Source organism: Lontra canadensis, unplaced genomic scaffold (genome assembly GCF_010015895.1).
Source record: "Lontra canadensis isolate GAN:19392208 unplaced genomic scaffold, GSC_riverotter_1.0 scaffold25, whole genome shotgun sequence".
In the NCBI taxonomy this organism is placed as follows: domain Eukaryota; kingdom Metazoa; phylum Chordata; class Mammalia; order Carnivora; family Mustelidae; genus Lontra; species Lontra canadensis.
The window spans coordinates 9293659-9437837 of record NW_022631019.1 but is presented as its reverse complement, the minus strand read 5'-3'; the positions used below and the strand labels follow the sequence as shown (position 1 = coordinate 9437837).

The following is a 144179-nucleotide window of genomic DNA, read 5'->3' as shown; positions in this document are numbered from 1 at the left end:
TTAAACAATAAGATTTATCATCACATAACTAGTCCCAGGGTAGATTTTTTATTTTTTTTAAGATTTTATTTATTTATTTGACAGACAGAGATCACAAGTAGGCAGAGAAGCAGGCAGAGACAGAGGAGGAAACAGACTCTGCTGAGCAGAGAGCCTGATGCGGGGCTCGATCCCAGGAGCTGGGATCATGACCTGAGCTGAAGGCAGAGGCCCTAACCCACTGAGCCACCCAGGCGCCCCCCAGGGTAGATTTTATAGGTTAAATCACTCTCCCCCCATCACCAAAAAGTGCATACATGTTAAAGTCCAAGCCCCCGGTATCTCAGAATGTGACCTGATACGGAGACAGGTTCCTCACCGACGTAGTCAAGTTTAAGACGAGGTCCTTAGGGTGGGCCCTTGTCCAACAGGACCGACATCCTTCTACGAAAGGGAAGTTCGGACACAGACATGCATGCGCACAGGGATGACGCCATGCGAAGATGAGGGCAGAGACCGGGAAGAGGCTTCTACAGGGAGGCCAGAGACGGCCAGCAAACCCCCAGGAGCTAGGAGAGGCCTGGGACAGATTCGCCCTCACAGCCCTTAGAAAGAACCAACCCAGGGCGCCTGGGTGGCTCAGTCAGTTGAGCGTCTGCCTTCGGCTCAGGTCACGATCCCGGGGTCCTGGGATGGAGCCCCGCATCGGGCTCTGCCCGGCCAGAAGCCTGCTTCTGCCTGCCATTCTGCCTGTTCATGCTCACTTGCTCTAACAAATAAATAAAATCTTAAAAAAAGAAAGAAAGAAAGAACCCTGCAGTCACCTTGATCTTGGATTTCCACCCTCTAGAGAGGTGAGAAAATAATTTTCTGTTGCTTTAGCCACTCAGCCTGCGATACTCTGCCGCGGCAGCCCAAGCAGACGAACAGACTCAGCGAGCCCAGTCCTCTCCTCGTAGAGGGCACACTCTGTCCGAGAGCCCGCAGCTCGTCGAGGTTCCAGCAGGCCTCCGCCTACACTCCTGCCCGCTGGGGTCTGTCTGCCTCCCACGCACAGCGGAAGGACAGTCCCTGCACGTCCCGATGCCACTGAGCCCCTCAGCCGCAGGCAGGAGCTGGGCGTCTGGCCACACTGGAGCTGGCACCAGGGCAGCTCCTGTCCTCCTCTTTGGGCTTGTCCCTTCCGAATCTGGACTGTAATGGAGAGGCCAAGGGATCCCTGAACGGAGGGGCCCAAACTCCTCCTGTGGCTCCCACAGTCATTAGCACGGAAGAAACAACCTCATAATGGCTGTGCTGGGGGGAGGGGGAGGAAACAAATTCAGCTTAATCGGAGAAATACAGTTTGCAGGCGAAGTGCTAATTCATCAAAGCACAGCCGGTAGAGACATCGCCAGCTTTCATTTGCCCAACGGACACGATACGGAAGCAAGTGCGCCTGAGAGGAGAAGAACAATAATTCCTTCCAAGGAGCTCCTGGGTGTCTGGCGTTTTCACACACGTAAAAGAGCTGATTAATCAAAGGTGGTGAGCAAAAGCCGCTTGCTATCCACGGAGACATGGACAAGATCTAAGCTAGATCGCGCCCCCTCCCCCATCAGGATGAAATGCGACTAGAGCAGGTTTTCAACAAGGCAGCTGCCCGGCCATCTCAGCTCCATTCCGTTTCCTAAATAATCGATAGGTGCGGATCACAGCTGCGGTCAACTGTCAAGTCACAATCTGTGACTAACGCCGGAGCAGACCCGCTCAGGCAGCTCGTGACCAGCAGCCTCCGCCTCTGTAGCCAAGGTGGGATCATCGAAGCGCTCAGGGCTGCGGTGGCATTTTTCTTTCTATCAGCTCTCAGCGGAGGAGGGCCCAAGATTTTATTTAATCCTGCAGACTCCCTGGGAAGCAGGAAATCATGACCTGAGGTTTTCCATGATGCTCAGCTGATCTTGGGGAGCTCAAGGACGGATGGACACGGATCCTTAAAAACACAAGTCCTTGGGCAAAATGACCTGTCATTCCTAGAGACCAACAGGGAAGAACATGCCTCTGGGCCTTTGCACCTGCAGTGCCCTTAGCTTGTGACCTTTTGCTTCCTTCTTGCTCTATGGCTAACTTCAGTTGTCATTCTGGTTTCAGCTTAGTGGTTTCTTCCTCCAGAAACTGTTCCTTGACCTCTGGGGCTGGGTTGGGCATTTTCCTCTATACTCCTACGGTTCAAGACACACAGACCCTGGTTTTCACTTGCCTCACAGCACCTACCCCTTCCTCCAGTAACAGAAACTCAGTGTCCTATGGGAGGCCCCCTCCATCACTGCACACAGCTTCGGTGGGCTACCAATCCATGATCCTGTCCACTCTGAGCCAAAGAAGTAGACAGAGAGCCAAAGTCAAGTGAAATTCTCAGGCTGAGGGAAACTGATACTGAGATAAGGAAAATGGTGAGAACCAATCTGTCCCAAAGGTAGCCGCTGCCTATGTTTCCTGCTTCTTAGATCCCTGAGGCTGGTGCCCACTCCTGTCCTTGCGGAGCCCAGCTGTTCAGCTTCTCCTCCTATCCTGTGAACCATCCCCATGGCCTCCCAGTGCACTGTCTTGGGATGAACTCACCAGAGTCTGCCTCTGCTGCTGACAACCCAAAGCCCTGAGGTCCTGTATCACCGGCCCACTCTACAGAGACGGCCTAAGACAGAGGGCTGTCCCTCACACTCACACCCTCAGCACCTAACCCTGGGTCTGGCACATGGCACCTGCTTGCCAGTTCCCCGAGTGGAAAGTCCCTGTGCCAATCACAGAACGATGCCGCCTGGACCGGCCGTGTCGAGATCGGTCAGTCTGACAGGAAACACATCTGCACAGCTGCTCAAGATGCGACCGCTGAGAGACCAACATGATGGAAGAGAAACACGTCAGGCTCCCAGGCACACACGTCTAGACCCAGATGCCAACCTCAGGACTTGTTAGAGGCCAAGGGCGTGAAGTTGGCCCGTTAGGCCTCAAACCCACAACATGGCCCCTGAACCTGGGCAGGTCCTCAAGAACTGGGCCTGACTGTGTATCACCCAACATCAGTCTTGCCTGCAGCACTGTTACAGGGAGAGGATGTCATTCTCTCTCCATATCATGAGGTTTCTATTAAACACCAGGCAAAACATGCAACACAGTCCACGTCCTGTGTGTATCCATTCCCCACCAATCAGAGAGCGGGTCCAACCTTCAACCCATTCCCTAAGGCATAGAGGGTGGTGTGCAGGGACAACCTTGACCTAAGTCTGCTGCCCCCAGCCCTCTGTCTAAGTTACCTGGTCTCATGTCTGCAACAGAGGAGAAAATTTCTTCCTCTACCCTCCAGGGCTCTCCAGCTGGGGTCAGGCAAATTAGACAGGCGAAAGGCAGAGCAACAAGGGACACGCAAACAGAAGTTTATTAACCACACAGTGCACATGTGCAGGGGAGAAAGTTGGAGGAGGAATTCAAAGGGGTGTTTGGAACCTCCCCTTACACAACACCTGAACAAAGGACAACACATTTGTAGAGAAGCAAAAAGAAATGAGAGAACAGGTTTAGGCATTTAGGGATAGTTTGTTGTACAGATTCTCCAGGTGCTATCTCCGCACCCAAGAAGAATCAAGAATTGTCACCCGTGATTAAGAATTATTGTGAGAAGAGGGCAGAGTATTTTTCTTGGGTCTACTTTCTCTCAGTTGCCTTTAGCTCAAAATAATCCTTATGTCAAAAGGGCATATTTTGGAATTGTATACTCTGAACCCCTCCATGTCATACATAGAAAGTTATGACCTGGGCTTCCAGACATGCAGTTACAGCTGTCCAGGACAGGCATGTTACCCAGGTCACCAGGACCCCCTGGAGAGCAAGCGCACTGTGACTGCAAAGGACACGGCAGAACAGTGCTGGTAAGCACAGATCTCATTGATCTACTTTGTACTCCCACCTCCCAAAAGAGCTCAGGAAGTCATTCTTATCTGGGAGAGCAAACACTATCACCTAGATTAAGGGTGGGCAAAGGCCTTCTACAAGGAGCTAGATAATCAGTATTTTAGGCTCTGCAAGCCACCCAGTCTCAGTCACGGCTACTCGTCTCTGCCGTCGCAGCATGAAGCAGCCATAAATACAGAACCGAAATGGACGTGGTTGTGTTCTAATAAAACTTTATTTATAGGCACTGGAATTTGAATGCCATATAATTTTCAGGTATCACAAAGTATCATTCTTTTGATTTACCCCCCAGCGATTTAAAAATGGAAAAAATCATTCTTCACTGTAGGCTATAGGCTGTATTTGACCCACAGCCCAATGTTTGCCCCGTCTAGATGCTGGTTGATTTGCTAACCCATGGCACAGGAGGACAGCCATCAGCTGCTCAGGCCCCTTCCCAGGTAAAACACCTCCAAACAAGCACAAAAAGAAAAAGCCAGGCAAGAAAGCATAGAGAGAAATACAGTCTAGAATGGGGGGAGCCGTAACAGTGATTAAAAGCTATGAATTTGACCCAGGACAGAGTTCTCTTACCCTGCTTGCTATGTGTCTAGCCCTGGGCAGTTCAGTTAACTTCTCTAAGCCTTGGCTTTCTCTTCCACAAAAATGGGTATATCCAACCTCATGGGATTAAGAGAGTTAAGTGAAAAATGACCTATTCAAAGCAGTTAGCACATAGCTTGGCACCTAGCAAGAGCTTAGGGACGGTTGGTCTCAACAGGGCAGCAACAGAACATTACAACTGTTTCAACACCAGGTAGCCTGGAGAGCATCCACACGTTTACGGAATGGAGATACAGAATGACGGACATACCAGACAGGTTTGCTGAAGCCTGATGAAGATGAATTGTTTGATCTCCTGGATATGAATGACTTCCTCAGCTCTCCTAGGAGATGGGAGGAGACAGGACAGTTCTCAGGGGGCAGATCAACAGGGCAGCTAGAAGGCACCATGGAAGAGTCCTGTTGACTTTCTACCTCAGCAGCAGACATTCAGCCACCTGTGGCCCTCACGTCCCTTTTCCATTCATTCTGCTAACTAGCGAGTCTTAGCTCTGCACTGGAACCAAAGGCCCCACAATCCCCTTTAACCTGCCTTTATCAATAGCCCTGCCAGCAACCTGCAACACAGCCATTTAAGCCCCACAGGGCAGGTGGCCTCTGGGCTTTAAGAGTCAGGGCCCCCCACACTGCGGAAATGGGCCCAGACTAGCGATGTTGCAGTGACGGGAAGCCATCCAAGACTCAACCAGGAACAGAACGCAGTCAGACTTGCCTTTGAAGGGCTACATGCAAGGTACAAATGAATCCTTTTTACCTGACGCTTTCCGAGTCGGCCTTATTTTCTGATGCAGTCGGTGGGGCCTCAGGTGGGAATGCCGTCAGTCTGTCTTCTGCTGTGGCTTCCATTACAGCCCTGCAGGCCCGACACTGCTATCACATAGCTCTTCCCCTAAACGTCCTAAGCATTTTGTCACTTACCACGTAATCCCGTAACACGGCGCAAAATACCAATGGGGGTCATGAAAGCAAGGGAACTTCGCTAAACTTGCACAGTGCTCATGTCTTCTCCCATTACTATAACTACCACAATTTATGGGGCAATAAGTGAAATTAGCTCCGGCTTTCAACCCACCATAGAATTAGACACGGTTTTCAGTGCAGTATTAGAGGCCAAATAATGCACTTAGAAGCACCACAAAATTATCAGAGTTGGGTGCATCTAGAGCCAAAGTAATACATAAAAATGGGCAATTATGCACAAATAAGCTCAATAACTTCCAGATTCACTGAGGACCCAAGACGTGTCCCTTGTTCAGGCAGTCCCCTACTTACAAATAGGTTAACGAAAGGTCCATTTTTAACAGTTTTGAAATTCAATTCAACTGCCATGCAACTCACCCATTCAAAGTACACAATGCAGTGGTTTTTAGTAAATTTACGGGGTTACACACAACCCACCCCTATGTAAAAGGTCATTTTTAAGCAGTTCAGCATTCAAGAAACAAGTCAATGACTCAACCTTTCTGAGTACTGTGAACTCCTCTGAGGCCCCGAAAACCATGGACTCTCTATTTTAAATACCACTTCAGGGAGCTCTGGATGCCCCCAAGCTGGCCAAGTCTCCCTAACCAAATCACAGCAGTGGGCAAAGGAGTTTCATATCCATTTTCACGTGAAAATTGCCTTCCAGCCCCAAATAAAGAACTCCTTGATGAAATGAAGTCAAGCCTGAATGCGCCAAATTGGAATGGACTGGCCACACGGACTCATTCCACAGCCCCATCTCCAAGTGCAGGCACTTTGGCTCAATATTGACACGTCAGTGAGAACAGCGAGCTCTTGAGCCAAGAATATGGAAAATGTTCTTCATGGCCAGTCCTCACTAAGCTCCTATCAGCAAAAGACTTGCAGGGTATTTATTCCCCTAAACGTTTTAATCGAACTAATGAGACGAGAACAAATTGCGTGTCTAGACCTCAAGGGCCCCAAACTTCTGGGATGTACCAAACAAACAAAATTCCTAGGGGACCCACGGACATACTTCACTTAGGGATCTCCGAGGACACAGGATTCTGGTGAGTCACCAAAGACTGCTTATTGGAAAGAAATGGGAAATTTGAAAAACCCAAGGATAGGGAAACTTGTAATGGAAATGAGCAATATGGTGGGCTTGTCTAGAATCTGACTTCTTATTCTGGGGCAATACCCAACAGGCGTGGTATTTGTTGCCTTGACCTTTAGCTAGAGAAGCCGAGTGGGGAGGGGAATCTTCCTTCCTTCTTCCAGCTCCTGGCAATCAGTGGGCAGGTATGTGATGTGGGCTTGGCTCCCCACCCACCCAGTGGAGATGTTGAATCTGGAGGGAGTAGAAACAAAGGGACAATTACGAATCATTCCAGGGCAGCAATGAGGGATGTGAGCTTGGCGGATGTGTATCTGTTCCGGTGGTCAGTACCCAGGTTTCAAATCTGGCCCTCCACATCCTTCCAATAGATTCCAATAGATTCCTTATAAGGAAATCCAATAGACTTCCTTACTGAAAAAAGAGACAGTGAGTACTGTTAACTTACTATCAAAACTCTAAGAGGTACAAGAACATGTAAGACACCTTCAGGGACTTGGGAGAAAAAAATCACCAAAGCCTTATCAAGGCACAACTATCTGGTCAGGGAGCAACAGCTGAGATGCACGACTGCTAACTTTTTTTTTTCTTTTCCTGATGTTTTCTCACTCTCTCAGGAGTCAAAGTCTCAGACATGGGCATCTGCTGGGAAGAGCTTGGGTCCCCGGCTCACACGCAGGTTAGGGTGGTGAGAGGGGGACATGCCCCATTGGTAAAGAAACAGAAGGCAAGCAATGGACTTGACCTCTCCTACCTAAAACGCCCACACTAGGGAGAAGTCATCCCCTCAGCACACCCAGACATTGTCACCCAAGTGTGATGAGACAGCTCGAACCAGCTGACCCCAGAGGGGCCACCTAGTACTTATGCACAGTGGGCTCTGAGCCAGAGGCCCCTGGTTCAAACCCCAGCTCTGCCCCTGGCCAGCTGTGGGCTGGGGACAAAGGATGGAGACAAAGGACTATCCCATGGGGGGAGGATTAAGTAAGCACTCGTAGAACTATGTAGAACAGTGCCTAGAATATAAAAGAACTATATAATGTCTAAATAAATGCTTCAGAAAGCAGCTCTGTAGAAACAGTCAGGCAATGCATTATGTAGAAGATGACTGAAAAAAAGTGAAGATAATTTTGTACACATAAAATCATGGGATATTAATACAAAAGTACAGAAAAATGTATAGCTCTTAAGATTTGAAAGTGACTGAAGTTAAAAACAGAAGAGTGATAGTACTAAGACACTCTCACAAATATATAGAAGAATCAAGATCAAGATTAAAAAAAAAAGAAAATTAAAAAAAAAATCAGTCCAGGAGCTAAACATAAAAACAACAGAAGTTCTGGGGGACAAATGGGTTTTGGTTTTTTTTTTTTGGCACATACATGTTTTACATTTTATTGGAGTAGAGAGCACAGAGTTTATAGATAGTAATAAAATATGCAATACTCATGGGGCACCTGGGTGGCTCAGTGGCTTAAGGCCTCTGCTTTCAGCTCAGGTCATGATCTCGGGGTCCTGGGATCGAGCCCCGCATCGGCCTCTCTGCTCAATGGGGAGCCTGCTTCCTCCTCTCTCTCTGCCTGCCTCTCTGCCTACTTGTGATCTCTCTCTGTCAAATAAATAAATAAAATCTTTAAAAATATATATATATACAATACTCTTTAATGAGAGCCCTATGTAGTCAACTGATTCTCACAGAATGTTTCATCGGGTTTTGCCAAACTTTCTTATCTGTAGGCAGCTATTAACATAATTAATGCAAATAACAAGTATAATTAATGCAAATAACAAGTATAATTTTGACAAGAATCTTAGCTAATATTTCCTTTTATTTTTAAGATTTTATTTATTTATTTATTTGACAGAGAGAGGGATCACAAGTAGGCAGAGAGACAGGCAGAGAGAGAGGAGGGAAACAGGCTCCCCATTGAGCAGAGAGGCCGATGCGGGGCTCGATCCCAGGACCCCGAGCCCATGACCTGAGCTGAAGGCAGAGGCTTAAACCACTGAGCCACTGAGCACCCACCAGGCGCCCCTTAGCTAATCCTTCTATCAGTGTTAATGATTAATAGGAAAGTGAACAATAAAGATGGGTGTTGAAACACCACTCATTGATCAATGACATGAGTGACTTGGATACATTTGACAAGAATTTAATTTTGTTATTTTGGTGGCGTTAACGCACAATGTTACATTAGATTCAGATGTACAACATAGGGACTGGATAAGTAATCACAAGCGTAGCCCCTCTCTGTCACCACACAACACTACTGCAACACCACTATATTCTTCAAGCCGCGCCTTTTACTCCGGTGACTCCCTCATTCCGTCGCTGAACGCCTATGATTCACAGCCCTTCATCCATTCTGACCACTCCCCACCGGCCACCCCTCTGGCAAACATCAGTCAGTTTATTCTCTGTGCTTACAGGTCTGATGCTGCTTTTTCTGTGCTTGTTTATTCATTTGGGTTGTTTTTGTTTGTTTGCTTATATTTTATATTTTATATAAATTTTTTTATTTTATAATATATTTTATTTTATATATTTTATATTTTATTTTATATATTTTATATTTTATAATATATATTTTTTAAAGTTTTAAACTCCCAGGGCCCCTGGGTGGCTCAGTCGGTTAAGCGTCTGCCTTCAGCTCAGGTCATGACCCCAGAGTCCTGGGATCCAGTCCCATATTGCTCAGCGGGGAGCCTGCTTCCCCCTCTCCCTCTGCCCCTTCCCCCTGCACTCTTGCTCTCTCTCTCTAATAAATAAAATCTTTTTTAAAAAAAGTGTTAAACTCCCCAAAGAGTACCCACCAGGTGTAACAAATGAAAAACGCTTAGTCACACTGTGAAGTTTCTGAACATCAAGGATAAAAAGAGCCTAAAAACTTCTGAAAAAACAAAACAGGTATAAAACCAAGAATACCATCAAGTAGCATGATATGTGATCAAGCAACAGGTGCACAGAAGGTTCGCAACGTCATTAATGATCAGGGAAACGCAAATCAAAACCATCCTGAGATGACCCTCATGCCTGTTAGAAGGGCTGTTACCAAAACGACAAGAGAGAGCAAATGCTGGACAAGGCGCTCTCATGCACGGCTGGTGGGACTATAAATTGGTCTGCACTAATGGGAAACAGTGTGCGGGTTCCTCAAAAAATTAAAAATAGAACTATCCTATGATCCAGCCATTCCACTTCTCAGTATGTATCCAATGAAAATGAAAACGGGATCTCAAAGAGCAATCTGCACTCCCATGTTCACTGCAGCATCATTCCCAAGAGCCAAGAGATGGAAACAACGTAAATGTCCAGTGACAGACAAATGGATAAAGAAAATATGGTGTGTGTATACTGGAATAGATTACATATACAGTGCAATGTATAATAATACAATGCAATATGTTATATATTATATATTATATAATGTATAATATATTTTATTATATATAATATTAATACAATAATATAATATATAATAATGTAATGCAATAAAAAGAAGGAAAATCTGCCACTTACAACAATATGGATGGCCCTGGAGGGGATTATGTTAAGTCAAACAAGTCAGAGAAAGACAAATACTGTACGATCTCTCTTCTGTGTGGAATCTAAAAATTCTCTACTCCTAGATACAGAGAATGGACTCGTGATCGCCAGAGGCTGGGGGAAGGTGGTGGATAAAATGGCAAAAGGCGGTCAGAGATACAGATTTTCAGGTACAAAATAAAAGACCTGCGGACATAATGTAGGATACAGGGATGACAGTTTACAACACTGTACTGCATATTTGAAAGTCACTGAGAGAGTAAATCTAAATAAAAAGTTTTTTATCAGAAGAAAAAAATGTATAACTATGTGAAGGGATGAATGTTAACTAAACTGTTGTGATAAGCATTTGCTGCATATAAATAAGCCATCATGTTGTCTGTCTGAAATGAAGACAATGCTATACGTCAATTACAGTTTCATAAAAGTGGAAAAAAATAAACCTCAGCAAATGTAAAAGAACTGAAATCCCAAAGAGTCAATTCTCTGACCAAATGGACTCAAACTAGAAATTAAAAGAGAACATATCAGAAGAATCTCATAGGATTTGGAAACTAAGCCACACATTTCTAAATGACTCATAGGTCAAGGAGGAAGGCTCAAGAGAAATCAAAAATACACGGAATGAAAATAAAAATACCACATATCAAAATTTCTGGCACAAGGCAAACACTGAGAGGGAAATTTAGAGGATGAAATGCATAATTAGAAAAGAAGAAAAGTCTTAAATCAATAATCTAAGTTCCCACCTCAAGAACCTACAAAAATAAAAGCAAATTACATCCCAAGCAAGCAGAAGGAAGAAAACACTATACAGATCAGAAATCAATGCAATTGGAAAGAGGAAAACAATGGGGGGAGGCGGGGATCAATGAAACAAAGAACTAGTTCTTTGAACAGACAAGACTGACAAAGAAAAACCAGAATCCTCAGGAATGAAACAAGAAGACTGGAGGGGTAAGAAAGGACTATTGACCACAACTCATCCAATAGGAAACAAATCACTCAAATAGCTCTGTAGCTCTTAAGGAAACCGAATTCATAATACAAAACTCCCAAAAAAGAAATCTTCAGGCCCAACTGGTTTCACTTGAGAATTCTACCAAATATTTAAAGAAGAATGAATACCAATTCTACACAAAAGGAAATAAAAGGCATACAGATCAGAAAAGAATAAAACTGTCCTTATTTGCAGATAACGTGACTGTTTATACAGAAAATCCCTTTGGCAAGCCATCTGCCAAAAACTCTTAGAACTAGCAGATGAGTTCATCAAAGTCACAAGATAGAAGATCTACACACAAAATCAATGGTATTTTCTTGCACCTGAAAGGAACACATGAACATCAAATTTAAAAATCCAATACCACTTATAATCACTCAAAACATAAAGGATTTAGATAAAGTCTAAAAAAGCATGTTCAGGGTGCCTGGGTGGCTCAGTTGGTTAAATGTCTGCCTTCGGCTCAGGTCATGATCCCAGAGTCCTGGGATCAAGCCCCACATCAGGGAGCCTGCTTCTCCCTCTCCCTCTGCCACTACCCCCTGCTTGTGTGCTCCTGCCCGCTCTCTGTCAAGTAAATAAATAAAATCCTAAAAAAAATAAATAAATAAAGCACGTTCAGGGCTTTTAAAGCTGAAAACTACACAACACAGATAAGTCAAATAATGTCTACATAAATCTTGTTCATGCTTGAAAGAGTCAACATAGTGAAATGCCGATTCTCTCCAAATTGACGTGTAGGTTTGACACAATTCCTGTCAAAGTCTTAGTGAGTTTTTTTTCTTTTGCACATACAGACAAGATTATCCCAAATTTCTACAATTATTCTCAAATTATATGGAAAGGCAAAGGAGCTGTAACAGTGAAACAATTTGGGATTTAAAAAAAGAGAAAATAAAAATAAAAAAGAATAAAGCTGGAAGAATTAATCTATCTAATTTCAAGAATTTACGTACAGTCATAATAATCAAGACTATGTTGCCCTAGGAAGACAGGAGAAAGCAAACAGATCATGGAAACAGAACAGGGAATCCAGGAGTATCCACAAATATGCCCATGCGACTTCTGATAAGGTACAAAAGCAATTCAATGAAGGAAACGAACTTCGAACAAATGACACTGAAACGCATAAAGAAGACCCCTGACCGAAGTCTCACACGTTATTTTATTGAATATATTTTTTATATTTTATATTTTTAATATATATATTTTATATATAAATATAAGTATATTTATATATATAATATATATATTTATATTTATATTTATATTTTTATATTTATTATTTATACATTATTTTAATAATTAACTAAAAAATGGATCACCAGGGGCTCCTGGGTGGCTCAGTTGTTAAGCTTCTACCTTCAGCTCAGGTCATGATCTCAGGGTCCCGGGTTTGAGCCCCACATCGGGCTCCCTGCTTGGTGGGGAGGCTGCTTCTCCCTCTCCCTCTGCCCTTGCTTGTGCTCCCTCTCTCGCTGTGTCTCTCTCTGTCAAAAAAATAAATAAAATCTTTAAAAAAAAAATGGATCACCAGCTTAAATGTAAGACAGAAAACTTCTAGAAAAGAAAACACAGGAGAAACTTCTGGGGACCTAGGGACATGAAAAGAGTTGTTAGACTTGACCCCAAAAGCATGATCCATAAAAGAATAAACAGGACTTCATAAAAAAATGTTTTGTTCTTTCTGTTGTTGTTTTATAAAAATCCCTGTTAAAAGGACAAAAAGACAAGCCACAGACTGGGAGTAAGTATTTGCAAACCATGTATCTAGGGAAGAACTACTGTCTAGAATATATAAAGAACCCTCAAATGCAACAGTAAAAATCTAACAATGCCACTAGAATATGAACAAAAGACAGCAGACATTACATGGAAGAGGATACCCAGATGGCAAATAAGCACATGAAAAGATCTGCACCATTAGCCATTAGAGAAATGCAAATTAAAACCAAAAGGGCTAAAATAAAAAATAATGACAACACTAAATGCTGTCAAGGATGCAGAGAAATCACTCTCTGAATGACTAATACTCTGGAGAAGGTAAAACAGTAGAGCCACTCTGGAAAACAGACAGTTTCTTAAAAATAAAACCAAACTAGGTATACATCTCAAAGACTACACTCCCAAGAACTTATCCCAGAGAAATGAGAACTGTGTAAACAGGGAAGAAAAAAAAATGTGTGCAAGAGTGTATCTACAGCAGCTTTACTCACTGGAGCCCCAAACTGGAAACAACCTAGATGCCTTCCCACTGGGAAAGTGTTCACTGGGGAGCATCCACGGAACAGCAAGTAGCAAGAACAAAGTGGCAAGACCCCCAGTAGCCTGGAGGAAACTGGAGAGAACTATGCCACGTGAAAGAAGCCAGTCCCACAAGGTTATACATAGTGTGATCCCACGTGTAACATTCTCCAAATGACAAAATTACAGAGATGGAGAACAGATGATTAAGGGTTAAAGAGAAGGGAGGAAAGTTGATATGGCTACACAAGGTCCAGATGAGGGGTCTCCACGGTGATGAGATGTCCTGTATCTTGACCAAATCCAAGTCAATATCCCATTGTGCAGACTTCTCCAGGTACCACTAGGGGAAACCAGGCAAAGGGTAACCAGGATCTCTATAGTATTTTCTTACAACTACACATGAATCTACAATTAATCTCAAAATATAAAGTTTCATTAAAAACAAACAAAATACAAAGACGTGATCACTACGCAAGTCAGGACAGTAGTTACTTTGGGAGGCAAAGAGGGCAGCTGTAATTGGTCCTAGGGGACCGGTGATGTTCCATTCCCGTCCTGGGTGGTAGCAAGGAGCTTACTTCATATAATTCACCTATATGTGTATATGGCAGCCGTTCTTTCCAAGCCGTCCAGCCAGGAGTTTGCAAACGTGGGGAAAGTGTTCCTAACCAATCCACAATCCACATGTGGCATAAGCAAGAAGGAAGCATTTGTTTTGGCAACGAAGACTCTGTTGGTCACCGCAGCATAAAGAGCCCAGCCTGACGGATACAGGCACGGTGGGAGAGTGAGTGCAAAGGTAAAGGTGTCTGGACCCAAGACCCAGAGATGAATTACCAACACTGAACCAGCAACAGATGCTCGTGCACCTTTGGGGAGGGGGAACGGGCTGCGGGATGAGGTTAAAAGACAAAGACTCAGGGACGCCGGGCTGGCTCAGTCTGTCAAGCATCGACTCTTGATCTCAGATCGGGTCTTGATCTCGGGGTCGGGAGTTCAAGCCCCAAACTGGGCTCCACACTGGGTGAGGAGCCTACTTTAAAAAAAAAAGAAAAGAAAAGAAAGGCAAAGACTCAGACCGATTTCCTGCATTATACCCCAAGACCCACCCCTACTACAGACTCAAGGTCTCTTCCGTGGACCTCCCTTGCAGTTTCAACAAGACAGAAAAATATCTGAATATTTATATCATGGACTGAATTGTACCCCCAAAATCACATGGAGTCCTCACTGCCGGTGTACTTGAGACTGTGACTGTGTGTGGACCTGGGGCCTTGAAAGCAGTGGTTACGGCTATGTGTCATAGGGGAAGCCCTCGTCCTATAGGACAGGCATGCTCACAAGGAGCAAGACAGACCACAGGGACGCGAGCGTGCGCAGAGGGGAGGCCACCCGCCGACAGGGGGAGAAGCCTCGGGACAAACCAACCCTGCCCACCTCTTCCCCTTGGACTCCCAGCCTCCAGAACTGTGAGAAAACAAAAGAGTTAAGCCCCCCAGTATGTGGTCCTTTACTGCAGCCACAGAGACAACGACAATCCAGAAGAGAAGTCGCCCCTAAAACGTCAGACGATGGCACACCGCCAACAACAGACCAGTGACTTCACAGTGCCTCCCCGGCCCTGAGGGCTCACTAAGGGATAGACGCCAGCCGGCACCTTCCACGTCCTTCTCTCGCTCCTCAGGAGCCCCCCACACTGGCTGGGTGGGGGGGGCTGTCATACACAGGGGCAGAGCCAGGATCAGACCCGGGGCCAACCAGAGTCCAGCCCCTCACCATTCTGCGGCCTACCCTTGCAGGGTAGGGGGTACAGGGGCAGGCTGAGGTAAGTCGAGGTCAGCACGTGACCGAACAGGTGTAAAGACAAACCGGAATGCTGGAGGGAGCACGGAGCACTTCTGAAAAACCTGTCTGAGTGAGAACGTGACTGGGGATCCCTGTGGCAGTGGTTCAGCTGGCAGGGAGTCCCCTCTAGTGGCTCTGTGTGGTCCCCCACCATGAGGAGTGAGGGACGGGCAGCCACAGGGCAGCCCCCTGCCTCCTGGAGTCCAGAGTCAGAGTGGCCCAGCGTGGCCCCTGCCCAGCAGCCAGACATCACACAGAGCCATCCAAGCAGATGGGTTCCAGGAGAGCCCCTCGCGCAGCTTGCTCTGACAAGCTTCGGGGGCCCCTATGTCCATCAAGGTCTCAGGAGGTTAGCCAGACCTTGGTGGGGGGCAGGGGGCGTGGGGAGGTCTCCCCTGTGTGATCACAGGAAGAACACTCACCCTCAGCCCCCTTTTCTTCTTTGACCCGGAAGGGAAGTCGCCCAGTCCCATGTCATACCCCAAGTGGTCATCATCTGACTCTCCTCACCTGTCCAGCCATTGGGGAATGCACACCTTCGCAAAGGGGTTCTTCTGCTTTTCAGAGGGTTGAAAGCATCCCAGATACAAGGAACGTCTGTTAACAAGCCTGCATGCCTACCGAACCAGATTTAAAACAAAAATGAAAACAAAACATGAAAGGCTGAAAAGAAATGCAAGTGGCTGCTCCCAGGGGAGCCCAAGCAAAACCTTCCCCAGCCCCAGGTTCCAACCCCAGCTCCACCCAACATCCTACAGCCAGGCAGGGACTGGTCCCAGTCACCAGGGGCGATGTGACAGCGCCGGCCTGGGAGAGGTGTTGGGATGGTGGGAAAGCTCAGTGTCGGTACTGGCCCATCATAGACTTGATCGGTGGCGTATTTTTAGGAGAAAAGGCAATCCAGCCTTTACAGGAGGCATTTTCTATGCCACTGGTCCCAGTCCTGCCCTGAGGCCACTCCTGGAGTTCTGTTATGGAAGAAACAGCTTTAGCATTGGGGGACAAGTATACCCTTCTATAACCCTAAGCGCCCCCTTCCTTCTGGCCACACAATCACAATCATTCTCCGTGTTACCAAGTTTCACTTCCCCCTGTAAGGTCCAGGGCTCCCCTCACAGTGGCTCTCCTACACGGACTGTGGATTGACGCCATCGCTAGGGACCGACAGAGGGACAAGGTTCAGAAGACATGGCACAGAGCAGGCCTGGTGTCAGGAGGAGAGGACGGAGCCTTGGAACTGTAGCCAGCCCCTCAGCAGGAAGGCTGAAACCAGGGTCCTCTCCCGGCCACCAGCCCAGCACAGTGAAGCAAGGGACACTGTGTCTCAGCTGGCACGTGGCTGGAAATTGTTTCCCCCAGAGCAGTGGGTATATGCAGGTGTTGGCAAGACAGAGGGAGCTGGGACACATTAAAGCAAGTAAATCCAGCCTCAACCATCCAAGGGTAAGGCTCTTGGGTCACATCGACGGCACCTTCTGCAGTCTCCCTTCCCTTTTTCACATCCAGCCGAACCGGGGACTCGGGTCCCCAGCTGGCACCGACAAGGGGATGCCAAGCCAGAGGATTTTTTATTAGAGCTTTGGAAGCATCAGAGGGTCTGCAGTGTGCAGAGCTGGAACCAGAGAAGCCCACGTGGGACATCTGGTTTGGGAGGTTGTCACTGGACGGGAGAAGAGCACACAGGCACTGGCGCTCTCCCCACCCTTCATCACTCTGCCCCTCCGACCCCCCATACCCCCGCCACGTAGCTGTTTGTCAGAGACTGATGGCACTCTGGCAAAAATGTAATTTCTTCAAGACTGCAGAACCGAGTTGGAAACAGATCCCCAGGCAGCTGGCGCTCACCAACCCCTGCCCTGTGCCAGAAGGGCCCTGCTCCCAGACTCTCCCAAAGTCCCTCCCACCCTCTCCCAGGAGGAGTCTGCGGCATTCCCTGATTTAGAGAAGCTGGATGTGGGAGGTCTTGGGTGGCATCAGGCAAACCAGGGAGCCTTAGGAAGCCAAGGAGGAGCCCTGGACCGCTCACATTTGCAGCAACTAGAAGATGTTCCACGGAGATGGGGGCACAGGGTGTCTCCCACTTCAACCTTTAAAACAGACCAGTGGTCACATCTGATCAACAAATTCAGTAAAGCTACAGGATACCAAATCGGGATCCAAAAAACGGTTATGTTCCTATACACTAATAACAAACTATTAGAAACAGAAATTAAGAAAACAATCCTGGGGTGCCTGGGTGGCACAGTTGGGTGAGTGTCTAACTCTTGGTTTCAACTCAGGTCCTGATCTTGGGGTCATGAGATTGAGCTCCAAGTTGGGCTCCACGCTCAGTGCAGACTCTGCTTGTCCCTCTCTCTCTGCCCCTGTCCCCCACGCTCACACATGCTTCCTCTCCTCTCTAAAATAAAACAAAGCCTTAAAAAAAAGGAGAAGAAAACAATTCCATTTACAATTGTATCAAAAAGAACAAAATACCTAGAAATAAACTTAACCAAGGAGGTGAGAGACCTGTACACTAAAAACTCTAAGACCCTGATGAGAAAACTGAAGACACAAATAAATGGAAAGATACACTGTGTTCATGGATTGGAAGAACTGATACTATTAAATTCCCAGGGGAAGCCACCCACAGATACAATGCAGTCCCTATCAACATTCCAATGGCATTTTTTTGCATTAATAGAACACTCCTAAAATTCGCAGAGAAACACAGAAGACCCCATACTGGCACAGCAGTCTTGAGAGAGAGAACAGAGCTGGAGGTATCACGCTTCCTGATTTCAAACTGTATTACAAAGCTCAAGTAATCAAAACAGTATGGTAGTGGCATAAAAACAGATACATAGATCAATGGCACAGAATACAGTGCCCAGAAATAAACCCACACATCTAAGGTCAATTCAGTGACAATGAAGAAGCCAAGAAGAGACAACAGAGAAAGGATGGTTTCTTCAATAAATGGTTTTGGGAAAACCAGACAGCCATGTATGCAGAAGTATGAAACTGGTCACTAGCTTATGCCACACAAAAATGAAAAAATAAACCATTTGTGACTTTAGAGGCGTTCAGCCTCTTGAAGATGGTTTCTTCATAAATATTGGAACAAATGAAAAAGCCTGCCTCCATGGGATTTCCATAAGGCAAACATGTACCCAGGGCTTGGTACACAGCGTGTATTTAATAAGGATTATTAATTATTGCCTTTTAACATGGCCATTCCACTTCCATTCCAATAAAAAAAAATCATACTGTGGGCAAATAAGGACAAGGATGCCCACGTAAAAAGGCAATCCAAGGTAATCCAAATGCTACCTACAACCTGTGCTCTCCGCCACCTCTCCCACCATTAAGAGAAATGCAGTCGTAAAAATCTTCAAGTGTAAAAGCCCAGTATGAATGACATCATAATGAACCCTTCGAGTATACTCAAAGCCAGGCACTCTCCTAAGTGCCTTTGACACAGCGATCAATTTAACTTTCCCCAAACACCTGCAGGAAAGGTCGGTGATAATCTCCCCTGTTAAAGATGAGGATATTGAGGCATGGCGAGGGTCAAGAGCATCTCAAGGTCACACTGGTGGGCTGGTGGCACAGCCAGTTAGCTAATCTTTGTTTACATAAAAATCCGATGGATTATGCACAGAAGGGTCAGTCGATATCTGGGAAGTTCGTTGGATTCTATTTTTCTCAGGCTACTTCAATGTACGTTTTCCAATGAGAAAACTACATATTTTGGTGTTTAAGGAATCACACGAGAACTGGCCCCATGCCCAGGGCGCTGAGGCAGCACACACAGGTGAGACTCTCACTGGGAGCTGGGCACACCCCCTAGGACTACAAAGTCACAGAAGAGATGGATGGCCCAGAGGGCAGGCCACACTTCTCTGGGCTCCGAGGTGAGCACCTGAGCGCTCCACGTCCCTGCTCTCCCTGTTTGTGCCTTAGTCCGGCCAGCGACACCTGAAGGCACTTGGGTAAAGTGAAGCAGGTCTGAACCATGTGTCAGCTGGTGTGGAAGGGCTCACCCAGCATGGCTCTGGGAAGGCACAGAGGTGGGGGGCACAGCCGTAGAAACCGTACCTTGACCAAGGATGATAGCATCTGGCAACATCCTCCCAGCCAACGACAAAACTGGCCCACTTGTTTGCACCACTGTCAAAGAATCTTTCACGTCAGAAGATAAGAAAGACAAGATGGCTTAAAAAACAAAAATCCACACTGAAAAAATAAAATTAAATTAAAAAAAAAAATCCTAGGCATCAAGCAAAAGTCAGAGCCACAACCCCCAGATGTAGGCAGGCGTCAAAAGCCACTTGAACACTCTTTAGAGCCCTCAGGGCCCCACTTGACATTGGTCGCCTTCACATCCAAAGCCGTGAGCTATATTTAAAAGCAGGGGGAGCTGCCGCCCCAGCCGCCGGGCTGAGGGCCAGGGCTGGCTGACAAGCTTGGAGAGAAGAGCTGGAACTGGGCAGGACGTCCCAGAAGGGCACAGCTCAGGGGCTTAGCCCTCTGAATAGGGTCTCCAGCTTTGGCAAATAAAAACACAGTATGCTTAGTTACATGTTCATTTCAGACCCACAACAAACCATTTTTTAGTGGACGTATGTCCCATGCAATACTTGGTACATATTTATACTTTAAAAAAAGAAAAAGAAATCACTTCTTGTTTATCTAAAATTCAAATGTGCCGGGTCTTACCTGGCAACCCTATGTCTACAGTAGAGACATTTAAAATAAAAGCCACCTGGGGCGCCTGGGTGGCTCAGTCAGTTAGGTGTCCGCTCTTGATTTCAGCTCAGGTCATGATTTCGGGGTCCTGGGATCAAGCCCCGCATCAGGGTCCATGCTCATGGGGAGTCTGCTGGACAGTCTCTCTCTCCTCCCCTCCCAACTCTTTCTCTCTAAATCTCTCCTCCCCTCCCCCTCTTTCTAAATCTCTCCTTCCCTCCACCCAACACTCTCTTTCTCTCTAAAATAAATAAGTACATTTTTTAAAAGTATAAAAGAAAAGCCACCTTATTTCCCTCTCTGGCCATGAAAACAGTCTGCACAGAAAGACTCCTACACAGAAGCAGGCCATGGCTGAAAATGCCACCCAAGTCGGAGGCTGCTGAGAACCAGCCAATCTCACACAGCTGCATTCAATCCCCAACTCATCAAGACCTTCTCTGAGGTCATATTCCCCCTGGGATGACTTATGGTGCATCCCACAGTAAACCCTGAAGGCCTACTAGGCGCTGGATGTAGTAGCCAACAAAGCAATAGATAGATAAGGTCCGTCTACTCTTACGGGGCTGACATTCTACAGAAGCTGAGAAGCTAGAAAATGTCAGGTGGTGAATCAAATCAACAAGGCCAAATGACAGGTGACAGGGAGGCCACCTTAGACTGAATGGTCAGGGAAGGATGCCTTCTGGTGGAAACTCAGTGCAGGCAGGAGGATTAGTTTGTGCAAAGGCCCTGTGACAGAAGACAGAGCAAAAACACAATTGGTACGGCTGGATCAGAGAGAGCAAGGAGGAAGATGGTGGTGTGTAAGGTGACGGACGCTGGGGCCAGTAGGACTTCTAAACCAGACAAGGGAGTTGGGTTTTATCCTAAGTGCACAGGAAATCCTCAGAGGATTTTTATAGTGACATCAATTCAGAGATGGGCACACAGTCCAGAGAAACACACAGTATCTCAAGATGCCAAGACCAGGGCTCGGAAGACACAAATGGGACAACTTCAAGGTGCAAAATCCAAAAACACCCACACTCTTAGCTGCCTCCAAGTGCTGACTCTCAATGGCCCCCTTCCCCGGGGCCAGCATGGAAGTCCGCTGACTGGAAGTCACATGACCGTGACCTACCTCCCCCCACCAGCAAACCTGCTCCTCATTTGAGCCTGCTGCGGGAGTGGGAGGGCAGATCAGAAGAGAGAAACGTACTTTGTGCTCCATCCCTGGGGCCCAGGCCACCTTCCACTAGACGCTTCATGCCCCACCGGCCAGCTTCTTGTACAGAAGGGGCAGACCCTGGGCCAGGAGGCCCTCTTGGAGCCGCGGTCTCCTCCCGCTGAGCCATGGCAAGGCTGGTGGGGCAGTCTGAGGCTTCCAGTCTCCCACCCTGGAGAACTTGCGCCCTCAGAGCCCGGCGAGTCAGGAGCTGGCCTGCCACCGCGGGGGCTGCCTTCAGCTCACCCCTCAGCGGGGGGGCGGACACCAAGCCACCCCCATCAGAGCAGGGAGCAAAGGGACCCGCTGCACCCACCCGCTCTGCCAACTGGCTCAGAAGCCTCCAGGCTCCTTTCGACCTCCATCAGCATTAACGAGGGGCACCCTCGAGGGGGCCAAGGGAGGACGCCCACCTGCTCCCGCCAAGGTGCCTAGGACGGTGGCCCAGCTTCCTCGGCGCCAGCCTTGGGTCTGGCCAGCGGTGCGCACCGCCGTCCCCTGATGTTCCGGGGAGAACGCGGAGCCGACCCTAGAGCGACTGCGCGCTTCCCCACAGGTAGAGACCAGGGCGAAAGCTCGGGTTATTACGACAGAAAGCTTCGGTTAGAAAGCACGCACGATGCGGGGTTACTGACAAGTCACAACACCGTGAGACAATCAGAGCCACGTACTGTAGGAAACGTGGTGCGCGCTCCGGCTCTCTCCCAAGCCACCTGCCGGCCCGGCGCTCCCCCTGCCGGCCCAGCGCTCCCCCTGCCCTGATGACGTGAACCAGGAGATGGCCACGTGACCCGGAGGCGTGAGGCGCATGACGTAGCGTGACGTAGCGTGACGCAGCGTCAGGCTGCTCGTGGCCTGGCACTCGACGTCAGAAGGAGGAGCACCAGGGCGAGGGCGGGGGTACGGTTGCCCGGGCAACCGGAACGCGGCCAGCCCTGGAGTCTGCGCCGTGGCGCCCTAACCTGACCCGGCGCCACGTCCTAACCTTCCCCCGGCAGCGGCGCAGGGCGTGCGGGGGCTCCCTATGGCCCGCTCCCGTCCCCAGCGCCGCGCTTCCGCGGTCTCCGCGGGACACCCCGGCAGGCTTAAGGACCTGCCCAGCACCTGGCGGGGTTGAGCCTTTGGAGCCCGTCCCCCAGTCCTGGCGGTGCCCTGGCGCCGCCCTGGCGCCAGGCACAGCTTGACGCTCAGAACAAGCACCGGAGACCCTGCTTGATGCAAATCCCTGGGGCACCCTTGATTCAGTGGTCTGCCTGAGGCCCCGATGCTTGTTTCCAGACGTGCTTCGGGCGTTAAAGTTAGTGGGCCCTGCAGAGCTGGTCGGCCCGTTGGCACACACCCCGCCCCCAGGGCTTCTGATGCAACAGATGGGGGGTGGTTAGGGGGGTGTAGAGACCAGGGATTTCTCCTTTAATAATCAGCCAGGTGATCCCAGAGGGGGATAAGTTAACTTTAACCAAATGCAGTGGTGGCTAGAATCCAGGAAGCTGGGTGATCGTCCCCTTGTACAAAAAAGGAACCAAGCTGAGGCCAGTGGGAGCCCAAGCAAGGTCACGTGGCCAATAGGGAGCGCACCTGGGACAGAATCCATAGTTTTAAACATATGCTTCTCATCCGGCCAGGCATCTGGGGTGGAGCCGAAGTCCAGCAGCAGACTGCTATGCTCTGGGTAGCTGGAGACTGACCTCTGTTGTCATGTTTCCACCTGCCAGGTGGCTGGAGAGCTGGAGGAACCAGCAGCAGAGGCAGCAAGAGGCAAGTAGGAACCACAGAACTTTGGGCCCTAAAGGGCTGAATGCAGTTCCAGCCTACATCTGCCGGCTGTGTGACCCCGGGACAAATTGCTTAAGGTGTCTAGCCTGTTCCTTCATCTGTGAAATGGCTGTCGAGGTACCCTTCCTGCTGGGTTGCCCTGATAGGAAAAAATGAATGTGCGGGGACTATTTGGCCCATGGCAGTTCACAGTAAATGGTCCCTAGAAGGTCAGCCGTGGGCTTGGAGTCACTGCTGCACAGGCAGACTTACCGGGTAGGATCCAACACACCTGTCACAGTTGAGTTCCAGATCAACAATGAGTGATGCCTTGTTTTAAGTGTAACTATGTCCCAAATATTGCACAAATAAAAGCATACAATGGGATTATTATGCCATAAAAAGGAATGAAGTGCTGATATGTACTACAGCCTGGGTACTCCTCGAAAACACGTGAAAGCAGCTGATCGTAAAAGATCACACACCGTGTGATTCTATTTACATGAAATGTCTAGGAAGGGCGAACCTAAGGACAGAGGGTAGACCTGTGGCTGCCTAGGGCAAACGAGGGGAGAAATCGGGAGCAACTGCTAATGGGTATGGGATTTCTTTTGGGGGTGATAGAAGATGTTCTAAAATTGAATGCAGTGACAGTTGCACAACTCCGAATATACAAAAAAAAAAAACAAAAAAAACAAAACCAACAAACCTGATTTGTACACTGACTTATGTGGGTTCACTGTACGGTATGTGAAAGCAATCACAATAAAACTAAAGAGGAGAATGTATTTACAGTCACAGAGGCCTGTCTAGCTTCAATGAAATGGCTTAGCTTCCTGGCTGGCAGGTGGGAGAGTGACCAGAGGACAGAGTAACCTTGCTCACCCGGCAGGATATTTCCACAGTGAGCTTCCTTGAAACCTCGCGTTGCTCTCATTGTCGGAATGGGGCCTCCGGGGCCCGCTTCAACCCACCCACCCCCACCCCACAGAAATTGCCAAAATGGACCCAAAACACAGAAACCAAAATGATCACTCCCAGGCTTGTTCCTTACAATCGCGCTTCACACTTTTATTAATTTTCTTCACATGGCAGATACAGAACCGTTCTCTTCCGTGATCCACACCCATGCCCAAAAACCACCACTGACCAGGAAACACCACTCTTTAGAAGACCACCCCCCGCCTCCGTCTTTGTGATGGGACACTCGTAGCCTTTTCTGCTGGTCTGACAGGGTCGAAGGCTGACCCACACATTTGCACGTGCAAAAAATGAGTGTCCCCCAGGCCCCCACAACATTTTCTGGAATTCACCATCGGTTGAAGGTGACTTTCGAAGCTTTGGATTCGTGAGCCTTCCTTGCTGCTGCAAAGGGGAACCCTCAGTACTGAGAGGCTGGGGTACAGTTCGTGAGTGTCGACATTTATGGGACAAAACCGTATCGTTAGGATAAGGAACAGCCACAGCTTTTCATGCTTGTGAGGGTTAATTTTCGGAGTGGGCAAAAGGATGCCAGCTTATGGAAGTTGAAAACAAATGATGGTTTGGAGCTGGGTGGCAAGTTGGAAAACTGTGAATGGAGGCCAGCGATCGGCACTTTTCTGCCCATGTGAGGGTCTCGTGAGACCTTCCTCCCAGACCATCGTCAGACCCTACACTGCAGCCAGTCGACTGATTAATTAAATAACACAAGTTATAAAACTTTAAAAAGGGGGCATTTACAGTCAGGGACATAAATACGTGCTTTTAAAAGTGTCTACGTACATATTTACAGAGTTGCAAGATCAACCATAGTAGCCCTGAAAAAAAAAGTCCCTTTTTGTGTGTGACCACTCACGTCCTTCCAAGTGCTGACCTTCCACTGTGGTTCAGTACATCACGACTGAAGTAACTGAGAAAACAGCGCTAAAGTGGTCTCAGACATCCGTGTCTAGGGCCTGCCCCAAAGGCACAAAACCCAAGACCCTCACTGAACTGGGTCCAAACTCCTAGCTCAGCTCACCCGTTTCTCCGAGACATGGAGTGGTCCCGTGCAAAGCGGAAGCCAGCTCCATCATTCCCTGGCAGGCGACTGGCCTCTGGAAATCTCTTCTCTCCCCTGTGCTTCTTAATCCTCCAATTTATTTTTCATTTCCCAATTTTTGTTTCCCTTTTCAGCTAATCTGAGGAGGTCAGCGGCTAAAGGTGTTGATGGTCCCACCAAGGGAGGCAAAAGAAGCACGGCAGGGAGGGGTGCGGGGGGGGGGGGGGGGGAGCCCTTCCCCTCCCCCCACATGCTGTCCCATCCCCCGCCTCTCTCAAGGGAGGAACCAGATCTGCAAATGGGGACAGGGACTTTCTCCCGAAATGGACTGAGTAGAATTTTAAATCTGGAAAACGACTCAAGCCAGCAGCTCAGGCAAAGAAGGGGTTTTCAAAGTGCGCAGGCCAACGGGGTCGATCAGCAAGGGTCCGACACGTCCACACGCCGCTGATTCCCAGAGATGGTGGAAGGCTGGGGAAGGTGGGGTGGTTAAAAGGGAAACTCGGCCTCCTCTGGAAGGCCTTCCTCAGACAGGACTGGAGCCGACCCCTGAGCCAGCCCATAGTCCCCGCCACGGCAAAAGACAATTCGAGAAGCAAAAAGCAGGATCAAGGAGCTCTTGAAAAATTGCATAGTAGGAGAGGCCCCCCGCCCCCAGCAGGAAGGCTGAGCTGCAGAACACGGTCCCAGCGGCTGCACCCAAGTGTCATCCATTGTGTGGAATCAGCTGCCTTCCTGCCTCCCTGGGGTTTGGGACCCCCGTCTGAAGACCACACACACGCACACGCACACGCACACGCACACGCACTCTTCCTCTCTCTCGCAGGCTCATGAAAGTGGAATAGGTCGGTACTCCCTGCAGGGCAGAAGGCCGGTCCCTTTGGCTTCACTGATTCCAGGTCACTTCAGGTGCTGAGGAGAAAAAGAAAAGAAAAACGGTAACAGTGGCCGCATCCTCAGTGCCTACCCTGGGCTGCTGAAGCCTCACCTCACTTCATTTTTACAAGTAAAGGACTAACCGTGGAACACCTGGGTGGCTCAGTGGGTTAAGTGTCTGCCTTTGGCTCAGGTCATGATCCCGGGGTCCTGGGATCGAGCCCCGCTTCGGGCTCCCTGCTCAGTGGAGAGCCTGCTTCTGCCTCTGCCTGCTCTGGCTGCTGTCTCCCCTGCTTGTGCTCATGTGCCTGCTCTCGTTCTCTCTCTCTCTCTGACAAATTAATACAATCTTTTAAAAAAATGAAAAATAAAAGGATCGACTGCGGTACACCACTGACACACAGAAAAGCACAGTCTGATGCATGTTCACAGTGAACACACCTGCATGAGCAGCTCCCACTAGGAAACAGAACATGACCCACCTCCCCTTCTCCCCCATCCCAGGCTCTCTTCTAGGACCACTGCTAACCCTCACCCCCAGAATAAACACTCTGACCTCTATCACCATAGACTGATTTTGTCCATTTTTAACTAAAATAAATGGAATCAATCCGTCCGTATACTTCACACCTGGCTCCTTCTGCACATGTCTGTGATCCAACCCTCCCGGGCCCGTGCGTGCAGTTCCATCCACCTCCTTGCTACAGGAGTCTGCTGGAGGATCGTGCCTCCTTCATCTAGCTGGTCCACTGCCAAGGACAAGTGGGCAGTTTCCAATCTGGGGCCACCCTGAGTCACACTTATCTATGTCTGGAGGACACGTGTGGGGCACATGCGTGCACACTTCATCCAAGCAGAAGTACTGGGCGGTAGGGTGTGCACACATAATGTATGACCTCTCCCGTGCGTGGGTTCTGGCGTGCATGCACACGCATTCCTGCCGCGTGTCTCCCTGGTGGTGTAACTACTGGATCCGGGGACACAGATGTTCACTTCAATCAATCCTGCCAAAGACTCTGCCACAGTCAACTACATCACCACCTGATTTCATTCTAATGCTTCCAACGACCCTCACGGCAGGTGACACAGATCCCCAGATCCCCATTTGGCACGGAAAAAATAGAGGCTCAGAGAGGACAAGTGATTTTTACAAGGTCAGGCTGATGACAAGTGGCAGCCATGGGACCTGAACCGGGTCAAGCCCACTTCAGAGCCTGTGAGTGCTTTTGGTTCGGGGGGAACTTCTCCTGCGTGCCTCGGCCACAGAAACCCCGCCCACAGTCCCTGACACTGAGCCAGGAACGGGGGCGGTTGGGGGGCGGTCAGGACTTAGTAACATTTGCTGCCCAAGCCTGAAGATGAGCCTGGCGTCGTGCTGGGCCAAATTCAGGCGCTCCATTCTCTCACCCCGTGGACCTGGTCATCATTGCTAGAACTGCCACTCCAACCACTAACTAGTATTATTATTACTCTATTATTACTTCTATCGCTGAGAACAACGATAATAGCAATGCCAACTGATTGCAGGTTTATGACATACCAGGCAGGCGCTTTCCTAAGGGCTTTTCATATACTAACCTGCACCACCCTTATGGTACACCCATGAGACAAATATCACTAGTAACCCATTTTGCGGATGGGCAAACTGAAACACAGAGAAGTGAAATACCTACCAAGATTGCTGGATTCACCTCCAGAAAATGCACACTTAAACCACTACACTAGGTCCATTCAAACCCCCCCCCAAAATCTCTTGATGGGGCACTATATGAGGGTACCTTAAAGAAACAGGGGCCTCCCTTCCTAGTGGAGGCCTGTATGTGCCCCAAATGAGCTGGGGGAGAAAAAGAACACAGAGACAGGGGCCAGCCGTAGGAGTGGCCTGCATTTCCTCCATCTGGTGTGGCTGGTGTGTGTCACCTGCAGGTCATCGAGTGGGATCCACAAAAGAAGCCAGTCTGCCTATCCCCAGCCCAAGGAGCAGCAGGGGCTGTGGGTTGGACCACTGGGGCTGGAGGGAAGCAGAGGCTGTCGGGTAGGGGGAGGGTTCTTATCACCCCACCCAGCCCCTAGAACCTCAGGAGACAACCATAGTTGGGAAGCCTGCCCCAAAGCCAGCGGCAGCCGAGGGGAAAATCATGGAAGTAGCCAGGTGAGTGAGAGACACCAGGCTCGTCCCTGGACAGCCCCCTCAAAAGACCCCAGGGCCCAAGTGTGCTGGCCTCTGGCAATGGAGAGAGACAGAGAGCACGTGCTGGGGCACTTTGTCACAGGACTAGACAGGGTGGTGTGTTTTATGCCAAAAAGTGAACAGAAAGCCCCGGGCTTTGCCCACGACATTGATAAAGGCCAGAGCAGGGAGGCACACGAGAAGTCAGCAGTGGAGAAAAGGCGAGCTCCTCACTGGGTTCAGAGTGTTGAGTTAACCAGCCAGAGCCTCTAAGCGAGCAAGGGCGGCAGGGAAGGCACAGTCCCAGGGCCTGGGCGCTCCAAGGACATCACTCTTTCCCCAAAACAGACCCCATAAGCACAACAGTTCGGCATACGACTTTGAGGGGAGCAGCACAGAGCCCCTGGAGTCCTCTCTCCATTCGGGGAGTCAGATGCCTCCAGTTCTGCCTCCAGTTCTTCCACTTGCCCCTGTGTCTGTCTCCCTCCCTGTGAAATGGGGATTTTGACGCACACATCTTTCCCATGCTAAAGTCCTCTGTCACAGCACTTAAAAAATCATTCTGGAAACACGTGGAACTGCCCCTCTTCCCGGCCATATTCATATATGGAAGCCCTTACCCACAGCGTGACGGGATTTGGAGGTGGGGCCTCTGGAAGGTGTTAGGTTTAGATGAGGTCAGGAGGGTAGGGGCCCCCATGACCAGTTTGGTGACCTCACAAGAGACACCAGAGCCTCCTCTCTCCACTACTGAGGACACAGCAAGACAAGGGCCCCTGTAAGCCAGGAAGAAGGTCCTCACCAGAACCCAGCCATGCTGGCGCCCGGACCTCAGATGCTCAGAGGCCCAGCCTCCAGCACCGTGAGAAGTAAATGTCTTGTCTAAGCCCCAGAGTCCATAGCACTCTGTTAGGCAGCCTGAGCTATGACAAACAGTGTAAGTACGGTGTTTTTTTAAATCATATTATATATATATAAATCATATATCACAAATTACATCACATATAATTTTAAATTATATATATATATATATAAATATAAATAAATCAGTCACAGACACAAATTACTTTGGGCCTCTACTCATCTGAGCACCTTGCTGGAGAAGCCGCACATGTCTGCTAGTATGGGAAGAGAAGGCATCCTTCCAGGGTCATGCCCCAGCCCCGGGGGCAGAGCCTGAATTAGCAGTGCTCGGCAAACCCCGCATCGCAAACCCCGCATCGCCACCAGAGACTGCAGTGGCCGACGGTCACGGCCCAGTCCATGGCGCAATCAATCCAGCTATGCCCGGCTCGGCCTTGGGCCACAAAGAACACCTGCTCTGGGCTGTAGGCCACACCCTGGCGCCCATCAACACAGACGTCCACGCGGCAGCAGCCACCACAGGGAGGGGCCCGGGGCCGTGCCGGGATCCAGAACTATCCTGGGGCCTCTCCTCTCGGGGCCTTCCAGTTCTGCATCTTGCGCACATTTCAACTCTGCTCCCCAGCATTCTGGCTCAGGGGCACGTGCCTTCTCTGGACCTTATTCTGGAGACACAGGCTGAGTTCTGGCTCAAGACAACAGAGTCCCTGGAGAAAGCGGATTTTGTTTCCATGCCGCTCCCTGATCCCCAGAGAAATAAAGCCCAGAGCCTCCAGCAGCTTCAGGAAGGGAGGAGTGAGTGAGCCCTCCATGTAGCAGGACAGGCAAAGGGAGGAACGTACAGGACAGAAGACCCCAAAGTTTCAGAGTTCAGCCCATTCTTGCCCGAAACAACTGTGTTCTCATCCTCAACAGCCTTGGCTGCATTAAGCAGGGATCCCCATACCTGGATGTGTCCCAGAATCATGGGGCCACCTGCTAATACAGATTCCCAGGCCCTGCACACCAGGATGCTTGTTTAGTAAGCTTGGAGTTGCACCTTGGGGTCTGTATTTTTAACTGGTGCCCCCGTGTCCTGGCACGTGGGGTCCTCCCATCACCGTCTCAGGGACACAGTGACAGAAGACACGCCACGTCACCAACAAAGAAGTCCAGGCCTGGTAGAGCTCACTGGCCAAGCCCAGCCCCCCCCGAAGAGGGAAAGTCCAGCTTCTATGATGGAATTCAGGTTTTACCATCAGAAAATCTAGAGAGAGACTTCTGGTTCAACATAAGTTTACATTTTATATTTGCAGAATACTGTTACTTTCACTTTCAAACACATTGTGGGAGTAAAGACCACACAATCTTCTGTGGGCTTAAAGCCTCTAGAAGTCTCGAGTAAGTGCTGGCTATTGTGGTTGTCCCTGCCATTCTTATTCAACAGTCACGGCTAACTGCTAGTCCTAAAACAGCTAGTGACTGCTAGTGCTTTCTGTGCACCAGGCACTTTCTACCTGTTTTGCATACACGTGACACTTGTAATTCTGTCATCCCCATTTTACTGATGTGGAAATCGAGGCTCAGAGAGACTGAGTACCTTGTGGCAGTCCCATAGCCAGGGAGTGACAGGGCTGGGATCCACACCTGCTTGCATTAAGGCCCGGTGACCGCCCCCCCAGCACCCAGGCGATCATGTTCCCCCTCTTCCCTGCCTCCCAGCCCACCCCAAGACCCAAGCCTGGTGCCCCTCGACCCCACCCTCCTCGTACCTGTCAGGGAGCAGGCGAAGTGTCTACTCTTTGAAGAGGGTTCCCTGGAACTGGGCTGCCGCTGTGGCCTTGACATTCCTACACTGCCTGGTGATGTACGGGGCAGCTGGCGGAGGGCACCGGGATGCCAGGCGGAGACTGTAGCTGTTGGGGAGAGGAACGATATACACCATCAGCAGGGCCCCCCACCAGCCCCGGATGGCACCTCGAGGCCCACGGGATGTGGGCTTTAATGACCCACATGAGTTCCACTGAGCTCTGCCCACCACCTTCCCTCCCCTTGCAAGGTACAGGGTGAGCAGAAGCAACCCCCGCCGGGTTCTGCGACACTGCACTGCATAGCGCTGTCCAGACGAGCCCCAGAGAGGGACAGGCGAGCTGGAAATGGAGCCCAGCTGTGCAGACACAGCAGCTGTGTTGTGCCCCAGCTGCCTCCCAGGCACTGGCCCTTCCTTGGAAGCATCTGGGGAGGTTTCCGGTACCATGTTACATCCATCCCCTGCAGTGATCTCCTCCAGGCCAGGAGCTCTGCACTTGGCCCCCTATCCCAGCCTCACTGCACCAAGCACTTTCATTTTGGGCATCCCTGAGGGGGTGTGAGCCTGGATCCCATGACACAGTCTGGCCCTTTCTGCTACCAGAGCCCATTCAATAAGATTTTTTTTTTTTTTTTTTTTTCAGGAAAGCATTTAAGGATTTTTTAAAAGAGAGATAACCTAGACCCCATTCTTTTACCTCGCTAACCCAGACTCATCTTTCAGGTCCTGGCTGGGATACCACCTCCTCCAGGAAGCCTTCCTTCTTTAACTCCCACATGGGGCAGCCCTCCTGCAGGCTCCCACTGCCCCCTCGCACTTTCTCACCACAGCACTCATTACACTGAATCACAATGGCGGGATAATGTACCTGCCTCCCTCATGGGCTATGAAATCCCAAGGTCAGGGCTTTTGTCCTATTCACTGACGCACCCCCACCTTAGCACAGCAAAAATAAACAGCTGTTTGATAAGAACAACATGCACGCTGACAACGTGCTAAATACTTACACATACAACTCTCCTACACTACGTACCCCTAGCAAGGCGCCTACTGTACCCGCCCAGACTGCACATGAGGAAACAGGTCACAGGAGGCTAAGGAACTTGTCCCAGGTCCCAAATCTGTTCCCCAGACAGAAGTGAGCAGGCCCTCCGGTCAGGAGAGGAGGAAGGTGAGGTGGGCGGGAAAGTGGGAAAGGTGAGCCTCACCCCTGTCAGATGTTGGCTCAGAGTCAGCTGTGCCTGAGGGAGCAAGAGATGGGAATGGGGCCAGTCTCGAAGCTGACACATCAGGGTTTAGATCAGTGGTTATGTTTATTTTATTTTATTTACTTATTTGACAGAGAGAGAGAAACACAGTGAGAAAAGGAACACAAGCAGGGAGAGAGGGAGAGGGAGAAGAAGCAGGCTTCCCACTGAGCAGCGAGCTCAATGCAGGGCTTGATCCCAGAACCCCGGGATCATGACCTGAGCAGAAGGCAGACACTTAACGACTGAGCCACCCGGGCGCCCCTAGATCAGTGGTTCTTCACAAGCACAAGCACAAGCACTTGGCAGTGTCTGGAGACATTTTTGGTGGTCACCTCCGAGGGGAGGGACGATGCTACAGCACCTAGTGGATGGGGTCAGGGAATGCTGTCAAACACTCCACAGTGCTAGGGATAGCCCCCGGGGCAGAGAATGATCCGAAAAGTGAATCTCATCAAAGTTGGCAGAAGCAGCTATCAGAAAATACCTATTACAATAAACGAAGTAAGTGAACGTATAAACAAACATGTAAACAGACAAGCGAGGGCCTAACTCTCGGTCAAGGTGCGGGGCTGCCCCGTGTGGATTCCTCCTACCGCTGTGTGATCGAGGTCTGCGGTCAGCTGCTTCTACTAGCCAAGCAAGACTCAAGGCAGAAAACTAAAGGACACCCCATGCTCAGCGGCAAGCCTGTGCCCAGTGTGAACTCAGCCCCTCAGCCGGCCGACCTGCCTGTGGGAGGGACAGTCTATTGTGAGGCTGCCTGGAAATCTGGGATGCCCTGGGCCTGTTGGGGAAGAAAGAACAGTCCCAGCCAGCTGCCCGGGGCCCCTACACTGCCCCCTATCTGCAGAAACGTCGCTAATGCACAGGAACAGAATGAGCAGCAGCTCTGAAGAGAGGCAGGGTCTGCATCATCAATTTCCACGTCTCCCTCTCTGTTACCAGCATTTCACAACTTTTAAATGCTCAAAAATCTGATCAGTCCAACAAACTTATGTCCCCTGGTCTCTAGCCACCTGCCGTCTGACATTTCTCTGCTCCCTCGCCCACAGGCTCCTGCAGCCGAGGCAACCACAGCCACTTCCACTAGGGGGCAGGCTTTCTCCCCAGCCCTGGGCATCCTGTGGTTGGTAGAGTTTATGGTCAGGGGTAAAGGCCCCCTAGGCAGACTCCTCTCACCACCTCTCAGCACACGGCCTGGCCCAGTGAGGGCAACCCCAGTTGGCATGCACATGGCCCTTGTAATTCCCAAGTACTTTCTGGGCTGTTATCGCCATACCCTCCCAGCAGCTCAAGAGATGAGGAGAAAATGCACTTTTTATACCCATTTCACAGATGAGGACACTGAGGCTCACAGAGATTCGGAGACTTTCCTGGGGGAGCAGAGCCCAGGGCTTTCAGCTCCACGGACCACAATCTCTGGGGAGACACCAGGTCACAACTTAAGTGTCTAGGGCAGTGATGTCCAGCGGGACAGTCTCCTTCCTTGACCATGAAATGCTTCCTGTGGTCAGAGAACTCTAGAGAGACCAGGGGCGGCCTTAAGCGGAGGTGTCAGGTGCTGAGGAACAGTGTCTGCGGACCCAGACAATTCTCCTGTTCTCAGACAGCCGTGGCTACCACACGAAGACCTGATTCTAGGTTCCTGGCTGTGTGAGCTGGGCAAGTCAGGGGCCTCTCTGGGCTCCGGTTTCACCATCTGCAAAACGGGAGCAAGAGTAATGCCACTGGGTGGTTGTGCTGATTACACTTAGAGGACGCTCTCAGCACCGGACATGCCGGCCGGCGAGTATATCCATGTGAGCGGTGTCTACACAGGGGCAGTCGGTGCGGACGCAAGGGGCCAGCCAAGTGAAGGGATGCCAGAAGCTGTGACACATCCCGAGCCAGCGGCAGCATGGCTGTCAGTCCCGGTCCTCGTCCTCGCTGGCTGGGTGGCCCAGGGGGAAGCCCCTCCCTGCCCCCTAGGCTCCGAACCTCGGCCTCCCCATCTGTAAAGAGAGGCCATCCCTGCGGGCCCGCCGAGCCCGGGGACCAGGATGTGAGGCGCTTCGCCTTCCGAGACACATGTGGGATGCTCCTGGGGCGATGACACACGCGTCCATGCACGGCCCTCCCCCCGCGGCCCTCAGCCCCGGCCACTGTCTGCATTCACCAGGAGGCCCGGTCTGCACACCACACCCATGACACGAGCATCTCTGGGGGCGGCAGCGGGCACTGGCCTCTGCCGGCACTCCAGGGAGTCTACGCGGGGCGGCCCTGCCCCTCCTTCCTTCAAGTTCTTGCTCCAGGGCATCCCCCTCCGTGAGCGTGCCCTCAGCACTCCACTGGGAACCGCAAACACCCTCCCCACCTGCCTCCGGTCCCTTCACTTCTCCGTATTTGCCCCCATCAGCGCCCTCCACGTCCCCCCAACTGCCCCCTGGCTGCACGGAGGCTTCTCGAGCGACCCCGGACACCGGACCTTCTGCCTAACGGAGCAGGGAGCCGCCACCTGCTGGGTGCTGGGCCCAGGGAGCTGAGGGCGTACGACGGACATTTCTCCCCTCACCCAGTGGGCACGGGACTGGGCGTAGCCCTGAGAGGAAAAGCGCTTGGGTGCAGAAGTCTGCCGCAAGTGCAAGGCCAACACTCGGGCCTCCTGGTGACCACCTTCTTGCTCAGCCCCACGGGTCCCCGGTAAGCGACACCAGCACACGGAACCACACACAAGAAAGAGCGGCGGCGGTCACACCTGAGCCTCTCCAGGGCCTTCCGAGAACAGGGGATGCGGGAGTCACAGAGGCGGAGCGATGTAACAGCGAAACTAGTAAGAAGACGGGCCAAGGCCATCCCACCGTTGAACACATAATTTAGAGACACTACAGAAAACACACAGCTGATGGATATGGCACGATCCTGGTGTCCAACAAGAGCCTATTAACACAGCAGACCACAGTCACTGGGCAGACTGGGGACAGGCCCCGTAAACATGGTACCTGCAGATGAGGGGATGTGACCGGGTCAAGGTCAGCTCCCCCACTGCCTGACCCTCTGAGGGCCAAGCACCCCACCCCTGCTCCCGAGAACCTATTCAACTCGCCCCTCTCAGAGCTGCTTACCTCAGCCCCGGGGAGGAGTATTTACTGCCGCTCAGCACGGTGTGAGCGTTTACAGACACAGCGAGAGCAAGGGGGTCGAAACCCCACCCTCCCAGACCGCAGTGATCCCCACAGAGAGAAATGAAGCAGAGGAGAGAGAGCTCGGGAAAGCATGGGGAGGGGGAGAGATGAACCATGTGAGCCAAACCTGCAGGCAGGGGGTGGTGGATATGCTTGAACACCTAGGCATGGCACATTGCACGTGCTGCAAATGGTATGTGCAAAGGGCCTGAGGTGGAATTTCCCTGGAGTGCCAGAGAAAAGGGGGCAGAAGAGAGCATCTTGTGAGCCCCGAGTGAGGCGGAAGCCAGGGTGTCCTTCTGGGCAGCAGACTGACATGACCTGGCCACCGTGTTAGGCACAGATGATAAGATGACAAGAATGGAATGGGGGGAGGGGTGGATGAACTGGATGTCAGGGCTGGGGCTAGGGCCAGGAAGACACCAGAGTCTCGACTACCTCCAAAGCAGGAGGGTTTGCCATTAGCCAAGATGACAAGAGAGCAGGAGAGGATTCAGGGAAAGATCAGTTTGAAAAAGATTCAATGTGAAGTGTTTACTTGACCCAAGAGAGAGGTCAAGTGGGTTGCTGAAATGAACTCATGAGTCTGGGGTGGCCTGGGTGGCCTGGGTGGCTCAGAGGGGCAGGTGGTGATGTCGGGGAGCTGGGAGGAAGCGGTGGCAAGCCTGTCCAGGGTGACTGCCGAAGATCATTGAGGCCAGGAAGGAGAACCACAGCGGCCGTCAGCAGGGGCCCAGAGCTGCTGGTAACCATGGGAACAGCAGCCTTCAGGGCATGGCGGAGACAAACCCCAAGTGAGTCCAAGACAGGAGGGTCCAGAGACCTCCCTCGAGGAGAGTTGGGTCAAGGGAGGCTGAGAGGGGAATGGGCTTGGGAGAGGAGGCGGCCAGGGCTCTCTGGTCCCCGCAGGAGTCTCCATGCCACCTGCCAGGATGCCACAACCTACTGAATAGCGTCCCCTGGCCTGCCTTGTCACTCCTTCCCCAAGAGTCAAGGGCGATGTCCTGGAACGTCGTCCCCGGAGCTGGTTTGGCCACACAGGGGTCTTACACAACTCTCTATAAATTCTCGGAGTGCAATCCATTTGAAGTCAGTGTCTGATGCTCTGCAGTCTTGCCAGAGGTGAAGGGAGAGGCCAAGTGTGTGGGAGCCGGAGCCAAGGTGGGACAATTGGAGACGCTGCTGGAATTCCCTGGAGGCTGAGTGAAGCCCCACACATCGGGGCGGTGGGAGTCACCGCCCGCGTCCTGGCGCCAGCCGCCAGCCACCTCGGGCAGGGTGGCATCTTCATCCCCCAAGCAGACAGCCCCTTCCATTCCAGGGAGGCCCTGCCCCTCAGATGAGGTCCCCAGGCTGGGCGTCAGAGGCAGGAAAAGTGGCCCAACACTGAGATGCAGGAGCCCAAGGCTCAGCCCTGAATCTGCTGCTGACTTGCTGTACGGCCTCGAGAGAGCGCCTCCACCTCGCTGGACCACAGCCATCCCACCCGTGAGATGAGATGTCAAGCAAGGAAAACTACGCAACAGTATCACTTCGAGAACCAACTATGCGCCCAGAGCTACTCTGGCTGCTGTCCAGGAGCTCCCCAAATACTCCCAGCAGCCCTTAAGGCAGAAACTAGGATGATCTGTGTCTTACAAAGGAAGAAACAGAGATTCAGAGAGGTGAGGAAGCCCAGTGTCCCATCCAAGTTCTCCTGGCCAACAGGGGTGCAGCCAAACTGAATCCAGGCCCATCGGAGCCCAGTGCCTGGGTGCCCCTCCCTGAGGCAGTTCTTGTAGTGATGGGGACCAAAGAGTGCTTCTCAATATCCCAAGAAGCCAGATGGGGTTAACCGTTTGCCCAAAGGACAGCCACCCGCGCGGCCAGGAGCAGGCTTGGAGTCGGAACCATGTCCGCGCAGAGGAACCCTGGCTTGAGAGCAGGGCGGGGTGGGGGGGTGGGAGGCAGGGGTCTCAAACTCCAATGCTCACTGGAGTCACCTGGCGAAATTAAAACAACCCTGTAGCCCACGCCTCAGCCCTACAGATTTTAACCGAGCTGATTTGCATGCCAGGCATTGAAAACTATTAAAAGCCAACTCTGAGAGCCACTGGTCTAGGTCTGTATCCTCAGAGTGTGGTCCGCAGTCCCCCAGGGCTTGTTAGAAATGCCGCTGCTTGGTGCCCCCAGGACCTCCTGAGTCAGGAACCTGCATTTTAACAAGCTCCCTGGAGCATATAGGGGATCTGTACACCGAAGTCAGGGGATCAAGGGGCTGGGCACACCTTCAGCAGGGAGTCAATGCAGGCCACGTGCTAGGTGGCCGTGCCTAAGAGGGGCCTGGCTCTGAAGCCTAGACGAGGACAATGCAAGTGGCCTCTGGGGGACAGGAGCAAAGGTCTGAAACCACTGGCCTGCACAGTCACTGAGCTTCAAGTGGAGACGCTGGGGGCCAGGGATGGGGCGGGGGGACGTGCAGCCCATGCGGGCCGCTGGGCATCGCCGGCCCTGGAAGCCCTGTGCTCAGATAGTATTTTCATTCACTCTTCCCTCTAACCACGTGAGAAGGGTTATTGTGCCCTTCCTCTGGCCGAGGGGACAGTAACACAGACGTGTTAAGTAACTGCAGTCACACAGAGATGCGGGGAGATGGGGAAAGGGCAGTGAGGGAGGGAGCCGGGATTCACACAGATCTGATCCAGACCTGACGTCTGCGGCTCGGCACACGGATTCTCCTTCCCTCTCTCCAGCTCTGAAGGCGGCCACGTGCCCGTGCTGGCTCTGGATTTGGCCGCCACGCATCCACAAGACCCATTGTGTCCCTGCCTCATGTGGCTTTCACGCCAGGATCTGAGGTCTTCAGAGGCCATTAATCCCCAAACCTGTTTGGCTTGAACTCCAAATACCCAGCATGTGACAGCTCATAACACAGCCCAGGCAACAGGAAGGCTGGGCTGGCCTGTGGTGACCTCAGCCAAAGGGAGCTGCCAGCAGGGAGATCCCTGCCGGCGTGGCACCTCCTGCCCTGCCAGGCCAGGAGAGGAGCAGGGGACCCCCGCACTCATGCCAAGCAGCCCCTATTCTCAGAGAGGAAACTGAGCCAAGCGGGAAGGTCACTCACTCAAGATCACATGGCAAGATGTTCTGGGGAAGCAGCAAGGGGACACAAGTGGCCTCACTGCCTATTTGGGGACACGAAAATAAGGAGGAAGGGCACAGTGAAGCCTCAACAGACTTGGGACAAAGAGCCATAAGAGGCAGGTGGCCCATAGGTGAGACCAAACTCAAGCCCCAAGGGGCATGATCTGTGTCCATTTCTCACCCACCTGCCTCGCATAAGCGGTGCTTGGAGAATGTTCCCTGGACAGGTAAATGGCAAACCCAGAGCCCAGAACCCCAAACAAGCCTTTCTTCCCTGCTCAAAAACCAAATCATGCCAGGAAGGAACTTCCTCTCACTGCCAAGGCCCCTGCCAAACCACGGGACCAGGTCCCCACTTACAATTCTTTGAACGCGACTCCACAGGCCTCAGGGGTCCCAGACAGACCCTCCCCGCTCCCCTCGGGGCAGAGGCTCAGGTCTGGCTGCACCCCACGGGCAAAGGACAGCCAGTGCCCCAGACGAGCCCAGCTCAGGCCCAAGCAGCCCCAGCAGGACCCAGGACAAGACGAGCAGATCCTTGGGCATGGACGGACAGACGAGCGGATCCTTGGGCATGGACACGTGGCACCGCACTTTGCTCTGGCCCCCCTGATTAAGCCCCAGTGCGCCCCCAACACCGTCCCCTCTCCCCTGTCACTGAGCAGAACAGGCTGCTTTCTAACACCCGAGGAAACATCTACAACCAAGAGGGAGGCCAAAAGGAAACCCAAGCAAATACATGCATTGTCAGTAAGATGAACACACACGAAGCAGGTTCTCCTTTGGGACAGAAAGGGACGGCTGGGCCTCCCTTGAGGTTCTCATGGAAAAGCTCTTTTAAACGGCACAATTCCATAAAGACGCTAAGTCCTCGTTATTACGAGCATTCCCGTCTTTTAAAGTTGACACGAGCCAAAAGTGAAAGAGATGACGTCAACCCCAGGGACAAAGGCCCACATGGTCTGTAGCCGCTGGGACTGAGGGTCTCGTGAGCCCTGTGTGGGTCCGTCCTCCAAAGGGGGTCTCTACCTCTTGATGCTGGTGCCCGGCCCAGGACACTAACGAGAAGAGGTGGCTGCCTTAGGGGAGAGGTCTTGTGGGAGCTCAGGGGGCTCCTTTGCTACTGAAGCGTCTCAACCAGCTCATCTCAGGAGGCCTGGCTGTGCCACGAGAAAGGCACGCTTGCTCTGGGCCTGAACAGGGACATTGGTCAGCAACAGTGATGCAGCCCAAAAGGCAAGGGTCCTCGGTGATTTGGACCCAGGCCAATGGGGAGGCCATTCAAACAGGCTACCTTCCTGCGAGGGACAGACCCCTGGGCCCAGGGACCCACAGCCAGGTAATGATAGGCGTGGAATGAAGACCTTCCTAATGCGTCTCCCATGCACCTGGCATTCCCCAAACCGAGGTTCGGTAGAACCGGTCCTACCGGATGCCATGTGTGTCTGTGTTCTCATCTGCACCCTGGCCGCCAACCGTTCCATGCTTACTAGGTGCCAAGAGCCATGCCCAGTGTTTGACTTGGAATCACAAATTTAATCCTCGCAAGACCTTCGTGAGATGGGAACTGCTAGATCTTCTGCACGAGGAACTAAAGGCACAGAGAGGTTCAGCAGCTTGCCCAAGAACACAGTGCTGGCAAGAGGCAAAGCTGGGATCAGAGCCCGAGCCGTTCCCCTCCCGAGCACAAGCTCTCAAAGCCAAACAGGCGTGTCTCTGCAGGACTCCTGAGCCTTTAATGTGCTGACGGAGGTATAAATTCCCAAGAGGAGGACGCAGGCTGTCACTTACCCAAACTTATGTCTCCCCACTGATGTGGTAACAGTGATGCGATGGAAGCCTGCTCTGTGCTAGGTACACAGGACATGGTGGGGAGCCGAGCTGATGTGTCCTCTGAAGGCACAAGACTCAGCCAGGAGATGGCTCTGATCTATGCTAAGCCTCTGGGGGGGAGGGGAGGGGAGGGCCCTGCAGAGCATCGCAAATAAAGAAAAATTAATTTAGCCTTTCTGAACAGAAATTTTCTAAAATCAGCCACTTAGAGGACGCCTGGGTGCCTCCGTCGGTTAAGCCTTTGGCTCAGGTCATGATCTCGGGGTCCTGGGACTGATCCCTTGTCGTGCTCCCTGCTAGGCGGGGAGTCTGCTTCTCCCTCTCTCTCTCCCTCTGCCTCTGCCCCTGACTCGTGCTTGCTCTCTCGCTCTGTCAAATAAAGATATAAAACTTCACAAAGTAAAAAATAAAGTAAAATCAAATCAGCCGTATGAAGCAATGTGTCCTGAATTTGATTTGGTACAATCTCTGGGACTCGGGTTCCCCGCTCTGCACATATGTGCTGTCATGGGACTTTGAGGGGACACGTCCTTGAGACTTACTATGGGGTGCCAGCCTTCTTGTCTCCACACTAAACAAAGCCAGGCACCCCAGTGATTAGAAGTATGCATCAGTCAGACACTTACTGTATACCCGGCTCTGGGGACACAGCCATAAACCAAACATACCTGGTCTCTGCCCCACTGCGGCACGTGTCCTAGAAGGGGAAGGTCATCATTTATATAATATAGATATAAATACATGATCACAAAGTGTGGAAAACAGACACTACCAGAGCTCAGAACAAGGGAACGAACCACAGAAATACTGTGTGTGTGTGTGTGTGTGTGTGTGTGTGTGTGTATGCACAGTTTCTGTTTACGCCCTGACACTTGGGCTCTGGGACATCTGAAATACATTTCAAGATTTGTTTCTCTTTACCTTGTTGCCTTCTGCTTTATTTTATGGCCAAGGGGAGGGAGGGAAGGCAAAGAAAGCACAGAATGCATAACTTACTTTACCCCCAGGAAGCACTTCCCAAAGAGGTCCTGCTTGTCCCTGAAGGCCACTCCCCCAGGACAGGGGCTAGGGGCGAGAACTGTTACTACCATTTCACACCCCCCAATCCTTCCTGTCCTCCTGAGTCTCAGAGCAAGTTGATTTGGGGACTTGGCAAATAGGAACAAGACCAGGGTAGGAACCGACCCAGTCTCTACCCTGGGCCTTTTCTGAACTGTGACTAGCAGATCTGGTTACACGGAGATCTTGCTTTTTACAATCAGCGGCTCTGACACTCTGTGAGCAGCCGAGGACAGTCCCTGCATTTTCAACAGGGTCACTCTCGGCTTGCTGCAGTTGGGAATCAGATAGGAAACAGCCCTGGAGAAACGGGACAGCTCGGTGGGGATGGCTGGGGTGGAGACGCCTCCCTGGGGATGTCAGGAGGCATCTCCACCCACTGAGCAGGCCCAGAGGAGAGCTGTAGGGGTCCCGAGAAAAGCCTCTGAGAGCTGCACAGCAGGGCCTGCCTCCCCAAGTCCAGGAGAGGTGCCCCCAGCACACAGAGCCCAGTCTGAACACCCCCACCGCCATCACATGCTACATTGGTCCCCTGCATACCCTCGGCCCAAAACACCTCCAGGCTCTTCCCAAATTTCCCCAACGCTGGAGCGCCCCCAGACTCAATTCCTGGGCATCTCCTCTTTATCTACACTGGCTCTTAGGGGGCCCCAATCTCGTTTTCAACACTGTGTGTCCTGTGAGACACCCACACTTACACTTCTGGCTGCGTCCTTCCCTCTGAACTCCAAACTGTTCAATCATCTACCCCATCCACATGTCTCCGTGAGGGCCTCACGGCATCGCAGACCGCATCATTGAACCCGCATCCCCAGCACACACGCACCCCACAAACTGGATCCAGAATCTTCACCTCATCACCTACTAGGGGGAAAAAGAGGCACTTGGATGCTGAAAACATAGGCAAAAACCGAAAGGACAAAACCCTGTGGTCATCCCTAATTCTTCCATCCAATCCCCAGCCAATCCCCAGCCAATCTTGTGGCTCCACCTTCAAAACACACCCAGAACTCCGCTGCTGTTCAGACCTCCACTGCCACAGACCCATCCAACTACCATCATTCCTCACCTGCGTTACCGCATTCCCTTCCTAGTCTGTATTTCTACTCTTGGCTCCTTTTAGTCGATCCTTAACAGATCAGCAAGAGAGATCCTTCCAGAAGGCCAGTCATCCCATATTACTCCCCTCAGAGCCCTCCAACGCCTTCCACTCACTCAGTACAAGGAAAGTCCTTACAATGGCTGCAGCAGCTCCGGGGTACCTCCCTGACTTCACCCCCAATCCCCCTCCAGCCAAGCCGGCCTCCCCAGTGTTCCCTGAGCACACCAAGGATGCTTCTGCCTCAGGACCTTTGCACTTGTTAGTCCTTCTGCCAAGCGCCCTCCTCCCTAGGTCCCCACGCTTGCTTCCTCATTTCCAAGTCTTTGTTTAAATGTCCCCCTTTCAGCTAGGCTTTCTCTGACTGCCCTCACCCCTGTTTTAAATGGTAGCCTTCATTCTGATTTCAGATCTCTCTATCCCACTTCTCTGTTTTACCTCTGTCCACAGCACTCACCACCTGACATTCCATGTAGCTCCTTGCTTGTTCAGTCTGTCTCCCCCACCCTAGAAAATCAGTTTCAGATACTGCTACACCCTCAACAGTGCTAGGCACACGGCACCCTGCTTCCAAATGTCTAGGTAACGGAAGGAATGGATGGAACCCTAAGACCTACACTGCCTTTCCCGAACTAAAGCGTCCCCATGAGGCATGGCCCGTGATTTCTGGGTACTGTGTAAAGTGGGGGCAAGAACTTAAGTCACTTATAAAAGCGATCACAGTGCAAAATCTTCCTAAGCCTTCATGCAAATTCTTAAAGGCTTCTCACCCACACCTAACTGGATGACAGTGTTTAAGCAAATTACCATGAGCCTTGCTAAGCATTCGACCTGTTTTTCATAAACAACTCCATGCTCATATTTTGTCCGTTTGTAAACGGACAAAACGGGTCACAGGAGGACAATAACAAGCATGAGTGGCATAAACAGGCCTGGGAACAAATACAGCGGACTTCTGGCAGCCCTGAACTCGGCCGCTGGGGATAGAAAAGCAACGGCTCTCCCTGAGGGTGTCGTCAGGATGCGTTCCGGAGGGAATGCACAGCATCCGTCAACACGGAGGGTTGAGTCAACAAAACACCGGCTGAACTTCAACTGTACTTCGGTTGATCCCCAGTTGGTGTCGTCCCAGAAGTTCTGAAAGGTTCCCGGCAGTACCTGCCCTGGCCGAGCCGGCACTCGGCAAGACGGGCTCACACTAGTCCTCAGGCGGCGGTGACCGCGCTGGACGCGGAGATGGACGTGCGCGCGGGCGAGCCCAGGGCGTCCTTCACGGAGCACACACCACCCTGTGACCTCGGCAGGTGGCGGGGTCACATCACCCAGCAGCTCGAACACGAGGGAGCGGGAAAAAGGCCCCGGTGAGTGACACTGAGCTGCGGGCCCCGGTGGCCATACAGCCTGGCCCAGCACAGCCCGGTCACAGGTGCATGACATGGGAAATCCGTCTGAGAGTAAGGGATTCGCTATTTTGAACAAAAATATGAACACACACGAGTATTTTCCGCGGCTGTGTATTTTGGAGGTCCTACGAGTGAGGGACCCCTTAGGAGATGTCGAGTATCAGGAGGCAGAATTAAATCTGGTGACGGAGGGAGGGTGACCCTACTTTCAGAGCCAAAACTGGAGGAAAGGGTTTAAAAATGTAAAGGAGTACTTGGGTAGTTCCAGCCCCCATGAAGTTCAGGAAGCTCCATGACGGTCACGGGCGGCCTGTGTGGGCGCTGGTGCAGTTTCCCTATTTTCCTACTGAGTTAACGAGCCCCCGGCTACGCGGGACTTCAGCACACAACCTCCTCCTGCCTCTCTGGCTTCTTGCTCGGCTTCCCTTACGCGTCCTTAACCTTGAGGCCTGTGCCCCGAGGTGGCAATGCTTTTTTTTTTTCCAAGATCTTATTTATTTATTTGACAGACAGAGATCACAGGTAGGCAGAGCGGCAGGCAGAGAGAAAGGGGGAAGCAGGCTCCCCGCCGAGCACAGAGCCCGATGCGGGGCTTGATCCCAGGACTCTGGGAGCATGACCTGGGCCAAAGGCAGAGGCCCTAACCCACCGAGCCACCCAGGCGCCCCGGTGGCAACGCTTTAAAGCTGATTGTAATTAACTATCGCCAAATAGCTAATCCTTTTCTTTCAACCTGATCTTAATTGGTCATTTATTTATGCAACTGATGCTCTCTATTCAGTTCCCAACAATTAAGTGCCCCAAAATTCACACTTGAAACCACAAAGTCCCAAGTCAGGGTCCGCTAAGCAGGGTGGTCTTTGACTCTATGATTCCTGGAGGCTTTCTCCCCTTCTCTTGCACAGACACTGAGGGAGCAGCAACTGCGTGCCGGGTGCCGCACAGGGGCTGGGGACCGGTGAACGCACGCGCTGGCAGGACTGCGCAGCACCAAGGCTACACAAGGTATGAGCCAAGGGTCATCTCTCCCTCCCCACCCCCGGAAGGACACACAAAGAGCAACTGTGGCCAAGGCAGAGAATCCTCACTTCCACCACGGCTCTGACACCCACAAGTGTTCCCACCTAGGGAGCCGCCCTGGCCGTCATGGGGTGGTTATCAGTTCTGAAAACTGGCAGATGCCGCTTGGATAGACACTGCTGATAAACAAAAGAAAATGATTTCAAACGAAGACCAGAAGCAATTTCAATAATGAGATGGGGTGATACCATGTCCCTTGTGCTTTTTCTTTTTAAGACCCAGAGAACTCCTGAGTCTGCTTAACACTCATCTGAGCAGCCCAGCAGCTAAAATACAAAGATTTCAAAGACCCGGCCCAGAGATCAGGGTTTACTAGGTCGGGAATTTTAAGTAAGCCTCCCGAGTGGGTTTTGGTGCAGGTGGCCCACAAAGGGAACACGTTGGTGAGGCAGACTCCGGCCCCTTCACGCACCTGGGAACACCGGGAGGCAACGCAGCCCCTCACACTGACGCTAACAAGACGATGCCCGCAGGACCAGCAAAACACTCCCCCGCCTCACCTAAGCACCTGTCAAACACAATTCCAGACATCGCCTTAATAAAACACCTGCGTCAGCTGGCTCTAACGGCCGTATTGTGATCTTTACAGTTTTAAGCACGAAAAGCATACTCATGATGGCGATGACGTCATTTACAACAGCACATACTTCAACGACAGTGTCTGGCACCGGTTCACTGAGATGCATCAAAATGGTTGGTTCCGGGGGCGCCTGGGTGGCCCAGTCGGGTGAAGCATCCGGCTCTTGATTTCAGCTCAGGTCCTATCTTAAGGTGGTGAGATCAAGCCCCGGGTCGGGCTTCCCATCTCCCTCTGCCCCTCCCCGTGACCCCATCTCCTGCTCACGCTCTAAAAAGAAGAAAAAAAGAAAAGGCTGGTTCTTACACCAAAGCAGTTAACATAGGTTTTCACCAAACTTGCTAGTGTATTTCAATCAAGAGTCTAGATATAGACGATAAAGATAGGAATAAACACCTACAATCCTAGGCACCAGTTATCAGAGAATTCTGAAAAGCTTCTGGATCAAGATCTGGAGGTAAGAGAGGAAGTTCACCGTGTAGGTGCACCAGCCCGTGTGCCACGCGACGAGATGGGTGAACCCTGACTTCCCTGCAGAGTTGACCACCGCTGTGTACTTCACGCTGAATCAAGCACGTCCCCAGACACAGAGGGCAGCCATTAGGCCAAGAGAAGAAACAGGGGCACACCCTGGCCATGGGAGGAGCGTGCACAGGCCACCCATTCCCGTCCACGCCTGGACTGTCTCGGAGAGCATCACTTTTTCACGATGAAGTCCCTGGTTACCTCGAACCTTCCTGGAGAGGTGAAATTCTGCCCAGTGCAGTCTCCAACATCAGGGAAGTGGCAGAGCGTTAGGACCAGAGGCAGCCCACTCCCAGCTGCGCCACTCCTTCCTGCTTCTGAGATGGACGCCAGGCACTGAGCCCAGCCCTGCATCCCCAAGCGTGACCCCATGTCTGAGGCAAGCCTGTGTCGCACCGAGCAGCTCCTCCCCACGCACCTAAGGAAACCCACTTGCCAACCTTGACTGGGGAAGACAGGGACAAGAGGGGCCACTAGGAAGCAAGGTTTGACTGTGGGAACCAGTCAGCACCTGGGTCAGCTCCGGTGGCCATGGGGCCAAACCGCAGGCATAGCTGCAAGCACACAGCCCTGTCTCCTGGGAGCACGCTAGACCTCGGGGGACCCGGCCGGCCGGCGGCTGCGTCTGCCTCCTCCACTGGAGCACCTCTGCGGTAGCAGGTGCTTCTTGTCGACACACGGGCAAGTAAGGCCGGTCTCCTCCCTGCTTCCTAAAGGACAAGCCATTGCAGGAAGCCGCAGGAAGGATGGGGGCCTCACTCCCAGATCAGCAGGAAGAGGGGGACCAGACTCCTGCCGGAGATGGAGCCACACTGCTGTGACCTCGGGCAAATGGCCTCACCTCAGTGTGCGACGTGTCGTGCGACGCGCGACTTGTAAAGTGGGAGAACACGAAAGGGTAATCTTCGTAGAGTCGTCGTAATGATCACAGGGAGAAGAGCTCAAAAGCCCTGAAACGGTGACTAGCAGACCCTTGAAAGTGAACAGCGATCGTCTGTACACTACGATTACTTCAACGAACTGGGGTTCGATTGGGTTTCCATGATTTTACAGAGTGAATGAAGGTTTTCCTCTGAACTTGGATTTTTAAAAAGTTTCCATGTTGGGTTTGAAATTCCAAACCGAGAGAAATAACATTATGTGGAGAGGTGATAAAATTACAATGTGCTTTTTCCTCACCCTGATTTGAACAACAGCCACCCTGTCTGATAGCTCCTTCCCTTTATCTCTGACATGGGAGTGCCTGACGAGGACAGGAAGTGGCTCAGGCCTGGCTTGGATGCAGCAAAGACCCGGGGGTCAGTGGCAGCAGGACCGGAGAGGACTCTCCTTGCCACCGGAGAGCTTTCTCTCTGGGCAGAGGCAGGGCACGATGAGTGCTCCAGCTACTGCAACATTTGCCAGCGTATAAAATCTCCTGCGTGGCAAGTCACCTTTGAGCACGGGCCACAGTGGACATTCAAGAGGGCATCTTTCAGGAACCGCGTAGCCGCTATCATTTACGAAGCCCCTTACTACGGCAGGCGGCATGGGTGGTCCTCACGGGCTCATCTGTTGTCTTCGCAACCAGCCTTTGCTTGCGGATCACTCCTGCCATTTTGCAGAAAGGAAAACCGGGGCTCAGAGCACTTGAATCATTTGTCCAAGGTTACGGAGCTGGTAAGTAATAAAGCCAGGATTCAAATCTTTTAGTCAGTCAACAAGTATTTCTTCAGTGGCTACTATGTGCCCGGCACCACTACAGATGCTGGAAATGCAGCAGGGAACGACTCAAAGGTCCAGCCTCCCAGGCAGAATGTCCATTCTAGTAAACACATGGGACAAACCGGTAACAAGAATGTATACTATGGTTAAGTGCCCCCAAGAACATGAGGGCAGAGCACGGAGATGGAGAGGGCCAAGGGCAGTATTTCCAATTGGATGGTCAGGGAAGGCTTCTTGGAGGAGGTGACAACTGCTCAGCAGCTCTAGGCCCAGAGCTGTTCAACGCCCTTACCTACATCCCACTGCGTGCCTGCAATGAAATCACAGTGAAACCTCAAAACCAGGCCACTGCTGGCCTGCACCACACTATCCCTCAGGGAAGGCCAGAGACCATCAGAGAGTTCTGAACCTTGAATTCCATTCATGCGTGGTCATGGCTGGCCACCCTAGGCTGAAGCCCTACATGGGCCCCCACTGCACCCATGAGGGTCTCCCAGGAGGCCAGGGTGGGCCCCGATAGAGGGAAGGAGACCACCCACAAAGGCTTTAGTAGTTTTCTAAAATTCTGACTGAAGTTCTAATCTCACCAAAGGTAGAAACCACCTGTTCTAGGACTAACAGAAACTGATGTCTGTCAGCTGCCATGAAAGTATCCTTTTCTTCCACAGCCTTTAAAAGCACGAGCAACCTGCAGGCTGCTATGTCCCAAGGTGGTGGGTCGTGTGCTTAGTATAACGGTTCAGTAGCCAGTGGCTGGGGTGGTGGTGGCGAGTTCTCCCCGCCCCACGACAAAGGCCAACGGCCTGGTAGCCAGCCCGGGTGGAAGAGGTGGGACTTGAATGGTGATCCTGTGGAACTTTTGGAAGAGGCTCCTGCAGAAACTGCTTGTGCTTTTATTTTATTGATTTACTGACTGATTTAAAGGTTGATTTATTTAAAGATTTATTTGCGAGTGGGGGGAGGGTGTGGGAGGGGCACAGGGAGAGGGAGAGAGAATCTTAAGCAGGCTTCACGCTCAGCACCAAGCCTGACGTGGGGATCAGTCTCAGGACCTTGAGATCACAACCTGAGCTGAAACCAAAAGCTGGACACTTAACAGACTGAGCCACTCAGGCACCCGTCCCCTTGCTTCCCCCCCCCCCCCCCAAGATTTATATGTGAGCGTGCAGGCGAGGTCAGGCAGGCCCACCTGGGTTACAAGTGGTACCGACGAAGACCCAGGGCACAAGGGCTCAAGGCCAATGTTTATTCCCACTGTGGTACACAGACTCTGCAACAAAACCGCCCTCGGGGCGACGACGTCACCATCGGTCATCTGGGAGACACCACAGCCGTGTAATACCGAGGGGCACAATGAAGTGGGTGGAGTCACTGTGGTGACGAGACCGCAATCACATGGCCAGTTTGGGGACCCACTTACAGCGCTGGGACATAATCCAGGGGCTGATGCCCCTCATGTTTGGTCGATGTATCTGTAAATGAGAATGCTCTCTCCCTCACGTCTCCCTCAAGGCAGGTAAGCCCAGCAAAGCACTCAGAACGGGGCTGGCCCACGAGCTTGGCCAGGAGCACCCACCCCCCCCTGCTCCCCCGAGGCGGCCAGCTATACCCCAGGTCCTTCTCGGGGCCTGGGGCACAGGCAGAGTCCGTCAGACCTGCAGCCCAACGCCTCATGACCCACACTGGCCACTGAAGAGGTTTTCTGAATGGCTGGCCCACTAAAACACTACAGGAGAATGTGCCTGAGTTCGCAAGTCCAATAATAGCTTGGAAATAGAAGCCATCTGAAAATGTTCCTAAACTCGAGCTGGCCTGGCAAGGTTTGCGTGCGCTTATAAACAGCAAGTGAGAGGGGAATGTTCCTGCAAGGGAAAATCGGATCCATAGGAGTGTCAAACAACTCCACTCAAACTGAGAATATTAAAATAGTATATTCTGGACAATTATTAAATACTAAAACAAACACAGTTATCTTAAAGTCCTACTTTTAAATTAAAAATTAAAATTGCCACAACTGGTATCCTAAGGTCTACATCCCCTTGGGTTATTACCTTACCTGTACCACAGATGCCAGGTCTTTTTTTTAATGATTCCTATTTAAAACTTATATTTAGACTTAACACGAGGACTTGGTAGTTATCCAAGCACAATTCCAGATTATACTGCAGGTATGTGTCCAACCATGGACAGATACGAAAATACACCTCGCTTAAATGTGCTCGGACTCAAGGCATAAACTCGTACTTTAAAATCCATCCGTACCTTTCTTTCATCAGTGAGATGTCCCCCTCATCGGGCAGGTGCTTTGCCTTCCTGTGGGGGGTGACTAGCTGGACACAGGAAGGCACAGTTAGGCACTAACTTCTTCCATAAAATACTTTACGTTTTCTGGAATATCCACCTCAATTTCAGGTCACTTTCTTTTTTTTAATTTTATTTTTAAAAAAGTTTTTTTTTAAGATTTTATTCATTTATTTGACAGAGAGAGACAGACAGATAGACCGAGGGAACACAAGCAGGGGGAGTGAGAGAGGGAGAAGCAGACTTCCTGCTGAACAGGGAGCCCGATACGGGGCTTGATCCTAGGACCCTGGGATCATGACCTGAGCCAAGAGCAGAAGCTTAACAACGAAGCCACCCAGGCGCCCCTCGGGTCACTTTCTAGAGGCAGCTGAAAGGGAATCCAGCCGGTCCAAGTGAGGCAAAAGACAGAAGCATGTACATACGCTACTATCCCAACGGTTCCAGCAGGTTTTCTCTTATAAAAAAGGATTTCTGAGACCGTCTTCATGGCTCACAACAGAACATCATTTTTGCAACCGCAAGTAATGTAATGCAGAGTCATGAGTTTTCCCCAATTCTTATTCTTAATCCAGAAAGTAAATAAAACCTACATATACCCTCCAGGTTCTAATCCTATCCTTCAAAAACAACTACCGGCAGAAACTTAACCCTTTGCTCTGCACGGGGCTGGTGTGGGAAGGCGAGCCCGGATCAACTATCCTTCTGGGCAAACGCCCCACAGGGCAAGCTTCTCAAGTGACATCTGAGGAAGACGCCCAATGACCCCCCAGGCCCCTTCCTTAGGACCACTTTCAAAACCAAAGGGTATTATTCTAACGAGCTTGGTTTCTATTAAGCAGATTTTTCGTGATTAAGCAGACTGACCTATAAAGCCGGTCAGAGCTGCAAGGTCTGCAACGGGAAGAGGCGTATTCCACGGTCAGAGCGAAGACGGACATGAGTGTGCAGGGCAGCTCCTGACCGTGTGCACTCCTGGCTGCACCAGAAGACTCCCTTCCCACAGTGATGACTCTACTTGTCCCCAAGCCACGAAGCCCTGGACAGAGATGGTATCAAGGCCTGTATTCTACATCTAGAGTAAATAAAGCTTTAAGAAATATATATATAAGGGGTGCCTGGGTGTCTCAGTGGGTTAAACCTCTGCCTTCAGCTCAGGTCATGGTCTCAGGGTCCTGGGATCGAGCCCCACATCGGGCTCTCTGCTCAGCAGGGAGCCTGCTTCCCCCCCCCCCCGCCTACTTGTGCTTTCTCTGTCAAATAAATAAATAAAATCTTAAAAAAAAATATATATATATAAAAGAATGATCAACAGGATGGCGCAGCTTAGAGGCAGCTCAAATCCCGACATGCTACTTGAGACAGGTAGGACCTCCAAAAAAAAAAAAAAAAAAAAAAAAAAAAAAAAAAAAATCACTCCCCCAACCCCCACCGGGGTCTGTGTCCCCATCTGCACACGATACCAACTACAAGGTGTTACAGTCAAGAGTCAAGTCTGAACGATGCTTGGCACAGTCCCTCACGGCACAGAAAGCATTAGAAAGCTGTTATCAAACTTAACGAGGTTTATCAGGTCATTTCCAAAACCCCTTGGAAGAGAAAGGAACACAGGGTCGGGAGGTGGAAGAGCTGGGATGCACCATGGGACTGGAAGCAGGACGGGGGTGGGAGGCACATGGTGGGGAAGCCTGGGCGGTCCCTGAAAAGGAGACTGGGCCATAGGGCCAATGTCGCACCCATTCAAACCTCAAGCTTTGTTCCATCCAATCTTTTCTTGATACTCTTTTCATTTTGTCTAAAAAGAATTTTAACAGTAATACGAAGGTCATCATGCCCACCAATCTAGACCTTGCTCCTACTTAAGTACTAGCACTGTGTACTTAAAGGTCCCGCATCTTGTAGGCAAACTCCCAGAAAAAGGTCAAGGCACCCGGAAGGAGGGACCCAACAGGGGCTGTGACCTTGGAATACTGGCTAAGAATCCACACAACCGCCAGCCTTCCTCTTCCCCTCTATCCCCTCTTCTTTCCATAAAGTACACATGCTTTCCTACAGCCCAGGTCTCAAGCCTGGTTTCAGAATAGTCCCTTACTCCCCAACTCCCAGGTCACCCCCAACCCCCCGCCCTTCAGGAAAATGGGGCAGAAACACAGCACCTAGTCTCCGGGGAGCACACAAGTGCTTGAGCAATAAGGTGCACACATTCGTCGCCATTTCTCCCACCTCACCTCAGGAAGTCTGCAACTTGCACAGAAATTACCAGGGGCTTTAAACTACAGAAGACCCAGCCCCACCCATGGTCTAAATTAGAAGCTTGGTTGTAAGGCTTTGGAGCTGGGAGCTCAGCACCCCACCCCCCGGGCTGTCGGGAGAATCACTGCACCAGAGACACGCTGGTCGCCCAACCAGCGCGCCAGCCACTGCCACGTGCCCTGCAGAGTCTCTCGGGACAACTCGATCCCTCTCTGTGCTCTAGAATGAACCCCTCCATGGTGCTTCAGGAGGACAGGCGCTGAAAGACGAGATCCCAAAGTGGGTGCAGCAGGGCTGGTGCCATTAGGGAGGAACAGGCCACAGGCCACCGGATCTCCAAAACTAGGACAAACGGCAAACCACTTCCTCTAACCACCAGGCTGGTCCTTAAATGTGGCCTTGGTATCCAAGGCAGCCTTTGTCTCGCTCACCTGCAAGGCAATCCACTTTCAAGGATAAGTGCCACTTACACTTCTTTTACGGATATAAGTCAATCCGTCTGAAGGTATGGCAGCAAATCAAAATCCACCCAAGTATCAAATGCAGGAAAAGAGCTATCATTTCAGTAGGGTCACTTTAACATATTACAAGATGGCAGTCCTCCACATATCCACCTCAAATATGAAGCCAGAGGCATCTTCTTGACTACCCAGCCTTTGGAGAACTGTGACAGAGTGAGGTTTTCAATATTAAGTATAAATAGAAGAGACCACCAAGCAAAGGTAAGTTCCCCAAGGACCGGGATTCTGGGCCACTGACGTAGCCCAGGCACCTGAACACAGCCCCGATGTATGGCAGGTGCTCAATACTCACGTGATTCTGCACAACATCTTGCTAGAAAGCACATGAATAAACCAAATTCAAACAGCCAGCCCAGAGAAGGGTTTGTAATCAGAAACAGTGAGAGGTGCTTCAAAAGAGCAGAAACGTAAGGCTTCAATTACTAGCCTTTTGAATTTTTTAAAATGTTTGACTCCATGAAGGGTAGAAGCAACCAGACCAGGGGCAGTTTGTTCCTGGTGGGGTGGGAGTTACTGGACCTCCTGGGGACTCTGCCACTGAGTCAGTGTCCGCACACCTGTTGCGCTCGAGCCCTGCTGTCAGCACCCGGGTCCCAAGGAGCCAGACCTGGCCCTGCTCTTTCAGTCCAGTGACGTAGTCTGCGCATAACCAAACCGGGTAAAAAAGACCTCCTTCTGGCAGGAAAACACAGAGACTATCTGGCCCATTCCCTGCTAAGCAGATTGGGAACTAAGATCCACAAAGTAAAAGAACTTGCCAAGGTGAAGCCACCCACAGCAGGGACACAGACGGGACCTGTCAGATGCCTGTTCACTGACACATGAAGGGACGGATGAATAGCAAGCACCTGGGCCACGACGGAAACCCACTTCTCGGTCCCAGCCCAGTGCTCGACCTCACAAGGCACAAGGCCCAACTTGTCAACAGGGCACTGGGTGAGCTGAGTACCCAGTTTAGCACAACATTTAAATCAAGGGATCCTCCTCCACACCTGTCTCCGCCCCCGGGTCTCTATAACGGCAGAGCACCATTAAGCATCACAAGCCAGAGACGGGACCATGTGGCCAAGGGAGGCTAATCACCTCCGGCTTCACCACCGTTCCCCCGATGCAGTAACACGCAGGGAAACGGAAGTATGAGAAAAGCAAGTGCTACAGTGGAGGACATTATGGAACTGCTTATATACAACCGCTTTTAATTTTAAAAAACAAAAAACACAGCAATTCCACATAAGCTTAATACAAACATTAACGACTGGTTTCATTCTTCCGGGGATTCTTAAAATGAAAAGACCCCAAAGTAAACTGTTAACAAGCACAGAGGAAGCGGAGATCCCACACATGATATCCTTTATTTCCCTCTCCACAAAGTTAGTTCGCCAGGTGCTTCTTAGCACCACTGTCCCGACTGCGTGTCTACCCACTCGCTGGGATGGAAGCCCTGTGACCAACATCTGGTGAAGGCCAAAAAGGACGACTGAAGAGGGGTCGTCTGGGGGGGACCCTACGTGCCGCACTGCCTACCGAGGTATGTGGCCCCTTCCTCTTCCTCCCTCACTGCTCCCAAGGATATACAAAAGCAGTCCTTTCACAAGGGTTTAGAAAGTGTTTTTATTGGTTACAATTATATAAAATTCATCACTTGAATTCCCTCTAGTTATAAAGTGCTTGCTAGCATAAAAACACTTCTTAGGCATCTAACAAGCTCCAATGATCTCTTTCACGCCAGAAGGGGAAGAACACCAAAGGACACGTCTGTCTGTAAGGAACCTCTCTCTCTGTCTCTCTCTCTCTCAAGGCTGTATTGGTGAAAATCAACGGACAACCCCTTTTGTATGTCAAATTGTAAATTTTAATGTTTTCATTAGAATAGTCTTATATATCACTCCAACAAGAAACAATAAAATAACTAACAGCAAACTTCAATACAGGAACACTCTTCAGGTTAACAACTCCAACAAAAATGTAAAACGTAAATCACATATAGTACAATTGAAGTGTCCAAAACAATTTAAATAATTTTAAATATTTTATTTTTAAACTGCTACAAATGCTTTGTACATTTCAACATAAAGTCCCCATAACAAAAACGTAACAAAACGGGAATGGTTGCAAAAGGGTTAAAGTGGCACAAATTCACCAAACAAGCATCGAACTACACATTTTCAGAGGTAGATTACTGTTAAAGTTGAGAACAAAAAACAACATGAATAAAAAACCAAGCCATTTTCCACCAACTCAGTCATCAATTAAGGGGAAGGCATAGAATGCAGAGAGAAGTAACACTTACATCCACTCAGGACAAGGCCAATTTGGGGGCTTTTTGCTCTCTTTTAGAGAGGGAAGTGTAAAACCTGGCATGTAAGTTCATTTATACTTACGTGTGCACATACATCTATAGAGGCCTACGGTGCATCCTGGCTGTAGATATATTGCTACATAGTCTCTGATAATAGCTATAAATTAGCGCCAGATAATCATCGGAGAGGATAACGTCCATCTGGATATATGAACATGACAGTGGAAGAAGCATTTTAAAAAAAAAAGTCCATATCCAATCTGGTTTCCTCTCCATTATGCTGGCAATCTGCTTGTGATATATATTTAAAAAACAAAAACAAACAAACAGAACCAATAAGCTGAGAGAAGCTAAACGCCTCTCTGTATAGAACTCATTTAAAAGAAAGGCATCAAGAGCTGGTGTGTGACCAAGACATTTTAGAGTGAGTGCGTCAGAATTTGTCATCCCTGAAATCTACAGAGAACTAATCATAAACCACAACTTGCTCTGCAAGGTTAAGTTCCAATCATTCCCTTCTCTGTTGTGTGCCAAGACCCAGGGCTGTGCTTAGATCTGAGCCCCCAGTGCCGTGGCCACATGCCCTCCTCCTTGTACCCCGATCGCCCGGGAGCCCAGCACACGTGCCTGGGCTCTGGCAAAGCGGCGGAGATCAGACCCTAACCAGGGCAGTGAGAAGCCTGCCGACAGTCAGTTGTGTGTCAGGATTTTTGAGTCAGCTTCAACTGGTCTTGCCAGCATGGTAGATCTCATATCCGAGGCCGTAGTGCTTATCTTAAGTGGAGCATGCAATCTTTATTTAGTCAATTAAGGTTTGCTTTGTCTGGGGGGCTTTTCTACAGGAAGCTCCTAGAAAATAAGGAAACTGAAGATGAACGGCAACGTCCCACCACCTGACATGACTTGACCGTGTTAACGGAATTGTGCATAGACCGTTCCACGAATGTTGTTATGACAGCAACAGAAGGACTCTGAAGGTGCACAGGAACTTGGGTAGCCAACTTAGGAGAGGCTGGAAGGGACCACAAGCAGGTCTCTTTGGAGCGGTGTGTGGCAGAGACAGGTATGTGAAAACTCAGCATCACCGTGTATTTTAAATCAATCCATGGCCAGCAGGAAAACATGGTCTTCTCAGTCTTTACGTGTTTAACGGGTACACAGTATTTTTTTTTTTTAAGTTGCTCTAAAAGAAGCATTAAAGAACAGTAAGAACACCTTGAAATTTACAAAGACCAGAGATGGTCTTGGTCTTTCCTCCTTACAGCAGGTGGAAATGAGCCCTTAGCAAAAGATCTAACTCCAGTCTCACAACACACAGGTGGGCTCTGGCCACTGACCGTGGGAGGTGAGCCCAACACAGAGTAGGGCACGCTGGGCTGACAGCTGTCCCAGGACCATCTAAAGATGGGTGGTATGCCTGGTGTCCTCTGCGGCTCTGTGCTAAGAAGAGACTTGGAACACGTGTCTTTGTTACACCCTGACTGGCACAATGTCTTGTGCTCCAGGAAATGACCAACTGGCAAATTCTGCTGAGCCCTCAGTAGTCAGTGGGAAACTCTGACTTCATTCACACGGCTTGAGAAACTGTGGAATCCTCAACTGGCATTCAAATGCAAAATGTCCGAGGGCTAGGGACTAGCTCTCCATCACAGTCTGTTAGGCTGAGACACACAGGAAAAGGATGTATGGCCAATTCGGTGCAAGTCCTTGAATATGCAATGCGCCAAGTAAAGCAAAATCACTGAAAAAACCAAGGAAAGCAGCTCCTTCTAAACATGCGCCATGAAATCATCCCTGAATAAAATCTGCAAGCGGAAATATAGAGAAGGGACGAAGACAACAGCTAAAACAATTCCTTTCCAGTGTAATACGCCCAACACGGAGGGAGGATGAGGCTGGCTTTCTAAGAGCTCTGGGCTGGACAGCGATGACCTCCCAGCTGCCCGAGGCCAGAGCTTAGGAATCCCAGTTTTACAGCAAATGCACAACAAGGTGTGAAGAAGATCACAAACAAACTCTCCGAAGAAATGCCCACTCTTGGGCGCAGATAATTAAACTATGAAGTCCTACGGAACATGTTGATTTTTTCACTTCCCAAAAATACTTCACAAATCTGTGGTCCCCTGTAAGCAGCCCTCTCCCCCTCCACACCTCTACCCCAGTGTAAGACACACGTCCTTTCTTCAGATGTGCCCACAGTACATGCCAGCAATTCATGCCACCGGGGGCCACCACCGGGAAGGGGAGTCCTGCTGCCACCATCTACCTGCTGGAAATAACAGCAATGTTTTCGTATCAGACTCTTCAGTGTTTCCTTTTAGGCCAAATCCATTCCAGCCACGGAACCCTCTATTAACTATCAAATCAAGCAAAATTATTAAGATTAACTGGAGCAAAGAGACAAAATTTTATTAGGCACTTTGGTCCTTTGAAGTTTTCGGGGTTCTTCAAAAAGCACTGGATAAATAAGAGGCCAAGTGAATGAACTTCACACACGTATAGTCACTCAGAGAGTTTACCTTCATTGTACTTTAATTCGCATGACCTCGCCCTTGAACCGTATAAATGGGATACGTACAAAATGAGCGACGCGTTCAGGCGAGGACGCAGACAAGAAGGGATGCAGAGTACATTCTAGAGCATCAACCACCTGGGAGGCGTTTTTAGTAAAGTCTATGAAAATGATGGCATTTTCTGGTTCTTTAACCTTGAAAAGGACTCGGTTCAAGAACATCCCGTTGCCGTGGAACTTCCAGAACACAGACGGGGTACAAACACGTACACGGTTAAACTGCCACAGGCAGGCAGCTCGAAGAGCTGAGAAACAGGTGCGCACTGTTGCTGGGGCTAAGCTCCGAGATGCTATGCCAGGCATATGCCATGCCCGGAGACCAGATGCCGATCTGGAACTACCGGGACGGATTATTTAGTTCACTCATGAAAGTCGCTCTTTAAAACTGGGACCCTTCCTTCCTACAGTCAATTATTCCCATCAGCCTTGGCTGATGACCCTCTCTACATCCTTCTTCAGCCATGACTTAAGGCACACCTGCACCAAGGAGTCCACTCATCAACTGTGCAGTGACCACAGCACCTCGGCGTCCTCAGGACTCTCCGAGATGGCAGTCACTCCCCAGAATTCATTCTAACGCTTTCACCCCTCAGAATTCATACTAATGCTTTGCCTGAAACACCAGAGTTTTCAGACACTCAAAGTTACAGCCAAGAAAGCCTAGAGCCGAGCAGCTCATCACTCTGAAAGGACAAGATTTGCAAGTTATTTTGCAGCAATTCTATCTGATGTTGCCTGTGTCACGTGGGATTCACCCGGAGGCATCACCCAGGAGCAGGGATTCGGAGAACACACATCAGCTCAGGTTACCTGAGTAACTTGGAAAGTCTGAAAAGTCAGTATGACAAATTTAACCACTGCCCTGTGTTTTTAATGTGTCACTGAGAACAGTTCTTAATGCAGGGGGGGACACAGAATAAAGCAGTGAAGTCACCTCCACCCTAGATGGAATTCTTCTGCCATTACTGGGGGGAACAAAGGCACTGACACACCCGCCTGAGGGACCTGCCAGGCTCTGCGCCCCCCATGCAAGGCTCTCAGCGCTCCCTGCTCTCCTTTCCTCGGAATCTGGCCCGTTTCTTATCCTCTGTCTGGAGAGGGGAATGGGTGGGGAGACATAAGGCATCGTAAAAGGAGTACGGTGTCGTGTGTTTCTTTTAGCCAATGAAGCAACTTTTTCAAATTAAAACACGATAAAAGAAAGCATCAATAATAAAAGCATGCTCGATTATTGTAACTATGCTCCAGTCACAGAAATATTAAACAAGACTACAATGCGGTTTCAACGAACTCGGTGATCCAACAACCTTAACCATGAGCGATGATCTATGGTCCAGAAATAACACAAAGTGACACTGAGATATGACCCAAGATAGGAAGGAAGTGTGAGAACATTTCATCTTTCCGTAATAGGGTACTTTTGAGAGCGCTTTCATGGTTTCAAATTCAATTCACAACCGGCCCTATCAAAGAAACGGTACCACTCGGTGAGTCCTAGATCTGACACAAAAGCTGGAAATTCAGGTCTGAGGCAGTCAAAGCAGTATGACCCTTCTTCGTGCCTCCAACTGAACCAACAGCTACTTCCTTTAAATGCTTATGTCAAAATTCTACAGGAAAAAAGGAAAAAATAGCCATTGGGCAAGAATACTGTGTTCTTCCAACCGTCTTCCCCCCCGCACTGGTCAGCTCGGACTTCCTCTGGCCCTGGAAGACTCAGCTTACCTGAAGTCCTTCAGCTCCTGCTTGCCACCGCTGTCCTCCCTCCTGCTGTCCCCCGGGTCAGCAGCGGCTGCCAGCTGGAGGCTTCGGGTGACCGGCCCCCCACTCCGTTCTCTAGATTTTACATTGAACCGGTCTGTTCTTTTCTTACTGGCCAAAGAGGATTTGCTCTGCAGGACAGCTTTGCTCTTCTGCACCCGCACGTGCAGGCCGCGGGCCGTCTTGCTCGCGAGCGGAGCAGAATGATTCTTGGCCACAGCTTTGGGCTTCTTCCCCTCAACGTGAGTTATTTTGGCCATTCTGATCGGGCTCGAGTTCCTTAAGGAGGAGCTTGGCTTTTTGGACTTGACCGAAGCCGCGAATTTGACATTCTGCTTGGACCTGAAGGACGAGGAGGGCAGCGGGACCGGTGCAGGGCCCGAGCTGCGTGCTCTGGTCTTGCCCAGAGGAGCCTGCGTGCTCTGCATCTTAATCTCCGCGTCCGCCGTCCGTCGCCGGTGGCTGCTGCTGTTTTTGTCGCTACCTGCAGGTGAGGAGTGTCCGCCTTTCTTGGATGAGTGGGAAACTTTTTTTTTGGAAGGAGAGAGCGGTTTTTTGGGACAGCTGAAGGCAGCGTGTTTGTTCAGGCTCCCGATGTACGTGAACTCCCTGTTACAGTATGGGCAGATGTGCGAGGACGACTCACAGGCGGTTTTGAAGTCGGCCTTCTGCTTCGCAGATTTGTTTTTCTGAAGGATTGCTTTCTGGACCAGCTGGTTTTTTTTCTTCAATGCGTTTAGTTTGAGCTTGTTTGAGGACATTTTGCTGAGTTCGACGCTAAAGTTCAGTCTTTTGGGCTGTCCCATTCGTCTGAAGGCGTTCTTCCCGGAGTTATCGAGAACCACCACACCATTTTTGGGCTGGACAGTCTGCTTCAAGGGCACTGGGTTTTTCTTAGGGGTATACCTCTTCTTGTCACTGGCCGAAGCACACGCCAGGATGTGTCTATGCAACTCCGGCATGTTGTCAACACCCTTCCCGCACTTTGTGCAGCGGATGGCAGTGGTGAACGTCTGTGGAATATTGTGTGTAGTGAAATTTGTGGCCGTCACACCGATGCCCATGGGGTTCCGGTGATGGTACTGAAATGGGGGTGGTTTAAAGCTCGGGTAATGCTGATTGAGCCCCAGTCGGACATCCGGGTCTTTCGTCTTTATGCCGGAAGCCATTATTTTTATGGTTGTGTAAAGCTCTTCGGAGGAATCATTCAGCTCTTCTTCTTCTTTTGACGCCTCTAAAGGATCTTCTGGCAAACTCTGCATGTGCTCTCGATGGGCCTTGCTGGGATCGGTGAAATTCTGGGGCCTCAGGGTGCCGCTTTCAAACTCATGGTGGGTGCACACCTTGTCTGGGTGGAGATCTCGCTGGTGCTGCTGCAAATTGCACAGAAAAGCAAATTCTTTTTTACAAACGGAACACACAAAGATATTCCCAACGCCATGAAGCAAAAAGCGATGTTCTGACAGATCAGTTTTAGCCTTAAAGAGCTGCACACAAAATTCACATTTGAAGGGCCATTCTTCAGCATGGACAGATAAATGTTTGGTTAGATCTTTAATGGAAAGAAAAGGTGATTCACAGACATTACAGACGAAGTTTTTGTTGAATGTTTCCTGAACAATCTCCTGTTCAACTGCAGACTGGGCTTCTTCCCTGGGTTTCGGATCGTCATTCTCTAGTTCCTCCTGCTTGAAGGTTATCATGGGGAGAGAAGCTTCCAGATTATCCCCAGAGGAAACAACAGAGGATACTGCTGAGAGTGGTGGCGGCGAGGGGGAAGAGGAGGAAGATGAAGAGGAGAAGGAAGAAGAGGAAGACGACGAGGAAGACGACGAGGAAAGGGTGGGGGGTCCGGGCGAGGCAGCAGACGTGAGCGGCTCCACAGAAGGGATGGGAGATGGTGACGGAGACACTGTAGGGGAGAGAATGGGAAGCGGGGACTGCACGGTGGCATTCGAGAGAGGAGAGGGACACGGACGGGGAGAAGCCCCGGAAGAGGGGACCGGAAGAGGGACAGTAGGAAGGAGTGGAGGCGGTGGCGTGGCAACAGTCAACACCGGAGGACAGGCTGGGGGGGAAGAGGGGTGTGTTGGGATCAAGAGAGGAGGCAGCTGCCCAGAAGAAAGGGAAGAGGTCTGCAGGGCAGGTGAGGAAGGAGAGACATCGGGTGGGGACTCAGCCACAGGGGCCGGTAAACTGGAATCCGGGCCAAGGCCAGTGTCTGGCTGGGGATCCAGGGACTGACAAGGACTCGGGCTCCGCGTCACATCTGCAGCGCTCTCTACCGGTAAATCGAGGCCATTGTACTCATTGAGAAGAACCTTCTGCAGCATGCACGTGGTTGGTTTCTTTTTCTTTACAGCATTGCAGGCTTGCTGCACCAGATGGTTTTCTTTGAACTCCTTGCCTTCCGAGTCGCCACACGGCTTCTTATGCACGCTGAGATCCAATACGGATTCCCACTGGACGGGAGTCTTGCCTGTGCCCTCAGCCTTCTGTTTGACACCGCTGGATAAATCCAGCGGCTGCTGGTTGCACACATTGCTGAAAGTAGAACTGGCTACCCACTCCTTGGATACTGGATATTCGTCAAAGCACGGCGGGCTCACGGCTTCTCTCTCCTCTCTCCCAGATGAACTCCACGCCGGTGAGTTGCTGTGGCTTTCTAATTTGGGCTTTTTGGAACCTAGAACTCCATCGGTCCACGCTGCTTTGCCGTCGCTCTGCTTTGCAAAGTCTCGAAGGGCGGGACTGTGCTGCGGGGAACTGGGAGGAGAACTGGTCCGCCGCTTAAACCTGCTCGAGGTCACGGGGAGCATCGATGCAGGAGCAGACACACAGACAGGCCCTAACTTCGGGATTTCGGTCGTGGAAATGCCTGCAGGAGGAGTTAGCTTGTCCTGGGTCTGAAGAAGTTGTTTGAGCTTTGATGACAAGTACACGCTTTTCTCTTTGTGGAAAGACACGGCCTCTGACGTGGCTATGGTGAGAGGCAATAAGGAACACGAGGGCACCGAGGGGTCAGGCTCCGTCTCGGCTTTGATTTTAGGTAGTGTGGGAGGACTCGCGGTTCTCCGTTTCTTGGACTCACTGTTTGTGCTACCGGAGGGCTCTTTAGGAAGATCATCTGCTAGGGAGGCCTGTGCGGTCTTGACGTTTTGGGTGATCTCCACCGTGACCGGAGTAAGCAGACAATTTATCCCGTACAAGTCCGCCGAGCCTGACTCCATCTCGATGACGTCACAGTTACTCGTGCTGCTGCTGGTCTGAATTTTGCCATCAATATAGAACTTCAGGTTTTCCGAGATATTGCTGGAGATATCCATGATGTACACGTCGTCTGCCTCCCCGTCCTCCTCGGGCTCTGTGCTGGGCACGTAGACACTCGGGGCGGGTGGGGCGGGCTCCGCGGGAGGGCGCGGCTCCTCCAGGAGGCCCCCTTTCCGCCGCACGCCCTTGGGAATCAGGTGACGCTCGTGCACCCTGCGCTGATGCCGTCTCATATTGGTGTGCGTCCCGAAAACCTTCTTACAGTATTTGCACGGATGAAGCTCTCTGACTTCCCCATTTTCTTCCCCAACAGAAGGCTGGATGGCCTCTTGGGGGGCCTTCTCTGGATGCGCCAGCAGCGAGTCCTGCCCGAGCCCGGACGGCGGCGAGTCATCCTTCGCGGCAGCCCCGTCCCCAGGCGCCCTGCCGTCGGCCGGCTCTCCGGGCGGCTGCAGCGGGACGCTGGGCTTCCGCTTCAGCCCTGCCTCGTGGCGCCGCTCGTGCCGCCTCCGGTTGATCTGCGTGCCGAACGCCTTCCCGCAGTACTTGCACTTGAAAGCATGATTGACCGTGGATATGTGAATGTGCATGTGCCGTTCGAGCCCCTGTTTGGTCGTGAACTTCCTCTCACAATGCTGACACGGAAACAGAAACGTCTCGAACAGGTCGCCGTTGGCCTCTTCTTTAGTTCTGGGAGTTCTGGGAACAGGTGGAACCTCCAGAGAGCCCGCAAGCGCTTCTTCTGAAACATTTTTTGGTTCTTCTAGTAAATCTTCTGGCTTCTCATCACATCGTATCTCCGGCTCTTTCGCAGAGCTTTCATTTGGCATGTCCGCTTCCTCCTCCCCCTCTTCCTCCAGCTCGTCCTCCTCGTCTTCTTCCTCTTCCTCCTCTTCCTCCAAATCATTCCCCTCACAGTTCGTGGCTTCTGGCTTCTCGTCCGGTTCTGTGTGGGGCTCACAGGCGGCGGGGGGAGCTACCGGCTCTGGAAGCACATCCTGACTGACCGCCTCCTGCAGAACGGCGGTCTGCTCCGCAGCGGAGACGGACGGCTTCTCGTCCTCTTCTCTGGGACCTAGAAGGCACAGGGAAGCAGAAGCATGGGCGTGAGGACGAAAACTAGCCGCCTGAGGATCAGTTCTTAGTATTCAAACGATTGCTCTTATCACCGAAGACGGGTGCGGAGACTACGACCAGCAACCCAACGCTCTACCTCCTCGCGTCTGAAGCTACAGCCCAGGAACCATTCTGTTCATCTCAACAAACACTCAGAGAGCCCGTCACGCACCAGGCAACGCGCCGCGTGGCGAGGATACGTGTATGAACACAGTGTGCCCACGTGGAGCCCCGAGTCTCTTCTGTGTTCAGTCACACGTATGTAAATTCCATTTTGTTGACAGAAAGTGTGATTATTTACAACTGTGCTGGAGGGGAGCCCGGGTGGTTCAGTCAGTTAAGCGTCTGCCTTAGGCTCAGGTCATGATCCCAAGGCTCTAGGGTCGAGTCCGACACTGGGCTCCCTGCTGGTCCCTCTCCCTCTGCCCCTCCTCGTGCTTGTTCTATCTCACATGTACCCTCTCTCTCAAATAAATAAAACCTCTAAAAAAACCAACAAACAAAAAAACCCACCGGCATCTGATACGGACACAATACGGGATTCGGATCCAGTATGCAATGATACTGGATATATCAGGAGTCTGGTCGTGAATTCTAATTCCTCTTGATTCCAAACTGAAACTAGGAAACTGGAAATCACATCACCAGGCTAGGTTCTTCATAGGTTGTCTGGAACAGAATGATTCTCTCCCTCCTTCCCAACCAAAACTATATATTTAGAAGCTAAGACATTTCCCAAGACTAATCAAATTATTAAAAACTCAGGAGCTGTGGAGAAAAGGAACCCTCATGCACTGTTCTTGGGAATGCAAACTGGCACAGCGCTGTGCAAGACAGTACTGGAGGTTCCTCAAAAAAGTAAAAAAAAAAAACAAAAAAAAAAACAAAAAAAAAAACTACCCTAAGATCTAGTAGCTGCACTACCGGGTTTTTACCCCCCAAAATACAAAAACACTAATTCAAAAGGATATATGCACCTCTATGTTTACTGCAGCATTATTTACAACAGCCAAGCTGTGGAAGCAGCCCAAGTGCCCACCGACAGTTGAATGGCTAAAGACGATGTGGTGCGCACACACATGAATATTATTCAACCGTAAAAAAGTGTAAGATCTTGCCATTTGCAACATGGATGGAGCGAGAGAGTCTAGCGCTAAGCAAAGTTGGTCAGTCAGAGAAAGATGAATGCCATATGATCTCACTCAAGTATGGAATTTTAAAAAGAAAACAAATGAGCAAAGGGGAAAACAGAAAAAGACAAACCAAATAACGGACGTCTCTTAACTACCGAGAACAAACCTGTGGTTACGGGGGGGGGGTTGGGGGGGGCCCACAGGTGAAACAGAAGATGGGATTAAGAGTAGTGTAGTGATTCAGTAGTTCTGTACAGGCCTCTGCTCATGATGAGAAGTGTCACACTGGAGGTTAACTGTATGTTAACTATATGAAACCAGTGTCACACTGGATGTTAACGACACTGGAATTAAAGTAAAAACTTAATAAAAAGAAAAAAGAAGAAACCCACCTGAGCCCAGACAAGTGGTCAGGGAGGGACTCACTAGTACGAGGACAGCGGAGCAGAAGTCTAAAGAAAATGAGTTACGAAAATATCTGGGGGAGGGAAGCCCTCCAGACAGAGGAAACAGCAGATGCACAAGCTCTGAGTCAACAGGTTAGATGTGTTCAAACAAACAAACAAACAAACAAACACAACCAGCAAGAAGTCAGAAGGTCTAGAATGAAAAGGAACTGAGCAATTAAAAAAAAGAAAACTCTAGATGGACAAGGATGAAGGCAGGGAGAGGTGGTGGGAAGTGGTCAGACACTGGACAGATGTATTTTGTTTTGTTTTTAAGATTTTATTTATTTATTTGACAGACAGAGATCACAAGGAGGCAGAGAGGCAGGCAGAGAGAGGGGGAAGCAGACTCCCCGCTGAGCAGAGAGCCCGATATGGGGCTCGATCCCAGGACCCTGAGACCATGACTGGAGCCGAAGGCAGAGGCTTAACGCAATGAGCCACCCAGGCGCCCCTGGACAGATGTATTTTGAAGATGAAAGACTAACAAGATTGCTGACTGGCTGTGGTGGGTAGGGCAGGGGAGGGGGGAGGGAGGGAGGGAGGAGCCAAGGAGGATTCCACAGCAACTGGAATAATCCTATTTACTGAAAAGACTGAGGGAAAGTAGGTCTAGGCAACGACCCGACCCCCCCCCACCCCGTGTGTGTGTTGAGGGGGAATCAAGAGTTACTTTGGAGACACAAACACACTGACACACACACCTGAGTAAAGATATTATTAAGTCATCTGTTTTGTAGGACTCAAGTTCAACAAAGAGGCTGAGCCCAGACTGTACAAATTCTCAAACTACAAGTGGTATTTGGAGCGGGGACTGCACGCGGCCACCTGAAGAATGAACGCAGGCAGAAGAGGGGTGGGAAAATGGTCCCCCAGAGGTCTCCAGTACTTACAGAAGAATGGCCAGTGAGGTTATCTGGAGAGCCGAGAAGAGTAAAGAAAAGTTCCAAAAGGAGGGAGCAATCAGCTGTGTCCGGAACTACGAACGGTTGGGCTAAGAGGAGGACAAGGGCTGAACATCCAATTTACCAAGGTGGAGGGGTGGTGGCGGCGACAAGAGTGGGGACAAATGCCTAAAGGAGTTCCTAAGAGAAGGGACAGAGCGGGGAGACAGGGAGACTGTAGTGAAGCTATCAAGGAAAGCAGAGACGCAGAGAAGTGGCTGGGAAGAATCACAGGGACAGCAAGGGACTCGAAGCCAGGTCCTGTCACAAGCCCATTTAATGCTGACGGCGCTGCTCTCTGTACAGTCCCACCAGAGTCCCTGCTGAATCAGGCCCCTTTTAAGAAAACGGAACACGCGTTAAGAAAAGCTTTGTAAAGGACGCAGAGCCACTCTGACCGCTGGCTCCCCGCTCACTGTGCCGGTGTTTACTACATGCCTGGACTAGGTGCACGTGACTGTCCAGACCCTTATCCTCACAGAGCTTCACCTTCAGCCTCGGACAAGTAGGCAGGCACCAAGACTGTCATGAATGACCGGCCACGCTTTGGGATTAGTACGGGCTGCTACGGAAGCATGGAGGAGAAGCACCCAACAACTACTTCGCTCATCAGGGAAGGAATGCATCTTAGACAAAGGACTGAGCCGGCTGAACCTGGAGGTCAAGGACAGAAAAGGAAAAGCAAACAGGAGGAATCAAAACGTGTCGCACACTGGAAATTAGTGTGGACTTACTTGGGGGCAGTGGGGCTCCATGAAGGCATTTTAAAGCAGCAGAGCGTCATATGGGAGACTTGGCAGCAAGATGGCTTATGGGATTGGGAGGAGGACAGTCCTGAAGGCTGGAGACTAATTCCAAGGAGGGGGTATTAGAAGGGAGACTAAACGATGGAAATGGAAGGAAGCAATGGACAGAGGAAAGAGCCGCCAGACTGTCAAGAGAAGACACCTGTCAACAGACCCGGTGACCACCTTGATGTGGGGGGGAGGGGCTAAAAAGGCCAACCATTCCCAGCTCGGCAAACACCAGGTATTGGTGAGGAGCTCACCTGCTCAGCCCTGCACCTCTCCCCCCACCGCCCTGGGGAATTAAGTCTTACTTTTACCTGTCCACTACCTCTCTCCCAACAGACCAGCCTTCTCTCCCCGGAAACAAACTTCATTAACCCCACGATTTCCCCACAGACGGGGACACCAGTCATTTGATGGTGGCAGGAGCTAACTCCCTTTCCACATACATTTTCAACAAAGACTCAGCATCTTGCTAAAAAAAAAAATCAAAATGAGACAACAGAAAATGAAAATAACATCTCTAAGGCTTAGTAATTTTAGAGTCCATTTTTAGCCAAAATCTGTGGCTTTTGTTACAAGGGGGGAAAAAAATTCTTTCCCTTTGATTGGTAAACAGTCCCAGACTTAAAACTGTCCAAAGTCATATGGAACAAAACACTCAGAGCTCTATTAATTAACTAGTAAGGCCCACACCAACGTGTATCCACACCCGATGGGGTCTGCTGAATTTTAAAAATAAAGGAAGGTTTGGGGAACACAAAGAAGAGTCAGGACTGTTTGCTCAGTACACAGACTGCTTGCTGAGGACAATGCGGAACATTCAGGAGAAGCTGACAGCTAGCCTGTGAGGAACCAATCACACTTGGACCAGCTACTCCACAAACAGGTTAAGTATTAGGTACTTTTCTTCCTCATAGGACCAAACATCGTGTCAGGAATAAATAACCTGTCTTCAATTACTGAAGTCGAGAGAGGGCTGTTGGATTTTCTTTAATTCTGCCACAAAAGGCACTACGGTTCTTTAGTATCTGTGCTGTCGTTCAAACAAAAGTCTTAATTAGCAAATCTGCTATCAGCACACAGAACTGGGTGTCACAAGGCTCTAGGAAATCAACCTGTCTGTTCTTGCTTCATAAAATGCCACAGGATATAATCCTTTGCGAATGTCATCATCGCAAACAGTGCTAATAAAGTGGTTTATTAAAAAGGTATCCAAATACTCTGGTTTCTCTTCAGATCACATAAATTTTTCGCCCTTTTTAAAAGGCATCCAAAATATTTTGTTGGGTTTTTTCCTCTACAAATATTTCTTGGAAGAGTCACAAGCCTACACTTTGAAGTTTCCTGTTTGGGTCACTACAGACACTTCTTAGAAAGCTCCAGTCTGCACATATTTGCCACATAACAAATTATGACAGGCCTCCTTCATTTCTATTATCAAAGGTCTCAATATGGTCGCTCAGCTGCAAGGAGCACAGAGCAATCTGCCTTTCTGATGAATTTGCAATCCATGCCTCTCTCTCTGAATTCTCACCTCGTGGAGGGCCTAGAATATCAATCCTCAGAAGGGATGATAAGAAAATCTGGTATGGAGAAACACGAAGAAATAAAATAGGAATTTAATTTCTAACAAAAAACAAGGGGCGTGATCCCAGGGTCCTAGGATGAGCCCCACAGCTCCTTCTGACCTCCTCCACCCCCACTCATCCTCCCTCTTTCTCTCTCAAATAAATCTTAAAACACACACACACACAAACAAGAATACTCTTCACTCTGCACACTTTTCATGCTGATATATAAAATCAAGGTGTATGATATTTCAAGTGAGTTTTTAACTGAAGTGCAAACATAACAATATAAGGATATAAATCATAAGCATACAGCTAGATAAAATACTTTGGAGTAAACACACTGACACGCTCCCACGCAGCTCAGGGATGGACTAGTGTCAGTGTCCCCGAAGCCTTCTCAAGCCCCTGCCAGTCTCACTTCAATCACCAGAGATTTGTTTTTGATGGTTCTGAACTTTAAAAATTATTTATAAGTATCATCATATAGTATATGTTTCATTTCATTTTAACCAGGGAATAATTCCGTTTTCAACAAAGAAGGTCTTTACTAATATTTTTAAGAGGAGGTGGGAGGTGGAAGGCTCAGTTCGCCATGTTAAATTCAGGGAGCCTTTTGCTGTTAACCCTTTCCAGTTCTTGGGTGAAGTCTCAGAAGGGCATCCCAAGGAGATTTACAATAACTTCTCATACATACCGAAATCATACAAGGCCAACTTCCAAGCTTACCTTCTGCAGAATCTCTCATATTTGCAGAAGCAGAATCTGGCTCACTTGTCTTCAGCTGTAGGTCTTCAGTTTTGTTTGCTTTGTTTTTACTTTCCTGGGATTTTTTCTTCCCTAAAACACAACATTTATTTATTTACTTATTTACGCACTCACTATCAACCTGAATTCTCGAAAAAGACAAATACTAATCCAATGACAGCAAATGGCAGATTTCTAGGCGATTGTATCAGATTTCTAAAGAAAGGAACAGACGATGAATCAGAATACTTTTAAGTCGTGTCAGAGAAAAAAAAAAGAAACCCATAATCCTGTATTCTTGGGCATGAGTTCCCCTACCAAACTAACAGATCATCTATTCCAGAAAAGTTAAAAATATTGATGTTGGAGGAAAATGAGAGTGATAACTAACATCGAGTTTCAATACCACACAAATAAGGACTGGCAAAAGTCTGTGAGAAGCACACCAGGGAAAAACAAGACAGTAGAACCTGGGCTCCTTTTAGTTAAGACGTGCGTATCCGTAACTGTGGAGGAAAACGGCAGGAGGAGGCTCCGTTGAACTGCCAAGGACGCACGCCTATGCGCAGTGGCTCCAATACCAAATGCAGAGTAATTAGGAATAATTAACTCCATGTCGAGCCAGCATGAATCCTGAGGGTGCCCATGGACTGGACTCCGGGTCCAGTACAATTCAGGATTCCCTAAACAACGGGAAGAATGGAATTCAGGAAACACTAACTGGATTCCAAACGCTACCAAAGCTCAGGAGGTAAGATTAAAATGCAATGCACTTCTGACAAGCTAGAACAAGGAGCTCAGGTCACCAAGATACTCAATACGGATAAGCAATTCTCCAGAAAAGTACCAGTACTGAAGGTTTGGAAGCTCAGTCTCTTTGGGATTTAACCAGAATCTGTGGCCCTTCTTTGGTATTTTTTTAAATTCCGAGTTTCTTTGTCCTGGTAGCTCTTGCTTTTCAGTTTTCAGATTCAGAACAGGTTCCTCTTCATCCTCCCCAAACACTCCTTCCCTCTCCTTCTGCAATGCGGGGCGGTCCTTCCTCTTTCAGAACAAGGTTCGTGACACCTTTTTGTCTGAACTGGCAAAATGAGGAGTGGAAACCACTCACTGCTCCTGGAAAAGGATCACTACGGAGGAGCAGCATTAACTAAACTATAGACGACACACGAAAATGAGGTGAGAGATACAAATAACACTGAAAAGTTCAGAAAATGGAAACATCCATTATAATATGAATCAAATAATCCTAAAAAACACCATCAAATTTTGATAAATAATTAAGAGATGAAATGGGGGGGGAGACAATATACTCAATAATTGGCCAATACTGTTTTAAATCCCTAATTCTTTGATCCATGAAAAAAAAAATGCTTTGATGCTTTCTGCCAAGACATAAGGTAACAGTCTGTGCAAATAAATTCTGGTAACACCTCCATCCCTCATTTCCAAAAGCACCTAAAATGGGACTCAGGACCCAAGCAAGCACTTCCCTGAAACCACATTCTGGTGGGAACAGAAGCCAAGAGCCTGCAGGGGAAGGATTATAAAGCAATCCCCCTCTGTAAAGGGCAAGGACACAAATGACACCGCTCCACAGCGGAAGATGTAAGCTCCTCTTGCAATTCTCTCTCCCTTGGTCAACTGAATGGCACGAAGCCCGAATGTGATGACGACAAGGCTCCTGAGGAATCCGGCTGTGCTTCAGGACGCCTACATTCCATCTACTTCCAGACAATTTTCTTATCCTCCCGACGACAGACGCCCTTCCCCGTGTGCGATGCCCAGTCCCTATCAGATCGCTGGGCGCAAACAACACAGGTAGAAATGATTCCCGGCTACTAAGACAGTTCCTCTAATGCAGCAGTTCCTGTCTGCTGAGATCCCTGGGAGGACTCCTGAGCCGCAGGGTGCTTAATTTGAAAGTTAGATTCAGGAAAGTTTTTCCCCTGAATCACGAACACAAAAGTGTTTTAAGACGTCACATACCACGTCATGTACCCCAAAGAGCCCAAGGAATGACCCTTTCTTACCACCTACTCTCTACTTTGCACAGGCCTGAGCTTTTGGAGTAAGTAAAGGTGGAGGTACAGTGTACACTTTGCCTGGTACACATGAAGCTTAGGGACATTAAAACAAGTCACACTGAAATTTAACAGAAAAACAGATGTCCTTTATTGTAATAGAATCCCTTAAAAAAGCAATTCAGAGATTTTCTGCAGCCTCTCAAGCGCTATACAAAGCTGGTTAGCAGGTCATACAAAAAAACTGGCCTATACGTAAACAAGAGTATTAAATACGTGACGTTCCTAGATTTATAATAGAACAGCACAACCTTAATAATATCACTCACTAATACATACTCAGACTGAAATCACACGACTATCTAAAAGCCAAAAGTACCACTTTAAGTTTCATTCCTGGCCTGAAAGAATATTAAAACACCTAGCTGATAATGTCCATGTCTGCTTCTGGCCTCCCCAAACCTAATCAGCAAGAAGTGCCCCCCGCCCCCCTCCAGCTGTCCTCTTTAAAAAACAAGACCAGGAAACCTTGATGCCCTGTGAAGAGAAACCACCTGAAGCAGGGACATGTGCATCCTACTGAGAGGGCCACAGGCTGCCTGGGCATCCCACGAATTACACCCTCCCTGGGGGGGCTGTCCCATGCACTGAAGGACGCTCAGCAGCACCCCGGGCCTTCACCCACTATATGCCAGGAGCACCCCCACTTTTAACTGTGACAAGCCAAAGTCCCCAGACATGGCCAATGTCTGGGATGGGGGTGGGAGGTCTGCCCAGGTTAAGAACCAATACAATACAGGTCACCAAAGACATAATGGAGCTCTGCAGTCTATATATTTAAGAATTTTAAAAGTATGCGAATACCACTAATAAACCACTTGTAAAAACTAAAGAAAGGGACAATTAAATGTACTCCTGAGTATCTCTGGTGAACACCGACAGACTTAATTTACCATAGAAATGAGCCTATCATGAATCTAATTATCATTTGTTCGTGAGACAGAGATTCCCAGACACATGAAATGATATAATCTTAATCAGAACCATCTGATACTTGAGTTACTTCCCATTAGGACTGCAGACCAGAGAAGAAGGGGCTACCAAAACCACCTGCCCTACCTGCTCTTCTGAGAGAAAAATGAAGGCCAGGGCCCCAGAGGGACCAGCTAACCAGTCTACAAGAGAACAGAAATTAGAGCCCAGGTGTCCCGACTCACACTTAGGCATGCTTTGGTGTCACTTACAAAGCCAAATACTGCCGTGACGGGTGGGAGAACCCGCATCTCCTTAAGTAAGTAAACTTCTTTTCCTGGTACTTTGGTTTCTGTTCTACTTGTAATCAAACTAAAAGAGAAAACAAAAATAAGCCTATAGCCAAAAACCACCGCTAAGGACGCTTACACAAGGGTGCGGGGACTTCTTGGTGTCTGTGAGGCGGGAGGGGCCTCGGGAACGGGTCCGGCAGAGCCCGCTGGGAGCCTGGTAAGCACACGTGTGCACTTACCATCGGGGTCCTGAAGGGTCCTACATAGAAGCTACTGCCAGCTGCGCGCTCCACTTGGTCTAAACAAGAAAGATACAGGAATGAAACACAAGGAAAGTGAAATGGAAACGCCGACAGATCACAATGGAGGACAGGACAAACTTCGTGCGTGTAAGGAAAAGGTACACAGTTATGAAGGAAACTGAATGAAGCAGAAGGAAAAGAGCAGTCACCTATCGCATCAGCGTTCTCAGGCACACACACATGCACGCACACGCGCAGATAAAAATAAATTAACCTGTAACTGTGTTCTCAGCCGTAGACAGGAGGGCCCGCTCGGTATACTTACTCTCAGGCCCGCGCCACATCCCCGCTGTAAAACAGAAGCTCTGACCCCACTTCACCGAAGGCCCCATCCGCACCTCTCATTCTGCAGAGACCCAAGGACCAGAGACGTGAAGTCATGTGCCCAAGGTCACACGACTAAATCAGCTCTAGAGCCAGAATGCACCCGCAAGGATGATGAGGCTAAAAGTGATCTTGTTACTACGTTTCTTAAGACCAGTAATGACATAATAAAAACATCATATGCTGTATAAAGCACTTTTTTGTTTTTTAAGATTTTATTTATTAGAGAGAGAGCATGTGCATGAGCAGGAGAGGAGTGGACAGAAAGAGAAAGAGAAACCCAAGCAGACTCCTGGCTGAGCATGGGGCCCCACTTGAGGCTCGATCCCACAACCCTGATTATCATGACCTGAGCTGAAACCAAGAGTCAGACACACAACCAACCGAGCCACCCAGGCACCCCTACAAAGCACTCTCTATGCACTATCTCACTTGGTTTCAAAGACATATGAAAGAAAAAGTGACAGAGACATCCACTGCCATTTATAGAAAAGGCACAAGAATCAAACTGGAGTGCAGACTTTTTTTTTCATTTCAATTTTATCTGATGCCAGAAACGCTCATCAGTCAATAGCACAGAACCTCAACCTAAGCAAATATGATTCACCATTAAACAGTATCAGTAACACTGGGGTTTCTAGTGAAATAGCTACCATGTAGAGAAGTCAACAGTCATAATGACTACTCTTTAAAGATAATGTCTAGCATTATACCTCTGGTGTCTGGGATGCAAGTTGCAAAATCAAAATTGCCTAAAGCATCACAGAAATAGTTTAACTTAGGTCTGGACTGTGTTCTACTAGTCTAATAAAACCGGTCAAACACTAGCAAATTCTAGAGAATAATGTTTCACTTAAAATGTGCAGGCTTCAGAGAAAACACCAAATTCTGGAAGGCGTGTTCAAGTTCCATTAAAAATTCATCACAACAGCGAAGGCTCATGCACTTCATGATTTAAGTGAACTAAATTTAGAACCCTATGTAACTCTGCATGCACCGCCTCCTCACTGGGGAGCTACCCAGCTCCTAGGTACAACATGAGAATTCAGTACTGGTGCAGAGAAGCAGGGCTCGGGAGCTCACCATCTTACTCACATCCACAGCTGATTCCATACCAGGTGAGGCCCCATCTCTGAGCACTTACCATGAAAGGTCATCAAGAACATGAGCTGCCCTGAACAGGAGCCTCCAGACTCCCCCAGAGGGACCCCTGGAAGGACTCCCCTAAGGATGGGCTGTGCCTGCCGCCTCCAGGGCCTTGCATCTCACTGAGCTCTTCACCTTGGCAATGTGCCTCCATCTACTCGCCTCCACTGGAGCCCCCACTTTGCATGGTCACCTCTGATGTGATTACAAAACCCCACATTTCCTCGGGCTTCATTTGCCTCAGGGTCCCCCTCTGCTTCCGAGGACTTCACGGGTCTGACATTCCTAAGATTCCTCTCCCCAGCCTTGTGACATCTCCTTTTGCGAGCATTCCTTCGCAGTTTTCCTCTGCTCCCTGGCCTCAGCCAAGAGGGTCCCTCCTAAGAAATCTGAAGACTGTGGAGGCTGTCGCACAAGGATTTAAAAAGGCTGAGCCGCGGGCACACATCTTAGAGAACAGAACACACATGGGACGGGGAATAACGGGCTGTTCAAAGGGAAAAGAGAAGAACCTAAGATCTGAAGCAGAAGGAGCCTCAAAGACGGCCTTATCTGCTCTCCAAACTCCACCAACATCCCTCTTGAAGCTTTAGCTCATTACAGGAGTTCCCTAAAATCTCACAGCAAGTTGGCAGCGAAACTGGGACTTTTATTCCCATCCGATTCACTGTTCTGTCCACCGTGTTCTAGAGGCTGTGAGTGACACTTTCTGGGCCCTAATTCTTTCACCCTCACGAAAGATAATTAATGGCGCCACCTGCATTGCAGGCAAGTTTGAGAAATTTATCATAAAAACATAAAGTCAGTATAGAGCTTTTCAAGTTTGTGAAAGACAAGGATGTAGCTTTCTTGACAGCAGGCCGGCACGGCCCTGACAGCAGCACTCAGAACACCAGCTTCCGAGCGCAGTCCAAGTTCCCCAGCAAGGTGAAAGGCTTGGCTGGTAGAAAAGCATAAAGTACAGTAGGCCTGGCTGGCTCAGTGGGTAAGGCACTTGACTCTCGAACTCAGGGTTGTGAGTTCCAGCCCCATGCTGGGCGTGAACTTAAAAAAATAAATTAGAAAATGTTAAAAAGCATAAAGTTCATGTTAAATGACTTCTTCACAGTATTAAAACACACACACACACACACTCTATCTCTAACAGACCAGGTAGTGAGGAAGGGCATCGATGGATGACAGCAAAGTCATGGCTGAAAGGATGATGACCGAGATGCTCCGTGGAGGCTGGTAAAGGGAACAGAGTCAGACCCCAGCAGTTTTCTATCTGGGGTTGGTTAATGTTCTACAGTTAGTGTTGGTGAGTACAGAGGAAAGAAGCTGGAAACACGTATGCACGTAAGTTTTCCATAAGGAATTAACAGTCCATTTTGATAATTTTAACGTGCGCTTAAAAAAGAAAACCAGAAGATGATGACTCTGTGAAGTCAGCAGAAGTCACCGTGAGGACAAGCGGGAACTGGTTAGCAGGACTGAGGCAAGAGCAGAGCCTCTGAAACCACGGCCAGAAAGGCTCCAGCAAAGGTCAGCCCAGCTGCACACAGGATGGGGTGTGTCCATCAGATGGTCAGAGTGGCCGCTACGGCTGCCCAAGGTGACACTCGGGGAAGACAAGCCACTCGGAGCCTAGCCCCGACTCTCCACAGCGTTTGGGAGGAAACACTTCGAACCGGCAAGATGCCGGGCAGTAACTGGTTTTCACAAAAATAATATGCTATACACTTCCTTTAGACTTAAAATAACTTTTATACTTAAAATAACTTAAAAATGTACCTGATAGTAAAACTATTCTGTTAAGCAGCTTCGGCATAATTTCAACCTTTTTCTGTAGTCAGACTCGCCAAGAGAGCGGTCTATAATCCTGGAGACAAACTGTAAAAATAAAACCTCTCTGGTTTTAAGTTGCTCATAGTATTACAACAGGACACTAGGCTTTGCTTCCAACAGAAACAATGGAAAAGTTCTGGATTTTTCAGTGCCGCAGATCCCGGCGTAAATTCCTGGGATGCTTGCCTCGCACTGGGGGGATGCACAGCCTTTGCACCCTGTGGAGGGTCTGGCCCACAACTCATCCACATGCCAGGCTCATGGGAGGAACAGCAAGGATCACATCTGAAGGGAGCTTTTCGTTTCTCTAAAAAAGGCTTTTAGTGGCTTTGACTGCATAATCCCAAATACCAGAAAATACTTCCCCAAATAAATTCAGATAAATTCAAATTGAGAAACCATTACATTTCCTTATACTCTTTGGAACCTCAAAGTCTTGTGGCATGAACAAAATGATTTCAGAGACTAACTAACTAAATACCTCTGAAACTTAAGCTACCAGCCTGTTCTACTTTATAATTATTTTAATTTCTAGGGTTCTGGTTTTTCTCAGGGATCTTCAGTAGCTTTTCTTTTACAGGGGGAAAAAAAGTTTCTCAAGTCGGAAAACCCTGCATATAAAACGTGTGTTGGCAACTACATTAACTCCAGTTCCAAGAGTCAGTCCCTGGAGGCCAAACAGGGACTGGAGCTGCGTAGGGAGGGGGTGTGTGGTCTGCGCCTGGCAACCCCCAGAGAGGAGCGCACAGCCACACCCTCAGGAATTCCTCATCCTCAGCTGAAAGGAAAGTCATTTACGATGAATTTCACGGAACTATATCCTGATGAATTAACTGTGAAATTTAGATTAAAAATACTTTCAGGAAGTGAATTCTAGATATAAATCTGAGAGAAGACACCATTACAATACTTAAAATCATTATCTGCAATGATTTCCAGAAATGCTCGGAGGAAGAGGGGTCAAGCCTCATCACTAAGGAAGGTAGGTTACCTGCTTGTATTTTCTCGTTTTTCTAGATGAACATCTGGTTACAGTATGCAAAAAACAAATGAATACGTTATTTTTGAAAGAAACAGCTAACAAAGGCAAAGTTAATGAGCCAACTGAAAATGGCCACTATTGGCTGAGATTAACACATGCAATTTTGTAACAGTACAATTTGGAAAAGATCTCAATGGTCTATGTTGCCTACACAGCAGAAAGTACCGAGGAGCTTCTCTTCGATCTCCCACCTGAACACCAAGTCTAAGTGTCCAGGAAAAAAAGCATCAAAAATTCACAACAGACACACACTGAAAGGGAGTGTAAAAGTCAGAAGAGACGTTACTGAGCAGTCGACACTGCTCACGATTCAAATCACCGCGGCTAACCTTCTGGCAGGTCGTCTTCAACTCATTTCCCCATGTATCACGTGACTTCAAACCGAAAGTTAATTTCCCTCCTCCTTTTGAGCAGCCACACACCCTGCGTCGTTTTTCTTGTTTCACTGTACTCGGTTATTTTATCCCTCATTATTTAGATCAAAAATCTAATTTAAATAACCGTGTTGAGTGCCTCCCAGGTGTATGTGAAGGGTCAGCGTGCTGGCAGGCAGTCAACGGTGATAATCTTGAGAGTACGGTTTCCTGGCTTTTATTTTGCTTCTCCTAAAAATGTGAAATTAATATGCCATGTTTGACAGAGGTTTAAGAAACAGGTTATAAAAATAAAACAATCTACAGAGATACTAAGCTACTCATCACTTGGATCTACCATGAGACACTTTTGTTCCAGCATCATTTTCAAGGCTATTTGTCACTACTGCTAAGCAATCTCGTTCTCTTCTTTCCAAGACCTCAACCGTCTTCTGGCCTCCACACCTGCGGACCTATCTCTACCAGAGCCTGTGAATGGACACGTCGCCGCTCCACCAGGACGGGCTTGGACCTCTAGAGGTGTATGCACGCGCACAGGCCAGCACAAATTTGCCCGCTCTGATAACTCAAAATGCTGTCTTTCAGATTCAAGCAGAGAAAGAACTAGAATGTGTTCTCCTCATAAAGTAATTATTTAAGCCACAAATTACATTTATATTGGAGATTTTTTTCTTTTAAGATCTGAACCTAAAAACTAAATCCTACTAGTTATAACTAGTCTATTTAACATTACATCTCACACTCAGACACACCAGCCTGTATCAGATTACTGTTCAAATTTAGCTCAAGCTCAATTCTTGCAATATTAGAATTTTTCCTTCCAAATACTAAGTTTCTGGAACCACGGTGAAGCAGAAGTGTTTTGATTTTTCTTGGATGCTTATAATCTACAAGACAGTTTGTTACGAGCTACAGGGAAAATTATATATATAAATAACTACAAAGATGGCTGCTCCAAAGGAACTTAAAATTGAAGTTACATCCGACTTTGCGAAAAGCAAGTCCCTTTGCAGAAAGGCCCTACCTAATGTCAACAAGAAGCAAATGCTGAATGGAAAAGATGTTCAAGAGAATCTGATCTCATTAAAAGTAAAAATGAGGGAGGATGAAAGCAGGAAGAGGGAAGGCCACGGAGGTCAGGGAGCGGGAGGGAAGGGACAGTAAGAGACAGGGGAGGGGATGAAGTCAATCTGCAGCCAGCTCGGCAAAGCAAGGACACATGCACAGCCGGGGCCCTGCTCAGGCGTGGAAGCCACGGAATCCCAAGCACTGACATGGCAGCCTTTCTGAAACACGAAATCTTCTCAGTGCTGGTGTCCCAGGATTACGCCACATTTTCCTGAGTTGATGCTTCTCTCTTTCACCAACACAGGGATAAAATAAAACCCCTCAAGGAACAGAGGAAGCCTGGGGGCAAGGGCTCACCAAGGACTAGGATTTTCAACAGTTGCCTCCTAGGCTGGGGCCTGAGGCTGGAGAAGGGTCTCCCTCTCACACCAGCCACCCATTCCATCTGCTCCCAATAGGTTCCTGTGCCCCCAAAGTCATACATCTTTCCTGCAAAGAGCATACCCCAACTTAAGACTCTGGAATGGGCTCTCCTATCCCTCCCCAGTGTGCTGGGAGTGGTACTCGGTATAAAATAGGTTCTCGAAGGGCACAAACCCACAAAAACGGAAATTCACAAAACAAACTATACAGCACCACCTTGGGCCATGATCTAAGTAGAAGTAACCCTGATTAAGGCAGACAAGAACCAACTATAATACACACTAGGGACAACTACCTGGGACTGTCATCAGGAGTAAATCAGGTAATGTAGAAACAGAACTTTGCACAGCACCTGACAAAGACTCCATCAATGGAATCAATTGTAAGGATTAGCCACAGTAGATTCTACCAAACAAATTACAGAAACCCCACGCCTACAAGTCTCAACTGTCAGCACATGTTCCTTCTTATGAAGACAATGACATTCTGCTTCCACTAACAATTCTGAATTCATCCATTTGTTCTGTTCATTTGCTCTCCAGTGATTCACACAATCCCACCCAGATGTCACTCTGGAAAGGTACAAGTCCAACCGAGGACAGAAGTTTACTTCAGTGCTTCAAACACTCACTAACACATCGATCAGTATACAGTAATGCTCGAACAGAAGCTGTGACTACATTTCAGTTTTTTAAATCTGCAACCTACTGATTTTATTATTGCTTCTGACCAACTGTCTAAACATGAACAGTTCACTCAGTGGTTCTTAATCTTTTGGGAAAGAAACCCTAGACCCTTTTAAGATCAGCCAACACTTAAGGCCCCTCTCCCGTGGCAGTCAGAGATAACCGCACTTGGAGGCTCACGGACCTCTGCGTCATCACAGAGTCCAGCTCTAAATTCGTGCAAACATGCACGCTGAGGGGTATGGACACCTGTGTGACCCCAGAGAAAGCCCCCACTCCTTAGCCTGCTCAAGAGAAATGCTACACAGAACATCAGGACACTTGTTTCCTTAAAGGTGCTGCCGTCAGCTTCCCTAGTAACCTGTAAGAAAACGGCTCTTCCACACTCTTGTTTTTTCCTGACTGCACATCCAGAGAGACGTAAAATGACAGATTTCCTCATCGGTCACATGCGCCAGGAAACTGCTCCCACACAGTTACTGTTGGGGCTGTCTGATCATTTAAAGTCTAAGAAAACATACCCCAAATCCACCCAGAATGTCAACCACACAAAATTTGGTCAAAACACTACAGGAGTCATGAGTGGTCTGGACCACACAGAGGTAAGAAAGAACGCGAAAACAGCAAACCCTTCATTTGGGCAACAAAAAGCCGTATCAGAAAATGCTACAACTATTCCTTTATTTTTTCCGGAAGGGCCACAACAAACCGAAGGATGGACAGAATTACCACAGAGCTCATTTTGCCAGGGCCCACCAATTAAAATGGGACGGACCAAGGTTCAGTGTGCCAGGCATATTCCTACAAGGATCTCGCTGGATGCTCACAGCAATCCTGCAAGGTCAATCTTATCCCCATTTTACAGACAGGTAAACTGAAGAGCGAAACGTGGAGTAACCTGTCTAAAGTCATAATGCTATTAACTGGTGGAGCTGGGATACGAAGCCGGCCTCCTAATTCCAAGGCCATGTTCTGGCACGCCACAATGGAGTCCACACATCGTACATCTCCCAGGACTCAGCGGTACAGCTAGGTCAGCAGTTTTTCCCTCCTCTCCTCCCCACAGACACACACAGCTCAGGCTCACTTTAAACAGGTTATCCATGTGCAAAGCAGTCATCAAGTTGTAACGCTCAGAGAAGCAGTAATGGAGCTCAGGCAGTGTACTCACGTACTCTAGCACGGATCTGGAAGTTGGAGGGAGCACGATAACCGTCCACCGAGAAAACAAAGCTTACCAACTCCGCGCCCTTTCTGCCAGCTGCCCGTGAGACTGAGGGGGATCCTGCCTCCCTTGAACTGGAGAGGGCCAGGAAGAGCGTGAGTGCAGCATCGCTTCTTCTTGATGTAACATTTCCTACACTCTCGCGCAACCATAAATTGAATTTATCTTGGCACACAGGCGGTAATTTACATTTACATTCTGAACTCTTGAATCTGTAATTTTGATGGAATCAGAACTATAAATGTCAAGCTTACCACCCAAATTTGATCCTGTTATCAACAACACGATCACACACAAGGAAGGTAACTTCCTATGACGATAGATATTCAGCCGCTAATCAGACTACTTAAGCGAATTTGGGATTTTAAGCCCCCTGTTCAAAAATCCAAACAAGACTGAGACTATATCTAACGCTTCCTTTTGGTTATTTGTCTGGAATGCCAGTGAGAGGGAAACTGTAACTTCAACGCCACTGTACAATCCGTAACGTGGAAGTGCAGGAGGAGAGCGTTCCGTGTGTGAAAGGCCAGCACCGCGCTGCCGGCGGCCTGAACCCAGGAGAGAGGAATGTGAGGCTTCGGTCTTGGGTCTGTGCTGACGCGGACATCAATCTGCTCACAGAAGGTACCCAAGGCAGGAGATGGAGGTGGAAGCCCTCACTCCTCCCAAGGACCCTCAGACACTCTGCCTAACGCCAGCAGTCACGTGATTATAAGAGTAACAGGGTCTAAAAATCTCTTATGTTAACAAAAAATACAGAACCAGAAAGGCATATTCTACCCCTCCAACTGGAAAGAGAATGAAAACTGAACCTAAGAAGCCAAACAGTAGAAAAAACTAAAATAAAAAAAAGGCACAGGCATTTGCAGGGTTGCCCATTCTAAACTGTATCGCAACTTCAAACACGGCACACGACTGGTTTTGGGGTTCTAAACGGGTGAACAAACCAGTTTGTCTTCATTTTTGTGGCATGTGAGGTCTCAGGAAACCTACAAAAGACTGCCCCAATAGGACGGATTAGAAATACAAGGGGAAAGACTGTTGATCACCCACAGCTTTAATGGGGGGAGGGGGAGTTAGCCTAAGTGGGAACTTACTGGTTTTCTTTTTAACCAAAGCAAAGATAATTCTCTGCAACTACACATAACTGGTAACATGCAGTTAATTTATTAAGGATGAGATTAGGTTTGGGTCATTCAGATACTGATTAAATTAATAAGAACATATAAACGGGAAAGTTTCCCAAGTATCAAATTAACAAGAATTGTGAATGTCATAATCTTATTTTAGAAACTGGTATTTTTATATATCACACACATACAGTATCATTATTTTATCATTAGGGTAAGTCACTAGCTTCTGAAACTATTCAAAGACTGTATTTTAAAATGATTGTGTATATTAAAATATGCATATTAAAATGTATTGATACATAATACTTAAAATAACTATACATGTAAGAGCTTAGTGTGAAAATTCCCATCAAAAGAATATTTCTAAATTTCAGGGTCATAACCACAAAAATGGGAAGAGGACACTGGTACAGCAGAGGGCTCAGAATGCTGAGAATTTTGTCTCTTACCCATAATCCCTCTGAACTTTTTCTTCTTAATATATGTGTCAAGTTTTAACCTTTTAAAACAAAGCTACCGTCTAATTTCTAGCGGAAAGGACAGACAGAAAGGAAATTGCTTGTGGAAAAAATAAAAAGCACAGATTACGAGGCAGAGGTTCTGTCCAGTCTACCGTGTGTGTTTGCGGCATGGGGGTGGGGCATTAACGACCTTAGTTAATGACCAAATCTTCAAGGAACAACTGAGAAAAAAACTCTTATTAAAAGTTTCAGGTAGAAAAGGCCATCTTATGTTTTGTTACAAATTCAGGAAGTTTCAAAAAAGTTTCACAACTTTTTAGTATTCCAAAGACTCTAGAGGGGGTAAATACAATTAAGAAATCAACCTCTGCCCCTCTGGAGGAAAATTCACTAGAGCACAAAGGCAGGTTAGGGCAGCTCCTTCCTCCTGGTTTCTTTTCATGCTTTTCCTCCTGAATGAGTCAAGCCACTAGGACAGGAACAGCTTTAAGAGCAAACAAAACCTCTTAAGAAAGTGCTGCTTCCAACAGTTCAAATGAGTTCCCCTTAAAGGAACAAATAAAAGATAAAAAGCCACCCCCCAAATAAACACTCTGGCCCCCCCCAAAAAAAAACAAGAGACAAAATCCCTATTTTTCATCGTTGTCACATCTTAAGAGTGAAAGAAAGTAACAAGCATGATTTAAGTCTACAACAAATCAGCACTGCACATACCCCCAGCTCCCACACTGAACTCTTGGGAGTGTACGTAAATTAAAACACGTTCGTGATCTCCCTAACATTCAGCTTAAGAAAACTTTCAAAATCACACTGTATTCACTGCAATAGCCAGTCATTCCCAACACAAGAACTGTGGTGTGGAGAAGGAAGCGGAACATCAGCATCTTCTTGAAATCTGGAGCTCCCTGGTCCTGGAAGGGTCCCCCACCCCCGCCACCCACAACCTGCCCGCACTGCAGAGGGACTTAGACCAAGGCAACGTCTCACTCCGTTCTTGCAGGTGTCCCAACTGATTTCAAAAAGAATATAAAACTTAGGAAAAATGAAACAGTCAGAAGAAGCCCAAACCAACAAATGACACTGAAAAAACACTTAACAGATGACGGCTAACAAGGGACAAAATGTAATCTATTAGTGTTTTTAAGAACTGTTTATTTGAGGTGCTCAAAGGAATACAATAAATCTATTGAATCCATAAAGCCCCAAGGCAAGAATAACTGAAGGCATTAGTTCTCAGCATAAGTGAGCTTTCTAATACCAAAGGCTTCACTTAATCACACTGCCTTATTATTTAGGATTAAAGTGGGCAATTCTACAGTGAGTAGCAAACATTCATCTCAGCTAATTAGTAAAGCCTTATAAAACACTGCTACTCATTCAGTATGACTGTCCTACTCAGAAACATTATGAATAAAAACTAGATTTAGGCAAGGCGGAGCCAAGGTGAACCTGGGCCACCCGCATAACCCCCGGAGCCCCAGTGCCCTCAACTACCCAGGAGGAGAAGCAGCCTCGCGACCCGGCAGCGCCACCAGCAGGGCCTTCAGCAGTGCTGTCTCCGGAACCAAGCACAGTGCAGGGCACAGGTGCAACTCGCTGACCGCTGACCACTGCTGTCACCCTCACCGTCAACAAAAAGCTGTGATTCATCGCGAAAGGACAGGATGTGCAGAGAAGTGTCAGATCACCAGAGACGTCCCTATCAAAACCCATTATAAGCACTGAATCGGACCAGGACCTCCCCAACTGTCGGACGCTGGTTTAATGGAGCGCGAATAAAGAAAACTGGCTACTTTCAGGGTTCATCCTTTTCACTCGGAGAAACAACAGCAAGCTTTTCAAGAACTCTTGCTTCTCAGTGCCATTCGGAGTCCCTGAACTCGCCAACCAGATTATTAACATTAATCAAATCCAAACTTTAGAACTGTCCTTGGCAGCAGGTACAACAGAAACAGGTCATGCGAGGGCCGCCACAGCCAGACGGGTCTACCTGCGAGGGCAACGGCCCGCATTTCCCTCGGCCACAGGCTGTGTGCAGAACCCGCCGCACCATGCCCTTGGGGGCCTCACCCTATCCCTCGCTTCTTCACAGGCAACCTCTAATACAAGACAACACTCCTTTCTGTAGTTCTGCTAAGTTCGTGCGTGGAGAAGCCCCTCTGTAAACCAGAACAGGAAACTGCCTACGGAAAGGAAGCACTCACTGAGTTTCAAAAGCAATTAATCCGTAATTTTTTATTTTCAAATTATAACCAAATTTTTAAAAAATCAAACTAGTTTGAACTCACCACATTAAGGGTCTCGTTTCCTTTTTTCTTTTAGAAAATTTAATCATGATCAAACCTATTTTCTGCATCAGGCCAAGTCCTACCTTCCAATTTACATAGGGACAGGAGAAACAGTGTTAACAGCCTACTTGTGACATGTACTGGGATTTTTTCCAAGTTCATCCACTGAACTACAGTTGAAAAATGTGCAAAATGCTTTGAAAATTTGTAGTTAATCCACACAATTTCCCTATGAACAAGTGATACACAGCAAAGATGAAAGGCACAACCACTGGGGCGCCTAGGTGTCTGGGCTGCTTAGCCAACTGCCTTCAGCTCAGGTCATGATCCTGGAGTCCCAGGATCGAGTCCCACTTCGGGCTCCCTGCTCAGTGAGGAGTCTGCTTCTCCCTCTGACCTTTCCCCTCTCATGCTCTCTCTCATTCTCTCAAATAAATAAATAAAATCTTAAAAAGAAAAAAAAGGCACAACTACTCACCAATTTCTTACCTAAATTTGGAGCGAGTCAGTAGCAGAAGTATAAAATTAGAAATTTAAAAAAACAAAACAAAACAACTCCACACTGCTTCCTACTATTGAAAAAGTATCGAAGCTGTCTCAAGCTTTTAAAAACAGGCCCACATAACAGCAGCATGGATCCACGTAGCAGGCACCCATCAGAGATGGGACCCTACGCTCAGCAAAGGCATCACTCAGCTAGAAGGAAGTGAGAGCTACAGTGGGAATCAGCCAGGACACTGCTCTCCTGGGTCCAACGTGACAGGTTAACGCTGGGACCACATTTCCACGGGAACATCACTACCTCCCACTGCCCCATACCCTGCACCAGCACCTGTGAAGGGGCTACCAAGGAGTGCCCCGCAAGGAAGTGGGCACGGGACCTGCCTACCAGACACCAGGAAGTTTCAGGGCCCTCTGCCATCGCCCTCAGGCTTCATGGCCAGGCCTCTGCCATTCAGCTTTGGCCAGGGAGCCTTAAAAGAGCCATCGGCTGCTAAGGGAGGGCTGCTAGGGGAGACCAGGACAGCAAACACCACCAAAGCACCCCTGTTCTCAGCTTTTATCATGGGCACCCTCAAATGGTCACTTTAAATGGAACCAGTGTTGTCCCGTCTGCTGCCATTGCCCACCCTGGGGACAAGCGGATGAAAAGCAGTATATCCTGTAGAAGCAGAGGCACAGAAAACCAGGATTCAAGTTCTGACTCTGACACCCATCGGTAGTGAGTCTGGACAGGTCAGCCAAGCTGGCTAAGGGCCCATCTCCTAATCTGGAGGCGGCAGAGACTTCACAGGAATATTCGGCCAAAGCAGAGAGCCCAGCACTGCTCAGGGCTCCTGATCCACATGCCTCTGCCCCCAAGTACTCCCTGAACTGCCAATGGAGCCTCCTGCTACGCCTGCTTCCTACCTGCTGTCCAGCAGTGGCCTACGACCTCCCATGTCCTTCCAAGTTTTTCCTTCCCCAACTCACGAAAGGTCCTTCCTTCTTCCCCTCTTCAGCATCCTTTGCAGGAGTCCTCTCCACTGTGCTCTGCTGTCCCTACAATGCAGCATCATGTCCTCTCCCAAAGGGATCCTGGCTACTACCCCCCCCCGGACCCCAAACACACATAACCAGAACACCTAGGGAGCCTGACCTGCACTGAGCTACATTAAGAAAGGCGACAGGCTCATCCCTGAATGTTTTACTCATCTCGCTCATCTTCCCTACCAATCCAGCCACCGAAAGCAATGCCTGGCAGAAAAGGGGTCCATACGTCCACTTGGAGAACAGAGTTTCAAGATGCAAAAACACTGGGGCGCCTGGGTGGCTCAGTGGGTTGAAGCCTCTGCCTTCGGCTCGGGTCATGATCTCAGGGTCCTGGGTTCGAGCCCCTCATCGGGCTCTCTGCTCAATGGGGAGCCTGCTTCCTCCCCACTCTCTCTGCCTGCCTCTCTGCCTACTTGTGATCTCTCTCTGTCAAATAAATAAATAAAATCTTAAAAAAAAAAAAAAAAGATGCAAACACACTTGTGTGGGTTTCTGGGTGACCCCTCCACACCCCCACCCCGACTGAGGCAATAAATTCCCCAAACCGCTGACCAAACATCCAAATCGGTCCCTCTTCCTGGAGCTGAACTGGATGGGGCTCACCCCTGTGTCGTTTATGTCACAGCCTCTGAAAGGCCATCCCTGGGTACACATTCAGGGTCACGCCGTGTCTCACCCCGGCCCCCCGAGCTCACACACCTAACGTTCCAACAGTCCCACCATTCCTCGGCTGGCTGGCCATCCCCCGCTCTCCAGAACGGTACCTTACGTGAGAGCAGGGACCTTGGTCGTCCCAGTTCTCTGCGGTAACTTCAGCCTCTACCACACTGTCCGACACAGACACAGCAAATGCCTGTCACGTGAGGCAGAGGGAGACCTTCCAGACATTCGCCACTTTGCTCTGACAGTCCCATAAGGCTCCTGTGCACGTCCTCCCAGCTACTCTCCACCTTCAGCGCACCCAGCCGACCTCCCTTCTCTGAGCATCAGGGGTCCTTGTCGCCCACACAGGCAGGTCAGTGCTTACTTCCTTCCCTCAAACTGCCTCAGACCAAATCATTTTGCACAAGGATTTCTTTCTTACCTCCCTCACTTGACCGCAAGTGTGTATACGCTCTGTCACCCTTGGAGGAGAAAACATCCCAAACACTTGCAACTACCGAAAACGAAGGTGTTCTTCACGGCACCACGATTTTTTACTTGAATGACTCTGATTACAGAGACACATGAAAGATTTCCTCTTTAAGCTGACTGTAATTTAACATCTGTGATGACTACAAGTCACCTAGACAGATACCAGAATCTAGGTGGCATTCTCAGGGACTACTTACAGTTTCTTTCTTTTTTTTTTTTTTTTTTTTAGGATTTTATTTATTTATTTGTCAGTGAGAAAGAGAGAGCGAGCGAGCACAGGCAGACAGAGAGGCAGACAGAGTCAGAGAGAGAAGCAGGCTCCCTGCTGAGCAAGGAGCCCAATGCGGGCCTCGATCCTAGGACGCTGGGATCATGACCTGAGCCAAAGGCAGCCGCTGAACCAACTGAGCCACCCAGGCGTCCCTACTTACAGTTTCTAATAAAGGATTATTTAAACCTCTCAAGGAAGCTGAAGGAGTGACATACTCTTCACAATTCACTGCCAGTTTTGTCATAAACCGCCTTCCTTACTGGCCAGCTATCAGCTCTAAAAACTGTCTGCTGCTATAAATAATTCTGCTCTCTAGTTTGCTGCGAACAGAAAAGTCAATAGGTTAAAAGTAGGTCAAAAATCAGGGTGAACTGGCAAAGGGCGAGACTCTGCCATGGAAGAGCAGTGGCGAGGCCCACTGATTGCCTGGGCCTACAGAAATCCTCCGTAAATACCGACTGATTAAGTGAGTCACAAACTCAGAGTTCCTCTGCAAGAGACAAACCATCAGCCACACTCCTTCGGTGGCCCTTACTGTCACCGGGTCACCGTGGACCCGCACACTGCGCTAACTACTCTCTTTTATTATCTCGTTTGCTCTTGACAGCAACCCCATGAGGCCAGGCAGTACAGAGACCCTCCCATGTTAAAACACCGGTTTTTAAAGTTATGGAAACTGTCCCCCAGAAAGGTGATGTGACTTCCCCAGTCACACACCTGGTTTCTACCCAGGAATCCCATGTTCTACATTCCTTCCGCTAAGTCCATGTATATGAGCCACTACTGTTTTTTGAGAATGAAAGAACTTCAGGTTAAGGCTCTTCTGTGGCCAGGAGACAGCAGGGAAACATCAAATTTGCTGTTATAGTCTGTGTTTTAAAAGAACTTTTGCCAATAATCATTATTGTACAAGCAAGTTCGATCTCTTATTTTCTCACAGTAACAAACAGGACACAAATCAAGAAGATGGTAAATTCTTCTAACTATGGCCTTTCTATGTTACTTCTCCAATCACAATCTTACTGTGGTGCAGATTAAAGTAACCGAAGCATCAGACACTAAGAAACCCTCCCTTCTTCTCTACCTGCCGTCCCCTCCAAGAAATTCTTATGCTCCATCTCATGACGGGCTACTCAGACATGTAAAAAGTTAGAATGAATCACAAAACTGAGAATTCAAAATTCTCGTCTGAAACACCTCAAGTATGCACATCTTTGGCCCATGGCAAAACTGCATGCTCCCTGGTCAGAGACAATATGAACTATGTTCTCCCAGCACTGTGTTCTCTTCCTTCGTTACAAGGTTTGTGTGGGGTTTTGTTTGCAAATCAGCCAACATACACTGAAGGCCTATTCCATGCCAACCATCAAGGTGCAGACCAGGAACTTCCTGATTTAATGTCAGTCTCCCCAACTAGACTCCAGGGGACACGACAAGAGTCACTGCTTTTTTCTGCTCACCACCGCACTGTTCAACCTTGCAGAGTGCCTAGCACGCGGCAGGGACTTAAACAGGAACAGAATGAATGAAAGAATAAGAGAGAGAGAGAGAGAAGAGGACACTTTGTAAAGGAAGTGGGGCTTCTGACTGCCCAGAACACGCCTCATGATCTCATGATGGGATGAATTCTGAAAGGCGCCACATGCAAGGCACAGCTGTAGGCAGAGCAGCTGTCCTGCAAAGGAGCCTCGGCCCAGAACTCTGAAGAATTCGGCCCTTTGTTTCTCTCTGCCTGCCTCATAACCAAAATGAAGTTGGGTCCACTGTCAGTCTACCTGTCAGCTGCATGTCTTCAACATCTGGCTTCCAGAATTCCTAAGCTAACATGCTACTGAATGAAATTTGTGTTGATTTACTCTCTGATATCACCACCCGAAAAAATATTTAAGTGTCTGAGGTCACACATAAGACCTAAACAGAACCAAGTTATAATAAAAAGTTCTCCGTTTCAGGTCTTTGCAAACTATAAATTAGCTTTCACCAAGTATTTAATTTGAAAGCAAAGAAGGTTTGACTCATTATTTAAACTCGCTCAACTTCTGGACTCTTTACCAGTAAGCTGTTCAAAACAGACTATTAAGTTCCCAGAGAGAGCTTCATCCAAATGGTTTCATTAAAAGCTAAGACTCAGTGGATTATATGCTTCCCAGAGTAAATACAAAAATAATAACAGGATAACATGAACTACTTAATTCAATGTAAATACCCAGCAATCCAGGCAGGTTTATAAAAATGTAAACGTGTAGATTCATGTATCACTAATACATGCTAAAGTTTATTTTCATTTTTTTCCTCCACATCCAATGAAATGAGCAGGAAAAAACATCTAGAGATCAATAAAAGAAAGCAAAGTGATGAAATGTTCTAAACGTACACACCAAAATATGCTGAACAGAGAAAAGCCTGAGAGAAGCTGCTAGGAAGCTATGAATATATTTAAACATATCATTAATTATACTTAGTATCAGAGTAAAGATCTCCCCCTCTCCCTACCACAACTCCCACCCCTGTAAACAAATCACAACTTACCTGGAGAGGCTGGTGGCATTACTTACAAATGAACACTAAATAAAGGAACAAACTGAAATATGTAAACGCTTTGCCAACAATTATGTCCTAAGCCTAAAAACAACAAAAATCTTAATAATTACAGCAGTAGAAGAAACACTTGGGAATTTTCTAGACCCAGATCATCTGATGCAGGAGCAAAGCATTTAATGGCCTAAAACAACAGTGAAGTAACATTTGATAAACAGAACACATGTATTTAGGAAAAGACCCCACTAACTTTCTCTTGAATAAGTTAGTTGTATTCGCATTACACTGTGAAATACAAAGAATATGTAATGGAAAAAAACCACAATTGACTTCTTGCCTAAAACATTCTCTTTGCATTCTTCCAAAATCAACTTTACCTTACGATTTTATTTACAGTGATTTCCCAACTCACGTGGCAATGTTCTGAGTAAAGGACGGACCCCTAAGTTGTGATGACTACAAAAATTTACGTAAGACCTAAGGCAGGCAAAAAACCCCCAAACGAACAAAAAAGGATTTACACGACTAAGAAACTACCATACCGTGCCTTGGCATATATTCAAACTGGGCTCGATGAAAGACTCACGAATTCACATTAAAATTCTTTATTAAAAAAAAAAAAAATCCCAACGTGTCCGAATGCCAGCTGGAAATAGGATACATCCAACCAAACTATTTTCCTACCCAGAAATTATCCCCTCCCCTTTTTAAGTGTGACTACGCTTTATCTTTTGTTCCAAACCACCGTAAAACAAAATAAAGCTGCAGGAGTGGAGTCAAGAGTGACCCAACAGCACTCTTCAACTTCCATTTTGTTCCTGGCCTAATTTCGAGAAGGTCCGGCGCCCTCAGACCTTCGCCCACCCCGAGTGTTGCAATCCCGCGCAGCGCGGCCCGGCCCGGCGAGGAGCGGAGTCGGAGGAGTGGCGGGGCCTGTCCCGGCCCGGCCCCGCGCCCAGAGGAGGGGCAGGGCCCGGCGCGGCCCGGGGCGGCGGCCCGGGGCAGCGCGGGGCGTCCGGCCCTGCCCGCGCGCTCCCGGCCGGCCCCGAGGCCGCCGAATCTGCGGACCTGGAACTGTCACCCTCGCAACCCTCTCCGGAAGCGCTCGCGGGCGAACAGCACAAAAAGCCGAGAACATACCGGGCGCGCAGGGCTCCGGAGAGACCGGCCGCCGCTCCCACCCGGAGCGCGCTGTTCCGAGGTTCCGAGCCAAGTGACAAGTCGCCCTCGGCCGGGCCTCCCGGCGCTCGGTCCGCTCACTTTCGCGCGCCCGGCTCCGCGGCCCCAAGTTAGCCAAGAGCCCGAGCGCGGCGTCCGGCCGTGATTCAGCAGCCGCCCGGGGGGAGGGGGGCCCGGGGACCGGGATCGCGGGCCGGGGCCGGGCCCGGGCCGGGCCGGGGAAGGTCACCGAGAGTCGCGGGCGCCGCCCGGGCCCGCATCCGGCCCGGCGGAGGCGGCGGCGGGGGAGCCGGGGCGGCGCGGGCGCCTACCTTTCCTGCTTTTCGGGGAGCTCCGCTTGCTCCGGGCGCTGGCTCGCTCTTCCTCAATCGCAGCTGCTATCTCGGGGTTGTCTTCCCCATTGTACCAGACCAGGAGCTCCTCGCCCGGCGCGATTGGCTGCGGGGACAGAAGAGACAGGCGCCGGGCCAATCAGAGCGGCGGTTGTTGGCGGGGCGGGGCGGGGCGGGGGCGGCGCTGCCAGCTGGGGCGGCTAGCCAGGCCAGCCCGGCAGGAAGGGCTCTTTAACCCTTGGCGGCCGCGGGGCTGGGCGGCCCCGGGCAGGGACCCTCTGCTGGAGGGAGGACCTCACTTCCCGGCCCGCCTCCTCTCCCCGGGACCGCGCGGGCGGACCTGCGGCTCCGCTGTCAACTCCGAAGGGCCCCACCTCACCGAACCTCACTGTTCGAAGCCTCACGACTGCCCACGCAGAAGGAAAAATAAGACACGCAACCATTTTGCCCCCGAAATCTAGGCTCAGGAGAAACGCAAAGCATAAGGTAAGAGAAGCCGGCGGCTCGGAAGGAGAAGTGTTGAAAGCTAACTACCCGCGTCGGTTTCGGATGCCAAGAGCGAGTGCAGCGTGCGGGACCTGGAAGTCACGGCACATTTGTACACGCACCGCTACTGACACCACGGGAACGCCGGGCGAAGAGGCAGGTCCCGCACTCTGCGCTCGGGCACTGCCGCCAGCCTGCTCGGGCCCAAGGAGAACCCACTGCCCTGCCCTCTGTACCGGACAACTTTTAAATGCAGAAGGAAGTGCCTATAAATACCACACAGGGACCATGCTCCTAAAACATTAACTCTGAAAGAGCCAGGAGTGGTGAGGACATGGACCGCCACCACGCTGACTGCACCCAGAAGATCCTAAAGAAGAAGATAACCGAGTGGGACGATCACATTCCTAAACAGAATTTAAGGACATGGCTCATTGGCTTCTCTCACAATGACTCATCTGTTCAAAACGTCCCAAGGGTAACAACACAAGTAAAATTGCACATAAAACCCAGCGAATAAAATAAGAATCCATCAGTCCATTCTGATATAAATGTAATGAATGAAGAAGTAAATAAATAAAAAGGAAAAAGCTCTTTCTTAAAGTAGATCCCAACTAACCAAAGAAAAACAAATTATGGAATTAGAAAACCACCCCTTGGTAATCATAGCAGTAATAACTGATTCCTCAACAGATGCTACAACTAGTAGGAATAAGTTTTGGGTGTAACAGAGTATTAGCATGGTCTCAAAACATCTCCCCATAAAACATGAATTACAAAGGTAAAAACAGTATCCTTAGAATGAGATAAATCAACACCCTGTGCCTCCTGATACAATGCACAGGAAAGATTATCATCACCTCTGGAGTTCTCCACCCTAAATGCATGACGGTAACTTAACCATGATGAAACATATGAACAACCCAAACTGCTGGGCATTCTACAAAGTAACTGACCAATTCTCTCAAAACTGAAAGGCCATACAAGAGAAAGGCTGACGGACTGTCCACACTAAAGAGACTGATAAGACATTACAACTGAATGCAACTGAACTTTCTCTTCCTCTAAGGACACGGCTGGACAACTGACAAAATGTGAGTAAGGTGTATAGATGAGCTAATGAAATACCGTGCCGGTGTTAGCGCCTTGATTTCGATCACTGCACTAGGATTATGGAAGAGGAAGCCCTCAGTTTTGGATGCAGGTGAATTCCACCTAAGATGCCAGTTTAGAAACAGTGTAATTCCTCATTTTAATGTAACTTCTCGTCTAAATAAAGCCCTTGAAAGTAGACTTTATTTTGTTTCATTCTCTACAGAACTCGGTTTATGTAGTCCGAATTTTAAGATAGTCTAAATTCTTTAAAATAAAAGAACAAGCTATTGTTTTCTTTGCTCTCCCCCCGGCCACAGATGACTAAAATGTGCCATTTTCTTATCTTTAAACCAGGGTACTCTTATTTCCCTTCTTGAATCAGTTACACCTAAACCAAAAAACTAAATCTAATATATAACTTTTAATAAGTTGAAATAGCTATTGCAGATATCTTTTGGCAATCTGATGAGCTAATTATTTAAATAAACTATTTCTAGTTCCAAATGTATACTCTGCTTCTCTTTCTGTTATAAGTCACATATTTATGGAATGGTGGTATCCTGTAACATTTGAAATGATTGGCATTCACAGAAATAAGTGATGTCTTCAATAAAACCAAAGTAAAAGAGAAACACAGGAAGGAGAGAGGAAATATGTATTCCCAATATGTCCCTAACCCAAACAGCATTTTGCGTTAACACAAAGACACCCACTGGACATTCTGAACATACCTCCCAGACTCAGAGCTTAAAGTTTCCTCTTCATTCCACTGCAATCTTCTGCAGAGTACTGACTGTACTAGCAACTGCCTGAAGATAAGTATCAGCACAAACTCTTTACTTAGGAGGGTACTCCTTTGTTGTTGCAAAACACAATATAAAACAACAAGATCTGTTCTTAAATTTAATGTAACATTTCTTTTTTTTCTTAAGAGTTTATTTATTTGAGATAGAGCAAGAACAAGTTGGGGGAGGGGCAAAAGGAGAGGGAGAAGCAGACTCCTCACTGGGCCAGAAGCCCGATGCACAGGCCCTAGGATCACAAGCCGAGCCAAAGCAAACACCTCACCAACTGAGCCACACAGGTGCCCCATAATATAACATCTCGAAATAGCTAAGGAACAGCTAGGTTAAGAGCAACCTGATTTATTAGCTACTGAACACCTTCAAAACTGCTAGCAGCTGAGATGATCACTGTATTATAGAGCTAATCACTTCCCCACTTCATAGTAAAACAGTGACACAACTAACAGACCTTTATGAAGAGGAAAATAATATATATATATTTTAATCAGTGCTTGTTTGCTTGGTACTACATTGTTTTTTCTTCTGCACTGCTTAGCACATTTGAGATTTTGTAAGCCAAATTTCAGAAAAGAAAAATTATGTCCTTAAACACAGGAAATATAAACACACATCTTAAAAAATAAAGTTTAAAACCAAACCACCTCTTTTTTATGTATTGTATTGTGATGTTCAACAAAACAACAACAAGACGACTTCAAGATCTTTCAACTTTCCCAGTGAGTTCTGACAGGCTTACAGAACCAAGCGTACTCTCTTATCTAAATATCAGTAAATATAAACTTGAAATTTTACCAGACCAATTAGGAAGAGGCAAGGGCTCCAATAAATATTCCTGACACTAGGTCGAAATAAGAGAACTACTCTAGAATTACAAGAATACACAAGGCACGTCAATGCTCAGCCACCTACAATCTATTCGCCAGCATGAACTCTTCCAAGTCACGGGTCAGACCCTCAGCTCTCAAACAGGTGAACTCAAGACTGAAATTCATCTTTTCTCCCTGTGGGCCACGAGGCCCCACCTGATCTGATTCCTAGCCACCTCACCAGCCTCATCTACCATTCCTCTCCTTGCTCCAGACACACCGGCTTTTTCATTCCTTAAAAAAATAAAAAATAAAAAATAATTAACTAATTCCTACTTCAAGGCTTTTGCTTCCACCGGGCCCCTCTTCCTGGACTGCCCTTCCTGCAGAGACCTTTCTGTGACTGGCTCCTTCCCATGCTAGCAGAGTAGGAAGGACGGGGTTTATATGTCTTGTCTTCCCAGGGGACAGATATAAAATCATATAATTTTGTAAAATTATAACTTTACTCATTGTATATTATCCATAAATTGAAGTTCCACGAGACCACAGACCTTGTCTGTTATACTCACTATAACAGAAGTACTTGGTTCACAGCAGACTCTCAATAAATATTTATCAAACTAATGAAGAGATGAATGAACAGAGGACAGGCTAACATCAAACTTTTGGGAATTTAAAATAGTTTTTAACAAGGCTAGTGTGGAGATTTCCTAATTATCTGGGTGATAGTTGAGAAGGCTGTACAGAGCCCAAAGGAACATCACGTGTAATTTATTTACAAAACCTAACCCACAGAAAGCTTAAACTAGAAGATTATAGTGAGATAATCACTAGCAAGGAATCTGAAAGGTCTTGTGTGTACGTGAGCAAACATCAAAGGTCAGGACTGGGGGACATCTGCAACGACAGAACTATGTTATTTCAGACAAAGACAGGTAAAAAGAATAGCAATGGTACAACTGGTTAACACTTGGGAGTACTCAGGTTAGGCTAGAAACTGTTCACAGAACCTTACAACTAGTGGCTTGTTGAACCTTCACAACAACTGTATTAACTGCACTATTACCTCCATTTTTTACAGATGAGAAAACTAAGAGAGGTTAAGTAACTTCTCCTAGTCACACATCCAGAAGCCAGAATTCGCTCACAAGGCAATCTGCTCCAGAGTCCCCACTCTGAACCACAGGACTGTACCACCTCACCAAAAATAACAGCTAGCATTTAGCCTTATTACAAACTAGCGCTCTACCTCTACTAACCTATGCAACCATCGCAATAACCCTATGAGGTCAAAACTGTAATTATCTGTATGTTACAAATAAGGGAACGAAGGCACAGAAAGGTGACTTGCCTATGGTTACACAGCTAGTAAAGTCCCAGTGACTTGCCTTGGGTCAAAAAGCAAGCCCAGATTTAATCTGGCAGTCTGGCTTCAGAGCTCACTCTCCCAAACCCTATTCCCTCCCCATTCTCAGTGTTTCTCAGAGCTGCTACCAGAGATGAACGTGTTTTAACTGGAAGTCTGATGAAGGAAATGCAAAGCATCTGAGTATCGCCCTGGGCTTACTCTCCTCCCTTGGACCCTCATTTCCACTCCCTTGATCCCCTCTCCCACTTAGCCCCTCACTGCTATTTCACCTCCATCAGGATTCTGCCTCACCAATTTAACCAGAGGCACTTCTCCCTTTAAATCAGTTTGAGAAACAATGAATGAATTCTTGAATCAGGTTCTGAATCCAATTTCAAACTGCAGTATAACAGCACTGCACAGTCATACCTACTAGGAGATCGTGCTATTACAATCCAGAAGAAAGAAAATGAGAAGGGAGTAGATGTTTTACATGAGAAGATACCACCAAAAAAAAAAAAAAAAAAAAAAAAAAAAAAAAAAAATTTCCCGGAGGATCTAGAAGCAAGAACTTGGGCGTATATGAAATAAAAGGCAGTCCAACTGGCTAACGATGACAGGAAAAATACAGCAAAGGAAAATCAAACTGCTCTCTGTTAACTAAATTTCCAGAAGTCCCAGTGCTACCATACGGGTAAAATTCACCATGCAGCAAGGCTGACCACTGTCTTCAAGGCTTGCTCATCGTGTGTCTCCATGGACTGTCCCCCAATCTAGGACATTCTTAAATGGAAGTGAATAAACAGAAACTTGGAACACAGCAATTTTAGTAAACGTATCTATTCTTTAGAGAACATTCCCATGCAGGATCAGTGCAGAGTCACCTTCTCAGAGGACACGAGGACAGGGACAGAACCAGGGACTTGCTTGTTGCAGGAATGCAGCAGCAATCAATGCTGCCTCATGCTAACTTCCCTGCACGCACCCAGTGACCTCCAACCTCACCACAAACTCTAGAATATGACTTTCCTCTTCTTTTCATCTCACCGATTAATGTCCTCAAACCAAAACTTGGCAAAAAGAAGAAACCCGTTCTGTTGAACTTCCATTCTGAGTAAAATCTAGGGAAATGAAAAGCTAATCCACAGTTACTGACAATGAAGACCAAGAATGTGTTTTCAGTTAACACAGAAGCCCCGCAGCCAGCGATGGGTCTCCTACGCTTGGATAAATCTGCCAGTCGGACAGTTGCTGGTGCATTTGTATCTTAGGAGGAGGGAAGTGGCTGCCACACGCTTAACTCATCAGTATCTATAAAGATATAGCATGTAATTACTTAACCCAATCTTCATGCTTTGGTACACACAAAGCAGTGGCAACTGTATATTTAAAACAAAGACCTTGCCATGTGTTGATGAACCACTTTCAGACATAAATCCTTTCAAGGCCGGCAGAGTCATTACTGTCTGTCACAAAAATGCAAGCAGAGTAACTCACAGCAGACCAGCTCCAACACTCTTACCTTTAAAGTTTTGTAATAAATGGCCCTGTTGATTTCCAGCGGAAATAAATTCTGCTCTTCTCCGGAGCAAGCCCAATTCACATACCGCAGCCAGTTCCCCTTCTCTGGGTCCGTGGCGTCAATGCACATCCATCCCAGATTTGGATAATATACCTTGGGGGAGGAAGGGAGGAAACACCGCTGTTAAAACAGGAGGGTCTTTTAAATGTTTCCATCTTCAACTTTCAAAACAATTCTTTAAGATACACAATATTCTACAAAACATTTCACAGAAACAAAACAAGCAATGGAGAAAAGAAAACGAAAAGATGAAAACGGAGATCCAAAACTGGTAATCCTCATTCAGTCACTTCTCTGTCTGGGCTGGAGTCATTTTTTTCTCCTAAACGTCAACAGCGACAGCAAATATGTGTAATGAACTCTCGGGGCTCTGCAAATACTATGTGCGCACGAAGACAAGTGAGACCTCTATTTCCTAAATGTAACGTGTAAAGAGAGTGAGCTTCCAGCAGCACCCAAGTCCCCTGAGTGTTCTGGGTGGTTCTGCAGGTCGAATGTGGGGGTCCCGTCCTGCCGGACGACACGGTTCAGCGGGTCCCTTTGCTCCAGTGAGTGAACGTGCAGTGTGAACCTCCACATGGATGACGGCACATGATGCTTTTGCAACCTCAGCTGACCCCCCAAACCTTCTCTACCTAATCATCTGTTAGGACTCTGGCGCTGGGAACATACTCCGGGAAGTATCGGGGTCCTTCCAAAGAGAAGAGCAGTAACGCGATCCCTCTTTCAGGACTCAGATCAAACCCACTCATCCGATCTCAGTGTCCCCTGCCCACCCTTGCCATGCTTCCGGCACTTCTCATTCCCTCATTTTACAGAAAATCTAACTAGAAACTATTTCTAACTTTTATCTTTGTATACACACATACATATATACGCACATATATAAGTAAACATAAGTATGTAAAATCTCATATATATGTATACTTTAATATACACGTATATACTTTGCGTGTGTATGTGTATGTGTGGGTGTGTACTTTACTTCCCCCAAACTAGACTATAAAACACTGAATGACGCACTGAAATAGAACCACAAGACCAACTGCTGACAGACCTGTCAAAAATAAAGCAAAAGAACTACGTCTCTTAATTTCTCTTGAGGAGGAAAGACTCTCAGTGCTCCCATTTCTTCCCTCTACCTACAAAGCCACAACACCCCCCTCCCACTCATTTCTTCTTTTCTCTCCTGCCCACATGACACACACTTCTTGACCGCAGCTTTCCCTCTGGAACAAAGCACTCACTCTTCACTCCCAGCCCTTTCGAGCATGCCTGTGCAGCCTAGCCTGTGTCTATCGGGGGGCCGCACCCCTCTCACTGGGTACGAACCATTCTGCTTTCCTGGTGGGAGTCAGATGTCAGGCGTTTTCTGTTATCATCTCATTTAACCCTATGTAGCAGGTTCATTATTATTATTTTTTTTTAATATGGGGAAAATGAGGATCACGAGTTCAACTGGACTTTCCTGAAATGACCCACTTACTTAAACCAAATCTGTCTGACCTGGACCATACTTAACAGCACCTCCCTTGACCATCCCAGTTAAAACCACAAATCCTTCTCTTCCCATCAACCCCCAGCCATATCCCCGATTTATTTTTCTTCATAGCATTTACACTTTTTTACAGTATGAGATCATCTCCTTCCTTCCTTCTTTTATTGACTGCATCTTCACACCAGAGCATTAACTCCGTGAAGAAAAGACACGTCTGCCTTTTCGTTCACTGGAGCACTCCCGAGATCTGACCAGAGCCTGGCATTGCGTAGGGCTCTCAATGAGTTAAGTACGGAAAGGATAAAAGAATGTTGTTAATATGAATGTGTCACTGCCCTCAGGTAAGGACCACCAGCTAGGTGACAGGTGCCATGCCAAGGAGAGTATTTTCACTATCCTTTATTTGTCGCCTGAGTTTATTCAGAAATTGGCTCTCTACTGAACATCTACCTGCACCACGCTAAAGAAAAGTTATCCGTGCCACATTAGATCCCTTTTCGAACTGCTCACACACACACACACACACACACACACACGTGCGTGCACACACACTCCCCTCCCTTCAGAGAAAGGGAAGTCCCCAAATGGCATGTTACAAAGAGAGAGAAACAGCATCCCAATGCAAGATTTTTTTTTTTTTTTTTTTTTTTTTACAATGCAAGGGGGCTTTACTTTAAAATCTTTACAAGACATCCTTCATGTTTGCCAATGACAGGAGAAGGGAAAGGAAGTAACTGTACTTTGCAGTCTGTCTCTGTTAACTTTTGATTAGCTTGGGGATCAGAAGTATTGTTTTGATTTATCACAGTGGATGGCACAGTCCTACCCACTCCCCACTGACATACTGACACAGATCCATAAATCAACAGGTCGAACAGAGATGGTGCTGGAAAACCCCACACAGTCAAAGAAGGCAGCTGGGGAGAGACACCAAGTCTGCCCACAGACCTGAGGATGACAATACCAGCTGTGCCCAAATTTCCTGGCCCCCAGGTCAACACAGACCTCTGCTGGTCCATTTGTGTGAATTCCTTATTTATGTATGGTTCATTTTGTTTCAAAATGGATGAAAACATTAATTAAGTCATACTTAAACATTTATTTCACAGAAAAAGAGGAATACCTCAATTTTTTAAATGTACAGAAATAATTCACAAAGGAACACACATGGCCAAAACCTCATGAAAAAAAATTATACTTACTTTTAATTAGTTAAAATTAATTAAATTTAATTAGTTTAATTAAACTAGTTAATTAAACTAGAAATATAATAGTCAAAAACTAACTTCAAATGAAATAATTTTTACCTATCAAACTGGTAAAAAAAGATTTTAAGAGGGAAAAAAAAAAAAAGATTAGAAAGCAAACATCCCCCCACACAATGCTGATCAGAGAATAAACTGGTTATCATTTTTTGGATGGAATTTAGTAGTCCGTAACAAAAAAAAAAAAGTTTTAAAATGTACACACACTTTAGCTAGCATATACACTTATAGGAATTTATTCTCTGACATAATTGGCAACTATTCTAAGATATATGTACAAGAACAACAGTGTATGGGGACACCTGGGTGGCTCGGTCAGTTAAGCCGCTGCCTTTGGCTCAGGTCATGATCCCAGGGTTCTGGGATCGAGTCCCACATGGGGCTCTTTGCTCGGCGGGGAGCCTGCTTCTCCCTCTGCCTCTGCCTGCCATTCCCTCTGCTTGTGTGCTCTCGCTCTCTCTCTGACAAATAAATAAATAAAACCTTTAAAAACAAAAACAAAAAATAATAATAAAAACAAAAAACTTAAAAAAAAAACAAACAAACAACGGTGTCTTTTAATACAGACTGTTTCCCATTAATTGCCAAGTGGAAAACACAATGGATTAGCTCAGGATGATAACGCATGCACATAGCAGAATACTAAACAGACATTAAAAAGTACTTTTGTGTAAACAATTAGTTGGTTTATGTGGAATCTTTTATTTTGTTACATATTTCTATAGCCCATAAGAATTTTTCCAATGAACACACATTATTTCTATAATTGGAAGAAAACAAAGGCAACGAAGAGCTGGAGGAATATTTTTATTGGTATAAAAGACAGTCATAATACTACTGACAACTGAATAAAGCCACTTAAAGAAAGTATGGTTTAAGATGACACCATTTTTTTCTTTTTGGGTTTTTTTAAAGATTTTATTTAAGAAAGACCATGAGCAGGAGGAGGGGCAGAGGGAGAGCAGGGAGCTAGACGTGGAACTCGATCCCAGGACCCCAAGATCATGACCTGAGCCAAAGGCAGAGGCTTAACCCACTGAGCCACCCAAGTGCCCCCACCATCTCTGTTTTAAACATAAGAATACAGGGGCGCCTGGATGGCTCAGACGGTTCTTCAACTCATGTCATGTCATGATCTCTGGGTCCTGGGTTTGAGTCCCACAGCAGGCTCCCAGCTCAGCAAGGAGTCTGCTTCTTCCTTTCCCATTGCTTGTGCTCTGTCTCTCTCCTTCAAACAGATAAATAAATCTTTAAAAAAAAAAAATTAAACATAGGACTACATGAAGAGAAAAATTACCTGATTCTAAATACACGAACCCATTAGTAATGGTTTTCTCTGAGAAGTGGGATTACCCATCATCTTACTTTCTTCCTCCTGCTTTGCTGAATTTCCTGCCCTTCCTCCGCTGACTTAGTATAATCTCTGAGTAAAAATGGATGTGGGTAGGGAGACCACATCAGTCTCCAGCATGAAAGCCCCAGCATGACTGAAGGGAGCCAAGGCCGGCTGACACTCCTCCTCGTGCCATCAGCATCATCACACTCATTTTTTTTTAAAGTACATAGCTTTCTCATTTTTATTGAGAATCTAACCTTATAATTAGGAACGGGGATGAAAACGTGTTGTTATACAATTTCTACTTCAGCTGGTCAAACCTTGGTTCCCAATCGGAATTCACTTCAGTGCCTGACACTCAAAACCCAAACATTGAGATGTGCCCGCGCTCTGCTGAGTGTTAACTACCAGTACGAGACCTCGAAAGCACTGCAGCACCAGGAGAACCAACCAGAATCCCTTCCTTTCCCTCAAAGATAATGCAAAGGCAGGTAAAACTCCCACTCTAGCTCAGAATCAACAAATGATATGCAACAAATCTATTTCCAAAATCTTTATAATAACCAAAAAATATTTTCATATAATCAATAATTTTTCCTGACTCAATCTATAAAACAGTCCCTTTTAACAAAGCAGAGGTACCTGATTACATATATACAGACAATTTTTACTCATTAACCTTCAGCTGGAAATTCCCTACTTGGAGAAGAAGAACTCAAGGAGGAACTCATCCACCTCAAGCACAGGGCTAGATGCTTAATGTGTTCTTTTATTTATTTAACCTTTGCAAGAACCCTAGTACGAAACAGTACGAAGCCCCTTTTTTAAAATAAGACACTAGGGAAGGTTGGTAATTTTACTAGAATACTAAAGTCACTGAAAGTCTGAGCCAAGATTCAAACCTGGTCCCCTCACTAATGCCTCCATTTCAATTTTCCTCTTTCCAAACCCTTCCTCCCACCCTCCACCTTCCCTCCGTTATCCAGACCAGACCTCCTTTCTGCCCTTAACCACCGTGCACAGACTGGATGTTAACTCTTTGTCAAACAAAACATCATCTTCATGCCACTCAACTTCCATTCAATTTAATCCAGTCATTTTGAAATAGCCATAAAATCAAAATTCAGTACACACTCCAATTTAAAAATGCATCAAAATTAAAGCCTCCTGACACATAAAGGACGTTTTGCAAAGAACAAACCAAACTATTAAACGTGCTGACTTCATGGGCTGGGAGTGAGAGCTTTCACTTAGCTTCCTTATCATTGACTTGCTCTACTCTACATGCGCTAATTCAAAATCATAAACCGAAAAACTTCTCATTCAGTTACTGCAAAGGTCCATCGTTCAAATCCTCAGTTGCTGGCCTGTGAGGTCCTTATCCGCTCTCAACTAGAGTAAACCAACTTACTCTGAAAGAAATCACTCCCCGGAATTAAGACAGGGCACCGCAGATGCCTCCTCGTACTGAACCAACTCTGATTCAGAGGTAGGTCTTTTCTGCATCCAAACAGCCCCCACAAAATTACGAGTCTACAGGGATAAAGCCATTCTGTTGGCTGTTCTCTGGACTTGCCCTTCAAAGAGCTCTAACACATTATTAACAGTGGGACAGAACCTCTCCTGGAGGCTCATGCTCCTGAGGCTCCTTTCCACCTTTATTTCTCTGGGGATTTAGCTTGTTGGAATTTCCAATATTTTGATCTATACATCATTTCCCATTTTCCCCGTCTATTCCTGAAAGACAAACAGTATCTACTACCATTTGTGAAGACTAACAAAAGGAGTAAAGGGGAGGGGGGAGGCTCACATCTCTACAAACCCAACAGGCAGAGCGTCTCTGTAAGTAAACAGCAACTCAGCTTGCAGAAGTCAATTTCAGGATTTCCGCCCCCACACAGTTATTCTAGGTTTTTAGTTCAAAATACAGCCCATACTCTCTAACATTAGAAGGGAAAGAAATTCTAAGCAAAAATGAAGACCGGTAAATCTTTTTTAAAAGTACTCAACTACAGGGCGCCTGGGTGGCTCAGTGGTTAAGGCCTCTGCCTTCGGCTCAGGTCATGATCCCAGGGTCCTGGGATCGAGTCCCGCATCGGGCTCTCTGCTCAGCGGGGAGCCTGCCTTCTCCTCCTCTCTCTCTCTGCCTGCCTCTCTGCATACTTGTGATCTGTCTGTCAAATAAATAAAAAATAATAATAATAAAAAAAATAAAAGTACTCAACTACAAATACATATTACAAATGTTTTTAGTCCTCTATAAGATCATACAAGTGTTTTTCTCTTATGTTCAAGTTCAACTAATATTTACTGAGCCATATTCAACTCTAGCAAGTAATTTCATAAACGTCTTCTTATTTTGGGCCAAATAAACCTATGAGGAGCTTGCTATCCTTATTGAAAAGTAAGACAAGGAAGAAAAGGACAGCCTCGCTTGGTGTATGAGCATTTCAGTGAAAATATTTAATGAAAGTTACATCTTCCTAAGTTATTAACTCTGCTACCTGGAAAATACCACACCTTCTTCTTGGTATGTTCACATCCCAGCCATTCTTGAGCTACAGAATTAGATAGTTGGAGGGCTTGTTAAGGACCGTTAAAACTGCCACCCCTCGGGGCACCTGGGTGGCTCAGCAGGTTGGGCCTCTGCCTTCGGCTCAGGTCATGATCTCGGGGGTCCTGGGATCGAGCCCTGCATCGGGCTCTGCTCGGTGGGAAGCCACTTCCCCTCTCTCTCTGCCTGCCTCTCTGCCTACTTGTGATCTCTGTCTGTCCTGTCAAATTAATTAATTAATTAAACAAACAAAACAAACCAAAACTGCCACCCCACGGAGCTAACTCCCTGGAGGCTACAGACGAAAACGGATCTTTAGCACCAACTACTTCACTGCTCAGATTGCTTTAGAAAACCAAAGGCTTCTTTTTAGAACTATTTAAATACATCACTGTATCTAAAATATTCTGAATATTCTAGAATAAGAGAAATACAGGGGAATCCAATGGGTGGTGGCACGTTTTACTACAATAAGCAAACTTGTACGCAATCCTAAACTACAAATTTAAAAATTAAACAGGTGCGCTTCTCAAGCCTGGTAAACGACCAGCAATAAATATTTTCGGCTCAGCAGGCTACGTGGCCCCGGTCGGAACTAGTCAATTCCGCCAGCACAGGCCGCAGCAGCCATCGATAACACGCAAGTGAATGAGTGCGGGAGTGTCCTCATACAACTCGATTCATCAGCTGACATCTCCGTTTCCTATCATTTCCATGTGTCATGAAACATCTGATTTTTTTGTTTAAAAGAATGTAAGAACCACTTGTAGCTGCAGGGCTGCAAAGAACAGGTGGCAGGCTGCGTGTCCCTGTGACCCCGGGCTTTTTCTCTAGTACTACCCTCGTGCGGGTTAGAAGCTGGAAAGAAGAGCTGAATAGTGCTTTCTGGAAAAAACGTTCTACAGGATCAGCTGACTGACTTTTCTACTCTCTCTTCTCTTCTTGCCTCCATTTTTAACTTAGAAATAATCTGAAATTAGAAGCGTTGAGCTAGCAAAGACGAGGGGATGCACTTGCTAACATCAAATGCTAACGGTACAGACAATTAAAGTCCTTTCATTATACAGAAATAACATCGATTTTAGTTGAAACACAATTCTACATCTTCCTGCCTTCCCCGACTCAAAAGTTGTTGCCTACATGAATGTCATGCAAATAGAACCAGGGAACTATCGGTTTTCGGGACACGTGGGTGGCTCAGTTGGTTAAGCACCTGCCTTTGGCTCAGGTCATGATCCCAGGGTCCTGGGATGGAGCCCCCCCCCCCCACCTTGCTCAGCAGGGTGCCTGCTTCTCCCTCTGCCTGCTCTTCTCCCTGCTTGTGCTCACTCTCTTGACCTCTATCAAATAAATAAATAAAATCTTAAAAAAAAAAACAAAAACTATCAGTTTTCATTTGTAAGAATGAGGCTGGGGACAGGTCGGGGGAGGGAACACTATAAAAAAGATTAACAATACTAGATTTTCAAAAGCTAGCGAAAAATATATACTTTTGGTGGTTATGTAAATTAGTGGAATCCTTCTGGAGGTCTATTAGCAAAATTCGCCAGAGATGAAAACGTACATAACTTTGGACTTAAGAATTACACTTCCAGAAATTTATCTTAAGAAGATAACCAAACAAGTGAGCAACCACGTATAAAAGAGTGAGTTTCATACTCAGAAGAACTGGTAATATCATGAAAAGATTAAAACTATTTAAGGGTTCAACAGGTTCAACAGTGGAAGGAATGCAATGGAATTCTAGGGGGCCGTAAGAAATAATGACAGAGATGAAACAATCTGACATGAATATGTCCACTACATACTGAAAGAGAAAATCCCAACACAAAGCCATATGCGCTGTTTTATCTCAATGGCGTGCGGTGTCTATATATGGTGTTTGTGTACCCACCAGTGTACGGGACAGACGGAAGAAAAACAGAGGAGCAGAGACTTAGAAGAATGTTCACCAAAATATTCACAGATGATTTTTTACTTTCTTGTTTATAGCTTACGGTATTATTTACATTACTGTACAATGAGCATGTATTACATTTATAATTTAAAAAAGACTTATTGGAATGCACACCAAGAAGGAACCCTAATGAAAACAAGGAATCTTAAGTGATAACGGGGCGTGAGTACGGGTCCATCGAATGACTAACAGAGGCACCAGTCTGCTGCCATAGCAGGGGAGACGGTGGTGTGGGGAATTCTCTGTACTTTTAGCTCAGTTTTGCCCTCAACCTAAAACTGCTCTAAAAAAACAAAAAACTTACTAGAACAATTCATAGGCAAACCACCCAGAAGTTCATCTCATGGGAAGCGATCTGAGACCCATGAAGTGAATCTGAAAGGCTTTTGTCAGAAGTGGTTAGAATACTGCAGATGGCTTGGTGTGTGGGGGGCAGGCACTCACAGCAGCTACCCTGGCTAGCAAGCAGTTCCTCCCCAGAAACTGCTCAAAGAATGCTCTCCTCTTAGGAGAATCTGACTGTTTTGTGCATTCACCCTGAGGATACTTGTCTCTCTTCTGTTGTTTCTGATTTAATAGAATGTTTTCAGTGAAAGCTTAGAGGACTTAAGACTGTGTTAGATAATCAAGGGCTCAAGAAAAGCAATTTAACACTTTGTCTTAGATTAGCTTGAAAATGGAGTTCTAGCTGGGGCAAGAGACCAGGCTGCTAAAAAGATAAGCCGGTTTTAAAGGGGCTTTAATGCAAGAACAAGTGCCAAGATGAGATTTTAATGATAAGCAGTTCTTGTTAATAAGAGGCATTCTGCTGCAAGTCTGAGGCTAAGACCAAGGTTGGAATAAATTAATAGGGATATACTAAATTTTACTTGGCGTTTCTTTTTCTCTAAAAGAAATATATACATTCTAACTGATGCTTTCTATAGTTTGCCTAACACACACCTCTACATACATGTCAGATCCTATCTATTTCTATTTTAACAGAACAGAAGGCTTACAGGTTTCTGTACAGAATACATACCCTGTAGTCCAAACTACCTGAATGACATCCAGTTGTTTTTTAACTTTAAGAAGGAAAATGACAAGAACTAAATCTTTAAAACTAACAAGAACTGGCCATGTCGTAGGATTCACCAACTGTAGTATAACAAACAGAGTACCTTAAGTTAACAAGGCAGTATTAACGCATTTATAAGTAGAAATCCAACCCCTAATAGGTCATGGCTCTAAATTACAATGTTCACCAAGCTGAGTATGAACTCATACTACACACGAATTTCAATACAAATGAAGCTTAATCTACAAAGCGTAGTGTTAATCATTTACATACTATGCCCAAAATCTCCCAATCGTTATGTTGGGTAAAACAGATACAATAAACTTAGGGTAATATTAATATTCATGACATTTGTTTAAGCTTAGCATTATACACATAGAACTAAGCAATGCATTTCCTGGTTTCTAGACATTAACCTCACTAAGACTGGCAGTAACCTGGGGGAACACATTTGTCAGTTCCCTTGGGAAATTTCTAAAATTAAAAATGTCGTTCACTTGGGGGCATAATTTTGTGGTCAAGACATTTTTAATCATTCAGGCGTTATCTTGAGTAATTAGTATCATTTTTTGGCTGGGCAGTTCTTCTACAAATACAGTACTCTTCTACCTCAGAAATAGTGAAACAGCATAATGTGATTATTCTCATGCTAAATCCTCATTTCCTAAGGCCCCCAGGCGTTAACTGTCATCAGATTTACTGTAAGGGACTCACAACAAACAAACTCAAAATTACTGGAAGAAACTGCAGGAAATCTTCAAGTTAAGAAACACTGCTGGTCACACTGAACACAAGAGCAACATACCTCAGATGTACAAGTGTCACAGAACTTCTCGATGGAAAGTATCCAGACATTTCCTGGGCAGATTTTACATTTAGGCCTGTGTATGTTTACGTGTGAAAGAGATGTGAGTCAAATTCGAGACCATCTGATAGAAATGCTTTTCTAATCGCCAAAAAACTTCCCTTGTTTTGAAAAGGAGCCACACCAGCTGAGATCCTATCAGAACAAGAGCAGCTTCCCCAGAGCACCTGATCTGAACTAAATTGCACGTAAATGCTGAACTTGCACCCAGGGCTCCAGGAAATAGCTAGAACCGGCTTTATCTTCCCAGTATCGTAGGTATTTTTTATTAACCCCATCTTTAAATTGAGGGTTTGGGGCCCAGAGGTTAAGAACCAGAGAGTCACAAAGCTAAAGGAAGGATCTCAAGGCAACGCCTCACTGCCAGGCAGGAGGCAGGGGTTCTGGCTCTGCACGAGCAGCCCGGAACACGGGAGGAGCAGGGCACCTCCGCTCCTGACAGCGTCACTGGGTAAGGAACAGCTAACGCGCCGCGCTCCTCCAGCATCCTCGCCAGAACGTGAAATCAACGAAACTGCAAGTCTTCTGAGGAGTCCGAAGCGCTAAATATAAATGCGCCACGAGCTAAATATATCCAGCTCGGAATATTCCAGCAACACAGAGATTATCTCCGAAAACACGGAGAAGACCCTAGCGGTGTTTTATTTGTGGCCACCTTGGAGTGCCTTTTACGGTGTCTGTCCGCAAGCCTGCAAAGCGACCGACCAGAGGCTCAGCCCTCAGCGGAACACCCTGAACAAGGTCATGTTCAAAAGCAGATCTGGCATTTATTGTTGAGGACAGCCAAGCCGCTTCAAAAGACAGATGTCCACAGCAGCTGTGTCCAAAGAAACACGTTTTCTCTTTAATAAAAATATTCTTGAGGGGCCCCTGGGTGACTCCGTCAGTGGAGCACCCAGCTCTCGGTTTCGGCTCTGGTCATGATCCCGGGGGTTGTGGGATCAAGCCCCAGGTCAGCTCCCGGCTCAGCAGGGAGTCTGCATCCCTTCTTCCTCCAGTCCCGCCCCTCCCCTCCCTGACCCTCCCCCCTCTCTCTGGCTCTCTCCCTAAAATAAATAAATCTTCCAAAAAATATATATTCTTCGCTTCTCAGCCTTTTGGTTAAGATCAAGTGTAGTGAAAAATACATATTCTTGATTTTAAAGCACATACTAAGATGACTTTTAATATCACAATGTCAAATCCTTAGAGAATAAAACCATTTCTCAAAAAATGTACAGAACACTGATAAAGAGCCAGAATTCTTACCTCCCACATGTACACATTATTCTTAACCTGAGATCTTTTTTTCTTATCACCAACAAATGGCCCAAACTTTTTGCCTTTTAAAATTGGCTTAGTGGCCCAGACACCTGGAAAATAAAAGCAATATTTTTATAATGTTATTGTAGCTATTTTAAAGATTGAAGCATTAAAGTCAATTCTGTTTCACAAAATAGTTAAAAGGCTAGCAAGATAATGTCAGGTCAATGGAGAGCAAGTCAAGTCAAATGAAATCAAGTCTTCCACAAAGATTTTTATTTATCTTCTTTATATTCTTCTGTAGTTCCCAAATAGTCTGTAAGAACCGACATTGTTTTATCAGTAGGAAAGAAATGGTTTATATTTGTTTCTATTTTTCACATGTAAAATTACCCTGACGGTACAATCACAAATCCCCGGAGAACAGCACAGTCACAACTAAAGAGAAAAAGATGAGAAAGGAATGAAACTAGAAATAATTCAAAACTCCTCTTTCTACTTTTCTACAGCTTTCAAATGGTCTCCGATGAACACGAATTGCTTTTATAAAGGCTTGGAAATGCCGATTTATGAATGGTATTTTTGAAGTTTGTTTGCTCAAAGTGGAACACCCTCTCCCCTCCAGCTAAGTCACTGAAACCTAAGCCGCTCTAACAACGCACTCCGCAGAGCTTCCAACAGCCCAGAGCTACTCCTGCCGCTGTCCTGCCGTCCTCCTCGGCTGTTCCTGGGTTCCGGGCACTGACCGGAAGGCAGGCGGACGAGCTGAAGCAGCACCGGGCCAAACGGCGGGAGACAGCCCTGGCGTCAAGGGAACCAGCACGCAGAGGTGATGCTCACTGACAAGAGCCCTTTGGACATGCTCCCGCATCTTCTGCTCTCAGAAGATGCACAGAAGGAAGGTGGAGGCTGAGCCAGTCCTTTCCAGCTAGGAGGTTCAAATTTCCCTCTTCTGCAGGTCTATGAATCCAATTTCTAACAAAGCTAACAATCAATTAGTGGAGCGAACAGTCAGCCACCTCCGTGTGAATGATACAATATAACTGCTCAAGTAATTTACTGAAAAATTCTTCAATGAGAATTAGGAAAAGCATTTTAACGCTTTATTCACACACGCATACACATAAACAGGAATCTCAGAAATACACCTTAAAAAAAAAAGGGATACAAACATGATATATTCCGAAACTATACTTTGACTAAATTTTTATAATTTGCTTCCTTATTAGCCTTCTGTCTAAAGATTAGGGCACAAAAACAACACTGAATATGTAAAAGCTGGGTTTGTGCTCAATGGGAAATTCCAGCCAGAAGCATTCAGATCCACTCAGGTCGTCATTCATTCAAGTGCTACTAAGGTCCAGAACGTGTCAGGTACTGGAGACAGAGAGAGGAAAGAAACGAAGGCACTCGCTATCAATGAAGGGGGCAGATGGGAAAACCAATACAAAACAATGAAATTAAATCTAACAGCGCACTCACACTCAAGTCCCCGTGAATCAGAGAGGAGGGACCAGCACGCTCAGTAGGAAGAAGAGCCCCGAGGAGACAGTGGGAGGGAATACTCAGGCGAAGTCACAAAGGACGGTGGGCGGGCGAGTGGATATTTCTGGTTTAGTTTTACAATCTCTGTGCACCCTGGATTCTTGACTGGAAAATGCAGAAATTCCACCATGATCTTCTAAGTCTAAGTGTAAATCTGTCACCTTGATGATGACCTTCCTACTTTACATGCTCCCAAAGGATGCCTGGATACAGGCGGCTCTCCCTTCCCCTCCCCGTCTCCTTCGGGGACCCCGGTCCTCACCAATCCGAGTCCTGTCCACAGCAGACGGGAAAAGCCTCACTTCCTCCGGAAGTCCTCGGAACACGTGTTCAGGTACCTCGGCCAGGCTCTCAGCAGCTGCAACAGCCTCAGTGATCTGCAAGTCAAGAAACAGAAGGATCAGAGCAGAGGGAAGCAGACCTGGTTAGGGTTTTCTTTTTCTGGTCCAATAAGCAAATATGCAAAAATGCAACTGACACCTGACACAAGAGGACGGAGCTGTGGAGGATCTCAGAAGCTGCCGTGACAGTGGCTCCCGCGTCTCTGAAGGAAACTACTACCCCCTTCATGCACATCTGTGTCAACCTACTTCGTTCCAGCCACCTACAGTCATTTTCGAACTATGTAAGTATCTGGCACCACACTATTTTACACTCCCACAGAATCTGGAAGTAAAATACAGCTTAAGCTTACTTTGAAGTCAAAGGCTACCATCAGCATTTTAGGACACTTAAAAAATAAAAATCAATACTCCCTACTTAATACTTTCGGCACACATCGCGAAGAACCTGCCCGCCACCTGGCCCCCGCCCCATCTACGCTTTCATCCCTCCGGGAACAACACCTGCTTTCACGGAGCCTTCAAAATTCCAACCAGAACACTGCAACTTTTTCTGGGCCCTCAATGGAAATGTGACCTTTCTAGGAAACTGTAATTTACCACTTCTATCAAGTCACTAATTAACGAAATCACCAGAATATCACGGTCTTAAGAAACAGAATTTTATACATTACCACCCAGTTTTCACTTTAATCTTAAGAAATAAGATTACGATTAGGTATGAATATAAGGAAACAGAAAGAAAGGGGAAATCTGAGCCAACTGGTAAAACATGACTGTGACTATAAAAATAACATTCAGTCAAAGTGCCTTTTCACTGTTATCCCATATACTCCAAGAACTGATCACACCACCACTAAGAATGAAGGGTTCTACAGTCTAGATGTATTTCACTGCAAGGGAATCATTTCTAAAGGACTTTCAAAGAAATCAAAGTAGGCAAAAAGCAAACTCCAACCTAAAGAGGTTAATCTTCCCACAGTGAAGCTTTTACAGCTTTTAAGAATGTTTTGTGCAAAGATGAGAATATCATTCAAATGTGTGTACTCCCAACATTTCGAATTTTTTTTTTTAAAGTATCAAGCTGCTTCAAGAGAAACAAATCCCACGGCAGTGAGCAACTCATCATGAAGGTCTCCTCTCTGGTCTGCTCTGAGTTGGAATGCACACAAGTGGGCATCTACAGACTGAGATCCGTTTCTCCAGAAGAGCAATGCCGACAGTACAGACCCTTCAGAAGCACGAATGCTTTGATCCTGCTGTCCACGGCTTGGTCCTGACAATATCACCAAGCACAAGCTAAATGCCTTCCAAAACACAGGAGTATCAAAACTGCCCCCAGAAAATGGGTCTTATGGTATTTTTAATTAGCTAAAATGTGAATAAATTTAACACACAAATTTCTCACTTCTAAATATAGTACTCTCGTTTTTCAAATTTTGATCTATAAACAGTTATTTTGGCGGCAACAACAACAAAAACCTTTTTTTTTTTTTTTCCAGTGGAGGAAAAGGTATGAAATTGGTCGTTGGTATCCTAGGCTACATAATAATTATTTTTAGCACTGATAAATTAAGCAATATTAAGAAGTACTTAGCCAACATTAAAAAGCAGTGTGAGAGAATTTTCCTCCCCTTCCTCAGATGGGTCCCTAGCCTAAGATTTAAAAGGATTTGACACCATTTAACTTCCCTGAGAGCTCTGAAAAGACAGTGTGTCAGCTATTCTAACTGATCCTCCTAGGCACTATGACAATAATATTAACAAGCTGGTATTTCCTGAGAAACTCCTCCGGGCCTCAGTGCAAGGCACTGTACTAACAGTCTTCCACGCATGATGGCATTTATTCCAAACAGCCCAAGGGGCAGGGACTGTCACTGCAGCCCCCTCCCCCAGCTTCTCCCCAACCATCACCTACCCCCCAGCCCACACAATGGAAGAAACTGAAGCTTAGGGAAGTTGTCTAAATTCCTCAAGGCCAGGATCTGAACCTCTGCCTGTCTGACCCTGAGCCCAAGCTCATATCCACCGTGCCATTTCCAGTTAAGATTCTCCTTGATACGGTCTAAAGATCTAATGTAAAACATGGTTAACTACAGTTGACAGCATTGTATTATAGAACTGAAATTTGCTAAGAGAGTAGGACTTAAATGTTCTCCCCAAAGACAAATAAATATGAGCGATGATGGATATGTTAATTAACTGGATGGTTATACATATATCAAAATACCATGATGTACACTTTAAATGTCTTTTAATTTGTCAATTATACCTCCATGAAACTGGAAAAAAAAGAAAAGACTGTGCTAGAAAAAAAAATCTGAGAACCTGTACCCTAAAACCTCCATTCTTTAACGGAAGTGTCCACAGGAGATGGCTCCTAAGGAAGGGTATGGAATAGGGAATGGTCATTCCCACAGGAAATTTGTAACTCGAGTATAATATGGAGACCACGTAAGTTTACATTTCTGATATATCTATGAATATAAAAGACCTCAGTAGAGCTGCCACTGCAAGAAACGTAAGACAAATTCCTGTGCATCTATTTATCCGCTTTCAGTGAACCCGTTTTTTTTTTTTTTAAAGATTTTATTTATTTATTTGACAGACCGAGATCACAAGTAGGCAGAGAGAGAGGAGGAAGCAGGCTCCCTGCAGAGCAGAGAGCCCGATGCGGGGCTTGATCCCAGGACCCCGGGATCATGACCTGAGCCGAAGGCAGAGGCTTTAACCCACTGAACCACCCAGGCGCCCCTGAACCCATGTTTTTAAATTTAGGCTCATTTAACTAGTAGAGGAAAGCTTCTTTTCTGTTTATTTTAGTGTCCTTTGCACAAGACTCAACTAAATTTCAGGGACCTCAAACCACACCAAGTCAACCCCAGCCAGGTCTAAGAACTTCCTCTCTCCTTTCCAGCTGCAGTGCCTATGGCTGGAAATTGCCTCTCCTTTTCCTTGTTTTTCCTTCGCAGCTCTTACCACAATTTTAAGTAATTATTTGTATAATTATGTGTTTAATGTACCTCCCCTGATAAACCACAATGAAGACAGATGGTGTCTATCTTATTCAATGTTGCATTCCCAGGGCTGAGCAGTACACACTACATGTTTGTTGTCGCTTAAATACTTGAATGAATAAATAATTCCTGTAAATGGACTTAACCCTTTTTTAGAAAAAGGAGGGCTAGAAATAAATAAAATAGGAGGGTCATCAATCAGAAAGCATTTTTTTCGACGTGTGCCTGAATTTCTTGAATTTGAGGGAGGTATATTTCTAGGTCAATAAAATAATTCTTTTTTAGAAAATGTGATATATGCTCTCAATTCCAAGCAGTCAATTTACAAGTAAACCTTTGGAACAAAAGAATATTTAAAAGAAAATTTCTCTCCTCCACACACTTTTATAAACGGGGATCTCATTTACACATACATACATATACATACAGAGGAATATCCTTATAGTATTAGATATAATATCACACTCTAAATAAGGTCATCTTCGTTCTTACACTAAAGATCACAACTTGATCCTGGGAATATTTCCCAGATTAATTTCTTTCTAAAAGAAACTGCAGCATCTACTCAATGTCTGAGTCCCTTCAAAGAGCCCGCCAATGTTTTAAGCTATCTCATTTGCCTTAACAATGTGTCACTCTGGTGAGGAAGACAGACAAAATCAAGCAAGGATAGACAATGCCTGGAACTTCTTGACAGTCTGAAGAAAAATCAAGCACAAGAAGGGGACATGGTGACAGAGATGGAGAGTGTGCTATTTTAGACAAGCGCTTCAAGCAGCAGCATCTCTAGAAGTGGAAAGGGCATCGTACGAGAGATGGGGGGCAAACACACCCAGAAAGGCAATCAGCAAGGACACGGGTAATCCAGCAAGCTTTGTGTGCTCACAGAACAGACAGGCAAAAAGACCAATGTGTCCGGAGCAGAGAAGGTAAGGGGAAAGCGGCTGGAGCGGAGGTGGGAGACGCAGGCAGGGGTAGTTCCCTAGGAGAGATGAATCCCCTGCTGGACTGCACAGACTAGGAGGAGTAGAAGGCGACCAACCAGAGGCCAAACTGCCAACTCCAGGAAACCTCGGCTGCTCCTTCCTCTGGGGTGGCCAACAGCAACCCAGCACCCCATCCTTGCTGAACCCCAGAATAAAAGGCATGTTCCCGTGTCAAGGGTTTCTGACACTGATCACTGTGGTAAGCACAGGGGACGTTAGAAGGACTTCCCTGCTTTCCTGTTATGTAACAGGAAACACGGCCTACTGAGGGATAGCCCCCAAACGTGTATCAGTGAACTAACTGATCTCGAGCTATACAGGTTAAATCGGATGCATTACATTTAAGCTAATTTAGTAAATTACTCAGTTATTATCAACTAAGCTCATTTAAATCAATGTCTCCAACTCCCTAACTCAAACCCAAAGAAAGTCAGTAGCCCCTCCCCTCCCCAATTCATAGCAGGAGAAGTTCTCCTTCGTTCCTTCAGTCCAGCACTGGACTAACAAATACTTCCCGAGAGCCTGCCCCAGGCTGGCTCTGGGCTGCGCTGTGAAGATAGGAAGGTCAATAAAGCTGATCCAGGCTCCGCCCTCACCGAGCTCTTTAGAAGAGCCCTCTCTTCCTTTCCCTAATACTGAGTATCTTCCCTGTGGCCCATGCTGGATGGTGAGGGCAGCTCAGGAGCAGGACATCACTGCTTCCTCTGAGCCAGGCTTTCTGCTCATCACCTCTTTTCATCTTTGCACCACTCCGGGAGCGGGTACTTTCACTTTCCAGACGAAACTGAAACCTGCCCCCAGTCCCAGCTCTGGAATCCATCTGGATTTTGTCTTGGGCACAAGGGTGGGTTTTCATGGTAAGGGTTTCACTGTGCATCGCTAAAGGAGAACAAGCAAAATATATCAAGATAAACTGGGATAAGTAGCTTCAAAGGCAATTAAAGGCAACTTCTTGTCTGTGCCCCCTTCAAGCTCCTGCACAGGGAAGGGAAAGGAAAGCAGCAGAGAGTTCCTCGCCTTTCCTTGAAGCACCTGCTTGGTTGAGACCAACAAGGCCAGACCCATTAGGGAGCCACCAGGCATGGCCGAGGCCTCCGCCCTACCCTAAGGAAGTCTGTTCCCACTGTCCTACGGAGCAGGATCTCCCCCCCGCAAGGCTCCATTAGCACACTCTCCACCTCTCAGGGCACTCTGCACTTTGTCCGAACTTACTGCTTGGCTTGTTTAATGGCCCCCCCACCAGGGGCAAGTTTAGGCTGCAGACACGGGGCAAGTTCTGTCACTCATCACCGCACCTGGTGCCTGACCCGGGATGCCTCGCTCCGAGCAGTGGTTGCTAGAAACAACACACACGTATCCGCAGACAAGTGCCACCAAGTCTGGGTGCACAGAGATGGCTAAAAGAGGGGCAGACTCAACAGGAGGGCGGATGAGATCAGAGAACGAGACACAAGCCAGGACAAAGCCCTCGGGATGCCACTAAGAATGGAAGACAAGGCCAGGAGCAACGTCACCGAGGCATAAGGGGCACCAAGAACATGACATCAGAAAGCAAGGGAAATGGTTCAAGGAGGGGGAGAGGTCAACAGTCAAACGCAACCAGGGAGCTCGTGGTACTGCCGTATCCTATCCCTTTCCCCAATTCCCACTGTTCCCATCATCCTTCCAATCTGAAATAACCCAGCAAACTCCTCATCCTACACATGTCCCATATGAGCCCCATGAGCCAACATGGAGCCACCTGAGGAAAGCAGCAGCGGAGACAAGACGGGTTCTGCCCATCTGACAGGGTATCCCACTGGGACCCATGAAATAAAGAGTGTAATAAACAGATAAGGAAGGGACACTATCCTATTTAGAGTAGCTGTGGGGATGGGGACAAGGGGCATCTTAGAGAAGATCACAGACACAGGCACCTGGACTTGAGAGATGAGAATGGCCACGTGTTAGGACTGAGCATTCCAGGGAAACATCCTGAGGAGACAACTTGGCATGTTCAGGAACAAAACAAGACCACTGTGGCCGAGTCAGAGTGAGCCAGGGAGCAAGCAGAACCTGCAAAGCTTGAAGGCCGGGGCAGAGACACTGGAGTGCCTCTGGAGCGGAGCGGGACACCACTGGAGCGCTTCGGGCAGGAGACTGGAGTGATGTGATGGGAAGGTTTTCTGCTTTCCAGTCTCTTCTATCATCAACTTCTCTAAACCCCTCTGCCTTCCTGATCAATCATTCAAAAAAAGCATCTGGTTCAGAAATCTTTTTAAAAACTTTCTAAATAAAACTCAGCCGTTACCCTACTGGTTTTAGAGTCTTTCAAGGTTCGAGAGAGGCAAAGTAAATTAGGTACCGGAGAGCTCGTCTCAACCTAACATAATCCTTCCCTTTGTCCAGAAGGAGAGTTCTACTGCCTCCTAGTGAGTGTGTTACTGCTGAGACAGGGGCCAAATCTCGAACTACCTTCCTCAAAAGCAGCAAACTATGGAGCCACAGTCTTTCAAGTCCATGGAGTGTGTTTGGTCTATCTACAGCTTTGGGGGGCGGTGGGGATTCTATTGGAAAAAAACCACAGAAAAATCCCGATTTTACTCTTAAAGTTCCTCCCTGGTCCCTTCAGGCACCACTCTCTGGAGGTCCTCCTATTCTTGGGGTCTTTCACAAGTCAGGCTTCCAGCTATTGGGGCTCCCAAACCACTGATCCCTCTTGCCCTCAATTCTTCTGAGCAGTCTGTATCTTCTACATCCTTCTAGGTCAAGTTCAAACCCCAGTTCATCCAGGAAGATGTTCCAAACAACTCGTAACTGCCCACTTTTCTGACTTCCTATATGGTCAGGTTTATGTTGTATGAATACAGAACTCAAGGCCTGTAGAGAATGGTCCCAAGGGGAGAGAGATGATCAGCAAAGCAATCAATGAGGGGGTTTCTCTCATAGTCCAAACAAGCAATGCCTTGGTCTGAACTAACCCACTAACAGTGCCTGACAAGTATGTTATAGGGCAGAATCCACACCTGGTTACTAGCTGAAAATGATGATGATGGTGATGATGATGACGACGACACTTGCACAGTGTTTCCTATATGCCAGGCACTGGCCTTTACTTTTATGAATTCATTTACTCTTGACCACAACCACATGGGGTGGGCACCTCTACTCGGTCTACGTAACATATAAGAGAGCAAATACTAAGGGGTCAAGTGACTTGCCCAAGGTCACATACCTAGAGTGGCCAAGCCAAGACTGGAGGTGGAATGTGAGTCACCAGACAGCAAAGGTGCAGAAGAGCTAAACAGTCCTATAACCTTTTTCTCTGCCAAAGCATTAATATCAGAATACCAAAAAATATAATCCTTCTTGCCACAGTTCCTTCTACAGTTATATAAGGAAATGTCATCCAAGTTGCAAGTTCTTTTTCAAATTTCAGAAATAATATATTTTCGGGGTGCCTGGGTGGCTCAGTGGGTTAAGCCTCTGCCTTTGGCTCAGATCATGATCCCAGGGTCCTAGGATCAAGCCCCACATCAGGCTCTCTGCTCGGGGGGGGGAGCCTGCTTCCCCCTCTCTCTCTGCCTGCTGCTCTGCCTACTTGTGATTTCTCTCTCTGTCAAATAAATAAATAAAACCTTAAAAAAAAAAAAGCAAGAATATATTTTCATTCAGAAAGACAAGGTCCCTAGACCTCATAAAAATTGCTATTTTATCTGTTAGAACACATGATTCAAAATGAGATTTAAGTGCCACCACCATTAAACATATTAATTTTCCAAACTATACATTCATTAATTGAGGTTTAAGTCCTCACACACAGCAATCATCTTACTTGGACGTCTTTTAAAGAGGTCTGAAAAATCAAGTTTGCATTTATAATTACCTATAAAAATGTAATTCTATATGAATAACATGCTAAAACAGAAAAAGTGGTTTCAATTGAGAAAAGGGGAAGATAACCTAAAATGAAGGAGAGAAAGCCATCCAAGGTTTCATCAAGTCTTTAGAAATGCAATTACAGGGGCGCGTGGGTGGCTCAGTCGTTGAGCGTCTGCCTTTGGCTCAGGTCATGATCCCAGGGTCCTGGGATCGAGCCCTGCATCAGGCTCCCTGCGCCGAGAGGAGCCTGCTTCTCCCTCTCCCTCTGCCTCCTGCTCAGCCTGCTTGTGCTGTCTCTCTCTGTGTCAAATAAATAAACAAATCTTAAAAAAAAAAAAGGAAAAGAAAAGAAGAAAAAGGAAAAGAATAAAAGAAATACAATTATAGAAAACAAAAAAATATACAAGATTTATCTGCATGGTCAGATGTCCCCCAAAAAATGTCCTCTATGAAAGGAACAAATTACTGATACGGACAACAGCATGATGGATCTCAAAAACACTGCTGCTCAAGAGGAGACCAATAGGGGCGCCTGGGTGGCTCAGTGGGTGGAAGCCTCTTCCTTCAGCTCAAGTCATGATTCCAGGGTCCTGGGATCGAGCCCCGCATCGGGCTCTCTGCTCAGCAAGGAGCCTGCTTCCCCCCTCTCTCTCCCTGACTGCCTCTCTGCCTACTTGTGATCTCTATCTGTCAAATAAATAAATAAAATCTTTTAAAAAAAAAAAAAAAGGAGACAAACACAAAAGGGCAAGTGCTAACGATTCCACTCATGTGAAATGCAGGAAAAACCAAACCTACAGGGACAGAAAGCCAATCGGTGCTTGCCAGGGGCAGGGCCTGGGCGGGGAATACTAACGGCAGAGCAGCAAGAAAGCACTGTTGGGGTCTGTTGGGGTGGTGGAAGTATTCTACATCACTGAGAGCAGTGGATATAGGCAGGTCCTTATCAAACTTAAGACCTATACACTTCAAATGAGCACATTTTAATACATAAAAATTATACCTCAAGGTTGGTTTTTAAAATAAAATAGGGGCACGCGGTTGGCTTAGTCGGTTAAGCATCCAACTCTCAGCTTCAGTTCAGGTCACAATCTTGCAGTCGTGACATCAAGCCCCACATCAGGCTCTGCGCTCTGCACGGAGTCTGCTTCCGATTCTCTCTCCCTCGCCCTCTCTCAAATAAATAAATAAAATCTATAAAGTAAAATAAGTGACTTCTACACTCTTCTCTTTAAATCATGTTCAAATGAAACTTTAATGGTCCCAGAAAATTAAGTATAAAAATACTGATGTCAAGAAAAAAAACCGTTTTTTCTTTCAAGATTTTGTTCTGACCCAACTCAAGTATTCCTCTGCTCAAAACCCTCCAACAGTTTCCCATCTCCCAAAGTCTACTCTTATCTTTAGGACGACCATGGAGCTGAACCCACACTTCCCTGCCCATCCACTGCTCCCTCATCTGCTCTGCTCAGGCACAAGGTAGCCATGGCAACAGCCAGCTCCACTGCCTACACCGCCCCCCACCTCTTAGATAGATACGCGGGGAACCGGGCAGGTGACTCCACTACACAGCACCACGTAGCATGACCCTGGCATTGGCTGCTGTGACATGAGGCTATACGCAGCATCTGAGACAGGCCGTACACACAAAAGTCTTTATTTTTCAAAATATAAACATAAGCAAGTTTTCCTGGTATTTTATTTAAATTCATACCAGTAAGTCTTTTTACATACTCCACCCAGAAAACGACCATAAAAGATTATAGGTGTTTTAATCTATTTAATTAAAGCACCTAGTTTCTTAAATATTCAACTTAATCAAAACACTGGAGAGCAACAGCCATGGCTGGCAGAAGAGATTAGATTGAACATCACTTCGCACTGAGAATGTGTCACAGTATATTCACACGAAGATGCATATTATTCTGCAACAGACTAATGATAATCACCACAGTTAATTGCTGTTAGCAGCAAAAGACATCCGAGAAGCAGAGTGCTAATACTTTAAATTCTATGAACTGCGCTTCTTTGTTTAAACTTGCAAACAAGACTCTTAGCTACTATTCTGGGAGCAAACAATGGGGGAGGGGATGAAACAAGCTTCAGTTCATTGAAACAGCATTAAATTGTGTTTGGTTAAGGAATGACTATGACTGTAATAACAATAAAGAGATGAGGACACAGAACAGGAAAACCTTCAGACCGTCTCTGGAAAACAACAGTAGTCAAATAGTTCTGAATCACATAAGACAGTACACTCTTGCAAAAAGCTGGCAGGCCCATTAAATTGCCCAACTGAAGAAACTATCCTCAAATACGGTGTTAATCTCAATAGTAAATGAGCATATTGTTATCCTCTTGCCCAATAAAGACATAGGTGATGCTCTAAAAAACGGAATAGAGATCATGTCAATGTCCAGTGGCTTTCCACTGCATTTCCAATAAAATAACAAATTCTTTCTACGGCCCTTAAGGTTCTATGAATCTGACGCCTGCCTCTCCCCAGCTTCACCTTGTCCCAGAGTCCCTGATGCTTGCCAAGCTCCAGCCCCCAGCCTGTTCGGTCTGTGTCCTTGAACCAGCAAGCTCACTCCCACCTCAGGGCCTCTGCACTCACTACTGGCTCATTAATACTGAGATCTCTTTCTTTCACTGGATCTTCATATATCTGATTCTTGGTGATCACTTGAGTCTGTTTTAATTGTTAGTCACTTCTCCAGAACAGCCTTCCCTGACCATGAAATCCGAAGAGCTTCCCCCTGCCTTCACTCATCATTCTTAACTGTATTATGGGGTTTCACTGTCTGCACAACATTTTCTACCACTTGAAATGGTCTCGTCTTCCGCTTTTCAACCGTCTCTCTCTGACTAGGTAAGCTGCAGAGCAGAGCCCTTGGCTGTCTGGTTCACTGCAGAATCCACAACATGCTGGGGGGCAGTGTGCGTAGGACGAATGAGGCAAAGAAAGAACATCCAGAATGGCGAAAATAACGCAATTACGGATGGCTTATCACAGTTCCCGGGGCTGGAGCTGCAGCACCCAGTGATTAAAGGCTGCTTTTGTTATTTTACTATATGAAACTTTTTTTAAAAGTCTGGAAGGCAAAAAAAAAAAAAAAAAAAAGTCTGGCTAAACTAAGTTTTGCTATAGGCTGCTGGCAATACTGTAGATTAGTGATCAGGACGGAGAGACGCCGCAATCATAAGCTACTATGTTCACAGAAAATTTCAAGTTATCAGGAAGAACTTGAGTTACCCAAAGATTTTTTAGGAAAAAAAAAAAAAAAAAAAAACCTAACCGTGACTCAGTAAACCAGAAATCAAGGCAGTTATATTACTTCATTAGGGCTAAAACTTACACCATGCTCTGCATCAATTGTATCTCAGTAAAGCTGGGGCAAAATGACCGATGCTATCCCCAAAACACCACAGCTCTCCTCTCTTCCCAGGCACCTGACAGGACCGCACTGCCCTCCCCACCAGCCAGCCCCTAGCACCCTTGTTTTCAGTTAGATGTGGCCAATCACTACCTCAGACGAATTACATATGAGTAGAAGTGATGTATATCAAGACCAGGCCCCCATCATATCTGGATCTTGAGCCACCGCCACAGCGAACCCACACAGGACGCGCAGCCCAGCACGAGAAATTAAAGGATGGCGCGTTAAGTCCCCGAGATTCCGGAGCGGTCTGTCAGCACAGCATCACACGGCTTATCCTGACTGATGCACCAGTAAAGCATGGTGGCCAAGAACCCGAGCTCTGGACTAGCAAGGGTGTGAATCAGAGCTCTTACCACTTCCTGGGTAAGCGGTCTTGGGCAAGCCATGGCCACCTCTCTGGGCTTTAAGGCCTTCATCCATAAAATGGAGATAATACCTACACTTGACAGAATGTCCACAAAGACTAAGTGAGTGAGAAAACAATGTGCACGAGACTTAACAGAGTGCCTGGCATGTTGCTTTAGCCGTCAGTAGACAGGACGCGGTAGTAAACTCCAGCGTATGGATTTTAAACTACCATGAGCGTATTCAAATGAGGGAACTTAGCTCACCCTTGACGTTCTGTAAAGTAAAGCACTCTAAACTCTTTACTCAATGAAAAATTCTCTTATAAAGTCTGGAATCTCCTAGATAAATCTGGGGGGAGAAAAGGAGGAAAACAGTGGAACATCTGCAAACTTGATGCTGATGAAGCAAGCAGAGGGTATCTGGGATTTACAATGGAGAGAAAAGAAAATGCGAGAATGAAACAAGGAGCACAGCGGCTCCCCCGCTGCCTGCCAAAGGGCCTGGACCCGGCTGGAAGGAACAAACACTCACAGGCAAAACACAAGCAGAGTTCCAAGTTGGGAAGATAAGAGAAGGGGTAAGTGTTGAGTAGAGAACAAACTGGAAGAGAAAGGACACAGACTGTGTGGGTCTAGAGGCTCTGCGGAGCCCAGAGTGGAGGGAGAGAGAGCCTGGGGAGCTACCGCCCCACGAGCCACTTGGAACACTGGTCTAAGACTAAGCAGTTCACAACACTGGTGCAGTAGTCAGCTCTTAAAACACCGTGGGACTCCCACGTCTGCTGTTTCCTCTAAAGAAGCCGTTAGTGCACAATATGGTCTGCTCACTCCGGGGAGCCTTCAGTCCCCAAAGCTCCACCAGCAGACACAGATGAATGAATGATACTGTGCTACTATCATCAAGACCACGCCCACTGTAAGAGACAGACCTGAAGGCTAACTGCTAAAATTCATCTAGGGACTTGCTCAGTCCCTAGAGAGAATAATCTGACCCTAACATCACCATAAAGATTTTAATTAAAAATCAATCTGGTTCAGTGACGCCTGGCTGGCTGTTTCAGTCAGTGGAGCATACGGCTCTTGATCTCAGGGTCATGAGTTCGAGGCCCATGCTGGGTAGAGAGATTGCTTAAATAAATAAGCTTAAAAAAAAAATCAATCTGGTTCAAGTTAAAACTTTTTTAATATCCATATTTTTGTGTGGTTACTTTCAAGTTTCTGAAGCACTGATTGCTCATTTTCACTGGCTGAAAATGAGAACAATAAATATAAGAGGGAAAAACGTAAAATGTCCTGAAACAATTCTTAATTTTTAAGAATTACTGAGTTGTTGAAAAACACTCATCGATTTTACGCCATGACATAAAAACATCATGCAAGTAAAATCCCTCCAATAAGGAAGATACAACTAAAGATGCTGAAAATTTTACTCATAAAAAGTGGACAATTTTTATAATCCAAATAAAAGTTTCATTACTACCAGACCACTTAAATTACATCCAAATCAGAAATGTGCTAACCATTAGAAACATAAGAGGACACTTTTCTACCGATATTTGGCATTTGGCATCAAAGGCAGTCCTCCGCAAATCTGATATTAAAACTTGTCAAAAACAAAATGAAATTGTGAAAAGAGCCAAAAAAAGAAAAGGTTATGGCTACAACTCTTTTGAACGGCATGTGGACTTTCTCTAAACACAAGGTCACTTGATATAAAAGAAACCAAAAAGTGAAAGTATGAGGTGTCAAAACAGGTCAAAAGACGTTAGAAATAAAATCTGAGTAGCTGAATACAGTGTGAGAATTAAAGCCTGACTAAGCCTACGGGTAACCTTGTAGCCACCTGAAATAACTGACTGCTGAACAGAGATGCCCCAAAAGCAAGGTCAATATTTGGATTCCACTCAGAAAGCATTCACAGTCGTTCTCATCCAGAATCCCAAGGCTCTTCTAAGAGCAGTTCTCGGCAGGAAAAGAGCAAGTTCCTTTGGGTGACCAGGTTCACAGATATGTGGAATCAGTCTTCAGATAGAAAAATAAATGAAATGTATGACATATGTAGGCACCTAACTTTGATGAACAAGGACTATGAAAACCCACTCTGTTCGCTTTTCCCCTCCCCCACCTCACCACTTCAAAACTAATTTGGCTTCAAAAGCACGTCAGTAAATCTGCAAGTTGTCAAATAATAGAAACCACGTGCCCCATGTGTTCGCCAGATTCATTTTTTATGATGTACGGTCCTCTGCATTCAAATAAACGTATTTTTGATAAAGGAAAGTAATGAAAAGAAATCAAAAGAATCCATTCCAAAAATCACACATCTCTCAGTGCAACACGGGACTGAACTTACTAAGCGTGGCCACCCTAATAAAACTGGGACTCCAGTTAGAAGCACCTGTAAATGATAAAAAGGTGTCCAAAATTTCAGAAAAGGAGGGACACAAAATGTTTTCAAGTCTGATAGTTTTAAGCTAAGCACAACAAATTAGACTTCACATTGTTAAGTTCTGCCTTTCATATGCTTTAAATGTGTTTATTATGATCTCATAAGAGAGTGTTTCTAACACCCATGAATTTCTGCAACTACAAGTGAGATGATATTAAGACCAGGAAATAAGAATCCTTAGAATCCTCTAGAATACGTTAAGTCCACATAACTGATTTTACTTATCAGAACATCCCTGAGGCTGCAGAAATCTCCAGAGCAGAACTGTTTAATCCCCAGGTAGTCCCACACCCTCCTCCAAGAAACACATCTTATATTTTAATATCTGCCTTCTTGCTTTTATTCTGTCCACAGGTTTTTCAAGGACAGAATGCTTATAAAGTCTCCCACTTGATCAGTTTCAGTCTCTAAAAATAAATTAAATAAATTTCAATCTTCCCTTTTCAGCCAATGGATAATTTACAAAATAAAAAGTATTAAAAATGAAAGCTCAGTAAGTTCCAAAACAAAAACAAAAAATTAACACTACAGTGTGGCAGGGGAAAGGCAGAAACACAAAGTCTCCAAAAACCAGCCCCCCACGCAGGGTTCCATAGAAATGCCGACCCATGCCACAACAGTGCACACGCCACTCCGCGAACAAATACACACTATGAAAGCGATGAACTAGTTAATGGTACTAAGAAACAAAAAAGAAAATGTGGGAGAAATGAATGTGTGTGTTTTGATCTTTTAAAAATCAAGAACTGGTCTAACATCTAGGTAATGTATTTGTATAAATTCTTATTTTTAAACTCACCTGATTCATTTTCAATTCCTGTTGTGTTCTGAAAAGATACACACAACAAAGAAACTTCTTTGATTACATGAGCCCTAAAAAGAAAAACAGACAATTGTAATATGTACCTGCCTACAAATTGACAGTGATTTAAAACCACATACAGAACTACAGAGTTTGTTCAAAGGGCTATTCATAAAGCAGCCCCGTGCCGGCTCAACTTCCATCTATGCTGAGAGCTTACTTTGCAGATTTATTATCTACAATAAAATAGATTTCTTACTAATCTTTACTAGCCCTTCATTGCACTCTACAATCGAAAGCAGACTCATTAGAATGACATCAAATTTTTGCTGTGAAATTGCATCATTCCTACGAAGAAACAGATTCGCTCTGTCAATAGTCAGAAACACAAAGCATTGCTGAGTAATTTATTATGCAATGTAAATAAATGTCCTTCTTTCACTTATATCAATACTGTGTTGAATGCAAACACAATTAGACCCTTTACATTATTTAGTTTTTCAAGTTCCTGAAGTAGGAAAGTAGATTGGCTAACATTTCCACAGGGAGTTGGTCTTTGAAGAGCAAAACAGAACCCTTGTAGTAAAAGGCAAATGTTTTAATAAAGGCTGTTTGGAAAGAACCGTAGTTATCCCTTTAAAATTTGTATTCGGTATACTCATAGTACCCTGAAACGTTAAGACAAAATCATTTCTTATAAATGCATACGACATACTTGTTTCTAAATGACAATCTGTGAAGATGGTGCTTTCTGTCACAGACATCCCGGAAGTCACTGAAGTCACTCACAAGTGAAAGCCATACCACTTGGTGGCCTTTCCACAGCGACGTCCTAAACGCTTCCAGCAGGTACACATACGCACACACACCATCAGGCACAGGTCTCCTATTTCTTTGTGTATTTGCTTTAATAGATTCTCCCTCCTTCCCAGACGCACAAGACTCCACTCACATTGTAGAACTTTTATGTTCTGATTGCTAATAAAACAAAGGAACGTGTGACTTCATGACGTTCTTCATCTTAGAAGAATATGTGGCCTGCCCACTATCATAAAAAAACAGTACTTTGACATTTTACCCCAGTTCATTAATAAGGACAGTTTGCGGGGATTTTTTCCCCCTTGGGCTATTTAACAACACTCACCTGATCACCTTTACCATCAAAGGCACTATATTTAAGTCAGGACCTGGTCATCTGAACTAGTCTTTACTCACAAGTGGCACAGGGATGTAACTTACATCTTGTTGGAGAGCTCGGTGCTAGGTGGACCCGTATAAACTCAGTAAGGAAATACTCCGTGAATATGATTTCAGAAAACTGCAGGTTAACAACCCAGGAGGTCCATCCCTTTAAATTTTCATACTGAACATCTCTCTCATATATACTGAACACGCCTATCCTTAGTATACATCTCCTACTGAGCAAAATCGATCCTTTTCTGAGACTTGAAATCGTCGTGGAGTTAAACTGTGTATCTGGTTGTCACATGCCAAGGTGTGAGCCCCTCTGTCTCCTCTATCATCAGTGTCTACTGAATGCCACACAGTCCACCAGGAGGACCATGACGGACAACGTGGCACCCAGAAGTGAATGAAATGTCAGCGGTTTCACTTGCCCTCTTACTGAGCTTTTACTGATGGATTTACTAACATTGGCCACAGGGAGTCAGTCTTCTTTCAGGAACAGAACTAAAAACCCGCAGTAAAATGCAAATGCTGTCATGAAAGATCTTTGGAAAAAGCTATGATGCTTTACCATTTCCTTCAGCTTGTCTTCCTCTTCCCACAAGAATCATCGGTATCATCATCGCAGCTCTCATTTATAAGGTGTCTTCTAAGAGCAGCAGGAACCGTGCTACACCTTCACGTAAATCAGCCCAGCTGAGTTTTACAGAGGTAGTACTAGCATCCCCAACTATCAAGACAAGTTCGAGGTGGTCAGGGTAACTCAGCCACTCTCCTAAGGGGTTTCTGCCATTGCTTCTTAACCACATGTTTAAATATTTCTTAACCAAATGTTTACTCCTGCCTCCCCTTAACTTATGTGTCAACCACTGTTTTCAACAGTGAGCAGAACAATCCCAGCCCTCTCACGGGGAGAGACTGCAATAAACAAATCAGTAAAATGGGCAGGTCAGGTAGCAAAAGTGCTTTAGGGAAAAATAGAAGTGGTAGGGAAAGAGGGATATAGGAAATACAGTCTCTGTCTCCCTACCTGGGACTCCAACACTGTGGTCAGAGAGGACCTCAGTAAGAAAGGGACATCTGCGGGGCGCCTGGGTGGCTCGGTAGGTTAAAGCCTCTGCCTTCGGCTCGGGTCATGATCTCGGGGTCCTGAGATCAAGCCCCGCTTCGGGCGCTCTGCTCAGAAGGGAGACTGCTTCCCTTCCTCTCTCTCTCTCTCTGCCTGCCTCTCTGCCTACTTGTGATCTCTGTCAAGTGAATAAATAAAATCTTTAAAAAAAAAAAAAAGAAAGAAAGAAAAGAAAGGGACAGCTGCATAAAAGCCAGAAGAAGAGCTGTGGGCCAGGGAGGGTCTGAGGAAGGAGCATCATAAGGAAGTGAGAAACCCTATTCGCGGCATGCCTGGGTGTTTGAAGGAGGGCAAGGATGGTGACAGGGGCACAGTGAATGAAAAGGAAAGTAGAGGAGGTGATTCAGAAAGGTGTGGGGGTGAAGGAGGGATTGGGGGGGCAGATAAAGTATGGGTTTTACAAGGTAAGCACTGTTCACCGAAACAGCTAGAGCTTTTCCATCAGGGCTGGAAAGCCACTGGGAGGCTCAAGGTGGCACACATAATGTGACTTAGGTTTAAAAGAGACCATAAGGGAGCAGGATGGGGGCAAGCAGACCTCTCAGGAGGTCAATGCCCCCAACTAGGCAAGAGATGGTGGCAACTTGGCCCATATAGTAGAAGAGAGGGGAGAAGTAATCAGATCCTAGATATACTTTATACACAGAGCCCCCAAGATTTGCCGCCACGGTAGATGTTAGGTATGAAAGAGGAAGTCAGAGAGGACACCAAGACTTTTATCCTAAGAACACCAAAGGATGGAGCTGCCATATTCTTTCATCAAAGGAGGTACTGCCTCCTTCTTCCCATCTGCTTGTCATTGCTTTTTTCCCCTTCATTTAACACTTTCCTCCCTTCCTTCCTCCCCTTTTGTGGTTGCTGGCTCACAGGCACAATTCAAACAACTGAGACACCATGGCATCTGGCCTCTAATCCCAAAGAACTCAAAAATTAAAGTCCTTACAACATTTTAGTTTTTCATTTGTTATCTCAATGAATCTCATTTTTCTTAATAAAAAGTTACAACAAATAATTCAACTTGTTAAATAATTAATAACTTCTCTGACTTTCTGCACTGTCTGTTCCCTCTTTGTTCTAATAGAACACACTCGCCATTTTTTTCCACAGAAAATGATCTTAACATCTTTTTTTTTTCAACGGTTCACTACATACATGTATGCTTGGACTCTTCTCTCCATCACTTCTAACTAATCCCAACTGCCAAAAACCAGTCTCCAGCGCGTCATTTTTTTTTCCCTCTCTTGACTCACAACATTGTCAGATTATTTATCTAAAATATTTTACAATGTCAAAAGCACTGCAAATCCAACACTGACTTCTCAGATGTTATTTTAAAAAAGTAAATCCTTTATTAAACGATATTAAAAACAAGGGATGTTAAACACAAGAACTGAGAATCTGGCAGTGCCTCTCAAGAGAAGACCACTGCCTTTCGGACTGCGCAAACACTCCTCGTCTGTCCCTTCTATTACAGCCACCTAGCACTGCCCTGAAAAGTCAAGGCCTGCAGTGCTCTCTGATCATTTTGAAAATCAAAAATACCTAAACACCTCCCCAAATAACTTCCCAGCTGAGAACCTCTGAACTATAACAATCATGTAACTTACTAGGATACCACACTATATATTACAGCAACTCTAGATTCTAAAAGCTGTTACTCAAGGAACTTCCCGAAGATTCCGCCGGCAGTGCAAACCCCCTGTGAAAGCTGCCTACAATCCTACATATTTTCATATTAAGTGTTGATCTCAACAGCACTGTTTTCACATACCTACTTAACTAATATACTCAAGGTCCAAGTTTTATCACATGTGAGAACCAAAACTAACAATCCTATTAGTGTGGAGGCGGAGAGGAATCTTTCCAAACCTATCACTGAAACTTAATAATGCCACCAAACTTTAAAAAAAAAAAAAAAAAAAAAAAAAAAAAAGCTAAACAGTTAAGTGCCTCTGGTTTTCCAATAGCAAATACTGAAAATCTTAAAATCACCAAGACTTCTATCCTGGCTTATGCCTTAGTTTCTTTTTTCAATTTCTATACCTGACCAAACCACCTTGAATATTTCTACACATCCCTTCCATTCCAGCTTGCTGACATTTATCAGATAAAGTACAGTAGGCAGATACACAAATTTAGAGCATGTGAATTTTAATCACCTACTACACTTAGCTAATAGCACTCTTTTTTTTTTTAAGATTTTATTATTTATTTGACAGAGAGAGAACAGGAGAGCACAGTCAGGGAGAGTGGGAGAGGGAGGAGCAAGCCCCCCACTGAGCAAGGAGCCTGATGCAGGGCGGGATCCCAAGACCCTGAGACCAAAACCCAAGCCAAAAGGAGCCACTTAACTGACTGAGCCACCCAGGTACCCCAATATAGCATACATTCTTAGAAAAGTAAGAGCATGGTCCTGATTTTACTATCTGTGGCTTCAGTAATATGTTCATACTTAACTTTTCAAGATATTAATTCCAAATTCTAGGACAAATCATCCTTACAAATATTTAAGTTAATAATATAAAAATGATTTGATTATACATGACCAGTATCGATACAGCAACAATAATTAGGGTATTTATTCCAATACTGGTTTCTTAAAGTGTCAAGACAACCTCAACAACTGCGAGGCTACTGCCTCCTGACATGGAGCTCCAGAGACCAGAGAATGGAGAGAGATACACAGGATACCCCAGCCCCTGAGTCAGAACCGTCTAGGAGCCCCCCACATCTCTCTATCACTCATCCTCTGAGATAAGGCAGATTAAACTAAGGACAGACACAAGGTAACATGAATGCAATACACATAACAGGCTAAATAAACTGTCACATCTACCCTTTGCAGACCTGTAAAATCTACAAAACTGTATGAGAGGCAAAGTAAAAGCAATGGCAGATTCTTTAAGATTAGTTTAAATCTAGAAGGAAGGGAGAGAATTGGGAAGATAATTATTTGATCTGATTTGTATATTCACTTATAAGTCACTGATATTATTTTCCAATTATTCTTCTGGGTCAGTTAAGCTCTTTTGGAGCTTTCTGGAAAATACTTAAATTTGCAACATTCAGAGTCACTGGAAATAAGAGAACTGGTATGGTAAATCAAAATGTAACAGATCATAAATGCACTAAAACCATGGACTAGATGTGGGGCGCCTGGGTGGCTCAGTGGGTTAAAGCCTCTGCCTTCGGCTCGGGTCATGGTCTCGGGGGTCCTGGGATTGAGCCCCGCTTCGGGCTCTCTGCTCAGCAGGGAGCCTGCTTCCCCCTCTCTCTCTGCCTGCCTCTATCCCTACTTGTGATCTCTGTCAAATAAATAAATAAATTAAAAAACATGGACTAGATGCAAAGAAGTTTTAAAAATACCAATCTGTGAAAGAATTCTTAGAAAGTTTATAGCCTACATAAGAAAAGAAAAATATTCTGAAACGAATCACAGCGTAGAGTAAATCTTTTATGGTAAAGAAGCATCTTTACAGCAATCACGGAGATGATTAAGCTTTTAGTGGAGCAGCTGTACAGTGTTTAACACTGATCATAACTTACTCTGACCAAAAGAATCTTGCAATCCAGAAACCTCTAGAAAAATAGTAAAAATATCTAAACTACGCCAACTTCTCAAAAGCAGTTTTTATTAACTTACAAACACAGCTAGCATATCTGTGATTAAAAACTACCACTCGTAACTCCTACCAGAAGAATGGAATCGCCAAATTACAATCTATAAACTCTAGAGATGAATAATGAAAACTTTTAGCACTTACTCAGATTAAGCAAAAACATGTAATTCATGAATACGGAATCTACCCAGGAATTTGTTAAATGCAAAATCATTCATTTTCCTTTTCTAAAATAACAAATACAATTTCACAAAAATAATCTAGAACATCTAGTTTCACACTAAAAAATATACCCCAACTCCCCGTGTAAAAAGCAGACTATAGGGGCGCCTGGGTGGCTCAGTCAGTTAAAAGGCAGACTATATTACCAAACCAAATAAGCAGAAGGGCAAAATCAAACCTGTTGTGTTTATCATTTTAAGAATAAAGATTGTGTGCTTGTGTGTGTGTGTATGTGTATGTGTATAAAGAGAAAGCGACTGAGAATACAGCAAAGATTCGGAGGGTGTGAACTCTCGCTTCTCAAAACCCGACGCTCACGTCTCTCCCCCTCTAGAATGATTCCCACCCAAGGCAAAAAGGCGACTGTACAGCAGAATATATCACACAGAGGAATTTCCCTACCTGCAAAGTAAGTGAGGGGATCCGAAGAATAGAAAGCTCACACATAAACCCATCATTTCTCCCATTTCAATACAGCAGTTTCCCCCCAGCAGCCCAGAACACCGCAGACAAATAATCCAGGGCCCGGTTCTCCAAATTCTTGGAACAGGGTGTCCTGACACAAACCTGAATAAGGAAGCAGAGTCCAGCAAATTTACTCCAGGTGGGACAATCTCATCCTGACAACAGTTTCCACACAATGGAGGCAAAAAAACAGAAAGTAGATTGTTCTGAATGGCTTCAGAGGTGCAGAAATCCAATGAGAAAATGAGGTTGGTTAGAACTTCTGTTTAAAATACGTAAGTTGGGGTGCATGGGTGGGTGATTCAGTCAGTTAAGCTGAGGTCAGGATCTCGGGGTTTCCTGGGATGGGGCCTGGGGTGGGCACTGCGCTCAGCACGGAGTCTGCATCAGGACTCCCCCTCTCCCTTTATCCATACCCCAGCAAATGAATAAATACATCTTAAAGAAAATACATATGTAAGTTTACATCAAAAAAGAATGTTAAATAAGAGATCTGCAGACTAGGAAAGTACTATGAACCCAAAGTTAGACTGGCATTCTAGGGGTTTTTTCTTCCCTTAGAATATCTCTACAGAAAAAAAAAAAGAAAGAAAGAAAGAAAAGTTTTTCACACAATACTGCTTCAAGCAGCCATTAACAAAGAAATGGCTTAGCAATCAATGTACAGCAAAAGCTGATTATTTACCATTTACGTGGTTCGTTATGGACATCTATTTAAAAAATGCTCTCCTTTCTTCTGATTAAATTTACACATCTATGTCATTATATTGCACTGAACACAGAACTTATTACATCATAAATTTCAAGTTTTGTTTAGGGTCCCTATAAAAATTCCCCTCAATTAACCCCACAATTAAAAATACTCAAGTTTGGGGCGCCTGGGTGGCTCAGTGGGTTAAGCCACTGCCTTCAGCTCAGGTCATGATCTCAGGGTCCTGGGATCGAGTCCCGCATCGGGCTCTCTGCTCAGCAGGGAGCCTGCTTCCTCCTCTCTCTCTGCCTGCCTCTCTGCCTGCTTGTGATCTCTCTCTGTCAAATAAATGAATAAAATCTTAAAAAAAAAAAATACTCAAGTTTCTCTAAAGAAATTAAAGCATATTACTCTCATGTTAACATGTTACTCTGATACTCTTTCTCAGGGCACTAAAAACAAAAGTATTACTGTCGGGGCACCAGGGAGGGCTCAGTCCGTTAAGTGTCTGCCTTGGTTCAGGTCATGACCCCAGGGTTCTGGGATCGAGGCCCAAGTGGCACTCCCTGTTCAGCAGGGAATCTGCTTGTCCCTTTTCTTCTGCTCACTGCCCCCCATGCGCATGCGCTCCCTGTCTCAAATAAATAAAATCTTTAAAAAAAAAAAAAAAAAAAGAATCACTGTCAATTTTCTTGAAGTAATTCCACCCAATCAAAATACCCTTCAATTAAGAAGTTAATTTCCTTTCTTTATTTTCAAGACTAGTTGGCAAAAAGTAGAGATGTAAAAATCCACATGAAAAGCTGGGTGGGCAGGAACGCAAATGCTCTCTGGCCAGTCCCAGCTCCATGAAGAAAACTGTGCCCCACTCAAGAGCTGTAGTACAGCTCAACTCCCCTCCCTCCCAGTTCAGCTTAACCAACCACTACTGTACATTCTGCCAAAGGGCATTCAAATCAAAGAACTTCTATAAAATGATAAAATGATACTTTTCTGAGATTTTCCCATGTTCGACATGCAAAAACTTCAAACTATTTTAAAAGGAAAATTAAGTCAGTTCTTTCCTAACACTCAAATGTCAAGCTTCCAACTCAAACACAAAATTTCTAAAGCAAGACACCACATGGGCATTCATTTCACAATCCGCCAAAATAAAATGAATTCTCAGTTGACCCCTTTGAGTTAATGTTTCTCCACTGGCATTGCCAATACAGATGTCACCTTTGTGATTAAACATTTAAAACTGAGAGATTTTCAGGAAAATCTCTACAATTCTGAATTTCTAAAATTCAGAAATTTCCTGAGATTCTGAAAATCTGAAAAAAATTCCTGAAAATCTGAAATTCTGAATTTCCTTTAAAAAAAAGGAAGAAAACTTCTACAACATGGCGCCCAGCTCTGGGCACTCAAGTATTCATTTTCTCAAAGACTCTCTAAGCATCAACAGAGTCACCTTACCAGTGGCTGGCTGCTCAGAGCTTTTTTGATTCTTGCCTACAGGATAAAATATGTAAGAAAACTCAACCTCCACAAACTATACATAAATGACAAGGCTTCCTGAATTCACAAGTGAAGAACCTAAAGCAAAACTGGAAGTTATCCCAGACAGACTGACAACTTCAACTATATTTTGCTAAGATCCCAGGCACACTTCTGTCGCTACAAGATTCAAGGTCTTCTCCCAAGAGTTTATTAAGGTATTTATTATCTTGGTAGGGAGTGACTCACTCTAAAGTCTGAGGTGTAGGGTCCACCGTCTAAATATGCAAGTCCTTCTGTCCTCAAGAGCATTTTAACATAACAGCAACACCCACTGCTTGTACAGCACTGTCCATGTGTTGCTCTGCAGTTTTAGTAGCTCTAGAACCTATGTAAGTTTTTATTTTTTAAAGGAAAGCAGGATTCCAAATAAAGAATTTGCAGTTCTTGTTTCAAGGTAAAGATACATGCCTCCCCACTTACGAAAAAAGATCGAAAGGCTATCTCTTGGTACCATCAGCAGTCGTAAACCAGAGAGCGTGACTCAAGTGAGGGTCCGTGCAGAGCAGCAGGAGGTTAAACAGGTCAGTTCTAGAGAAGTCTGAGTCCCAGGTTAAATGCAAACTTGCCGGCTGGGCTCCCCATTTGTCATACAAGCAGTCATTATTCCACCCATCCCCCCCTCCGGACCCACCACAAAAGCCCCAAAGGTCTTTAGGGAAAGAGGCAAGAGGACTTACTTAAAGGCAGAGCCCATGAACACGTGCCTCAACGGGGAGACCAGGACAGGAGCCTGATTTCCCGATTGCCCATTGGGAAACCAGCTTTGGTCACCTGGGATGAGCAACACAGAGCCACAAGGAGGTTCTGACTGAGGAATGCCACCAATGAAACAATGTCGAACAATTTAAAAAGATGAAATTGACAGGAAAGAGTGAGGTGTGAAAAGGGAAGCCAGAGAGACCAGAGAGACCAGGCAAGTCTGTTAAGAATTTGAGATGATAAGAGATAGGGGTATAAGGGTGTGAACCACAGGTAACAGCTGAAAAGAAACAAAAAACAAAACAAAACAAAATGACCGACACTACACAAGGGAAGAATGGATAGGTCGTGTTCCAACTGAACAGGCAGTAAAAAGAGATGGTGAAGAGGGAATGTAACTGCAAGAATGAATGTATTTTCAAGATAGAGCAGCCAGGAGCAGGGATGGTATTTAAGTGGACGGTGGTGAGCTCCATTTTAGACTTTGGGCAGAACAGACATCCACACGGAAAGCTGTATCCATCAAATGGAAAAAAAACAGTCCTAGCACAGACTGCCTTCAAAGCTGGGGACGGAGATTTAGAAGTCTGCAGCCGCAAGGGGGTGCCTAGGGATACTGCCAAAGGCAAAAATACCCAGAGAGAAGACTAAGGATTTGGCTTTGTGACAGTCATGGAAGGGACTAGAAAAAAACCATGCCCCCTCCACCACCTTGGGGGGACAGGGGGACCAAAAAGCCTAAGGACTCAAGAGGTGATTTGGAAGGCTATCCCTCAGGACTTGTTGTATTAAGAGAAGTAGCTAAGAAAAATGCCATTAATATTTTTGAAGAAACCTACAAGTATCAATTGCTTTCATATTCTCTATCGATCCATCACAAAACATCCTGGTGAAAGAAAGAAGTAATCATTGTCCCCACTTGACAAACAGGAAGAGGAGAGGATAACTGAGCCACTGCCAGAAATAATTCAGCCCCTGTGGTGATCTGTGATATGCATTATTCCGTACACTGAGGCAGGGCGCAATTAAATTACTAGGGGATTGCACGGACACAATACTTACCTCCCAAAACAAGTGAACTGACTTGCTCAACGTCCTCTAACAAAGACTAACAGAGCTTCACAATTAAAAATCTAAATTTAGACCAGGGACCCCCTTCTTAAAACTCCCATTTTCAGATGTACTTTAAGGTCTTTGGGAATTACAGTGAAGTCCCTAAAATAAGCCTCACTGAGTGAGAAATGCTTAGAATGTCATATTTACATTGTTATCCCAAATTATGCTTAATTTATACGGTCTTAATCACCCCTTGGGTAATGCGCAGGATTCATACTGAAGTATGTAAGGGTTTGGTGAATCTCTGATTTCTTTTCAGTTTTAACAGCATCATTTAAATTACTTGAAAATGCCATAGAGTTTTCCCACCAGAGTTTAATGTAGTCTTCGTGGAACTACTTATATGCACATGTAAAAGCTGTAGGTTTTACCAATTCCCAGAAAGGCTGCCCACAGTAATCAAACTAACAGTTGCACTTAGCTTTACATATTTCAGGCAAGCTGTGCCAAGAAGTAATTTAGCTCTTTCAAAGCAAAGCCTATCAGAAGATTTATTGCAAGAGCTACAAAATATTCTTTTCACCAAAATGGCTGGCAAACATGTAAGTAATTCAGTGAAACCTCCTTTATTGCATGTTCCAAAAGACTAATAAATGAAACACAGCATAGGTATGACTTGAACCAAGACTCCAAGAATAAATACTATACAGTACTGAGAAAAATATTTTAAGTGTATTTCACTCCAAATGAACCAGATTTACTACACACAGTAACTAATTCATGCTCCGGGGAAGTGGGGGTGGGGAATGAAAGGCATTCCCTTTACGAAAGAATATTTAAATGACACATACATTCATTCCAGTGAAATTCAGCAGGTATTCTGTAACTGAGAATGCCACCCCATTACCAAATGCAGTCCAACAGCACATCTCTTTTCTTATGTTCTACTTATCTACTAACTTCTAACTAAAGATCACTTAATCCACAATAAAAATTCAATCCACACTATCTATACTTTTAAAGACTACAAAGAAAGATATGACAGCCTACATTTCCTCTGCCCACAGGAAGTTAATGATGCATGTGTGCCACGAAGATCTATAGTGATCTTTCAGTTAGAAACTTAACATAAAGTTAAAGTTAGATAAGCCTTCAAAAGTATACTATTTCCTCGGGACAAATTCATTACTTTCAGGGAACTGGTAGGAAGAAAAGGAAGGAAGAAAGGAAGGAAGTGAAAAAGGGAGGAAGGGTGGGAGAAAGAGATCGAGAGAGAACAAGAGGGAAATAAAGGGAGAAAGAAAGGAAGGAAGGGAGGGAGAGAGAGAGAAAGAAAGAAAAAAAAAGAAAAGAAAAAAAAAAGAAAAGATCTTAGAAAAACTAGTCTGGCCTCTACCACCAATCTTCAACGGGTTGCTTCAAGGAGTATCATTGTCCAGAAGACAGTTGTTTCTCTGCTATTCAAGTATAATAGGCCACAAGCTTACATGAGTCACCATGCATCAACTCTATACAAATTTATTTAAATCCGTAATAATTTAACCAAATACAGGCAATGTTGATCCTATGCCATGTAAACTCCTTCATAGTCTCCAGGTTATCTCAACTTGCTTTATCTCTTGCCACAGAAGTGCTGAAAGTAGACGACTCAAAAAGATCCTAAAGACACACACCGTGGGACGCCAGGTGGCTCAGCCGGTTAAGCAGCTGCCTTTGGCTCAGGTCATGATCCCAGGGTCCTGGAATCAAGCCCCATGTGGACTCCCTTGCTCAGGCAGGAGTCTGCTTCTCCCTCTCCCTCTGCCTGCCACTCTGCCTACTTGTGCTCTCCATCTCTCTGTCAAATAAATAAATAAAATCTTAAAAAAAAAAAAAAGTCACGCACAGGAAGGGACCACTACAGGCCAGTTAAGTCCATTCTCCCCCTTCAAGGTGGACTTCATGTAAACCAGAGAGTCTAGTCTTACACTTCTTTGACTAAAGAGAGTCCACAGACTGCTTCACTGAGTCCACCATCCGGTCAGATGGGCCTTCCTTTAATGCAGTGGTTGAGAACTGGGTCCCCACCAGGGGACAGCTGGCAATGTCTGGAGACTTTCTCAGTTGTGCAGACTGGGGGGGATCTCACAGGTAGAGATAAGGGACACTGCCAAAAATCCTACAGTGTACAGGACAGCCCCCCAAACAAAGAATTATGCAGCCCCAAATGTTCATCGTGCCAAGGCTAAGAAATCTACTTTAATGGAACCTAAATAATGCTCTCAATAATGGAGTCCATAGCCTTCAGTCACTCTAGGAAGATGATTTTAGCGGCTCTAATTATAAACTTCTAACTTCAAAAGGAGAGAGCCAGACCTCCAGCCAAATGCTAGGAGTGACAGCGCAACCTATGGGCACCACACAAACCACAGATTGCTGGCCACACGTCAGCAGTATCAGTAATAATGACTGTCAGGTAATGTCCCCATCATCTGGAAACTCCCCGTATCTATACATCGCCACACAAGTCTGATGATCTTCCCCCACTGTCCACCTACTCCCTTTTCACTCCCACTATGGAGTTCTCTCGTGCAGCCCACAGGCTTTTTTTCCTCTGCCTGAGTATTAAAAATAGCATGAAAAGCAAGTGGAAGATGTGAAAATAGTAAATAACCTGAGGTGCTTTCCATCCCGGAAAGTCTATGATTTAACAGGACTTAAAAGGTTTATAAATCAGATCTGGAACTTGAAGAGATATCGGCAGCTTAAAGAAACAGTGCCGTGAATAAATAAACATCTAACATAAAATAACCATCAAAAGAGTACGTGTGCAAATAGATATATATGTACATGGAACTGCACAGACCCGGCTCAGGGAGAAGAGAATAAAAGGAGCTGAAATTGACTGCTGCTTCTTATAACTGCACTGACAGAAAAAATACATATTTAAACGCTAAGAGACAGAATTTACATGTCCACGTATTTTTTTTAAATTACAAAACTTTAAAATACACAACAGGAAAACCTAAACAGATCTTAATGAAAAGGGAATTTCAGGCTATAGAAACCTTACTGATCAATATGGAATTGGTAAATAATGGCCCACCCAAATATATTACACAGCCACTAAAAATCATATTGACGAACACTTCAGGGCATGAATATATACCCCCAATATAGAAAGAAGATAGGTATGAATAATACACACAATGATATCAATCCTGTATAAAATATAAACACATAGAAGTGAGTAAATTTACATAAGAAATACACACACGCACGAGAGAGGCAGGTGAAGGAGGTATGCCAAAATGTTAACAGTGGTTATCTGAGGACTGGGAAGATCAGGGCTGATTTCTCTTCTTCTCTGTGCTTTCCTCCATGTTCGTATTGTCCTACAGTGAGAATCATGTTATGTTCTATACTCACAAAACGAATAGATTATTAAATTTAAACTGTACTGTTTCCGGAACTGTCCATGAAATTAGAAAAAACACATCTGAATATGCCAACTTTTCAATTAAAGAAACCACCTTCCGAATCAAGAAAAGCGAAGTTTCACTGAGTGTTACTATTGTGTGTCTGGTATTTTCCTAAACACTACAACATATTAACTTAGTTAAATCAAACCAAAAAGGACACGGAAAAAGAGCCCTGGAATAAGGGAAGCTGTGAACCATCTCTGTCTCACTGTGAATTGCAATCTCAGTTTCTACAGACTGAAATGAGGGGGTTTAATACGATGATCTTTAAAGGTCCTCTCCAGGCTACAATGAGAGTCTACAAATGATGAATATGGTTGAGTAAGTGTTTGTAAGGAAGCTTCTAGAGAATGATGGGGCAGCTGCAAGCCATTTCAAACACAAAACCCTCTATAAAAGAACATAATTACATGTCTCGGTTCCTCCTCAATATTTGTACAACAAATTTCATGACATGTTAAAAAAAAATGTTGGAGGCCCACATTTTCCCAATACTTGGCCATAACTGATCAATGGGATAGGAAGTCTTGTAGGGGAGGTAAAAGATTTCACGGAAAGGTTGCGCTTCTGGCTCAGTTATCGTTGCTTTTAACAATAAACCTGTAATAAACAAAAACTTTATGAAATATTTTAGTCGTGTTCTGGGGGCGACCATTTCAAAGGTCTGATTAACGGGGCCCAAAGACCGACTGGAATTCACCAAAAGGCGTTCCACTTGTGAAATAAAACCAAAACCCCAATACAACACTGAATGGAAAATGAGGGGCCAGCACGAATCCCCTTTCTTAGGGGAAATTACAGCTGCGTAGTTCAAGGAATTTGGGCTTCCCGGTTAAATCGCGGGATTGTTCCCGAAGCTCACAGCCGGACAGAAGGGGCCCAGTCGTGGCTCCGCGGTTCACGCGTGGGTCGGAAAGAAGCACCGAGGTCTGGGCATACCCTTGACCTCTTAGGGATACTTCGCGTCTCCCATGCCACCGTCAAAAACAGGTCCATAGGTGTCTTTAGGAGCAAAATTAATACATAAGTGCAACGTCTGCTAAAAACAAAAACACCGGTGGATCTGCGATGGAAACACTAAAGGAGACAATTTCCAGGTCGGAACCGCACAAAAACTATTTAGGAAACACAAAGACGCAAGGCACAGAACAAATTAAGAACGCGAGTGTGAGAGACACACTCGGGCGGAACACAAAAGAGAAGAGCATCAACGACTGGAAACTGGCCCGGCCCTGGGACCCCGCGTGCGCCCTCGCCGTCCGGGGACACGGGGACCGGGTGGACCGGCAGCCGCCGCCCGGCCTCGCCGCGCACACGCGTCTCCCTGGCGGGGCGCGCGGCGATCCAACGGCCACAAAGCGAACCGCACAACTTCGCCGCGTAGGGCCCCAAGGTCGGCCCGGGGGCTCGGGCGCGGGAGGGAGGGGCGAGGAGCCCCGGCGGCCCGCGCCCGGCTCCGGGAGCCCCGCCCGCCCGGGACGCCGGGTCCTCGGAGGGGGCGCGTCCGCCCGCCCGGCCCTCACGGGTCGCCCCCGCCGCCTCCTCGTTCTTCGCGGGCAGCGACGGGCGTCCCGACGCCGAGCCCGCCGCCGTCCCGGAAGCCGCCCGTCCCGGCCGCCCCTTACCTGCGCCCGCCGCGCCCCGCGCCTCAGAGCGCCGAGAGCCGCCGCCCGCGCCGCCGCTCCGCCCGCCCCGGCGTCCGCGGCCGCGCCGACGCCATCTTGGCTCCGGTCGGAAGTGACGTCGGGCGGCGCCGGCCGCGGCCCCGGGACCCCGCACGGCCCGAACCGTCGCCGAGGGCAGCGACCCGGGGCACGCGGGCCCCCACCCCCGGGTCGCACACGCCCGGAAGACCCCGGGCCGCGCCGCCGCCCCTCAGACTCGCGCTGGCCCAGCTCCGCTGGCGGGGACACCGCGGACCCCCCGGCGGCAGGCGCCCGCGGCTCGCGGCGACCAGTCTGACCGCACCAAGGGGTTGGAATTCTGCGCGGTTCAAAGTTACTACGGGAATCCGCAGCCTTCGGAGGAAGAAGAAAAATGGGCTCATCCCTGAGTTCCTGTCAGATAAACATACGTCCCATTCTTGGCTCATCTTCGAAGGACCAGTCTAGCGTCACCCAAAAAGCTCAAGCGCCAAGAGGGCAGATGCACCTGGTTTCATTTGCTTCTTGAGGGCGCACGAGTATTTACTGTCCCCCCCCCCCCCCCCGTGCCTAGCCCTGTTCTCGGTGCCCCAGCCACGTCAGACCCAGAACGTGACCTTGTCCTTGTCCTGATGGGACTAAACTGAACAAACGGGAGCAAATCGGTGGCTTGGGTGGCTAGGAATAAACGCTGTCGCGGAGGAGGACAGCGTTGAATGGAGACATGGCTGGCAGGCGGCTGGAAAGGAGGCTGGAGTCTGGGAGAGGGACAGTTGGGGGTTCTCACGAATGGGTGGTATCGAAGGCCATGAGCGCTTGAAAATAAAATTATGCCTAAGAATGAAATCGGGAAGAATGAAAATGTAATGGGTAACATTAGGCTTCCGTGGAAAGGACCCATCCTAAAGAAGAGACATTAAGTGAGAGGCAGGTGTGCAAGTCCATTTAGGTAACTGGGGTTTAATCTTAAGAAAACATGGTGTATATAACATATACCATGTTAATATTGCAAAGGGTTGATAAAGCCAAGGACCCAGTCCGTATAGTTAAACAAAATCAAGATAGGGACGCCTGGGTGGCTCAGTTGGTTAAGCGGCTGCCTTTGGCTCAGGTCATGATCCCAGTGTCCTGGGATCGAGTCCTGCATCCGGCTCCTTGCTCGCGGGGAGCCTGCTTCTCCCTCTGCCTCTGCCTGCCACTCTGTCTTCTTGTGCTCTCTCTGACAAATAAATAAATAAATAAAATCTTTTTAAAAAAAAAAAATCTCATCAGAGTAAATTTCATCAAGGCCTTAAAAAGTGACAGGGTCAGCACAGACCCTATGGAAGAAAAAAAAGAGAGAAAAATCAAACCTCAAGGATTTTCTTTTTTCTGCTATCGTTAGAGGGAAAGAGAGCCTAATCTGGAAGATACTCCTATGCATGTTACTAAAGCAGACATCAGACTTTCTATCACTTACCTAAATCAATGCCCTGCAACAGGATCCATGCATTAAAATTATCTGGAATATCTGCAAAAAAAAAAAAAAGAGAGAGATGAGAGTTGCCCCTGTTCCATCCACAATTAAAACACTGACATACAAATCAAAATTTTAAAAAACAATCTCTGCACCATCTGGCATTCAACAGAATGCAAAGGAAAATAAAGGAACATCAGGTTAGAAGGAACACGGTGACATATAGTAGACATACATTAGATAACATCATGCCAAGACGTGTTTGACAGAGTAGTCAGTGGGCTCCTTCCGTCGTTAACCTGAAATGACTGGGTGTATTAGTTTCCTGCTGCTCTTGTAACAAGTTACCATAAGCTGTGCAGCTCTAAACACCAGAAATGGATTCTCTCACAGTTCTAGAGGCCAGGAGTCCAACATCAGTATCACTGGACCAAAATCAAGGTTGTCGGCAGGGACACATTCCTGCTGGAGGCTCTAAGGGAGAATCGTTCCTTGCCTCTTCCAGCTTCTGGTGGCTGCCAGCATTCATAGGCTTATGGCCACATCCCTCCAGTCTTTGAGG

The 144179-nt window shown here is 47.0% G+C and overlaps 1 protein-coding gene across 5 annotated transcripts; it reads right to left on the bottom strand.

The window, feature by feature from the left end:
• Positions 1 to 25549: 25549 nt before the first annotated feature.
• Positions 25550 to 142189, bottom strand: PRDM2 (PR/SET domain 2). Of its 5 annotated transcripts, XM_032863461.1 has the most exons (10): positions 142144 to 142182; positions 126446 to 126519; positions 111465 to 111579; positions 109664 to 109767; positions 97824 to 97976; positions 91737 to 91863; positions 69165 to 69275; positions 59132 to 63512; positions 30609 to 30752; positions 25550 to 25859 (listed from the first exon to the last, which is right to left on the bottom strand). In XM_032863461.1, the coding sequence occupies exons 2-9, from the start codon at positions 126452 to 126454 to the stop codon at positions 30632 to 30634; spliced, it is 5121 nt and encodes a 1706-aa protein (XP_032719352.1). In that variant the 5' UTR covers positions 126455 to 126519; positions 142144 to 142182; the 3' UTR covers positions 25550 to 25859; positions 30609 to 30631. The 5 variants fall into 5 exon arrangements, with proteins under 5 accessions (XP_032719352.1, XP_032719354.1, XP_032719356.1 ...); XM_032863463.1 differs by lacking the exon at positions 126446 to 126519 and having other exon boundaries at positions 142144 to 142159; XM_032863462.1 differs by lacking the exons at positions 25550 to 25859; positions 30609 to 30752 and adding an exon at positions 55600 to 55683 and having other exon boundaries at positions 142144 to 142189.
• Between the last annotated feature and the right edge of the window lie 1990 nt (positions 142190 to 144179).

Bases quoted from the DNA above. Each gene is read 5' to 3' on its own strand.
- PRDM2 (XM_032863461.1), bottom strand. The intron at 63,513-69,164 runs GTAAGCTTGGAA...TGTGCCTTCTAG, and splicing joins TATGAGAGATTCTGCAGAAG to GTCCCAGAGAAGAGGACGAG. The intron at 30,753-59,131 runs GTAAGCTGAGTC...TCTCCCCAACAG, and splicing joins CAGGAGCTGAAGGACTTCAG to CTACAGTCTCCGCCTGGCAT.